Raw genomic sequence first — 144,179 nt, 5'->3', positions numbered from 1 at the left:
CAGTCTCTCCAGACTATAGCCAAAGTGCTCGATAACGGTACACCAGGCCGCACGGACGTCGCCCGCCAATGGCTGTGGGCCTATGGACACTACCGAGCGCATGATGAACAGCATGGCGAGCATGGTGTCGGTGTCACAGACATTGCTTGTGGGCAATATCTCGGTTAGCAAATGGCACAGACTCCTGAGATTCCTGTGATGAGGTCTGCTGTCCTTGGTGGTGGGGATACTGTTTATTAACGGTTGATAGTCGACCACTCCGCTGCGGGATTGCATCTGGCGCAACACGTAATCCAGGCCCATGAGAAATACCGCCACGTCGTAGCGCCGGTCAGGGCGGTGGGTAGTGGACGATATGCCGATCTCCGTGAAGTAGTCTGCGCCCAGGTACCGCCGGTCGTGGGAGGGCATACGCGACAACCCAAAGTCTATGATCACAGGTTCCAGGCCATGGGTGGGGGTGGACGCCAGCACATCAGGGCCGCTCACGTACACCACAAAGTCATGGGACGTGCGCCTGATAAGGATGTTAGCCACATGTAGATCATTGTGCCCTATGCCGTGCGCATCCATCGCACACATGCATCCTAGCGTCTGGAGTATCATGGCGCTTATGTGATCATTGGGTACATCTTCGCATGCGACGTACTTGAACATACTGTGGTACTGCGTGTTTGGTGGGTAAATGTTAGAGATTTGCTCACTCCAACTTATTTTGCAAGAACCACACGGGAGACAAGTAAGTCCTTTTGGACACCTGCAGGTGGAGAGTCCATTCGTCGCTGTGCGTGCAGCGATGATCGAAATGGAGGTCTGAAAAGTCTCCTTCCTGCAAGGGCATATTTATTAGGAGGAACAGAGTGGGGGTGAGAGTGGACAGGTTTGGTGAACTCCCGGCCTCTGGTAAGATCAGAGCAGGGGGTGTTTTACGATGTTGTGGGAAACAGAACAACTTTGATTGCTTCCTCTGCAGCTGGTCACTCAAGCAGAGGAAGCAACCACTTTACTACGTTGTGAGAGCAAGACAAGATTGGTTAATCATTATAGTCTACATTCCAACATAATCCTACGATAAAGATAACCTGGAAAACCCTAACATCTCCCTCCTGTTTTATCATATGATTATGTCACCCCAAACAACAAAGACAAGCAAGAAAAAAACATATATATATATGTATAATGAAGAAAGAAGAATAGTAAAAATAAAAACAACAAACAATGATAGCAACACTTTCCAGTGAAGATGAGGCATTACCTCAACACCCCAGATCAAACTTATTGTGTAGGCGAAAAACCTGCTGGCCAGATGTTATTAGCAGGAAAATTCTTACATGGCCCCGTTGCCACAGGCGACCAGAATGCTATCAATAAAAAATAAAAAGAAAAACACAGAAACAGTACATCATTGTATCCATCACTTGTGAAGCATTTTTGATGGTCAAATCAACAAGTTTCCGTAATACATGCTCAACAGAACAGCATCTACGCAATCCACGTCTCATTATCATTATCACATCTGTCACGTCTAAGAAGTTGTATATCCATCCATCCATCCATCTTCTTCCGCTTATCCGGGGTCGGGTCGCGGGGGCAGCAGCTTTAGGAGGGACTCCCAGACTTCCCTCTCCCCAGCCACTTCATCCAGCTCATCCCGGGGGATCCCAAGGCGTTCCCAGGCCAGCTGAGAGACATAGTCTCTCCAGCGCGTCCTGGGTCGTCCCCGGGGTCTCCTACCGGTGGGACATGCCCGGAACACCTCCCCAGGGAGGCGTCCAGGAGGCATCCTGATAAGATGCCCGAGCCACCTCATCTGGCTCCTCTCAACGTGGAGGAGTAGCGACTCTACTCCGAGTCTCTCCCGGATGACCGAGCTTCTCACCCTATCTCTAAGGGAGAGCCCGGACATCCTGCGGAGAAAACTCATTTCGGCCGCTTGTATCCGAGATCTCGTTCTTTCGGTCACGACCCATAGCTCGTGACCATAGGTGAGGGTAGGAGCGTAAATCGACCGGTAAATTGAGAGCTTTGCCTTTTGGCTCAGCTCTCTCTTCACCACAACGGACCGGTACAGGGTCCGCTTTACTGCCGACGCTGCACCGATCCGCCTGTCGATCTCACGCTCCATCCTCCCCTCACTCGTGAACAAGACTCCAAGATACTTGAACTCCTCCACTTGGGGCAGGATCTCATCCCCGATCCGGAGAGGGCATTCCACCCTTTTCCGATCGAGGACCATGGACTCGGATTTGGAGGTGCTGACCCTCATCCCGACCGCTTCGCACTCGGCTGCGAACCGTTCCAGCGAGAGCTGGAGATCACGGCCTGAAGAAGCCAACAGCACCACGTCATCTGCAAAAAGCAGAGACGCGATGCTGAGGTCCCCAAACCGGACCCCCTCAACGCCTCGGCTGCGCCTAGAAATTCTGTCCATAAAAATTATGAACAGAATCGGTGACAAAGGGCAGCCTTGGCGGAGTCCAACCCTCACTGGGAACGAATCCGACTTACTGCCGGAAATGCGGACCAGACTCTGGCATCGGTGATACAGGGACCGAACCGCCCTTATCAGTTGGCTCGGCACCCCGTACCCCCGAAGCACCCTCCACAGAACCTCCCGAGGGACACGGTCGAACGCCTTCTCCAAGTCCACAAAACACATGTGGACTGGTTGGGCAAACTCCCATGCACCCTCGAGGATCCTGCCGAGGGTGTAGAGCTGGTCCACTGTTCCACGGCCAGGACGAAAGCCACACTGCTCCTCCTGAATCCGAGGTTCGACCTCCCGACGGACCCTCCTCTCCAGCACCCCTGAATAGACCTTACCAGGGAGGCTGAGGAGTGTGATTCCCCTGTAATTGGAACACACCCTCCGGTCCCCCTTCTTAAAGAGGGGAACCACCACCCCAGTCTGCCAATCCAGAGGCACTGTCCCCGATGTCCACGCAACGTTGTAGAGGCGTGTCAGCCATGACAGCCCCACAACATCCAGAGCCTTTAAGAACTCTGGGCGGATCTCATCCACCCCCGGGGCCTTGCCACCGAGGAGTTTTTTAACTACCTCAGTGACTTCGACCCCAGAGATTGGAGAATCCGCCTCAGAGTCTCTAGGCCCTGCTTCCTCAATGGAAGGCGTGTAGGTGGAATTGAGGAGGTCTTCGAAGTATTCTCCCCACCGACTCACGACGTCCCCAGTCGAGGTCAGCAGCACGCCATCCCCACTGTAAACAGTGTTGACGTTGCACTGCTTCCCCCTCCTGAGACGCCGGATGGTGGACCAGAATTTCCTCGAAGCCGTCCGAAAGTCATTCTCTATGGCCTCACCGAACTCCTCCCACGCCCGGGTTTTTGCCTCAGCAACCGCCGAAGCCGCGTTCCGCTTGGCCATCCGGTACCTGTCAGCTGCCTCCGGAGTCCCGCAGGCCAAAACGGCCCGATAGGACTCCTTCTTCAGCTTGACGGCATCCCTTACCGCCGGTGTCCACCAGCGGGTTCGGGGGTTGCCGCCACGACAGGCACCGACGACCTTACGGCCACAGCTCCGGTCGGCTGTGGCCGTCGAAGTTGTATATGTGCTCGCGTTTTCGTCAGCTGATGATGTTCTAGTCTGTAGGTGAGGTCTGTCACGCACACTGGCGCACACACTCGTGTCCAGTTGGCAGGCAGCATCGGACAACTCTCGTGACCACAAAACCATGATCCGTACTGAACAGGCACGTGCACTCATAGGATGCAGGTGAGGCAGTGCCTCTGAACTTCTGGATGAAGTAGGTCCCGTCCGATGGTGCAGCCATGTTGGCAGTAGAGCCCTTACACCTTGAAAACGGCTCTCTCATCCTGGCACACAGCGGTGATGTCCAAAGCTCCCATCCAGTTTCCTCCTGGAGAGCAGTCGTCGTTAATGCATTTGTGGGTCCTGCAACCTTGGGTGCAACATGTGTAGTCAGCAAGACTTGGAATGGTCCCTCCCGTCGTGGCTGGCCTAGTTCCTTCCGTTGATGACCTCAATGTAGACCCAGTCTCCTGGATTGATGGGGTTGTCGACCTGTGAGGAGGAAAGATCAAGCGGCAGTAAATTTGTCTTTGACACAGTTTGAGCGTCCTGATCATATAATCTGCCAAGGACTGCTCTTCATCTGTTGTTTGCAACTCTCGTAGTCAATTGTAGTGCCCATTTAACTGGCAAATAGGAATGTTTGCGGGAAGAGTTTGAACACTTCCTAATGATTCCCTTTAATCAAAAACTATTTATGACAGGGGCGTTCCCATTTATTGCCTCCTGGTTTAAAAGAGATTGTCTTACCCATGCCTTCTTTCTCCTCACACGCTCGCACCCACACAGGGTGTGAACACACACACACACACACACACACACACACACACACACACACACACACACACACACACACACACACACACACACACACACACACACGCACCCACGCAGACAAAGAGATTCTAATCCATCTCTCATGTAGCTTCTCTTGATAGAATCTCCTATTGGTAACTGTATAGCAGACGTTTTAGCATATAATCCCATACTCTGCTCTCTCACTTCTACTTTTCCATGTCGGTGCAGTCGTAGGTGGCCCCTATTGCAGTCATTGTCTTGTTAACTGTTGCCTTGTGACTCCTATGCATGATTGTGTGAATGTCAAAAATTGAACGTACCTAACTTTCTGACCATCCAACCTCCACTGTGGTATAAAAACCCTTACTATTGTATTGAGTAGGTACATTGAGCAACCTAGCTTCCTCCTGACTGCCAAATGTCCTGTTCTAAAATTTATATAACTCGACCTCTACGTCTTAAGCTTGATGAGCCAAAATATAAGATCTTGCTCTTGTTTCCTACCGTTTTAGCCTATTTGTTTTATCCAAATCCGTTCAATCTCTGATTATAATGCTTTTCTCTGTAGCCCTACGTATTTTTCAAATTTGTATTTATTTATTTATCAAATCTCCTCAGTTCTGTCAAACTCAGTGCACAATGAACCTCCCTTCCACTTTGAACCAAGCTTCACCAAATTTGGGAACGCCGTAGCAAGGAGTGCGATTTGGTCGTCGGACACTCCAAGTCCATTTCTTTTTGCCGCACTTCACCCTCTCACGTTGGTGTTCTTTCGTTGTTGCTTCAGAGCGACCCCATCCATCACTCTTGAATGAGTCCATTGTTCAAATGAGTCAATTTTCATCATTGTGAGTTCCTCCGCTTTTCACTGTCTTTTCCGTCCCCGAGGATGTTGTATTTCCTCCGGAGTGTACTTGTCCTCCTCCAAGCACAACAGCAGTCTTTTCTTGTCCTTCGCCAAAGGTCAAAGGTGCTTCAGAGCCAGACACCATTTTGTAGTTGTTCACGGCTGCAGGCGAAGACTCGGATTGGGTTTCAGGGGCCCTGACACTGAGAATGACAGGCTGGGACGTCAAACTTGTAAGACTATCTCCAAATGTAGCTGCTTCCATCAATTTGCTGGTAACATTTATTTACCAAACTTCAAATTCTCCTAATAACAGCGGTCTCGTTTTTATATCGTAAATCCTGCAACTCATCCTATTTTTGAGCTACATTTTATCTATAGTTCCAATTTAATCGGACAGTATGTTGTCTTCAGTATCATTATTGAAAATCAACTCATCGAGGTCTGCTTTCCACATCAAGCCCTGATCTGTATGTCTTGACCTCTCACGTGTTATTGTCATGCTTGCTCAAAAATGTGACTTAGAGTATGGTGCTGTGAATTCTCAATCTCCCCAATGAAATTGTATCCCACCTCGTAGTTCTTATCGTTCTCATGTTCCTGTTAGCCTGCAATTGTCCAAATCAAAAATGTTTTCTTTTAACTGTCTTTCTTTTGAACCTCTAAATCTCTCGTGTTGCTAACCTATCTACACCAGAACAAAAAATTTACCACAATATAACACCAAATGTATTCGAAAATTCATTGTCATAAAGTGTTGTATTATTACTATCTTCCACTATCTGTCCTACTCACTCCCCCCCTTATGAGGCTTGGCAACGCCCATGCCTCACACCTTGACAAACTTTTTGGGAGAATGCGTTCTTTACTACATACGATTCCATCATCATTTAATTTGACTTTCTTTCCAAAACGCTTCTCAATTTCTCAGTTCACACATCTTCTACATGTGTTACTGGTTCTCCAGTTTTTTTCTCCAGTTAATTATCAATCCAAAAGCTACGTGTTTCTTTCTAACATTCAACCTGCTCAAAATCATTCTTTCATCAAAGTCGCTCTACTAATTTTCCATAGTAGTCGCCAACGACTTCAACCATTCAACCTGTAATTTCTTTTCATTCAGGCTATCATTCATCAATGTTCATTTTCATCTCACACGCAGTCTCCAAAAAGGAGTCTTTCTATCACATTGGTCCCAATTCATCCAAGCTCACCACACAACATTCATATATCATTTTCAACTCAGGTTTCCTGGTAGAATAATCCACCAATTCAAAAAAACTTAACTAAAACAAACAATTGGCAAATTAATCTGAATTTTTTCTTTGTTTTTACATTTGAAGAACTCAATCTCTCAGATTTAGCTTGCATTTAGAATTTTGTATAATCTTATAACACAACCAATCAATTATTCCTATTAAATGTAGCATTGCAAAATCTTAAATTCACAATTTAGCTTCTCCCAATTCCTGAAAGCATGTTCTGTTGTTTTGTTAACTCCGAATTTCTCATGAGGGCTTGACACTAACATGCACTAGTGTGGATTAGTTTCTGCTTGCAAACAGATTTCTCTCTTTTTCCTCTCATTTTTATCTTTCAAAATCATTTCTGTTCTGCGGTGCAAATTGGATAGACCACAGTCTAGCAAATTTTTTTTTTACTAAAACTTTAGCCAATGTTCATCATTTTAACATATACGCACACACATGCACAGCTCTCGCGTGCGGAAGGTAGGTCTCAGCAACAATGATTCGTCACAGGCTGGCCATTTCCAGTGGTCGATCATGAGCTGGTCCCTCCCATGCACACGAGGACAGCACATTCTAATTTTATTTATTCATCTTCTAGAAGCAAGTTGCATTTCTTTACCACTTGATTTGCATATTTTAACTTCAGTGTAACACAATTTGATCCCTATTCATTTGTAATTGGGCCTATAAACAGCATTGTCATACTTCTTGTGTGGACAGGGGCTCTAACAATCTAAAACGATTTGCGATAACCTGACAATGACATGTTTTGCTGTCATATGGGAGAGGTTTCAGATCTTTTAAATTTCGATACATGATTTGCATAGGACCGGAAACTCCTCTTGCCCCTTGCTTGAGCCGCGGCTTGAGCTGCGGCCTTGCACCTGCTCACAGGGGCCTTATTGTCTCCTGGTCTGACAAACACTTGTGACCGCATCAGTTTTCATCTTTCTAGCTTTTGTCTCTTGAATTCGTTCTCATCTCTTTGTGAAGATTTCAACCACACTCTAGCACTTCTACCACTTCAGCATGTATTACATACAATTAAGAAATCTACTTGCCATGAACTTCTCGTTTTAAAGAAGAGCAGAGCAAGAGATTTACCGTTCTTATTTCCCATCTTAATTTTAGTAGCTTAAGGTTTTACAATTTTTTTTTCAATTTTTTTTCTTTGAGGATCCTCAATGCAGGTTTAAATTGACCTTTCGACAGATTACTAGCCTGTTTTATTGCCGTGGATCAACGCTAGAACTGCTTCTTAGTCAATTTATCCTACCAGTCACACACTCAATCACACAAGTTATCCCTGCCTACGCGAAGTCCTCCTTTTAAAAAAAAGGAGCTGCTTCATCCAGTGAGGGTACTCTACAACACCCCCCACCTTCCCTGGGAACTAAAGACAAAAGTCCTTGTCCCCAGCCCTGCCAACGGTGAAGTCCTCCTTTTTTTAAAAAAAGGACCTGCTTCATCCAGTGAGGGGACTCTACAACACCCCTCACCTTCCCTGGGAACTAAAGACAAAAGTCCTTGTCCCCAGCCCTGCCAACGCGAGGTTGTACTCCCTAGAACAGTGGTCGTCAAATAATGATTCACGGAGGTACTGAGATTTTAAAACAGTTTGAGACCCACTGCTCCAAAAGAGACACCTCATCCAGAGGGGGACTCTACAACACCCCCTCCTTCCACAAAACTTATTCCTGTGCACTTCTTCCTTTTTACGCGTTTCACAAGCAACAACACAATCACACAACTTCAGGCCTTTAACTTACTTGTCCCCTGGTTCGTTGCACTGCCGTGTCCCGTCAATCCACCTCTGTCAGACGAAGGCAGACCTAAGATGCTGGCCCAGCGAAGAATTCTCTTCCCAGGACTTTCTCCTCCAGGTCCTCTTAATGGACGCTGGCTTGTCGACAATGCAGCACGTCCTCCTTCGCCGGTCAGATGGTGGGTATGAGGATCCCGGGTTTCGGCACCAAAATGTTAGAGATTTGCTCACTCCAACTTATTTTGCAAGAACCACACGGGAGACAAGTAAGTCCTTTTGGACACCTGCAGGTGGAGAGTCCATTCGTCGCTGTGCGTGCAGCGATGATCGAAATGGAGGTCTGAAAAGTCTCCTTCCTGCAAGGGCATATTTATTAGGAGGAACAGAGTGGGGGTGAGAGTGGACAGGTTTGGTGAACCCCCGGCCTCTGGTAAGATCAGAGCAGGGGGTGTTTTACGATGTTGTGGGAAACAGAACAACTTTGATTGCTTCCTCTGCAGCTGGTCACTCAAGCAGAGGAAGCAATCACTTTACTTTACTACGTTGTGAGAGCAAGACAAGATTGGTTAATCATTATAGTCTACATTCCAACATAATCCTACGATAAAGATAACCTGGAAAACCCTAACAGTCAATGTAGTCAAACAAGATGCCCTCCTTACCTATCCCCACGCCGAGTTCGGTCACGTCAGGCACGTATGTGCTGCCCGGGCAGCACCAGGGCATCTTGCTGTGAGCCAGTTCGCCCACCCGATGTTCATGCCGGCCCTCGTTGCCCAGGGCACTGCGTACGTACTGCTGGTTCTCGGAATCCCAGTTGACAAGTACCTTGAGTACTTTCTTTACGCCCGCAACATGCACTACGCCCACCACCGAGCTGGTGCCCTGGGATGCTAGTTGGGAGAACATTTTCCTTACGCCGGGTGTCGGTACAGGCAGTAGGGATTATGACAGGTATTCCAGAAGTAGCAGGACCTGTCTCGACACCATGCAAAGTAGTTTTGTATAATGCGTCTGCGATGGTCTGGGTCCCTGGGCCACTGAGAGCTGGGCACCACGTGTGCAAACGGTACTCGGCACACGGGACAGTGCCGCTCACTGCCCACCTTCTTCGAGGACCTGGCCCACCTGCACAGGCACGTGTAGCAGAAGGAATGCGCGCACGTAGCCACCACTGAAAAACGATTGTCTGGCTTGCTTGTAATACACTCAAAACAAATGGCGCACTCCATTTTATTAAAACATCATGGACCCCATCAGCCAGCTGCCTGACACCTCAGCTAAGCCGAGTAATATCGAGAAGCGCGTGTTCAAATTTCTGGATAGCATGGCCAAGGTGGGTCCGCACGGAGACTGTGCGGTGGTCGTGCAGCTCATCGTCGTGCCGTGCCTGGCCTACATGGCCTCAGAGCTCGTACCCTCGGAACAACAGTCGCTGCGCATCGGCGTATTTGTTGTGGCGTTGCTGGCCGAGGCTGCCCTTTCGAAAGTATTATAAAAGACGCAATGTTTTATCTTGTGATGTGCTCGCTGGTGTGGGCCATCGTATGTTACAACTACCGTGCCATCACGCGCAATCTTCGCATGTGCATGACCATTGCATTTTTCATGATACCCACCAAGGCCCAAATGATGTGGCTCAACTACAACAAGCAAATGGTCGTCTACGCCCTGCACTCTGGTAACCAGATCTACGTCGACGCTGTGGGTCGTTACACCCGCTGCAAGGTGGTACTTAAGCGGGACCCCCGACCCCTGTGCATTGTGCACATTGCCACTGACAGAGACGTCACCCCCGAATATGAGCCAGTCTTTAGGTGGCAACAGGTTATGCCCCCAGGTTACCGGGTCGACTTTGTTAGTAGCACGCCGCAAACGGACAGCGGCTAATGGACTTGTTGAGCGACCTGGGCCTGTAATACTTGTTTTCATTGCGCGCTACCTCCACCACGGGGTGACAACCACCGTTGCGCACAATATTGTATGCATACTGATTTAACAGGTTCCTGTTGCTGGGAATGTAACACACTGGGCTGCGGTCGCGCGGGTCAAACACAGGAGCGCCCTAGAGGGCGGCCAACATACCCAGAGACGGAGCAGACATTTTTTTAACAACTTTAATTCTTTAAAAACATGGATCAGATCATTGCTAGCAAACAAAAGTCTATGCTTGTTGGTGGTGTGGCCCTGGGCGTTACTGCCCTGGCTGTCGTCAGGGTGTACCGCTCGGGGGCGCCTCCCTGCGCCATGGAGCCCATGCTGTGGTTATCTCTGTCTGGCGCTTCCTTGGTGATCTTGGCCCAACTGGTTTACGGTTACTATGGGCAAAAGAAACCGGGCACAATGTAGATGCGGCTTGCTCCGGTGGGTCCTTCATCTGGCAGTACTCTCCTATTACGTGGGTCACGTAATCGCCGGTACACTCACACGTTCCTACACAACACTTTGTGAGGGGCTGTATGTCGTAGGAGCACGTACAATGCTGGGTCTTTCCTAGAAACGGCAACTGACACTGTACACAGTCTGCCATACACCACACAAGCATAGTCATGAACTGCTTCAGTAGCATACGCAGCAGGCTCTCGTGTGGACAGGACAGCGCCGCGGGCTCATCCGTCGTGACGACGGAAGTCGGGTCCTCGGTGCCGTCTATAACCAGGTGCGTACTAAAGGGACCGTAGGTACAGTTAACGTATACCTCACCAACGGGGTGGTCAATGTACGCGCTGGTAGAGTGTTGATCGTCTCTCTCGTACGTGACATTGGCTGTCCCTGTTACTTTCAGCATGGCCGTGTAATCTCCAGGGCAATTAGAGCCGTCGGCCGAGCATGTGTACTTACATGTGTACTTACATGTTCCCTGGCACCCGGGCGACCTGGCCAACGACAACATCTGATTGTACGTGCACATGGTACGTCTGTGTGTGGTGATGTACATGCTGCCGTTAGTATTGCGGTGACCGCACGCCAGATAGTTGCCTTCCTTGTAAGGGCCCACACCCTCCAGGCCCTCGGACCAATGTCCATCGACTCTTACCATAGGAACCTTGGCGTGCGTGGACTCTTTACACAGTATGTGGCAGTCCTCCATCGTGTGGCCACATGTTACAGACCCCACGGGCAATTGGTGCTCTGAGCCATGCATCCATTGGAAGCACATGTATCGGAGAGCGGTGCCCGCGTACCCACGCATGATAAACACATGGTCTAACAGGCAACTGGTCTGCAGTAAAACGTACTCCCTGTGATAGGTGTAGCACTCTGTGTCTTCGGGTGGTGTCTCGGTGCTGGGATCGTCATACTGGTTCAAGTTGTTCTGCAGAACGCCGTGGCTCCAGCGCGTTTCCGACACGGTCCAGTTGTACGTGTAGCCCTCGCGACGTCGACATGACACATATATGGACGTGTTGCCCAACATGTACATGCCCGCGTGTACGACGTATTCCACCGGCCCTGTCTCCGCGGTTGACACCCCAGCAGCACAGGACCCATTGAGCGCCAGGCAGCAGCCCGTACCGTTGACAGCCTCAGATTCTGTGAGCTCCTTGGGTCCCGTGACGTTGTGGGTAGGCTCCAATGTGTTGGTATCGACCCACATGAGGGACAGCCCTTCCGTTGATAACCTGTAATCCATAGTACACGCCATCATCAGGGTATTATTGATCAGAGACAAGGTTACATTAGGGGTGTAGCTGTCGGTAGCCACCGCTACCGACAGCACAACAGCAAGCACTAGCGACCGCATGCTTGTTCTGTAGCTGTAGTATTGTGATGTGTTTACATTCAAAACAACACAACCATAAAATGGGAGCGGTGCAGTCTTTTAATGGGGTTGACACCATCCTGAAGGCCGTGGCCACTGCGGCGTCCGACATAGCAAACACTAGCAACGTGTCCGTGGACGCTTCTCAGATGATCAACATTTCGCACGTTAGGGGGGATGTACTCATCAAGGGCCTAACCATGCAACAGACGGTGACTGTGAATCTAAACACAGTCATGACCGCCCTAACCGACCAACAGACGCAGCAGAGGATTCTGAACGATGTGGCGCAGCAGGCGGCCGCCGTTGTCAGTGGCCTCAACTTCGGGCAGTACGCATCTGCTACCAACGCGGTTAAGCAGTTTGTAGATGTGTCGTCACGCATCCTCAACACCATGACCCAGACATGCAAGGGAGAAGTGAACAGTACACAGACCATATCTGTAAACAACGTGACTGGGAATGTGGTTATTGAAGACTCTGTGCTGAGTATTTTTGTCAATGCCCTGGTCACGTGCCTACAGGACGCCACAGCCACAAGCAGCAGTGTTCAGGACGTGGTCAACAAACTAGAGCAGCTGGCCACCGCCAAAGCCGAGGGATTCGACCTGTGGCAGCTGGCGGCCGCCTTGGCCGCCCTCCTAGTGGGTGTGCCCGTGGCCACGGGAGCCGTGCTGGGACGCTGCGGAGTGATCCTGCTAACCTGGGCCAAGCGCAAAAGGTCACAGGTATCACCCTACCCGCCGCCGTGGCTATGCTCAACGAGGGCCAGATGGTGTACCACCAACGCTACACGGCCGACGTAAACGGTGAGCCCGTGCTCATGCCCAAGGCCGAAGCGTACATGATGCCCGCGGGCGGGCCTGCTGCTGTCAGGCCCATGATCCGTTACAAACTGAACTTGGCCACCGACGACAAGGAGGACCCTAAGGCGTCCCACACCACGAGCAGCATGAGGCCCGGTGACGCCTAGCTGCACAGCACTAGCGGCACGTACTACGTGCTGGACGAGCAGGACTGGAACAGGCGGGGTAAAGTGCAGGACGTTGACCCCAACAAGCTCCGCGAGGCCACCAAGTTCGGATGGGGCCACGGTGCGGCTATGGCCGGCTACGACGTCTGGATCATGTTCTACCTTAATAGGTCCCGTCTTAACCACACTATCCGTGTCAAAGATGCAGACGGCAACTGGCAGAGTTTACCTGGCAGGCTCAATGTGGACACTGTGTACATACCCAGCAACCCCAACACTATCGTGGTCATGGGCAAGCCATGTGACGTGATGCCCACCCAAGCGACCATGGGTACGGGCGCGGCGGTGGCCGGGGTGGGACTGTTGTTGTTGCTCAGCGCCAGCTTCCAGAAAGACAAGGCAGGAAAAACGGAACCACCGTAATATAAAAATATAATGTCAGCAATCTCGGGCGCAAATGTGACCAGCGGTTTCATCGACATCGCCGCCTACGATGCCATGGAGACTCTGCTCTATGGCGGCGACAACGCCGTCACCTATTTTGCCCGGGAGACTGTGGTACAGCAAACTACCTGTTACACTTTCCAAGCAAACCGGTATGGCCAACGTTGGCCAGGAGTTCAGCGTGACAGTGGCCCGCGGTGGGGTCTACCTGCTCAACGTGTGGCTGCGCGTTAAGCTACCAGCCCTGACAGTTAGCAAGCAGAACAGCAGGATCCGCTGGACGGACAACCTGATGCACAACTTAGTGGAGGAGGTATCAGTCTCCTTCAATGACCTGGTTGCCCAGACACTGACCAGTGAATTTCTGGACTTTTGGAGCTCGTGCATGATGCCCGGGTCCAAGTCGTCTGGGTACTATAAGATGATTGGCATGAGGAGCGACCTGGTCGGAGGCATCCAAAATAATGCCATACTACCTGGTCATTATCTGAACCTACCCATCCCTCTGTTCTTCACCAGGAACACTGGGCTTGTGCTACCAACCGTGGCACTACCCTACAATGAGGTGCGCATCCACTTCAAGCTGGGGAAGTGGGAGGACCTGCTCATCGCCCAGGATAATAACACCATGGCCATCGGGCCCGTAGTAGCCGCCGACCTGAGCAACGTCACCCCATCCCTGTCCGAAGTGTCCGTAATGGGCACCTACGCCATTCTGACTAGCGAGGAGCGTGAGAGCGTGGCCCGGTCCAGCCGCACCATGCTCATCGAGCAGTGCCAGGTGGCCCCCCGAGTGCTGGTGAACCCCCAGGACAACTCCTTGGTCCACCTGGACCTGAGATTCAGCCACCCGGTCAAGACACTTTTATCACTATAATCGCAGACAACAGGGTAGTGCTACCAGCCCTGGCCACGAACCCCTTGTCCGAGGTGTCTCTCATCTACGAGAACGCCGCTAGGCTGTACCAAATGGGAGTGGACTACTTTACCTCGGTGAACCCCTACTACTTTGCACCCAGTATGCCCGAGATCGACGGCGTCATGGTCTACTGCTACACCCTTGATATGGGCAGCGTCCATCCCATGGGCTCCACTAACTACGGACGCCTGTCCAACGTCACTCTGGCCTGTAAAGTGTCGGATAACGCCCGCACCACAGCTGTGGGTAACGGACCCAACACCTCCGGCTACAGCGTTGCACAGAAGTTTGAGCTTGTAGTTATCGCAGTCAACCACAACATTATGAAAATTGCCGACGGCGCAGCAGGCTTCCCCATCCTGTAAATGGCCACAACACCGTAGCACGTACGTAAATAGGCACGGGGTCGTGTCCACATCATGGAACGTACACACATTCCATGGTGTGGACACGGCCCCGTGCCACCGGAAGATTTGAAATGCACCGCCCGGTGCGTGTATGTGCATCCCAGTCATCGCCATGGACTGTCCTGTGTGTCTCACCACTATGACTGTTGGGTTTACAACATTTATCTGAAATCAATCTCAGAGGCGGTAGGTCTTTTTGGCTTAGCGTTTTCTTCTGCGCAGAAGGGCGCACCCCAAACACACGCAGCAAGTGTGGCTGAGAATACGCGCTCTGCTCGAATTTAGCCGTGCCTTTTATTGAGAGAGAAACAAAGGGGGAAGTGTACATGGTCGAGTAGGTTTCCAGACAGGAAGAACATTCCATAGTTATATCCCATTACCACAGAACACAGGGGGTACTCTTATGGAGTGGGCAGTATGGACGTCTCATGACCATTAGCTCAACAAAGACGTAGTCTTTAGTGCCTCTGGGAATACATTGCTGTGCCGTACTCATGACCTTTGTCCGCTTCAGCCGTCCCATGACAATCTCATGATCTGCACATGTCTAGCTAACTGTGGGGCTTATTGTATAGCGCGGCTAATGACTGCCATATGCCCCCAAGTCATTTTCACGAGGCCAGATTGGTCACATACTGCGGAGAATCTTGCACACAAAAGTAGTTACATAGAATCCAATGATAAAAAGTATATTATTTCCAACAATGACCCAGCCGTATGTGCTCAACTGCGGGCATAGCGTGTGCAAAGCCTGTGTGGCCATGCTGGACGACAAATGCTGCGTGTGCCGTTGTGCCATTACCAGCAAGTCAGTCAACTACTCATTGCGGTCTCTGCTGGAGACGGGTTCCCCCGATGTTATGTGCTCCGTGCACACCATCCCCAATTACTATGTGTGTGCCACGTGCGATGGCCTGTCCATATGCATTATGTGCACTCTCACGCACCACTGGGATCATAACGTGACTCACTAAGAAACGATTGCAAGTGCAATGGCCTGTTAAAAAGAATGTCAATTGTTATCCTAGATCTGGACCACACTCTGATAGAGAGTGTGGCCATCCCAGATCTCGGTGTCAAGAGAGTGTCCAGAGATGTTGATAATGTGCCCAGTCACGCAGCCTCAGCCGCACGTCTGGCACACGATATAGCGCGATATGAGTGGCATAAGATCCCAGGCTTTGTGGTGTGCGTTCGTCCACACACCCATACATTCATAGCATGGCTTTTTGCCAGCGGCTACCGCGCGGGTGTGTGGACCGTGGCATGTGGAGCCTACGCTCGAGACGTAGTCAAGGTGCTGGGACTCGACAGAATGCCCCTTTCCTATCTCATGTTTGACATCCACGACGAGACTGGGGGTAAGCCCCTGGTAGACCACTTGGAGGGATGTCTCGTGTGGTCATAGTTGACGATAACGCCAATGTGAAGGAAACGCAACCTGACATGTGCGTCCACATCGCACCCTTTTACATTTCAGCCCGCAAGCAGGACACTGCACTTTTAAAAGCTGTTACCGAGATCCAGGGCTCTGTCCAGAGTGGCCATGGTGTCATCGGGGTGGTTGTGTACCAGCTCCTCAAGATCATAGGGTGCATGCTTGCAACCCAGCTCTTCGGCGCATGCATCCAGGAGCAGAGAAAGCTGTCCTGTACACATAGACATCTTACCCATGGACAACTTGTCCTTGTCATCTGGTGCAGTCACATAACCGTAGGTATAGCCCAACAGTCTGTTAACCGTTTCTCTCAACAGATAGCAATAATAGGGATTATTGGCTGCAATCATGTAGACATATTCTTCAGTAAAGGGATTAAACGGGTTTGGCGTCAGACTCTTATAATGTAACCCCAGGCCGTCATCATATGCGTTTTTCATGCACATCAGAGCATCTGTTACATCTTTGTGGACAGTTTCACACCCGGTGATGCCAGACACTAGCACCCCATTGCAGACCACCAATATGGACAGTATTAACAACAACGGGGTCTTCATCGCTTTTAATATACTCCCGGTTAATACGCCATGAGCACCAAAGTACTACCACACCTTCATGGCTTTTGCTTTGGCGACACACCTGCGGTTGGCCAAGGTGGGATTGTGCCCACGGTAGCGTCGGATGGGCGCATCGCTATAGGTGGTGTGTACCACTTGCTGTGCATATCCGCCGAACGTGGATCAATTACCCTAGTTGTGCAACACATATTCCAGCTGGTTATTGTTGTCGGTTGTAATATTGTCACAATATTCATTGGTTATTGTATTGACTCAGTGTGTACTAGTATATATATATATTTCACTCCTGTATGGCGTCTATTTGGCATAGTGTAGGCACTGATAATAATGACACACACAACATCCTTTTTATTTAGAGGTACATTGTTTTCCACAGTCGACACATTCAGAACACTATCCAGAGTGTCATCGGGGTGGCTGTGGAATACCGATGTGTAGCTGAAAGGAATACTGGCGGTTTGTCTTGGCCAATGGGTGGCAACAATCATGTACGCAGTGTCATCCTTACCGGACGTACACTATTACACGCAGAGTTGTCACAACGGCCAGAAGGTCCACGACATGTGCTTGCACAGAGCATGGCATGCTGCGTCCTGCTTCTGCTTCTTGGACAGCGTCTTGGCCGGCACAAACGTGTGGCTGTTGTACTCGTGGCCGTTGTGCCGCAACAGCTGGAAAAATACATATGTGGCACCGGCCTGGGAGCATAGCTGCCATACGTCCGCGCGGCACGAGAGCTCAGCGGACCAGGCTGCCGATGTCCGCCTGCACGCCCTCGACCACGGACTGGGGCAGCGTCTCTGAGCGACCCGTCAACATCCGGTAGATAACTGCGGCGCAGTTGTAATACTTGACGTGATTCTGCATCTTGAGGACGGACAGTACCTGCTGTAACGTAACTGCATCATGCGCTATGCGGTATCGTTCGAGGTGGCCCTTTATGCCCGATAACACTGTGTTGGGGATGTGCACCGGGAACCTGCTGTCACCTATGCCCTGATACAGGTACACATAGCTGTGCAGCTGATCCACAAACCGGACTATGCGTCTTGCATCACCCGGTTGCTTTTGCTGCAGCTGCGGCTGAACATCCTGCCTACTGTACCACACCTCGTCATTAAAGAGAGCCACACGGAATTCCTCTTCATATGTCCATTTATTAGTTTCATAAACACAATGTACAATGCTTTTATACTTTTCGAGATGAGTAGTGTGCCCAGCGGTCGTGAACTCAATTATCACAGCGGCTGTCTCTAGGATAAACATGTACACCTGGGCATCAGATACACGTTTGAGTTTTGATATGACGTAATTGTGACATGACAACAGCGAGGGACGCATTTTTTCTAATCCCACTGCGTTAGGGTCGGGGCCCGGTAGTCAGCCAGAAAGTCTGCCTCGTTGAGCGCGTGCTGCGCAGGGGTAAACAGGTCACTCAGGTTCACGCTGAGGTCAACAGACACCGCCTGGGCGGTGTCGCCATTTTCATAACAGTCCAGGGAGGCCATTCGCGGCTGGAAGATGCGCTCCTCCAGGTCGCGTTCCAACATGTCCATAACGGCACTGAACTCTGGGCAGGCACGCATCCTGATGTTACGGCGGGGGTTGAGGCGCACGTACGCCTGAAACTGCTCCGTGGTCCGCACAGTGCCCGTCTCAGTATCCATATAATCCAGCATGGTCTCCAACATAAAGAAGTAACTGTCGTACACTTTGAGATCCAACGGCCGCTGGAACACGCGGCCGTTGGAGTCCAGTTTGAGAAACAACTCGTTAAAGTCTCTGATGGTGAACCGGCGCAAGTAATCCTTGACCGAGATACCCGCTGGCACATCATAGCCCAGCGCCGTTAGCAGGGCATGAGCCGTGTGTGCCTTTTGCCCGTCGGCCAGCCACTCGGTGTGGACATCGTAGTCCCGTTCAGTCCAGTTAAAGAAGTCCGCAACGGTGACGTCGATGTCCGGCTCCCGCAGGGGCGACAGCAAGGGCGGTAGCGGCGTCAGATCGTCGATCGATGGCGAGTGGGCGACGTCTATGAGCCCGTCGATCGGCAGCGAGTAGTTGGGAGAATGGCCCGGGGTCATGGGCACCGTGGATATAGGAGGGGACATTGGCACAGGGGATAATGGCGAGGACTCGAGAGACATTGGTCTGGGAGAGCCGCGTGGCGTCAGGGGTGGGGGCACGGGGGATGCGGGCACACAGTCCTGATTTTGCCCCACACTGCCGTGGGCCAGTAGCACTCGCCAGTCTGCACCACAACGCTTATCGTAAGTGTACAGCACATCGTTTATGTATTTCTTGTAGTGTTCGACATGCATGATGCAGGGCACCTGCACACCGTTCTGCGTGTATGGGGCGTAGTACCTATCAGAGAGCTTGAGCTTGGGTGTCACGCTTCTGTAATAGTCCAGCTGCTCGGGGCTCATGGGCTCGTACACAGACAAGAGCTGTTCCTCTTGAGTCGTGGGGGGCCTGATCACATCGTGGACTGCGTCCAAGGCATACTGCTTAACACAGGCACACACGGGCACATAGGGTGTGTATGTCTTCTGAACGTTATCCTCGTTAACACACTGCAGGGGCATATCCTCGATGCTGGTGTAAGCGATGACATTGTCAAAGCCGCCCGGCAAGATGTCCACTGGTAGATTCAGTGGTCTCACCAGGGCCCCGTACAACGGGCGCGCTGTCGTATTCTCGGGCTGCGGGCGGATCTCCTGGCACAGCTCTGGGTACGGGATGGCGCAACTCACTACCGTGTTGTAAGGTCCCACTACGGGTGTGTTGTCACGTAGTGTAGAAAAGATGGGAGATGTGTTGATCATGGGCTGGGGCACTGGTCGTTCCCAAGGGGGAGTCGCGCAGGGCTCCCCCCCGGCGCACAGAGTGTTCGTTGAAGCTATCGATGTTGCACCGGCTCCGCTGCTCGTCGCAAGAGTCGTATAGGGCGCGCCGCTCGGCGCTCGTACAGCACATCACGGGCAATCTCCTGGAGGGGCCGGGATCCACCATCATAGTTGTAGACGAGCGGCAGCTTGTAAACACGCGCCCGCATCTTAATGGTCACGGGGCTCTCGGAGGACATCAACCGTTCTATCTCATCCATGCTGGGCCAAAGCCACACATCACCCAGGTGTTTAACGTACAAGTCGTTGAGCTTGTCGGCAGAACGATACTCCATGTTACAGTCCCGCAAGGAAATATGTGCGGCTGCGCGCATTCTCTTCAGGTCCTCCAGAGTCTCGGTGCCGTACAGGGGTTCCTCAAATGACCTCTGTGAGACGCGTAGCTCCTCGGCTACCTGTTCGAGCAGCTCGTCACGCAGTTGTGCGACGCTATGGCGCTGCCCCGTCCTGGGATCATTGACCGGCACACCGCCTTCCAAACAACGGTTCAGCAACTCGCGCTCCGACATGATGGCGACCATATCGGTCCACTCCCGGAGGCTGCGTAGAGGAACAGGCGTGTGTGTGGGTTCGAACCGCACACGCTTCGCCAGAGGTGAAGCTTCGTTATCAAGGGGTCGCTTGGTAGACACCGGACTAGTAACGATGGAACATGACGGACCGGTGCCTATGGAGTAGGGACTGCTAGACGGGCTGTTATCGTAGTCCACCAATGGCCTAACGGGCCTCGTTGGACTTTCAGTCAGGGGCCGCTGCACCGGAGAGCCCGCAACGGGGCTGTTAGACCGGGGCCGTGTACTGTAGCTGTAGTCCGCCAGCGGACTGTCAGATGTCATCAGAGTCTCGGTCAGGGGCCTCGTCGGGCTTTGCCTGGCTCCCACCAGAGGGCTGTCTGGGCCGTCGGGTATCATCAGAGTCCTGGTCGGGGATCTCGACGGGCTTTGCCTGGCTCGCACCATAGGACTGTCTGGGCTGACGGGCGTCATTGGACCTTTGGTCAGTGGCCGTCGCACCGGGGAGCTGCCGTCCGTGTTGGGGCTTGCCATTAGAGGGCTGTCTTCATCCAGTGGCCCTCTCGAGCTGCTGTCCATGCTGGGGCTCGCCACCGGAGGGCTGTCGTCATTTAGTGGTCTTCTCGGACTTTCACACAGGGGCTGTTGCACCGGGGCGCTGTTGTCCGTGTTGGATCGTCTTTGGATCTCCATCTCAGCGCTCTGCTCAATCGCCAAGAGACTTTCCTCCAAGGGCCGCTGAGGCGACGGGCTACGCTGTGTGGGACTATGTACAGCCCTCACCAACAGCTGACACAATCTGTTCTTGTTACGCTTCATGCCCGTGGTAGGCGACATGGGGGATATTTCCAATTCATCACACTTGTTGCGAATGTCCTCTATGGGGATCTTCATGCACTTTGTAACGGTTTCGGGTGCCGTGATGGTGGGAGAACTGCCCGTTAGCTTCTTGCACAGCTCTGCGTGGGTGTACGGGCGCCCGGTATCTTCATTTCTCACATCGATGTTACGTTCTTTGCACATGGCGACCACTTGTCTCATAGACACTCACGCATACTTGGAATACTTTGGACGCTGCTGCTGCTGCTGCTGCTGCTGCTGCTGCTGCTGCTGCTGCTGCTTGCTGCTGCTGCTGCTGCTGCTGCTGCTGCTGCTGCTGCTGCTGGCCACCGCGGGCCGATGCGAGGCTGATGTAACGGTACTGGTCTGCGGTGAGCCCGACCCAACCGGTTTGACACCGGACTGTACAAATGCACAATCACACTGATGAACAACCAGACGTACTCAGCCCAGCTGGCTATCCGTATCATAGACAGGGACATTAAGTACATGCTCACTAACGAGTAACGTCTATGTGCACCTCAACAGTACCCAGCTTGTACGTTGCCACGAACTTGATTAGGTCACCTACGTACATTCGCACACCCTCTTGGCCAATTTTAGGATGCGGTCGGAGGATACCTCAGCGTGGTACTCGGGGCGCTTGTGGCCGTACCAAAGCGGTACGTCTTTGTCTTGAAGCCCTCAATACACATGGACATGCTAACCTGCTTCTCCAGCACAGCGTCAATAGTCATAGTGCCCGGCTTGAAACCCCGGCACATGGCGGAAAAGTCGGCAGTGGGTAGAATGAAGCAGCCGTGGTACCGAACGTCACGAGGGCGCTCAAACTCCGGGGCATACGTCTCCACGGCCGTGATAAAGGTGACACTGCTACCACCCTGCGCGCCCACCTGCACCTCAAATTGCATGGGCTCCGCTCCATGAAGCTTGAAACAAACGCGTGAACCCTTACGCACTGTCTTAAAGTCACGTGCTGTGTGCTGCCCCAGGCCCACGTAGAGCGCGTCAGTGGGCGCGTCGTACTTGTACGTATCGAAGCCCTCGGCGTGTAGATTGGCCGAGATGTCAAAGTCAAAGTCAAAGTCAGCTTTATTGTCAATTTCTCCACATGCCAAAGACACACAAAGAAACCGAAATTTCGTTCCCCCCTATCCCACGGTGACAAGACATGGCTCACAACAGACAAACAAGTAAACAAGTATAACAAAAGTGTGCTGAATAAATAATGAATAAATAACACAACAATAAATAAATAAATAAATAAATAAGAGGAGCAGAAAAAAAGGAGCAAGTGCGCGTACAGCAGACATTCCCGAAAATAGCGCAACAGTGCCGCACGCTACGCAGAAGGGGGTAGCGAGTGGGGGGGGAGTGGACTTCAGCGGGCAAGTGCTGTTCTGGGCGTCGAAGCGAGCAAAGAAGCGGTTCAGATCGTTCAGCAGACGGACGTCGCCCTCACAGCTCCTCGGCGCGGGCTTGTAGTCCGTGATGGTCTGAATGCCCCGCCAAAGGCTACGTGTGTCCTTGCTGTCCTTGAAGTGGGTGGAGACCTTGCACGAGAACGCCTTCTTCGCTTCTTTGATGCCTCGGGACAGGTCGGCCCTCGCTGTCCTCAAGCCAGCCTCATCCCCCGCGCTGAAAGCCTTGTCCCTGGCCCTCAACAGTCTGAGGACAGCCCCCGTCAGCCACGGCTTCCAGTTCGCACGAGTGACGACGGATTTCGAGCAAGTCACATCATCGATGCACTTCGTGATGTAAGAGGTAACAGAGTCAGTATACTCCTCTATGTCCGTCCAATCGTTGTAGGTGGCTGCCTGCTTAAACAAGTCCCAGTCAGTGGTGTCGAAGCAGTCACGAAGTGCATCGGAGGCACCCTCTGGCCACACTCGAACCTGCCTCCGAATCGGCCTGGATGCCTTTACCAATTGTCTGTATGCGGGCAAAAGCAAAACGGTGAGATATTCAGAAAGCCCCAGATGGGGAAGGGGGGTGGCTTTGAAAGCTCCCTTTTGCGCCGAGTAGACTAGGTCCAGGAAGCTGTCTCCACGTGTCGGAAAGGGAACATGCTGGTGAAGCCTCGGGAAAACAGACTTCAGGTTGGCATGATTGAAGTCTCCAGCGAAGATGGTGAAACCGTCAGGGTGCGCTGTTTGCTGTTCACTGACAGCCTGGTACAGTTCACCAAGCGCCGCGATCCTGTCTCCTTCGATGTTGGAAGGCGGGATGTATACCGCGACTAGCAGAATCGCGGTAAATTCCCTCGGCAGATAAAAAGGACGGCACTTAATGATCACAAACTCCACAAGCGGCGAGCAGTGCTTACATACCACCACAGAGTCCCGGCACCATTCTTCTCGGATGTAGACGCATATTCCACCTCCACGCAACTTTCCCCCTCGTACAATGGCACGGTCCGCCCGATAGCACGCTAGCCGCTCCAGATGGACTGCAGAGTCCGGAATGTTGTCACTCAACCAGGTCTCGGTGAACACGAGCACACAGCAGTTCCGCACCGTCCGGTTCGTAGACCTCAGCAGGCGAACGTAATCCATTTTGTTGTCCAGCGATCGAACATTCGCCAGAAGAATGGAGGGCACCGCCGGTCGCGCTGGGTTGGCCGCCAGCCTGGCCCGGACGTCGTTCATGACGTGCACAAACCGCATACCCGTTTCCGAGATACGAAAGTACACTGTGTCGGCGTTGGCGTACAACAGTTCGATCAGGGATTTGATTCTGTTGGGGTGAGTGCTCTCTGCATAAAACAGCATTTTTTAAAGGCATGGAGTTGTGCGTTATACCCAAGGCAAGGCACATGTGTGCCAAGTGCCGCAACGTACTCCAGCGGCCCATACAACTGGGATGCGGACATCGCGTGTGTGAAGAGTGCATGGACGAGGCCATGTGTCCTACGTGCGGTTGTGCAGTGGAGGAGCAGTTTCCCAACATAGCTATGGGCATGGAGGTCACAGCCATGCCGGCTAAATGCAAGCACAGCGGGTGTGACTGGGTCGGCACAGTGGACGACTACCACCGGGACCATGAGAACCGGTGCAATCACGAACTCATATCGTGCTCGCACTGCAACGCCGCCGCGGTCAAGAGAGCGCACTGGTGCGTTAACCGGGAGTCTATGGTGGAGGCTCAGAGGCTGACAGGCCTGTTGTTGCCCTTCCTGTCCGAAGAAGTGCAGAAGCTAAAGGGCCTGCTCGAAGACCAGATGGCCGTTAACAGATCCCTGGCCACACACCTGTGCGAACTTCAGGCCACTGTGTACTCAGGCACCATGGTGTGGATCGTGGAAGACCTTGACACGCGCAGGAGGCTGGGGCCTGAGCACATAACGTTGCACCCGTTCTACTCCAGTCGCATGGGCTACAAGATGTGCCTGCGCTTGTACCCGAACGGCGAAGGGCCTGGCAACGGCACGCACATATCCCTCTTTCTCGTCATGCTCCAGGGGCCCTATGACACGCTGCTGATATGGCCATGCCGATTGAGGGTCTGGTTTGAAGTACTGGGCAACGGAGGGGTGCTTCTCGGAGCGACCTCATTTACACCCAGCCCCAATGACCAGGCGGTCCAGAGGCCCACGGGCCACTCCAACACACCCATCGGATGCGCACGTATGTGCCCCCTTAATTCCCGGTACCTCGTCGGAGGCCGCCTGTACATCAGGGTGACCACCGAATAACGTTTGATTCCTAATAAAAGGCACCTGTTTGGTTGGTTATGTGTCATCAAACAATGTCTTTGAGTGTGTTTCTGGCTCCCGATAGACAGCAGTTTGGTGACTCCGGGGGCAGTACCCATGTACTCCTCACCGGTGGGGCATACATAATAGATGACCACAAGGTGTCGGAGCTGTGGCACTTTCTAGAGCGCACTAGCGAACCCATACACTGGGCAGAATGCAGGCCCCACGATACAATGCTCACTATAAATGTGGACCTCAGAGCGTCCGAAACAGAAGAACACCTATACACGCTAGACTCCCATGTTATGCCTGTGCATAGAGAGGTTGTGCACTTGCTCGGGCAATGCGTGATGGGGGGCATCAGGTCCGAGGACTGCTCGTTTGTGCTGCTGGAGAAACTGGACCACGCCGGGGAGGTGGCCCGACCGATCCGGTGTGACTCACAGGGCAACGTGAAGCAGGGGTTCCACATGCAGTACACAAAGATATTTGCCGACACACACGCTCTAACCGAATACATAATAAAGCCCCTGGCTACAAAGTTTCCTGACGTAGACACCCTCAGCTGTAGCAATGCTTGGTTGCTGTACGGTGCGTGCAAGCCCAACGGCACGGCGTACACCGTTACAGGCCAGTATGAGGCCAACGGGCGACCCGTCGAGGGAGCGCCATGGGATGGCTACCGCTTCCCGAGCTCGGGCAACCTGGCCGTCGGCCCTGACGAGGCGCCCGTTACGCTGTTGGGCAAGATGCTGTCGGTCGTGCCGTACGGTCGCTTCAGGTACAAGCGTAGGCTCGTGTGCACCGTGTCCCAAGCCCCGCAGCAGCAACAGCGGCTCTTGCAGCAGCCCATGGAAATAGAGACGCCCGCCCCTCAGGACAGAACGAGGTTTACGGACATCGAGCGTTTGGTGAATATGCTGCCCGAGCGCGCGGCTGAAGACCGTAACGTGTGGCTCAAGGTAGGCTTCTGCCTCCACCAGCTCACTGAGGGCAGCCAGGACGGCCTGCGGCTGTGGATGTCCTTCAGCGCTAGATGTGCTCGAAAGTTTGATGCGGGTACGTGCCATGACATGTGGGAGCGTCAGATGAGGCCCAATATGTACACAATAGGCACACTGCGGTACCTGGCCAAGCAGTACAGTTCCCAGGAGTACGACGAGTGGACGCACCAGAGATGGATGGCCACCGACAGGCTCAAGCTGACACACGTGGGGCTGGCAAATATCATGTACAGTGCTCTGGCCACACACTATGTGTGTGCCAACATCAAAACCGAAGTGTGGTACAAGTTCCAGGGCTCTGTGTGGAACGAAAAGGGTATGAACGTGGTGCGTAGCCTAATATCGTCTGAGACAGGCCCCATACACACGGTGCTTAACAAGTACCTGTCCATGGTGGCGGCTGAGTTGGTGCCGCAGCCCGACGAGGGGTACCTCAAAGCGCTTCACCGCACCACTGCACAGCTGGGTTCGTCACCGTTCAAGTCGAGCGTGATGCGCGAGTGCGCTGAACTGTTTTACGTCGAAGCGCCTCAACACAAATCCCAACATCATAGCCTTCTGTAACGGCGTGTTTGACTTCAAGAACAGGGTGTTCAGGCAGGGTGAACCCGAGGACATGCTGTCGCACACCCTGCCCGTGCCTTACACTCAAGTGGGATACGGTCGGTACGTGGACGAGATCCTGGCCGCGGCCACCCTGGACCCCACCACCAACACGTACAACGTGTGCGAGCTACTGGATGCTATAGTCGATGTGGCCAATACCATGACAGTTAATGTTAGGTTCAAAATCAGCAAAAGGATCAGCAGACAAAACCAGTGAGGCAGAATATTGAGTCTTTTCTCACGGGGAGTGCATTCAGACTTACAGCAATCCGACTACACTAAAAATCTGTTTTACACTCCTCGCTCTTTTTATTTGGAATGCCCTACCCACAGTGTGAGACGATTAGCCCTTAAGGGGGGGCTTCGTCTCGTAAGAAAAGAAACAAAAAGTAACGCACAAATTGTTGCGTGCAGATATGGCTATATCAGCAAAACAGTTTAAGCGATATTCCGAGAGATAAAAAGAGAAAGTGACATTCTTTAAGGAAGATCAGAAGGTTCATGACGCATTGTTTGACGCGTTGTTTTCACGATCTGTTCTGGTGGACGCTGAGCTGTCAGCAGCATCTTGTTTGACACAACCGTCATCTCGCCCCTGACCCAGCCGTAATCCTTCTGTTCTGTTGTACAAGATAAGAATAAGAAAGGCAAAGCAGCAAGCATACTGAACAGTAATATTGTGAATAAGTACTCATTAGAGAACGCATGATAACATATATATATATACAATTTTTCTAACAATTCCCCCCTGTTTATCATAAGTTCTCGGGGACTAACTTATCACCCATATGGCCACTTCAAAAGATTTTCAGCCAAGAGATCACATTTCGCAAGAACTAACTTACACTTGGGAGGAAATTGAGTCTTAATCATCAAAGCCAGAGTCACGAAACAAATCGGACAGGTTTACCACAATGGATTCGCTGACAGAGTCGTCACTAGAGAAAGAACTCCCGTCGATCGAAAGGTCATCCCTTTGGAGTAACGGAAAAGTCTCAGCTGGTGGAGAGATAGCAGTTGTAATTAGCTTAATAATTAAGGATCGGAGACAAGGAATGCAGCAACATCCACACAGGGTCAAAATGGCAGAGAAAACGGCAATGGAGACCAGGACCGAGGAAACCAGGGTGCGGTACTTTCCGAACACATTCAACCAGTCGGTCCAAACCTCTGTGTTCACCCCACTGTGTTCCTTCATCCTCCCATTCAAGGTCCTCAGACCCTCAAAGGCCCGGGACAGGCTTCCGTCGGCTGCAGTATTATTTGGAATAAATGTGCAACATTGCTCACCAAACATGGCGCAGACACCGCCCTCTTTTGAGAGTAGCATGTCAAGGGCCATTCGATTCTGGAAAGCCATGAGGGAAGTAGCGGCCAGTTGGGAGTGGACCGCCTTGAAACTCGCCTCGGTCCAGTTTCCAAGCCTCTGCACGTTGTAGTGGATGTAGTTAATCCTGTCAACATTTTTGTTAAGAGTACACCACCAACACAGGGCGGATTCAAAACCAGCTGCTATCTGATTCACCAGCTTATACTCATCCGGTACTCCTCTAGGAACACCAATGGCGTCTATGTAAATTGGATTAACTGCGCCCTGCCATTCGGCGTTTCGCTTCGTTCTCGGCCAGTATTCGGGCACTACAGACTTAGCAAAAGATGTTAGATCATAAGACATTGGTATCAAATGAACAGGAAACAATAGGCCTACCAAAGCGCAAATTCCAGAGCTGTTTAAAGGCAACCTATCATAAAGTTTTTTACTATTACACCAAAACCAAATATCACTACGAGCAATGGGCAAAAAGGGGCAGTGACATTGGTCATGGACCCACACCATGGAGTAGGTAGGGCGCCGAGCTTCTCACCGGTACCAGGTAATCTAATGCATGTAAAATTACCCTTATCTACATCGGACGAAAAAAGGGGTTTATATTTTGTCATAGAGGCAACAGGGTAAACCTTATCCCATTTAAAACAATCATGAGTGGGTGAAATGGATGAGTTTAACATTAAAACAACAGCACACTTAGGAACTATATTTGCAAGTATTTTCAAAAGAGGTCTTGGACCCATACATGCAATGCAACTGGTGTTAGCCATTTTTGCGGCTTGCTCAGCCATAAGAAGCCAGTTGTTGATTTGACCGCTTATTCCTGTGGAAGCTACAAAATAGCCTTTTCATAGGTAAAATAATAGAAGAAGATGTATTAGGAGCCACAGTAAACATTAATGAGTTATTGTAAGTCCAAGACAAAAGCCATGGTGCGCAAGTTGGAACGCGGACGGTTTCTGGTGTACAAACAACATGATCAAAAGGGGATTTTGTGTTGCCCTTATGTCTAGCAATTTTTCCCCATGAGCCATATTGATTAGAATCAGCGTTGGTAGTTGCCCGAGAGAAGAATGTTCGAGGCTCATGGTACTCCATCCCTCCAAATAAAATAACCCCCGAAAAAAAATACAATGGTAACACAAACCAGCAAAAGCAACCAAAAACACATGGCAGACTTTGCACAGGCCACAGCCGGATTAAAGTACTCACCAAATGGCTCTCTAATGCTCATGTTTTTGGATCTCCTCAGAGTCAACACCCTGAGCTTCGGGTTGGTGTCTTGGAAATTGGCTTCTGCTAGCTTTCGTGTCAACCCTGGATCTTGGCACCAGGATCAGGCACTATTACCAGACTTTGCTCACCTTCCGTACTTAGGTTGGGTCTGCGGAGATCACCTTTTTACAATAAGATAAATGCAGAAAACAAATAAATGCAGAAAAAAAACAATATTTTTCCCTTCACATTTATGTAATTGGATATAAACAATATGTATTGTCTGAAGCGGATACAATGCAGTCGGGAACTTTCCTCTCTGAGGTCTTAAATTGCCTCGTGAAAAAGCTGCAAAACCGTATGTCGTATAAATAGCTTCAACTTGTTTCACCATACCCCCCGTCGAGACATGGGTGACCCCATGACTCGAAATAGCAGCCCATTTGATACGAGGCAAGACAGGTTTGCCCAAAGGTCACACAAAAAGACCATCAGTGTTTTTAGTTGCACCCCGTTTTTTTCAAGAGAGTCGTTCCTGGGAGGGGCTCTGAGACTGCATGTCAAGCAACACATCAGGGGAGATGTGTGACATCGAATCATGATCAGTGAGAGACGAGAGGACATGGAGCAGGCCTTCTGCAGCGGCCTTAGCGGATTTGTCAGCAAAAGCATTACCAAGAGAAACAGGATCAGATCTTGCAGTGTGAGCAGCACATTTGCAAACCGCCACCTTTAAAGGTAGCTGGACAGCGTCCAAAAGTTGAGTTAGTAATGTGGAATGGGTGACGGGCTTCCCTGTAGAAGTTATCATGCCACGGTTGCTCCACTGCTGAGCAAAAACGTGCACTGTAGCAAAACCATACTGACTATCAGTCCAGATAGTGACGGACTTGTTTGCAAACAATTTGCAGGCCCCAGTCAAAGCAATGAGCTCAGCGGCCTGTGCTGACATATAGGATGGCAGTTTAGCAGCCTCCAAGACTTCGTCGGCAGTAACAATGGCATACCCAGTAAGGGTCACACCAGATTCATTTGCTTAGAAGACCCATCAACAAAACCCACATGACCATCTGGCAGAGGCGTATCTTCCAAATCAGGCCGAGCCTTTGCAATCTGTTGGGCAGCATCGACACAATCATGGAATCCGCCGTCGTCAGGAAGGGGAATGAGAGTGGCAGGATTGAGAGCAGCTGAGACAGCAACGTAGCCATGCAAGAAAGATGACATGCAGGCGACAGAAAAGTCACTCACTCACTCACTCACTCACTCACTCACTCACTCACTCACTCACTCACTCACTCACTCACTCACTCACTCACTCACTCACTCACTCACTCACTCACTCACTCACTCACTCACTCACTCACTCACTCAATCTGACAATCAATTAATCAATCAATCAATCACACAGGTGTTAACTAATTTGTAATTATATTGCAAGCAATTCCTAATCCTACTTTACCTTTGTATAAGGCACAGGTGTCAAATTGTGCTTCATATTCATGTCATTACTCAAATTGCAAATTATCTTCCCTCTTAATAATGTTGTAAGTTTAAATATTAGACCAGTTTGTATTTGTCTGATTTGAAAGCGAGTTACTCGTCAGCTTGTTTTGCAACTCCCACAATATGAGGCGCTCACACATCTACTCGGGTATGACAGTCATACCGGCCCTCCAAAAGAAGCCATGACTACACCGCGGCCCTTGAACAAATGAGTTTGACACCCCTGGCACAAGGGATAGCCTTCTCATTGATCAATCGCGTATCTTAAATCATGCTTTTCCTCCTTTGAAGCGACTATGTACTTCAAACCCAAACGGCACCATTTTATAGGGAAAAATTTGTCGAATTTATTCGTTGTCGACATAATACTGGTCGCAAATTTTCATGTACTTCAAACCCAAACGGCACCATTTTATAGGGAAAAATTTGTCGAATTTATTCGTTGTCGACATAATACTGGTCGCAAATTTGCATGTAGAGCATTTTTCAGTTGTTGATCATAGACATCAGTTGAACACTCTTTCTGGTCTGTGTCTAAAGTCTTCAAACAACTTATCTTGTTTTTGTTTAGTTCGGCCAATGTCTGTGTAATTTGCTCTACGTTGGAATTTTATTTTTATCCTGCCCAATAGTTGGTCAATTTGTATTTGTAATGGCACCCTGTTATATTCCAATGGACGGCCCTGGAGATCAAAAGGACTCCAGGCGCCTTTAACGCTTGCCCAATGTTTGGTTAAGGATACCATGAAAACCTGTTGTACTTCATCACCTCTCAAATTATAGGAAGCAATGAGTTGTTTAATTTGGAGTACAAAGACGGAAAGGATGGTTCGCTTTGCCGTGCCACAACATCTGTCTTTGTAATTTGATAATTTTTCTCATCTTCATTCATCACATTCTTAGCTGCGATTCTTAAGCGAGCTCACGCTGACACTGTGTCATCATCTTCCTGTCTGTGCAACAGCAAGTTCTTTTTTATCTTTTCTTCGTCTTCCTTATCTTTCAATTTTCCTCTCATCTGGGAAAATGAGAATGTAATTTTGCTTTTTAATTTTTAATTTTAAGTCTTGCAAAATTGCTATATCCTTACTGCACCGAGATAAACTATTAAACATATCTTTAAACAAAAACAATCTACGCTCCTGCAGAGACTCTTCAAAATGGGACCCAAATGTCAGATTACAAATCAAACCTCCTCCTTCACTCTCACATTTTTTGATAGAACAGTCTAATTAGCTAGACACTGTCATATCGTACTAAATAATGGCCTGCAAATTAAATATAATGTTGTTGCTGTGGTCCCTCAAAACATGTGACTAGAATTTGGACAATTACTAACCCCCATCAATTGATAAATTATCTCCTCACTAAAGTCCTAGCCTGTTAACCTATCTGCATCAAGAAGACATTTGCAATGTAGGGGATTAGAGAATAATAATAACACCATTGATTTCTAATCATTAATCTAATTTTATCCAGTTCTACAATGTATGTTTTCTCTTACTCTCACATTTTTATAAGGGTTGGGCACTCTCCTCGTCGGATGAGTTTCTGCCCACAACCGTCATATTATTCTATAATTTCAAATTTTTACATTTAACAATGCAAATCTGATAAACCATTGTCTAGCACACCGTTTTCGTGCACCAATTTAGCGCAATTCCAACCTTTATAACGAACTGATACACAAAGACAAACATACACAGAAACAAACACACGGGCCCACAACATAGACATGACAATCTTCCCAGCTGATAACAAGGGTGGGGGGAGCAACTGAAGTGCGGAGAGCCTCGCCACCGCCACGTCGCATAATGCAACCACCTCTGTCCAAAATATGCATTTGTCAAGATATTTTATATTTTCGGTGTCGACCCCTTGCATTTTAATTCATGTCGGGGTAGCGGCTTTTGTTTGCTCGTTGATTTTCCCATGGTTTATTTCTCTAAATTTCGGAGTTGGCAATTCGAATGGCACCTACAGTGTCCGAAAGCCAATTTAATTCACAGGACAGTGGTAAAATATTCAGTGGTAAGTCTCCTTTCCTCTGCTTCCACACAAAGCCACTGTCTACAATCCTGTTTTATATAAAGGAGAGCTCAAATGAGATCACTCTCAGTCAAACCATACACACACACACACAATGCACACTCTTATCGTCTCACAGGCAAGCAGGGGAGTCCGCCCTCCCGTGGATTTTAACAAACTCTTTAACCTTCCTATTGTGTAATAAAAAAACTTATTTTTGCCTTATTCTTAAAGTAGATATAAAACCTATCTGTCATGGATAAAGAAGCCAAACCAGCTAAACAAGAGTTAAGAAAAACACCACAGATGGCAGCAGAAAGCTAACACATTAGGAAGGTTAAGTTAGGAGGCCCCACGACACCTCAGCGGAATTTAACTGCTCCAAATTACCTGTACTTCTTCAGAAAACAGATGGGTCCGCTCTCCCATGGAATTTAACTGATTTATCAGTCAGGGGACTCCGTCATCCCAGCGGAATTTACTGTTTCTAATTGCATTTGATAGGGTCTAGAATTGTCAAGGTTTTAAGTGACCTCTTGTCACTGCACTTTCATTACTTTCAACAGAATCAAGATTCGTACTCACAGTCTGCTGGGCCTTCTCCTCGGATGATCTCGTCAACCACTCCGGCATCCAGCTGACTGATCGAGTCAGCCCCGTGAAAAGGGTTTCCTCTATATGCCTTGGCCAAGGACTTGTCCTGGGTCGAAAAGTCAGCTGGAATCCCGAAAGAGGTCTATTGAGACCCCGGAACGAGCCCCCAAAAATCTGTTAGGTTCAAAATCAGCAAAAGGATCAGCAGACAAAACCAGTGAGGCAGAATATTGAGTCTTTTCTCGCGAGGAGTGCATTCAGACTTACAGCAATCCGACTACACAAAAAATCAGTTTTACACTCCTCGCTCTTTTTATTTGGAATGCCCTACCCACAGTGTGAGACGATTAGCCCTTAAGGGGGGGGAAAGAGATTGTGGCTTCGTCTCGTAAGAAAAGAAACAAAAAGTAACGCACAAATTGTTGCGTGCAGATATGGCTATAACAGCAAAACAGTTTAAGCGATATTCCGAGAGATAAAAAGAGAAAGTGACATTCTTTAAGGAAGATCAGAAGGTTCATGACGCATTGTTTGACGTGTTGTTTTCACGATCTGTTCTGGTGGACGCTGAGCTGTCAGCAGCATCTTGTTTGACACAACCGTCATCTCGCCCCTGACCCAGCCGTAATCCTTCTGTTCTGTTGTACAAGATAAGAATAAGCAAGGCAAAGCAGCAAGCATACTGAACAGTAATATTGTGAATAAGTACTCATTAGAGAACGCATGATAACATATATATACAATTTTTCTAACAGTTAAGCAGCCACTGTATGAAGTCATAAGGTTCTACAACACCACGTTCCCTGATATGAAGGTGCGTGAATATTTCCTCAGACAGGTGTGCCAAGTGTTTGTTGGTGGCAACCATGACAAAGTGTGCCTATTCTGGACGGGCAGCGGAAACAACGGCAAAACAGTCACGCAGACGCTATTCGAGAAAATGCTAGGAAGTTTTGCAGTCAAGTTGAGCACCACAGTGCTCACGGGCCGCAAGCCATGCGTCACGAGCACAAGCCCTGAACTGGCGCGACTAAGGAGCGGTGTGCGTTGGGCCGTCATGGAGGAGCCCAACAACGACGAGACCATACACCCGGGCCCCCTCAAGAGCATGACAGGCAATGACACGTTCTTCGCCCGCGACCTGTGGTGCTCAGGCAAAGAGACGACCGAAATCGTGCCCATGTTCAAGCTGCACTGCATCTGCAACACACTGCCTGACATTAAGATGGCCAATATGGCCACATGGAACAGAGTGCGCGTGGTTCCATTTGAGGCCGTGTTTGTGAGTGGCGAACGGCTGGAAGAGGTGCGCCGCGAGGTGCCCATAGAGCAGCGTGACTATGTCCAGGTTATGGACAAGCATTTTGTGGACAAGATCCCCCTGCTGACTGCGCCCATGGCGTGGCTGCTGGTACAGATCTGGGGTGTGCTACAGGGCGAGCCTGTCGATGCGTATAAAACGCCCTGCAAGGTGTTGCAGGTGACCAAGGACTACGAGGAATCCAATAACTACGTACGCACGTTTGCCGACACCATGATAATCAGGGAGCCCGGGGCGTCCGTGACTGACTTAGACCTGTACCGAGAGTTTAAGACCTACATGACCACATACGGCATGGCCATGACTGCGGGCTACTCCATAGTTAAAGTCATCAAAGACATTACCTTGTACCTGAAGTGCCGGTACGATAAAAGGAGTGGTCGGCTCCTGGACGTGACCATACGAGACATGGCCAGAGGCTAAAGATTCGAATTACAATGTTTAACAACATGCCTTGTACAATCATGCGCATTATGGACAAGATCACCTTGCTGACTACACTGATGCTGCTTGTGCCCAGCTCGGTGTGTTACAACCACACAGAGGGGATGCCAATTGTCCACGGCCATGTCGTGTGCATGTGCGTCTACATTGAAATGTGTGGAGCGACTGTGTGGTGGCCTCTGGGCCACCACACATGCATGCAGTCCGGTATCGTTCACTCATATCAGGTGTACGCCATGTGGCCTGTGATGGTGAGCTGTGTTCTAGGAGTGACTGCCTGTGCGGCCGGGATCCTGGCGTACGTCTACTGCTGCCGTCCACCGTTACCGGGTGCGTTGCGTGATTACGAGTTTGATTATGAGTCTGACGAGTCTCTTGGTTAACATCCTTAATGAGAAAAATATGTTGTGTTATCCTGTATGAATAAATATGTAAACCACATGTTTGACACTGTGACATCTTTTCCCACATGCTAGAACAAGGACACAACATAGTCACTGTAATATATTTATTGAACATCCATCCATCCATCCATCTTCTTCCGCTTATCCGGGGTCGGGTCGCGGGGGCAACAGCTTCAGGAGGGACTCCCAGACTTCCCTCTCCTCAGCCACTTCATCCAGCTCATCCCGGGGGATCCCAAGGCGTTCCCAGGCCAGCTGAGAGACATAGTCTCTCCAGCGCGTCCTGGGTCGTCCCCGGGGTCTCCTACCGGTGGGACATGTATTTATTGAACATTGCAACAATATTTGTTACGGTTTTTGGGTGTGAGAACAATCTGGGGCATGCCACACAGGGACTCATCTATGGTGATGTCATGTTTATTCAGCCAGTCAAGCCAAGTGTACATGGCTGGGGTATCCATAAGTCTCACAGTAGAGTCGATGAGCTGTTGACGTTGATCAGGGTAATGCGTGTGATACCACACGATCAGTCCGAGGACCCGTCCAAGTGCGCCAATGTTTGGTTCTTCCTGTAGATGGTCCAGGAGGTGATCAGTTAGGTCCACCAGTATAAAGTTTGGATCACCCGGCACACCCGGGGCAGTCGCATTTACCACAGTCGTCACAAGTTGTCGCCACATGCTGTACGAAAATGGAAACGTCACAATGTCATGTGCAGGGGTTGGGTTCTTGTTGCAATACACCCCATGTTAACAGAGGCACGTAAGATGACATTCTGTCTACCCCTGAGGTATCCTCATAGCCATGGTAGACACGAGATAAAATACAACACCCTCTTGGCAAGGCTACAGCCGCGGGGCTCGGTGCAATCGGGCAATGTTGTTGAGTACTATGAACATGGTAGCGCAGTACCAGCAGATCCGATTCCTCTCTAAGGGAATCATGTGCTGCAGCAGGTCGTTGGCGTGGCCCAGTGACACAAACAACCCAGGCATCTAATTAAAACAACAAGGCTATAGATAAAAAGTCATGTACCGCAACGAGTTGTTCTCATGTACGTACACACCTGTCACAATTAATACTGCGCAGATGCCCGACCACTCACCCACCAGCTACACCGCAGTCAACGCTAACAGGTTCGCAACGCCACACAGTGAGGACCAACGCCTCACAAGTGTTGGCCAGGAGATAATACTGGATGGTATGGATGATTTCCGCATTTATAATCCACTGGAAAAAGGTGACAACGTTCTGAACATGATCAAAGCTGTGATCAAGACCAATTCGGACGATATGAAAATCAAAATTCTGCTCAGGGACAACGACAGGGCCACTGAGGTAATTATAACAGAGTTTGGCACCCCACGCATCAGCAACGACTATGTATTTGTCGATGGAACCAACCTGTGGAGGGTTGAGAGCGCCACTACCGACGGCGCCGTGTTCGATGTGATGCTGGTTGGTGGGAATGACACTACCCACACCTACCAGGTCCACTCCCTGGAGCATTCGTACATTGTATCCCGTAACATGATTGTATGATATGGGTAATATTTGAATGTGCACTATGTCGCCTACTCGACTCAATATTAAAAGGATGTCTGTCACAAAGTCTTTCTACACCCTCGGTCTGATGTCAGCTGATGGACACTTGGTGCCTTACCGAGATGGGGCTTTCGGACTACAGCATAGGGAGAGTTACAGTGTCGTTGTAACCAATGGACACCTAACACTCCAAGCAAATGCAGACATATATATAGACGACAAGCACATAGGTTGCTTTCGGATCAAGGCAGCAAACATGATTACGGTTACACGTCCTGTGTATAAGCAACGCATGTTGACCTTCTACCAGACCGGCAGCGCCGAGGCGATGGCGGCTGGGCTCAGCACGACTCACGTGGGAAGGGTGAAGGTGGTGGTGCACCAGGAGCGCAAATACGGCACGTGCCTTGAGAGGGACGACTCTGAGAGCGACGCCCTTGTGAGCGATGGCTGTGGTGGTACGGGCCTGGGCGCCCACTCTAGCCAGAACTTTAGCCAGGTGGGGTCCATCACATGGGATGTGCAACCGCACGTTTTGGAGGCGCGCATGTGCCTCCGTGACGCCCCGGTTCACCGGGCAGTGGTGCCCTTGTAGATACAGGCCCAGCAACTGCCATGTTGGATTGCTGTATCTGCCCGGTTACAGTATTTGCTATTATGTAGTGCTGTGACCATACGGTCTGTATAGTGAGGTCCATCACATGTCGATGGCATATCGTAATAAAAGCATATTCCCTATACTCTTGTCTGTCATTTATTATACCTGGTGCCCCCATGACGTATATGTGAAAAAAAATGCCATTGGTTCGACGAACGATTAACGTGCCCTTGAGCGTATTGTCCCGGCGGTATGGTGACGACCACATGTCCAGGTCTCTGATTACCAAGCACATAATGGTCACGCAGTACAACAAATACTGCGAGGGTGTGCCTCATAGCATAGTGTCAACCATCCGGGACATTAACATAGTCAGTGTCACGGGCTGCGCTATAAATGGCCAGGGTGTCCAGGTGCCGGTCGAGTACACCGTGGACGTCCAGGTGCCCATGGAGGATGGCACGGCTGTCATGCGGTCGCGTCTATTTTTCCGGTTTTCTGTCTCGTCGGTGTCGTAACTTTACTTCCTGTTTTATTTTGTCATCCCTTCCGTTTCAGTTCGTGTTTCCTTCCTCGGTGTTTGGTTGTCTTGTCTTCCCCGATCCCGATTGTGGCACCGGCGTGATTGGCGCTAATTGTCAGCACCTGCCTCCCAGCCCTTTTGTGTGTATTTAGTCCGCGTCTTCCCCTTGTCTTGTGCCAGTGTGTCTTGCCTCGTCCCGACCACCAGCGATTCTTTGACGTCCGAGCTCTCAGTAAGATTCCTCCTTTTTGTCTCGCCACAGAGCGACGTTTTTTGTTAGTGCCTTGATCCCCATAGCCTTTTTGTCTCGCCACAGAGCGACGCCTTTTGTTAGTGCCTTGATCCCCATAGCCTTTTTGTCTCGCCCCAGTGCGACGCTTTTGTTTGAACTTTTTGCCACGTGTTTCCCTCGCAAGAGGCGTTTTGAGTTGTACTTTTGATCAGTGTGTGTGCTGGAATAAATCAGAGAAAGAAACGACTCTGCATCCGAGTCCTCCGCCTTGTTCCCTGCATGACAACGGCCACGGTGGCCTACATCTTTGACACGGGCGTGTACGCCGTGTCCCAGCTCAAGCATATCCTGGTGGTGCACGAGGCGACCGAGGACGGCAAGCTCGGGTGCTGCGGAATCCCGTGCCGTGTCGGCCAGCCCATAGACTACAGTCCGATAGACTGGAAACTGGGCCGCGACAACCAGGATTTCGTTTTCCTCATAGTGTCCAAACACAGGTGTATTTAAAAGATGTTACCTCAGGTTGGTTCCTCCTACGCTAACCCAGCTATCGCCGGCCAACCGGCCTATGCCCTGGTCTCTTTCTTGGCCGCGGGTTTTAACGAGAGCATGTCTCTCGAGCTGGACGCCCTGTCTGCTGAGGTCCCGGCCGCGGCGGACAGGCTGGCGGCCATGGCTGCGCGCCTCAGGTCGCAGAGCGTTTTTGCGGTGTGCAAAGTACGGGGTGTGGCTGAGTCAGCAGACGCGGCCGCGGCCATCGCCAGGGATATTGTACGTAACACAGACAACAGTCTGCCCGTGTACACCGTAAGGATGGGACACCCGTTCCCCATCACCACAAAGGCCGGAATGCCCACCGAAGTGGCGAAGGTGTCCATGGACTGGGAGTGTTCCGAGACGTTAGAGGCGGCCCGGCGCCGCGTGGAGGAGACGCAGAGGAGGGAGAAGCGTGAGATCGCTGAGCGCGAGGAAGAGCTCAGGGCCAGCGCAGCGTCTACAGATCCGCCTCCCGAGAAGGTGCCTGGTACCAAAGAACATTACGTGAGCCTCAGGTACTCATATGCTTATTACAGGCAGCAGGAGGACACGTACCAGCGCAAGGCCGATGAAATGAAGGTCATACACACAAACATCCTGGCTGGCATTAAGGCCCTGGGCGATTCGCCTCACAAGTCTGGGTTCATGGCCGAGTTTAATGAGAAACTGGCAGCCCACGTGGACGTGGACCCCATGTTCAGGTATCTGGGCATGGATTTGTAAAAAGATGGACGTGTCCGTAGCCACGCTCAGGGCAAGGAACGACCCCACGCTAAACAGGTTGATCGAAGAGTACCCGGCGTCCTTTACGCTCAAGGTCTTGCAACGCTCCGACGCCACGGACCAGCCTCTGGCCGTGGTGTTCAGGGAGCTGGAAACGGCCAACGCGGAGAAGCTGGCAGCCGCTAAACTAAAGTGGCAGGCACGCGTAACACGCACTGCGGCGGCCGCTCTGGTCACGGCCGTTCCCTGGTACCCGGAGGCTGGCGACATGGGTGTGCTGTCCACGCGCGACCACGAGACATGCGGCGAGCGTAGCGGGCACGCAGGTGGAACGTACTACTTGCTGCAGCCCACAACGCAACGACGCTATGACCCGGAAAATCCCGTGTACTACATCCTGAGAGACAAAAGAGTGGTTTTGGAGACCGAGGCCATGTACAAGGCAGCTGCCAGGTACCTGGGCTACCCAGTGCATCGTCCGCGCGTCTCGGCCCTAGCGGCAGCCAAGCTCATGTTCAACGCCTTGTTTGTTGACGTAGACCTGAGCGCGTACGTATCGCGCCTAGTGGACCAGGGCTGCGGGGTGCGCAACCTGCCCGCGGCCTGGGCCAATCTATATCCTCTACTGGAAGCCGACCACACTCATAGGGCTGGGTTCATACGTCAGGAATACGCTGGACCGCAGGACGCATTTATAACATCGGGGGCTCATGGAGAGTACGCTGCGCTGACCGACGCCTCAGCGCAGGCCCAGTTAGAGCAGAAGTTGGCTAGCCTTCGGGAAATGGCTCGGCAGCTCTACCCGGCCATAGAGGATGATGTAGCCAATGGCCGCATACCCAAGCGAATACCACTCACCATGGCAAGTAGTGTGCCATGGCCGGGTCCGCTGCCAAGCGTACCAGGTACAACCAGCCCCATGCCGTACCGCGCCGAGGAGCCCACTGAGCGGCAGATGGACGGTCCCGAGGAGGTTATAGAGTCTCTAAGGAGGATCATATTTACCAGGCTGTACCTCGGTAATGGCGTAGTCTGCGTTGGGTGTCGCGCTGCCATCACAGAGGGGCGGCCCGTGATTTCGGCCGGACGTAGCTACTGTTCGGTGGACTGCTGCGTGAGGCGCACACCGCCCACCTAATTCGAAATGGACAATGACCGACGTAAACAAGACACGCAGTATTGTGTTGTGCTCAGGTTTAGCTAGGCCGTGGCCCTTGTCAACGGCGACCCGGCTATTCCGCCAGGGTCATGGACCGCCGACATCAACGTGGCCGCGTGTGTTTACTCGGGGCCCATGTGCCGCTGCATCACCGTGTGGGAGCGGCCCGCTGTGTGGTGGAACTGAGGAGGCTGTGCTTTAGATGTATAATCTTTGAACGGGGCTCGCATATGTACGCATATGTGAGAGCCGTCACATGAAAACAAGATGATGATATCTGGCGCCCTGCTCGCCACCAAAACGAGCTTCAGGCACGAAACACCCAGGATCCCCAAGGTGACAAGGGGCCCCCGGCCCAGGCCCACCTCAACTCTAAAGACGCAGCGGGTTTTTGTGGATGTGGCCAAAGAAGCCTGGCGCGTAGCCAACAATGATTACGTCTCTCTCAAACACCCCAACTATGCCGCATCGTCGGTGCACACTGTGGCTATGCCCGATGTGACCTTGGCGCTCGTGGCAAGGAGTCCCATAGACCCAGGCGGTGCCCACGCTGTAGTGCTGGGCCGTTCCCCGGTACGCGGCTCCATTAATGTCACGTCCCACGGCAACAAGCCCTTTATCGACGGTGTCAAGTTCACAGACATCTCTCACCAGCAGACGGAAGGACACGAGGCAAGCGACAAGCAGCTGTACTCACGTCAGGCTATCACCGGGGGCATGCCTCTAGTGCCAGAGTCGGTGGGGCCCGGCAGTCGTATTGTACCGTTGGCCGACACTCACGTGTACGGGGTGCCTGACATGGCGAGTCGCAGATTCCACAGGCCCACACTGGGCGTAGGACACTACATACAGGAGCGTGTGTCGGTTGATGGCGCCTATGCGCCCCCGGGCATCGTAGCCAAGAGGCAGTTGTATAGGCCTACCACCGTGCAGAAGGCCATTAGCCAGTTGGAGAGCGTTAGTGTGAGTCGCACTGCCACACCCACCGACGTGGTGGCGCAGAGGGCGTATTCACATGTCATGGCGCACACCTTCACTGTGGAGGCACAGGTCCACGCTTCGGCCAATGCCAACCCCGCTACAGCCGCTGTGCACATTTACAAGGAGCCTCCCATGCTGGCGGCATGCAGAGTCAATAAACAAACGATGACCCATGGCCAGTCGTTCCTTGACAGGGGTGTGATGTCCTAGGCGGTGCAGTCATCGCACCCCTCTATGTCGTCCTCTCTAGCTTTGTTTTTGCTGTTCTCTACGTACCTTATGAGCGTACGCTGGTTGGACCACATGATGTAACACCATACAATCAGCATAATAAAACCCAGTGTAACTAAAACTGTTTTCATGACTGCTATTTTAAAGCGTGTCGGGTCTTTAAAAGATGGCGTCAACTGTAACCCTGTTTCGCACTCAGATAGACCGCGATGGTGCAGCCGTGCCCACCGACGCGCCGTGCGCATGCGGCTGGTGCAGCGCATTTACAGGACGTAGGGAGTGTCCCATGCACAACCGGGTGCGCGACTGGGAATTGGGGCAAGCCTCGTGCTGCAGCGGCTTCTGCACTTCCCAGCCCACGTGCATGGCAGCCAGCACCAGGGACGGCCAGATTGGCCTGAGCTCAAAGGGCATCAACCCTGTGATAGGTGCACAGTTCCATGGAAGGGCCCCCCAGCTTGCACTCACGTACAAGATGGAGTATGTAGACACAGAGAATCAATTGAGTCGCTCCACTGACCTGTTTGGCTCTCGTAGTGACAATGCCACTTCAATGCTCACACTCAACACAAACTACTGTAGCGTGGCCACACGCACCGCTGATGGTACCATCACATCTAAGATAACTGGTCCCGGTTCAAACTGGTGCAGCAAATGGTACAACAACCTACACCCGCCCAACAATGATGCCTTCATCCAGGGCTACTGCGTGCGCAACCCAACCTCGGCGGACTGCAAGTGCGCCATGCGGACACGCGATCCCGCCTACGCAAAAGTCAAAGCCATGAAGGTGTTTAACGACGGTTGTTGGTATGCCCCATGCGCAGACTCCGTCAACCAGCTGCTGCCTAGTGCGGTGCGCAAGCCCACGTGCCCGGCAAATGTATGTGAAGTTGCCCATCAGATGGTGGATACTGGTGCTGTAACCATCGAAGACGTAAAGAACATTATCAACTGCAACTTTGACGGCCACGGGCCCAAGCCGCTGCCCCCACCTCCACCAACACCCCCGTCCCCACCCCCACCCCCACCTCCACCTCCGGCGCCAGCGCCAGCACCAGTGCCGGCGCCTGTGCCTGCGCCTGCGCCTCCAATTCAGCCCATGTCCATGCTGATACCCTTGATAATTGGGACCGTGACTATTGTGCTGGTACTGGTAGCCTTCTCGTGAGATAGCGATCACATAGGTACTGAGCAAAAGAGAGCAAGGTGTCTGACGCGGGACCCATGTGTATCCACACGGCCATAATGGCGCCAAAGATATCACAGCGGCAGCCCTCGCTCGCGAGAACATACTCCTCGTAGACTGTGAGCGGCCTGGGGCCCACCACCCTGACTAATCACGCGTTGTGTGAGATGTTGTTTCACCCGGCCGAACGCACGCTCCAAGAGACAGTTCAGCCTAATGAAAACGGCTGCACCATGAGTCACCCACTCCACGATGAGGCTGTGGATCGCGTCCTGGTAAAATACAACACTACTCAACTCCAGTTTATGTGCAGCGATCCGGATATTGTGATCATGGACAGGGGCAGAGCCGTTGACAAAGCGGCCATAGTGGCCAGACTCTCGGGCTCACCGCAGACCACTACCGTTACATCAGCCTCGCATCGGCCCGCGGTGGCCAGCACCAGCAGCAGCAGCAGCAGCAGCAGCAGCAGCAGCAGCAGCAGCAGCAGCAGCAGCAGCAGCAGCAGCAGCAGCAGCAGCAGCAGCAGCAGCAGCAGCAGCAGCAGCAGCAGCAGCAGCAGCAGCAGCAGCAGCAGCAGCAGCAGCAGCAGCAGCAGCAGCAGCAGCAGCAGCAGCAGCAGCAGCAGCAGCAGCAGCAGCGTCCAACGTATTCCAAGTATGCGTGAGTGCATGAGAACGATGTCTATGAGACAAGTGGTCGCCATGTGCAAAGAACGTAACATCGATGTGAGAAATGAAGATACCGGGCGCCCGTACACCCACGCAGAGCTGTGCAAAAAGCTAACGGGCAGTTCTCCCGGTACCCGAAACGGGACTGGTGGTGGACCCGGCGCCCGCAAACAGTCTAGTGTACATTAAGATGCCTATGCTGCATAACACAGTTCGCGCAGCCCACGGTGTCACGTACAGCTTTGTGGCCGTGCAAGACTCTGTTCCGGGCACTTACAAGCCTGTGGATCCGGAGCACTATGTCGTCTGTCACACCCCTCCGAAGGACATTGCAGTGCAGCTGTCGCCCATCGACGGTTGGGGCCCGGACATCAAGTGGACACTGTTTGTGTCGCTGTCCGCGTACAGCACCACAAACACACCGGTGTTTTGCTCATGACGAGAGACTGTATTCGAATCTCCCCGATCGACAGTGCGCATACGAGATGTACAAAGGCCTCGGGGCATCGCCTGTACAAGTTGAGTCTCCCCAATCGACAGTGCGCATATGCGATGTACAAAGGCCTTGGGGCATCGCCTGTACAAGTTGAATCTCCCCAATCGACAGTGCGCATGTGTGATGTACAAAGGCCTCGCTACATCGTATAGGCACTACCATGGCAACAAGAGGAGCCGATCCAACCTCTATAAGACATACACCACGTGCATGCGGAATACGCGGCACGACATAGCGGAGTATGCCCGAAGAAAAGGATTGGAGACCACTATTAACGGTCGGGATATGACAAAGTCCGAGATGTGCGCCATGCTGTTTACGGATCGGGTACCGCAACAACGGGTGAGCATAGACAATGCCGTTAGGACTCGATTGGGGAGACTCAACTTGTACAGGCGATGCCCCGAGGCCTTTGTACATCTCGTATGCGCACTGTCGATCGGGGAGATTCGAATACAGTCTCTCGTCATGAGCAAAACACCGGTGTGTTTGTGGTGCTGTACGCGGACAGCGACACAAACAGTGTCCACTTGATGTCCGGGCCCCAACCGTCGATGGGCGACAGCTGCACTGCAATGTCCTTCGGAGGGGTGTGACAGACGACATAACGCTCCGGATCCACAGGCTTGTAAGTGCCCGGAACAGAGTCTTGCACGGCCACAAAGCTGTACGTGACACCGTGGGCTGCGCAAACTGTGTTATGCAGCATAGTGTGGGGCATCTTAATGTACACTAGACTGTTTGCGGGCGCCGGGTCCACCACCAGTCCCGTTTCGGGTACCGTGATGGTGGGAGAACTGCCCGTTAGCTTCTTGCACAGCTCTGCGTGGGTGTACGGGCGCACTTGTCTCATAGACATCGTTCTCATGTGAGAAAAAATGTGTGTTTTGTGTTAAATGTACCGTCCAAATCGTCTCCGAGAATCGCATACGACAGAAGTACACTATTGGGACTTAGAAGCAACAACTGCACAAAGGATATATCCGGAGTTAACTTTGCAATGGATCGCGAAACTCTTCGCGTTCTTGGAATAACGTCCCGAGACAAAGGAACCTCCGAGGCAGCGGGCTCCCCCTCCCCCACCAGCCGACACTGGAAGCAGCTGAAGCGGCGGTGGAGTCTGAGCACACGCCGGAGGAGAAGGCGAGGTTCCCGAGCCGGCATCACACACCGACTGAAGAGAAACCCTCACAAAACAGCACTTCCATCTATTCTCCTTTCAAACGTCCGGTCGTTGGAAAATAAAATGGACTATCTCAAGCTGGACTTAACTACAGAACGAAAGGTGAGAGAATGCAACGCGATCATCCTCACAGAGACGTGGCTTCACAACAACGTTCCGGACAGCGCCATTAAATTGGATGGGTTTACAACTTTCCGCGCGGACAGAAACCACGCCAGCACGGGTAAATCTCGAGGAGGTGGTGTGTGCATTTACATTAACAACAACTGGTGTACAAACGCTGTAGTTACTACAAGTCACTGCTCAGAGAACATTGAGTTTTGTCATGTAACATGGGGATAGAGATGGTCCAAATGGTAGAATATGGATTGTTCACAGGGATAAATTGACAGAGCTGATATTTCCAAATTTGTCCAAAAGATGGCGCCAGACCAAAACATGAGACCAAAAGAGAGGCCAGGATAAGCTAGACCAGTTAAAATAGAAAAGAGGAACACGGTGTCAGAGTGTAAGTCACGCATGGAGGCACAAATGAAATTTTTATTATGTGTTTTTTATTTTTTGATTTTTTTGCTTGGCTGAAAATGTACTCTGTAACCGCTTAAAGCAATATTATTTGTCAATTCGATCAAGGGACCCGTCACTGAAAATAGTGGCGTGACATAAATTGTTTGGAGAAGCACAAATGAAATGTTTATTATGTGTTTTTTATTTTTTGATTTTTTTGCTTGGCTAAAAATGTACTCTGTAACCGCTTTAAGCAATATTATTTGTCAATTCGATCAAGGGACCCGTCACTGAAAATAGTGGCGTGACATAAATTGTTTGGAGAAGCACAAATGAAATGTTTATTATGTGATTTTAATTTTTTGATTTTTTTGCTTGGCTAAAAATGTACTCTGTAACCGCTTTAAAGCAATATTATTTGTCAATTCGATCAATTCATGTAACAGAAAGTAGGTCAAAGGTGAAAAGGGGAAGTGAAAGGTTTTGCCACTAGCTGTGCATTTGGTGGAAAGTACTGCGTGGTCAGGGCGGAAACAGCTGCTAAAGGCCAGTCCCTCCATAGGCGTGGGAATGCTGGACAGTCCCTTCTATACGCGTGAGAAAACTGGGCAGTCTTACCCTATAGGGAAAGTACAGGAGAAAAGAAAGGGGAGGGGGGGAGACGGAGAGGTCTATAAAAGGTCCTGCTGGAGTAGCTTCAGGGCTTTTTTCCCCAAAAGAGCGCTTATACGTGAAGAGGCCCGGAGGAGTTTCAAGATTTTTTCCAAAGTCCCGAAGATCTTTGTGTGAGACGCAGGATCGCTGGACTGAAATTAACTTGGATTTACTCCCAAAAATTGGACTGGACAACTTTATAGGAGAAATAGGTGAGAGGGATTTATATTTTTTATGTATTTTAGCGTGAGGGGGGAATAGTCATCGGGCCGCCGGATTCCTCGTGGCCAGCCTGTTTCTTTAATTTGGATTTAGAAGCAAGATCGAACTGATCACTCGACTTTGCTTTCACCAAAAATAGCACGCAGCTGGTAATCACCGCTTCCCTTTTTTATGAACTGTGTTTTGCAATCGAATTGTTCTGGGATTGAATGATTTTATTAACACGGGTATCAGTGAGTGAAATTGTTCAGTTTCTGGGGTAATTGAGATTTGTAATTCTATTCCATGTTTCTTCAATAAATGTGTTTTGTATATTACTTACTTCGTTGTACGCGGATTTGTACTGAATATGCAACCGATGGTTTGGGGCCGATTTAAATAAAATAAATCAACGGAAGTGTTTAAATCGGATTATTATTTTGTGTAGAACGAAAAGTTGTTTGACTATTTGAAAGGCTCAGGCCCGCTTCCCCTTTTCGACGGGCCGTGTAAAAAGTAACTCTGAGCCAGTTAGAGAATTAAATAACTTTCGTAAATATTTAAAGGAGGAGTGGATTTCGTTAGAAGTGAATTGTTGGAAATTTACTTCTTCTAAATAAATTAACGACGACGGTTGAAATAAATCAGTGGAGTTGGAGGAGAATAAAAATATTTCAATTGTCCGTCGGGCGCGGCTCAGTTCCCCTTTTCGACGGGCCGTGTAAAAAGTAACTCTGAGCCAGTTAGAGAATTAAATAACTTTCGTAAATATTTAAAGGAGGAGTGGATTTCGTTAGAAGTGAATTGTTGGAAATTTACTTCTTCTAAATAAATTAACGACGACGGTTGAAATAAATCAGTGGAGTTGGAGGAGAATAAAAATATTTCAATTGTCCGTCGGGCGCGGCTCAGTTCCCCTTTTCGACGGGCCGTGTAAAAAGTAACTCTGAGCCAGTTAGAGAATTAAATAACTTTCGTAAATATTTAAAGGAGGAGTGGATTTCGTTAGAAGTGAATTGTTGGAAATTTACTTCTTCTAAATAAATTAACGACGACGGCTGAAATAAATCAGTGGAGTTGGTGGAGGATAAAAATATTTCAATTGTCCGTCGGGCGCGGCTCAGTTCCCCTTTTTTGACGGGCCGCGTAAAAAGTAACTCTGAGCAAGTTAGAGAATTAAATAACTTTCGTAAATATTTAACGGAAGAGTTGAGTTCGTTGAAAGTGAATTCGGTTGAGAATTTACTTCCTTTAAATAACATACCGACGATGATTAAAATAAATCAGTGAAGTTGGTGGAGGATAAAAATATTTCGATTGTCCGTCGGGCGCGGCCCAGTTCCCCTTTTGTCGGGCCGCGTCAAAAGTTAAATAGGACACGATCAAAAAATAGACTTGCCTTCCAAATTAATTATTGGGCAAATCTAAAGACAGCACGACATTTTTATTCGGTAAGAAAGTCGCTATTCTCTTCGAAGCAATTAAGTGGGGTGAAGAACTCCGACGGTCAAGTGCTAGATCTACGTATACGAAGTTAGAATTAATAATATAAAGGGCATTAATTTTCTTCTCAAATGCTATTATTGTCACACTTTTATTAATTCGATTCTCTTTCGAATAAAAAAGTTGGTCGGCTCGCTGCATGAGCGACCAAGTGGAACGGACCCGTATGAACATTTACTTCGGCAAAACTAGTGCTTGGGTGCGCTATACAAACGAATCCCTGAGGTCTTAACAAAGACATCTAAAAAATATCCGTAACGAATAAGAACTTCAAACATTAGCGGGGAGCCATCAATACGATGCGGTCACTTCGAAGTCCTGCCTCGAATTGAGTTACTCGGCACGCGCTTCGGGTGACTTGAGAGGGATTGGCGTCGTACAGAAATTAGATTGATTCCGGAGGAGTTAATTTAACTCGGGTGGTTAGATTACGGACGAATCTCCGAACCCGGCTAAAACGAACCCGTTACTGGGAAGCCGGGGGCACCTGATTGCAAGAGGTGCGTTTGACATTTTGGCGCCCAACGAGTAGGAGGGGGGTTGTGAGTAAAAGTTTAGAAAAAAAATAAAAATGAGACAATAGAAGAACATTTGTTTTTTTGTTTTGCTCACAGCTCCAAAACGAACCTGTGTGGAGTTTTTCAGTTTTTTCTTCCCAGAAACTGTCTTAATTCCGCTCACTGATACAAACAAATGTCAGAACGGCCTTGAGTGACATAAGTACAGTCTCTTTAAGGAATAGAGTTTCCTAGAAAAGAACCTTATTAGCACGGGAGGATTAGAACTGTATTGTGTCATAGTAAACGGTGACCGATGCCCCTCAGCACATTACTTTAAGCATGAGTAAGGAGGAGTTCCTTCACAGCTTGTACTTGTATGGGGTGCTGAAAGTAATGTTTGTAGTATACGCAGAGTATGCAGCAGAACTTGCAAAAGCCAGAGGGGCCGGTACATGGGCACGGATATTGGGTATAAATACAGAAAATGAACCAGTCGACGAGGAGCCTGCAAATGTTTTAGATTTCATGCCAAAACCAAAGCCGAGGAGGAGGCAGATAGTTAGGAGACCGACAGAAGAGAGGGCTTTTTATTTTGAAAGATAAAAAAGAAAGAAAAGTAGGCTTTTCTCCTCTCTTCTTTTTCCCTTTTTCCTTCTTAATTTCATTTTATAATATATACTAATTTCCCCCTTACAAGATTTTTGTTGCTGAATTCCTGTGTGGATAAAATTTTTTTTTTTTTGTTCCCGGACACCTGTGTGGATTACAAGATTTTCTTGTTTCCGGACACTTGTGTGGATTACAAGGATTTTTGTTCCCGGACACCTGTGTGGATTACAAGATTTTCTTGTTTCCGGACACTTGTGTGGATTACAAAGATTGTTGTTCCCGGACACCTGTGTGGATTACAGGATTTTCTTGTTTCCGGACACTTGTGTGGATTACAAGGATTGTTGTTCCCGGACACCTGTGTGGATTACAAGATTTTCTTGTTTCCGGACACTTATGTGGATTACAAGGATTTTTGTTCCCGGACACCTGTGTGGATTACAAGATTTTCTTGTTTCCGGACACTTGTGTGGATTACAAAGATTGTTGTTCCCGGACACCTGTGTGGATTACAAGGATTGTTGTTCCCGGACACCTGTGTGGATTACAGGATTTTCTTGTTTCCGGACACTTGTGTGGATTACAAGGATTTTTGTTCCCGGACACCTGTGTGGATTACAAATTTTCTTGTTTCCGGACACTTGTGTGGATTACAAAATTTTTTTTTTTTTTTTTTGTTCCCGGACACCTGTGTGGATTACAAGATTTTTGTTCCCGGACGCATCAGAGGATTACAGATTTTTGTCCGCTGAACTCACAAAAGGATTTTTTTTTTTTTTTTTTTTTTTCCCTTCTTTCCGCCCTTTCCCTTTTTCCGCTTGTTGAGGACGACAATTGAAGCTCATCAGGAGTAGTAAACGTACATACTCTCCAGACAGTCAAAAATCGGCCACAACGATTCTTTTGAGGCTTGTATGGTTCATGACCCTTAACTGTTGGCGACCCGCTGTGACTTACAGGTTCCCAAGAATTGAAGGGCTGAGGGGCTTCGGGCTGATGATTAGTCGTCATTTCCTGTTCGCTACAATAACATTTGAATTAGAATTTGCTGTTGAATGTACCCTTGTTAGGATTTCCTGTCAGTAGAAAAACCTGGTGGGAAAAAAGAAAAAAAAAAAAACGTGCATCCCGCCGTTGAGAGCATCAATAAGTGAGGCAAGAGTTCTCATATTGGTGTTCTGAGTAGAGGCAACGCAAAAGGCGCCGCTGAGTAACTAAGAGCTGTATCGTCCCTGTCCCGAGTGCACACGGAAAGGCTTCGAAAGAAGACAGCTCGACCCTACAACTGAAAAAACTGCTATTCATTAAAGAGATGGCTAGCGGTGGAAGAGGACTGGACCTCGAACCTGGTAATCCTATGGAAGGAACCAGAAAGGAGGGGTCTAATCCAGACCCTCTGAGACGACATGAGGAACCAGCATGTGTAATATTGTATGGAGGAGGCTTGGAGAAGTGGCCTCAGAAATGGACTGAGTACATAGTGGGATCTAACCCGTCGATAGAGCCGGAATGCCTCTCAACGCGAATGGAAGAAGCCATCGAGAAAGATGGAAGATTTTTTGCCGAGCAGCCAGGAGAAGATGGACTAACAATAATAGTGTCAGCCCACCCTGAAAGGGGCTACACTCGAAGAGAAGCGCCTGACTGGTGTGAATGGGGGGCAAAAATGGTGGAGGAATGTAATATGAGAAAAATAATAAGTACAAGTACAGATTTGGACTCAATAGTGAAAATGCTGACCAACGAATCTGGCATCCAGAGCGAGCTTGCAACTCCATTACCTGGAGAAGTGCAGGCAGTGCCTCGCTATTACGAGTGCATGCAGCACCTGGCGAGGATGAGAAGTATTTTGGAGAAAAGAACTGATCAGCCGGTATTCTCCAGTGAAGACGAAGAGGAAGTACCTAAAGAGGAAGAAGGGTTGGGCACGAGCAAGGACACAGAGGAGCTATGGGAGACCAAGGACACCAGGCGCGAAGGCGCCTTTGCACCAAAGCTCAATCCCCTTATTAGAAAAGACCCCCTACCGTCTTTACCGGAAGAATCAACCAAGAAAGTGATTGTGGGTAACGGAGTGCTGATGTGCCAGTTTGTCGGAGATATTTGGTCACTGACAGGAGACGCCCTCATTGTTTTCACCAACGACAAATTCCGTGCCTGGAACCAGACCTTTGATTCACGGATGAGGTTGATGGCCGGTGAAAAATATATTGAGGACCTACAAGATGCAAGACGGCAGATGGAACATGTCCCGGAGGATCTTACCTTCATCTTCACAAGTGGGGGAAGATCAAAATATCACATGATAATACATGCCGTCGTGCAGAAGTGGAGTGCGGACCTGGACCAGCAGGATTACCTGAAGATGATGACAAAAATTCTGGAGAGAGCGGTGGATGCTGCCATCGAGAGGGGGGCCAGAAGAATAGTTACGGAAGTAAATGGCGTCAGATCTGGACGGATGTCATGGAAAATTGCGGAAACAGCAATTGCAGGAGCTTATAAGCTGCAGATATCCACCCCGATCACAGCAGTGGAAGGGCTGGAGTTGGTGTTGGCAATATCAGCCTCTCAAAGAAGAGAAAGGGAATTGGTAGCCCTGGAAGCCACATATGACCAAGCGCTACAGGTGGCTCGTAAAGAGCAGAAGATGGAACAGCAAACAAAACGTAAGGTGACAGTCTTGCCTCATCCATCAGCCAAAACAATTCGAACAGAAGAAGAAAAAGGGGCAGCCTCAAGCGCTACCCCAGAATTGCAAAAGAGGACCGTACGGTCCAGGACACCATCCCCAACTACAGGGGATGAGGACGAAACCGTGACCCACAAAATCAACCCAGAGATAACTAAACCGGGGGGGCCGGATCCGGCACCAACCGAGGTCCCGGCTCCCGAGAAACCACCTCAGGAAAGAGGGAGAAGAATTGAAAGAGAGAGGAGAGTGGTTTTAAGATCAAACCGAGAAGTGGCTGGTACCTCTTACCGAGCACGCCTGACGTCTACTCCCAAAAATAGACCCTCCACGGTTCAGGGCCCACGTCAACAAAGAGAATCAAGGAACACCGGAGTTGGGGCCACTGAACATGCTCATACATCCCACGAGGAAGAAGGTAATAATGATGGAGAGGGAGAAGACAGGGAGGCGGCCACCTCGAGTGATGACGTGGTCTCCGAAGAGGAAAATCAGGCTTCGGTGATGTCGGCAGTAGGCCCTCCTGATCCTAATGACCCCCCACCGAGAGTTGTGCTAGGAGCAACCCGGAAAGGATTCAAGAAGCAACAGCCGGTGTTAAGCATCTTCCAGGCTTCGGAAAGGCTGGCAAGGGAGGTTCAATTAGGATGGGTGGAAACCAAGGATGGAAGGAAAACCTATATCCCAGAAGTTAGGCAGAAAGAATACCCCTTCCCACCAGCCTGGTGGGAAAAAATAGAAGGAAATATAGACGTCCCGGTGAAGCTAACTTACAGGGAGGCGATGAATGTGTTAAACACACCAGCCTACCACACCCTAGTAAGTTACACAGATTTGACAAAAAATTTTAGGGAAGGCTTTGTGACCGTAATGTATGACGTATTGTTGCGGAGGATGAAGCAGGGTGTGTATGATGCCGCTCAAGCAGAACTAAGAGCGTGTGAAGAGTTGGACACACACGCTGTTAATCCCGCAATGTCCACACAAACCAACATAATTGGAAACTTCACCCAACAAGCTCAGCCGAGCACCACACAACTGGGAGCGACTTATCTGGAAAATACAGGGATGCCCGGAAATGACCTGGAAAGAGAGACACGAGCCTTTAAAACTTTAAAAGGAATGGTACGCGTAAAGTACCAAAAAGAAAGCGTCAAAGAATATTTATTGGCAACTTGGCCAGTAATCAAAGACGGTCCGGGCGGAGAGTTGTCAAAGAAGTTGTGGCTGCAATATATTACAGCCGAGCCCATTGGAAGGGATGAGACAGCCCAGGAAGCCTACCAGAGGTGGGTGGATGATGAAGAAGATGACGAAGATGCACATATAACCAGAGCTAAAGAAGCATTAAAACAGGGTCTCACCTTGCTGAATGTGTGGCATAAGTTGAAACAAGTGATAAGCCCAAACAGATACGTGCGAGTATTGAGAGCAGTTACCGAGGACAAAGACACCACTTTTGTGAAGCTGGGTGCGGAGGCAACTCTGGCACGAATCGAAGAATCCATAAAGAAATGGGACAGAGTAACAAAACACTACATGGGGAGACAAAAGCCGAATCCATCGGGCAGCACTCGCACTCGCACAGAAGATACACAAGCAAGTCGGAAACCACCACCACAGCCAACTTATGGGAAGGGGCAAAAATTTAATGATAATCAGAGACAAAACACCCGAGAGAATCCCAAACCCCCTTATGGTAAAGTGAATTCAACTGGTTATGTGGCAAAAGATGTGTATGACAAAATGTCACCAGAAGAAAGAAAGGCCCTGGCAGAGGCTCGCAAGGCTGCGGCCCCTGCTGGGCCCAGAAAATAAGTGAAAAAGAGGCGCGGGTCACCCTGTCAGGCGTGTACAGAGAGGGAGACAATCTCTACACAGATATTGATGGAGCTCCATATTTAGTAGATACCGGAGCTGAGGTGTCGATGACCCGCAAAGCCTTGAAAGTGATAGGACACCTAACTGTTATGATGGCAGATGGATCAGTGACCAGCATGCCAATTGGAGTCTGGAAAAGAATCGTTTGGGTGAAAGGGCCCCACAATTTACTGACATTAAGAGACGCCGAAGATCTGAAAAAACCAGCACATCAGCGTCAGCCAGTAAAAGCAAGGTTGGAAAATATTAAAGCAAAAACAGTCCGAGTGGGTCCAACTAAAACCATGCCACTGAATGAGTGGTACAAACCTGTGGATGTGGACTCCGTCCGGATCCAATTGGTCCAAAACAGCGACCTGTCTCCAGATGGGAAGCAGAAACTGACCGCGATATTGGAAAGGGCAGCTGTGGCGTATTTCAAGAACGACTGTGGTGACCTTGGATCAAAATACATCCACACAATTGAAGGAGGAGTGCATCCACCGGTGAGACAATATCCCTTGAATCCCGAAGCAGTGGCTGAAATGGAAACAATCGTGAAGGAACTTCTACAGCTTGGCATCATTCGGGAGGAATCAAATCCAGTGACCAACAGCCCGATTCAGGCAGTGAAAAAACCAGAGGCGTCCGGGGGAGGATGGAGGCCAGTTATCAACTTTAAAGCTCTTAACCGCCGGACGGTGGCTAATCGAGCTAGCCTCATAAATCCCCAGGCATCCCTAAAGACGCTAAGAGTGAAGAAATATAAATCATGCATTGATTTAGCAAACGGGTTCTTTTCACTACGACTGGCCAAAACATCACAAGGAAAAACAGCATTCACGCATAAAGGGAAATCATACGTGTGGCAAAGATTGCCACAAGGATACAAAAACTCCCCAAATGTGTTTCAATCAGCGGTTTTACAAGTTTTGAGTGGTTTGGATGTTACGGTGTACATCGATGATGTGTTTGTTTCAAATGACGAAGAGGAAGAACATTTGGACTTGCTGCAGAAAGTGGTGGAACGAGTCTCCGCTGCCGGCCTCAAGCTGAATCTCAAGAAATGCCAACTAGCTCGATTCCAAGTGGATTACTTGGGATTCCAAGTGACTGAGAACCTAGGAATCTCAGAAGGATTTCGACAGAAAATTGAACAGATTTCGCCCCCGAGATCAGAAACAGAGTTGCAGCGAATACTTGGACTGTGCAATTATGTACGAGATCATATTCCTCACTATCAGAAACATGCAAGGCCGCTGTACGGCCGCTTGAAGAAAACACCGGAGGGCCAAAAACCAACAAAGTGGCAGTGGTCAGACAAAGACAATGAGAACTTGAATAATTTGAAACAGGCCGTCCGAGAAGCCGTGCGGCTTGAGCCACGAAGTTTGACAGTAAGACTGGTCGCAAAGGTGCAGTGCGAAGAAAATGATGCAATGGTGTCGGTCAGCAACGAAGGTGCCGGGTTGGTGGCCCTGTGGACCTACACCCTGTCCAGCGTCGAGAAAAAATTCCCCCAGGAGGAGAAAGAACTTGCAGTGTTGGCAAGGTACTGGAGTAATTTAAAAGACCTGGCCCAGGGACAAGGTATCAAAGTCCAGACCGGAAGTAACGTGCATCGTTTTCTAAGAAAGACTACAATCGAGAGCACTAAAGCGACCAACATCCGATGGGGCAGATGGGAAGACATCCTACTAGACCCCGACTTGGAAATTGGACCAAATACAACCTCCACAAAGAAGCCGATACCCAAAAAGAGTATGGATGAAGAGAAGCCCTATGAATGGACTCTTTACACCGATGGGTCAAAAAAGGAAGGAGAGCAGAATGCCCACTGGGGGTTTATTCTGAAGCAGAATGGAGTGGAGCGTTGCCGCCGCAAAGGAAAGACACCCGGCAGCGCGCAAGCAGGAGAGGCCACGGCAGTGCTGGAAGGACTGTTAGAAGCAGAAAAAAATCACGCTGGACGCGTAAGACTTATAACTGACAGTCATTATTGCGCGCAAGCTCTCAAGTTCGATCTAGCCATTTGGGAAGAGAATGGCTTTGAGGGCGCGAAAGGAAAACTAGTGGCCCACTATGAAGTGTGGAAAAAAATAGCTGAGTTACGGCTAAATTTGAGTCTGGATGTGGTTCACCAGAAATCTCATGTAAAAGAAGGAGCTCATTGGAGAGGGAATAACGAAGTTGATCGATACGTCCAGGAAAGAAGGATAATAGTTGTAGGAGCAGAAAAATGGGACAAGATCCCTCGCGGAAAAGTGGTCCCAGACAAGAGCGTGAGGCAAGTCGTGTCGGCAGTGCATGAAGCACTAGGCCACGCGGGTCCACTGCCTACGCGGAAAGAGTTAGAGAAGCTGGAACTCTGGGTCCCTGACCGAATGATTCGTGCGGTTCTGCGGGATTGTAATCCGTGCAACAAATACAACGCAGGGCGAAGAGGACGACGCACGGACGGATTGACGATCAGGAGTACTGTGCCGTGGGGCTCGGTTTGTATGGACGTAGCTGGCCCCATGGGAATAAGTGGCGCAAAGGGTGAAAAATACCTGGTTGTGCTGGTAGACTCGATGTCAGGACACGTCGGGCTGAAAGCAGTGAGAAAAGCCAATGCAAACAGTGTGATCAAGACACTAGAAGATGGGTGCATGTGGCTAGGAATCCCAAAAGAGTTGAGAACAGACAATGGAACTCATTTCAAAAACGCCCAGGTAGACGAATGGTGTCGTAGGTGGGGAATAGTCAGAGTCTATTCGCCTCCCTACACACCACAGGCAAACGGAGTGGCCGAAAGAAGTATTGGCCTAGTCAAAACCTGGTTGGGAAAAAATGCAAACGGGAAAGAGTGGAGTACTAAACTACTTGATTTGGTTGCAGACCTGAACGGGAGGAGTAGGAGCAGCCGGCCCTCCCCGTCCGAAGAACTCAATCAACGACTCTTTGTGTCCCAGGAAGTGGGCAGAACCCAAGACAGCCCGTCCCAGGATAAAGAGAAGTGTCGGTTCAGCGTTGGACAGAAGGTGTGGATCAAGTCAAGGGACCTGAACAGCAACACGGCAGTGAAGGCCAAGTACGACTGCTCGGACATCGTTAGTGAAGTCTAGGACAGGAACACAGTACGACTAAAGAAGAAAGGTATCCAAGGAGTTGAACAGCTGAAGCCGTTATCGGCTGACCCGATTCAAGCCAAGAAGTAATTTAAATAACATATGGCAACGGACTACAGAATAATCCCGGCCTTCGTGCGCATGGCCGCACACAAAGGTGCGGTCATCGTAAGAAGAACGCCAAATGGGATTCAAACCGGAAGGGCCCTAAATCTGGTGAGATTGGCCAAGCGGGGTAGCACACCCGGTGGACCAGAACATTTTCACTGGACATGGGTCGACGAAGCGTGTGTCATTTGCTTGACACCCAACCTGTTGCCTACTATGTGGTCGGGAGTAGGCTTCATGATGCCACCGGTACTGACCACCGATGTAAGAGAACTGGAATTTGCCCAGAGGAATGAGGACAAGCTTCCAGTCAAAGTGTTAGATGCCATGGTATGCCACCAGTGTCGAATTACCATTTTGACACGAATGGTGTTCTTTTCACAGTGGGAGATCGGACCAACTACGGATGTACGGGCTCGACAAATTAGCTCGTGCACGTGTATTTGGGACGGCGATGAGCTGGAATATTGCCCCATGTGTTTAGAACACATGGCAAGAGGAAAATTATTGAAAGTCGGAGAAGCAGAGGGATGGCAAATCACCAGGGCAATGACCCCCCTGGCGACCCTCTATCCAGTGTTGGGAGGAGCATCTTGGCCGGCTTATGATAATAATCAGGCCATGAAGAACCTTTATCTGGCCTTGGGCCATTGTTGGCCTTGGCCAAGGCCAGTCGGCCGGCCTGCCCCCGACAGTTATACAGAAGAGGCCGACGAAATGGCCTTGTTTGCTCGTGAGTCGGTTCTTTCCGCAGGAGGAACCGCAGTCCTTGGGGACCTGCTTGAGGGACCTTGGAGGCCCATGACTTGGACTCGGGCTGTAGCCCAGTTGTTGGCGTGCAAGGACGCACCATTGGTCAAAGTGGAGGCAGCCCCTGCGGAAACAAGCCCGACTGTGAGCAACATGTACTGCTATCGAAGTATTTTGGACATGTGTAACAAGGACTTCCAGTATGTGACAAAAAAAGGAATATACTGTTTTGCCCCTGGGAATAAAGTTGGATCAGTCCTTATAGTGAATGAGGGTGAAGCAGCACTGGTAAGGATTACAGTGAAAATGGCCATCATTCCTTACGAAGGAATATATTCACTGGGAATCAAATTGGAGGCCAAAAGGCTTAGCCAAGTTGTAGCCATAAGAAACGCCGGGTCCCAGATGCGGAATGTTCTTAGTGAACAAATACAAACAAGAAAGGAGCACGGCACGGTAGCGGCGATAGAACCTCAAAGAAAGGCCAAGGAGACAGATGACCTTGACCGGTCGGAAGCAAGAGAATGGGATAAAGGTCCCAGCCAGGAGTGGACACAGGGATGTCCAGCTGGAGGAAGCATGTTCCAATCGTTGGTGACGGAGGAACATCCAACCACTTCTCTCCCGCCAGAAGTAGGAGTCCAAGTGGAAAATCCAACCACTTCTCTCCCGCTAGAAGTAGGAATCCAAGTGGAAAAGCCAACAACTTCTCTCCCGCCAGAGACAGGAGTCCAGAAGGAAAACCTGTTTCCAAAGGCGGAAGGTGGTGGCGTAAGTGACCGACCCGGGAAGATTCTACCGGACTGGACCCCTTTTGATTGGACGAAATTGTATCCGGCAAATTGCTCTACTCCTGGCTGCGACGGAAGCGGTAGCACACGACCAGGGGCAACTTACCACCGCTCATTTAGAGCTTGTCCGATATATGTGGGGAGCCTCGAGGTGTGTCCCACGCCGGGATGTGATGGAAAAGGAAACACCAGATGGGGTCCGGAGCGTCACCGCACCCTTAAGACATGTCCAGTGCTGGCAGAAATGAAGCGCAAAGCCTCCGAAACCAGAAAACAAGCCGGTGGCCAAGAGAGCAACATGGCAGAAGATGCGGTAGACACCAGGCCGGGGGAACCAGGGCCGTCCACCTCTGATAGGCCGCTAGGAACGTTGGCTCAGGCGGCCTCCTACTATACACTGCGGTCTAAAGAGACAGACCCTCAAAAGAAAAAAAGGGGTCGAGCCGCAGTGGAGGGGTTGGTTAAGCTGTGGAGGCGGCCAGATTCCCAGGGGGGAGAAAACTGAAAAAAAAAAAAAGAGAAGAATGTGTACATACGTGTATATGTAAATGAATAGACATGTAATTGTGTATGTATACATGTGTATATAAAAGTATGATAACAATGTATCATTAATGGACTGTACATAACCAATAATAGAAAGAAAACCAGACGGGGACAGCGGAAGGAGTGACCACCTTGGCCAAGGAGGTGGACGTTTTCCTTGGCACAAGGGAGGAGCCAGGGAAGGAGGAGGGGCTGGAAGATCCCCTATAAAGCCGGGAGAGAAGAACCAGATCTTCATTCAGCCCTGAGAAGTGACCAACCATGAACTTCCCGCGCGGAGTCAAGAGAAAGAGAACAATGAGCCTGGAGAGTGGGGAGTCACCAATGACCCCCCCAGGCTACACAGATGATCCCGCTGGCTGCGACCCGGTGGAACCAGCGGGTAGGCTGAGCCCCGGGACCGGGGCTTCCACAGACAACGATGGGAAAAACGGGAGGAATCCGTTTTTTGCGCAAGAGGAACAAGAGATTTATGCAAACCGGGAATGGATAGCTCTGGAGCCACTCTACGCGAATGCAGTTCCCGTGAGCAGGAATCCAGAGCCAAATTTTGAAAGGCGAAGAATAACTTTATGTGCAGACGGCGGGTATGAGATTCCCAGCACTTCGCCTTTTTGCGACGAACCACCGGATTTACCCGACAACCCTCCAATGGATTGGAACACAATTGAATGGAGACCATCTATTTTTCCTCAGCCAGCGATATCATGGAAGAAGACCCTGATGACGGATTGGCTGACAGCTATAATACTGTCAGTCATTTTGACAGGCATCCTACTCAGCTTCACACTTTGGAAGAGCGCGGCCCGCTATGATCCGATGGAGATGATCAATATCGAGTACGATGGAACGAGGCTCTTCAATCAAACCTGTTGGGCAGTGGACTTTGGAAGCGTCACCGTGAAATGGAATACATCCATAGCACCAGACATCGCTACCAGACAATATTGGACATCGGTGCTGCGACGACGAGAGAAGATGATAGCCTTGCCACTGGAACCAGGAGCAATTCCGCGCGCAGGAGACGAGGAGGAAAGACGATATAAGACAAAAAGGGAAATAGTGAGTGAAGTAACTCACTTTCCCGATCATTTGGGTCTCGTGAATTGGACAGGGCAAAAAATAAGTAACATCAGTGCTTGTGATATGAGGTACTTCAAAGCGCCAGAAAACTTTGCTAATCTAACGATAAGCTTGATTTGCAAGAACAAACGTGAAGAGAAAATTGTTAAAAGAAATTGGATTTTAAAAGTGGGCGAGGAGCATGCGGAATGGTATAGCAATGCCTCGTGTGTCCCGTTGCCCGAATCAAAAGGAGGGTATTGGGAAAAGAGTGGGAAAAGGCCGGATGAATTTTCATTCCCGGCCCCAATGAAAAACTCCACGTGCCGTGGCACTTATCCCGGATGGGAGCCGTGCTGGAGTTGTTTAGATTTGGTTTGTGAAAAAACTCAGGATTATTCAAGTAAGCGTCGCCTTAACCGGGTGCCGAGAAGCCTGTCCGACAGCCAGAAGCCAGTATTTTGGGACTGTCAGAGAGTTTTTAGTAGGTTAAATGCGTGTTACTTTAATGTGGGACAATTTTGTGAGAATAATTATCATGTGATAATGTGGGCCTATAAATTCCAAAAGATGAAGTCCCCTGTCGCAGTGTCAACAAGGGGAGGGAGGAAGTTCAACCCAAATAAGGAACCAGTGGATTTTGAATTTTGGCTAAATAGTTCATTTCCCTGGTTATGGCAGGTACAGAGACAGATCGCTGTGCCCAGCAGTGACCAGGGCAGACACCGGTTGTACCCATCGGCAAGGCACTTATGGGTTCAACGGTTACCCACTCCTGCCGATTTGTTGACGGTAACTCCGGGAGAATTTGATAAAATTGACCAATGTGTAGTGGGCAAAATTTATGCTGGATTGCATGGGAGGGATTGGACAGTTGGGAGGTCACCAAGATGTGACCTGGATGAGATCAAGCGATCCGTCTTGGGCACCAGGTGGGTTCACAACTGTGCCAGTCTCTTAGTAAACAAAACAGTGAAAGGAATTTTACAGGCATGGTCTGAGATAAACGTTCGGGACCCCGCCAAAACATGGTGGGGATTTAACGGGTATGAGATGAAGCAATGGGTTATACCCTGTTTAAACGTAACAACAAATTACTGGGTTCAATACCAATATATGTCAACAGTATATTCAAAAGAGACTGATATCAAGCCCACGGGAATATATTCCCCATATATCTATGTGAATCCTCGGCCCTGGGCGATGACTTGTAACACTGAGAAAACAAAATGTTTGATTGCCTTAGCTCGTGAACAATGTGTTACACTGCCTAATTGGAAAGAATATTGTTTAGATAAATATCAAGATGAGAGATACAGAAGTGTGGAAGGGGCTTTGTGGGAGTACGTCTCGCCACAAAACAGGTGGAAGCGTCAGCCCGCTAGAGACCGGGTGCCTTGTAGTACCTGGGTACAAAATGAAGGATTGCTAAATTTGGGCAAGCCAGTGTCTATCCCCTATCGGCTGCCTGCGCTGATGCAGATTGCTGAGGGGCGTGCGTTCCGAAAGAGTCTGTGTGAGGGGCGGCAGTTTATAGGTTTTGATTGGGTTGGCCCCAATAGAATTTTCAATAATGGAACATGTTTCTCCCCGTCAGAGCATTGGATAAAATGTGGTCATGGAGACAATATTCATGATTGCACTTGGTATGAGAAGATAGGGGCGGCGCTGCAGTCAGCAACAAGTGCCGCGGTTGAGGCCTTTGGGGACGTGATCACTGGTGCGTTGGAAATGGTACTGGGGCCAATCTGGGCGTGGGTGCTAGTAGGGTTTGCATTGATAGGTATAGCAACGACTCTGTGCATTGCCATAAAAGGAAGCATTAAGAAGATTTTATTCGACCCCCCCGAAAGAGGGGTGTCTCTAGTTAGGCAAATGACGGCCCGCAAGAGGGGTGGTCGGAACGTCGTATTAAAAGGAGAAGTCGGGCAGCCGTCGGGCATTCGAGCCTGACAGCTCAGAGACAGGGACTACAAGAGAGAGAAAAAAAAAAAAAAAAAAGGGAACTAAAACTAATAATGGCAACAAACAGCTCAAGTGGGTTTTTAGATCCGAGGGGAAGGCCAGGAGCGATGAGAGTGAGTAACGAAGTTCAATATTGGGTTTTATTCAGTATCTGGACAGCCTACTGCTGTTCTGGGTCTTGGGATTTACAACAACTCACTCGCCCTGTAATTTTGGTCATATCAATATTCAAGGTTTTGATTTTGAGATTTTTATACACAAGACACACGATGGGTTTGGGTCTTTTTGTAGTCTACATGCATGGCCGAATGTATGTTGACCCTGATACACCCAGAGGTATCGCCGAAATTGTATTGCTTATTTTGTGGAGTGTTTTGGAAGTGGTGTCAATTTTTGTTTACTATGTTGTGTTTGGGGTTGTCATATTGGAAGCGATATTGGTAATAGGAATGGCCATGTATGTTATAAAGATGGTAGCCGGACTTGACCAGCATGCACGCACCTCTGTCGCGTGGAGATGGCGTACGGCCAAACTCGTACTCTGGTGCGTGATATGGGGGTCATTGTCTGTGTTACTTTGGGTCGAAGTGGTGGACCAATTGGCAATGATAACCTGGTTTTTTACATACTCTGTTTTTTTCCCCCTCCCGCCCCGAGAGGCGGGAGGACGGCCGCAGAGAAGCCCCCCTATTGTATACCAAGGGGCTGGCAGAGGGGTGATTGTTTGATGAAAAATGTTAAAATTTGTGCTTCCATGTTTTACAGACTGTACACTGGTTTGGGGATGCACCTAAATGCATCCTGTGCGGAATGAGCCATATGAAATTGGCCTGGGTGATCGGGAGATCTTATGTGGGAAGCTGTTGTTATCAGGCCGGCTTTAGTTTGACTTGGCTGGTCCCTGACGGTCTGTATGTAAAAGAGGGAGAGCAGTCCAGCTTGGACCATCTCGGATGGGAAGGATGTGCGGAGTTGATGATCACCGCGACTCTGCTAGAGACAACTCGAGGGCCCCTAACAGCATGTACGGTTCTCACGCAAGGAGCAGGAAGAACCCACGGCACCATCTGGCCTTTGATTCACCTGACCTGGCGTCAACGGAACGGCACTCGATGCGTCACTTCGCATTGGCAATGTGGGCGCTGCCTGGCGGTGAGCGCTCCTCATCGCTTTCTCCCGGCTGACTTTTACACCCACCCGAACGCGGAATATGGAGCACACCGACCTATGGTGATACCCAGCGAGGCCCCTGTGGGGCTTGTCCGGCCTGCGCGTCGGGGAGGAGGACGGTACAGAGAGCCAGGCGAGGGTTCCATGAGGCGTCGGGATTCAGACGACAGCCGTATGTATGGAGGGCCTGGCTACGGTGATGGTCCTCCCCTCGACTCGCCCACCAGCCCCGTACGGCTGATAAGCCCGCTGGATGTGGATGCAGCTCCTTCTGGGTCTGAGGACGACGAGGAGGCTCAAGACAGAGAACGCGAGAGCGACCTCGGGGCTGAGGATGAGGAAGCAGATGTCGAGAGTGTGGCCACGGGGAATTCAACGCCACCGGTGCTGAGAGCCCTCGCGGTGGAGGACCACGCTGACGACAACAACGCTGCTGGTCGGTTGTCGCGCCTGATCAACGCCCTCGCAGAGATCGCCAGACAAGGTGATATGGCGGCGGCCTGCCCTACTTCAACAACCGCTGAGGTCGTGAGTATCTCAGACGGAGACGACGACATGACTGCCTAGCTCGTAACAGGGGAGGGAGTGAGCAGAGAAAATTTATACCTGTTTTTCAATCCAAGGAGGTGGTGTCATGTAACATGGGGATAGAGATGGTCCAAATGGTAGAATATGGATTGTTCACAGGGATAAATTGACAGAGCTGATATTTCCAAATTTGTCCAAAAGATGGCGCCAGACCAAAACATGAGACCAAAAGAGAGGCCAGGATAAGCTAGACCAGTTAAAATAGAAAAGAGGAACACGGTGTCAGAGTGTAAGTCACGCATGGAGGCACAAATGAAATTTTTATTATGTGTTTTTTATTTTTTTGCTTGGCTGAAAATGTACTCTGTAACCGCTTAAAGCAATATTATTTGTCAATTCGATCAAGGGACCCGTCACTGAAAATAGTGGCGTGACATAAATTGTTTGGAGAAGCACAAATGAAATGTTTATTATGTGTTTTTTATTTTTTGATTTTTTTGCTTGGCTAAAAATGTACTCTGTAACCGCTTTAAGCAATATTATTTGTCAATTCGATCAAGGGACCCGTCACTGAAAATAGTGGCGTGACATAAATTGTTTGGAGAAGCACAAATGAAATGTTTATTATGTGATTTTAATTTTTTGATTTTTTTGCTTGGCTAAAAATGTACTCTGTAACCGCTTTAAAGCAATATTATTTGTCAATTCGATCAATTCATGTAACAGAAAGTAGGTCAAAGGTGAAAAGGGGAAGTGAAAGGTTTTGCCACTAGCTGTGCATTTGGTGGAAAGTACTGCGTGGTCAGGGCGGAAACAGCTGCTAAAGGCCAGTCCCTCCATAGGCGTGGGAATGCTGGACAGTCCCTTCTATACGCGTGAGAAAACTGGGCAGTCTTACCCTATAGGGAAAGTACAGGAGAAAAGAAAGGGGAGGGGGGGAGACGGAGAGGTCTATAAAAGGTCCTGCTGGAGTAGCTTCAGGGCTTTTTTCCCCAAAAGAGCGCTTATACGTGAAGAGGCCCGGAGGAGTTTCAAGATTTTTTCCAAAGTCCCGAAGATCTTTGTGTGAGACGCAGGATCGCTGGACTGAAATTAACTTGGATTTACTCCCAAAAATTGGACTGGACAACTTTATAGGAGAAATAGGTGAGAGGGATTTATATTTTTTATGTATTTTAGCGTGAGGGGGGAATAGTCATCGGGCCGCCGGATTCCTCGTGGCCAGCCTGTTTCTTTAATTTGGATTTAGAAGCAAGATCGAACTGATCACTCGACTTTGCTTTCACCAAAAATAGCACGCAGCTGGTAATCACCGCTTCCCTTTTTTATGAACTGTGTTTTGCAATCGAATTGTTCTGGGATTGAATGATTTTATTAACACGGGTATCAGTGAGTGAAATTGTTCAGTTTCTGGGGTAATTGAGATTTGTAATTCTATTCCATGTTTCTTCAATAAATGTGTTTTGTATATTACTTACTTCGTTGTACGCGGATTTGTACTGAATATGCAACCGATGGTTTGGGGCCGATTTAAATAAAATAAATCAACGGAAGTGTTTAAATCGGATTATTATTTTGTGTAGAACGAAAAGTTGTTTGACTATTTGAAAGGCTCAGGCCCGCTTCCCCTTTTCGACGGGCCGTGTAAAAAGTAACTCTGAGCCAGTTAGAGAATTAAATAACTTTCGTAAATATTTAAAGGAGGAGTGGATTTCGTTAGAAGTGAATTGTTGGAAATTTACTTCTTCTAAATAAATTAACGACGACGGTTGAAATAAATCAGTGGAGTTGGAGGAGAATAAAAATATTTCAATTGTCCGTCGGGCGCGGCTCAGTTCCCCTTTTCGACGGGCCGTGTAAAAAGTAACTCTGAGCCAGTTAGAGAATTAAATAACTTTCGTAAATATTTAAAGGAGGAGTGGATTTCGTTAGAAGTGAATTGTTGGAAATTTACTTCTTCTAAATAAATTAACGACGACGGTTGAAATAAATCAGTGGAGTTGGAGGAGAATAAAAATATTTCAATTGTCCGTCGGGCGCGGCTCAGTTCCCCTTTTCGACGGGCCGTGTAAAAAGTAACTCTGAGCCAGTTAGAGAATTAAATAACTTTCGTAAATATTTAAAGGAGGAGTGGATTTCGTTAGAAGTGAATTGTTGGAAATTTACTTCTTCTAAATAAATTAACGACGACGGCTGAAATAAATCAGTGGAGTTGGTGGAGGATAAAAATATTTCAATTGTCCGTCGGGCGCGGCTCAGTTCCCCTTTTTTGACGGGCCGCGTAAAAAGTAACTCTGAGCAAGTTAGAGAATTAAATAACTTTCGTAAATATTTAACGGAAGAGTTGAGTTCGTTGAAAGTGAATTCGGTTGAGAATTTACTTCCTTTAAATAACATACCGACGATGATTAAAATAAATCAGTGAAGTTGGTGGAGGATAAAAATATTTCGATTGTCCGTCGGGCGCGGCCCAGTTCCCCTTTTGTCGGGCCGCGTCAAAAGTTAAATAGGACACGATCAAAAAATAGACTTGCCTTCCAAATTAATTATTGGGCAAATCTAAAGACAGCACGACATTTTTATTCGGTAAGAAAGTCGCTATTCTCTTCGAAGCAATTAAGTGGGGTGAAGAACTCCGACGGTCAAGTGCTAGATCTACGTATACGAAGTTAGAATTAATAATATAAAGGGCATTAATTTTCTTCTCAAATGCTATTATTGTCACACTTTTATTAATTCGATTCTCTTTCGAATAAAAAAGTTGGTCGGCTCGCTGCATGAGCGACCAAGTGGAACGGACCCGTATGAACATTTACTTCGGCAAAACTAGTGCTTGGGTGCGCTATACAAACGAATCCCTGAGGTCTTAACAAAGACATCTAAAAAATATCCGTAACGAATAAGAACTTCAAACATTAGCGGGGAGCCATCAATACGATGCGGTCACTTCGAAGTCCTGCCTCGAATTGAGTTACTCGGCACGCGCTTCGGGTGACTTGAGAGGGATTGGCGTCGTACAGAAATTAGATTGATTCCGGAGGAGTTAATTTAACTCGGGTGGTTAGATTACGGACGAATCTCCGAACCCGGCTAAAACGAACCCGTTACTGGGAAGCCGGGGGCACCTGATTGCAAGAGGTGCGTTTGACAGTTTTTAACCCTCAACTGCCGTCCATTCTACCTACCGCGTGAATTCAATACCGTCAACATCACAGCTGTTTACGTCCCCCCCAGCGCTAACACAAAGGACGCACTCTCCATACTGTACAAGTCTGTGAGTACACTACAGAACACACACCCGGATTTGGTCTGCATAATCGCTGGCGATTTCAACCAGGCCAAATTGAAAACAGTAATGCCACACTTCCACAAGTGTGTGAACTTTGCAACAAGGGGAGAAAACACACTTGACCAAGTCTACACAAACATCAGACAGGCCTTCAGAGCGGTTCCCCACCCCCACCTGGGTTCATCAGACCATCTCTCTGTTATGCTAATTCCAGCCTACAGACCTCTGTTGACGAGAAGCAAACCAACTGTGAAGCAGATCAGGGCCTGGCCAGAGGGCTCCACAGCAGCTCTACAGGACTGTTTTGAACGCACAGACTGGTCTGTCTTCAGGGAGGCGGCCACCACCAACCAGGACGTCAACCTCACCGAATAGACTCTGTAACTGGATACATAACGAAGTGCATGGAAGATGTAACCGTCACCAAAGACATTACAGTGAGAGCAAATGAAAAACCCTGGTTCACCAGGGAGGTACGTGAGCTCCTGAGGGCACGCAATGCTGCTTTCAAGTCTGGGGACAAGGAGGCCCTCAAGACTGCTAGGGCCAACTTGCACCGGGGTGTGAGAGTAGCCAAGCGTGCATATGGTCAAAAAATCAACTCACACTTCACAGACACAAAAAACCCAAGACGCCTGTGGCAAGGCATCCAGTCAGTCACAGACTACAAACCATCCCCCCCACCGTGTGAGGACAACATAGACTTCCTCAACTCTCTCAACACCTTCTTCAGCCGGTTTGAAGAAAACAACACCACAACACCCACAAAAACCCCAGTACACCCAGACAGCACAACACTTCAACTGGACCCAGCGGACGTGAAGAGGACCCTACTCAAGGTGAACCCCAGGAAAGCTGCAGATCCAGACAACATACCCGGGCGCGTGCTCAGAGACTGTGCAGACTCACTCACTGACGTCCTCACAGACATCTACAACACCTCTCTGAACCAAGCCATCATACCAGCAATTTTCAAAGCTACCACCATCGTACCACTACCCAAGAAGTCACCAGCATCATCACTGAATGACTACAGACCCATAGCACTCACTTCCATCATGATGAAGTGCTTTGAGAGACTGGTGAAGGCCCACTTAACATCCACCCTCCCCACTACTCTGGACCCATACCAATTTGCCTACCGCCCCAAGCGCTCCACTGATGACGCCATAGCAACAGCACTCCACCTCTGCCTGGCTCATCTGGAGAACAAAAACAGTCACGCGCGGATGCTGTTCATTGACTTCAGCTCTGCGTTCAACACAGTCATCCCCCAACATCTGGTGAATAAGCTGAGTACAATAGGCGTCAGCACTTCACTGTGCAACTGGCTGCTGGACTTTCTAACGAACAGACCGCAGACAGTCAGAGTCGGAAACAACTCCTCAGCGACCACCGTCATAAACACTGGGGTGCCGCAAGGATGTGTGCTATCCCCCCTGCTGTTCACGCTGATGACCCACGACTGCTCTGCCAGATTTGAAACGAATCACATCATCAAATTTGCAGATGACACAACAGTGGTGGGCCTCATCAAAGACAACGATGACTCAGCATACAGAGAGGAGGTACAGCAACTCATCACCTGGTGTGATAGGAACAATCTGCTTCTCAACGTAAACAAAACGAAAGAAATCACTGTGGACTTCAGAAAGAAACAACCAACACACATCCCACTCATCATCAACGGCAGTGCAGTAGAGTCTGTGAAAAGCACAAAGTTCCTGGGAGTGCACATCACTGATGACCTCTCATGGACTACCAACATCACTGCGCTGGTCAAGAAGGCACAGACACGACTCCGCTTCCTGAGAAGGATGAGAAGAGCCGACCTCCCCACCTCTGCTCTCACCACCTTCTACAGAGGTGCTATTGAGAGCATCCTGACCAGCAGCGTCTCTCTTTGGCATGGCAGCTGCCTAGCTGCAGACAAAAAGGCGGTGCAGAGGGTGGTGAGGACAGCAGAAAAGATCATCAGGTCACCCCTTCCAGCCATTCAGGAACTGTACACTTCACACTGTACCAAGAGGGCAATGAACATCATCAAAGACACTACTCATCCTGCACACAGACTGTTCTCCCTTCTACCATCAGGGAAGCGGTACCGCAACCTGCGGTCCCGCACAAGCAGACTGAGTAACAGCTTCTTTCCTCAAGCCATCAGACTCATGAACACACTGAGGAAAACCACTTGAACATTCCAAAGTCACCATGCCACTTGGCACTTTACTCTTGCACCTTATATACAGTTATACACTTTTTCACTTTACTTCTATGACCACTGATTGTACTTCTGCTGCTGTGTATGTATGTGTGTGTGTGTGTGGGTCTGTATTGTCAATACTCTTATTACACACCGTGTGTGTGTGTGTGCGTGTGTGTGAATGTGTGAGAGAGTATTTTATTGTATAGTACTGCACATGTTTATCAGCATGTTAGTGTTTGAATGACTGCAATGTGTAAGTGTGCATTGTCTATGTTTATGTTGTGAATGAATATGTCAGAGAAAGAAATTGTAAATTCAGTATGAGTAAGTTAGCTGTGTGTGTGTGTGTGTGTGTTGTGTGTATGTGTGTGTGAGAAAGAAAGAGATTTATGTCAATGTCTTATTTAAATGTTTTTAGTTAAACTGCACATTGGAGACTGGTCAAACGCAATTTCAAACTTCTGTGGTAACCCTGTTACATAGGATTTTTGACAATAAAGTAAACTTGAACTTGAACTTGAACTCATGCACTCACGCATACTTGGAATACGTTGGACGCTGCTGCTGCTGCTGCTGCTGCTGCTGCTGCTGCTGCTGCTGCTGCTGCTGCTGCTGCTGCTGCTGCTGCTGCTGCTGCTGCTGCTGCTGCTGCTGCTGCTGCTGGTGCTGGCCACCGCGGGCCGATGCGAGGCTGATGTAACGATACTGGTCTGCGGTGAGCCCAAGAGTCTGGCCACTATGGCCGCTTTGTCAACGGCTCTGCCCCTGTCCATGATCACAATATCCGGATCGCTGCACATAAACTGGAGTTGAGTAGTGTTGTATTTTACCAGGACGCGATCCACAGCCTCATCGTGGAGTGGGTGACTCATGGTGCAGTCGTTTTCATTAGGCTGAACTGTCTCTTGGAGCGTGCGTTCGGCCGGGTGAAACAACATCTCACACGACGCGTGCTTAGTCAGGGGCATGCCTCGCTCATTCAGGTAAGGGATGCCCTTTTCCGTGCACATGTTCTGCAATTGCCCCAGACTGTGAGTCCTTACGGCATTGTCTATGCTCACCCGTTGTCGCGGTACCCGATCCGTAAACAGCATGGCGCACATCTCGGACTTTGTCATATCCCGACCGTTAATAGTGGTCTCCAATCCTTTTCTTCGGGCATACTCTGCTATGTTGTGCCGCGTATTCCGCATGCACGTGGTGTATGTCGTATAGAGGTTGGATCGGTTCCTCTTGGGTGTTGCCATGGTAGTGCCTATACGATGTACCGAGGCCTTTGTACATCACACATGCGCACTGTCGATTGGGGAGATTCAACTTGCACAGGCGATGCCCCGAGGCCTTTGTACATCGCATATGCGCACTGTCGATTGGGGAGACTAAACTTGTACAGGCGATGCCCCGAGGCCTTTGTACATCTCGTATGCGCACTGTCGATCGGGGAGATTCGAATACAGTCTCTCGTCATGAGCAAAACACCGGTGTGTTTGTGGTGCTGTACGCGGACAGCGACACAAACAGTGTCCACTTGATGTCCGGGCCCCAACCGTCGATGGGCGACAGCTGCACTGCAATGTCCTTCGGAGGGGTGTGACAGACGACATAGTGCTCCGGATCCACAGGCTTGTAAGTGCCCGGAGCAGAGTCTTGCACGGCCACAAAGCTGTACGTGACACCGTGGGCTGCGCGAACTGTGTTATGCAGCATAGTGTGGGGCATCTTAATGTACACTAGACTGTTTGCGGGCGCCGGGTCCACCACCAGTCCCGTTTCGGGTACCGTGATGGTGGGAGAACTGCCCGTTAGCTTCTTGCACAGCTCTGCGTGGGTGTACGGGCGCCCGGTATCTTCATTTCTCACATCGATGTCACGTTCTTTGCACATGGCGACCACTTGTCTCATAGACATCGTTCTCATGCACTCACGCATACTTGGAATACGTTGGACGCTGCTGCTGCTGCTGCTGCTGCTGCTGCTGGCCACCGCGGGCCGATGCGAGGCTGATGTAACGGTACTGGTCTGCGGTGAGCCCGAGAGTCTGGCCACTATGGCCGCTTTGTCAACGGCTCTGCCCCTGTCCATGATCACAATATCCGGATCGCTGCACATAAACTGGAGTTGAGTAGTGTTGTATTTTACCAGGACGCGATCCACAGCCTCATCGTGGAGTGGGTGACTCATGGTGCAGTCGTTTTCATTAGGCTGAACTGTCTCTTGGAGCGTGCGTTCGGCCGGGTGAAACAACATCTCACACAATGCGTGCTTAGTCAGGGGCATGCCTCGCTCATTCAGGTAAGGGATGCCCTTTTCCGTGCACATGTTCTGCAATTGCCCCAGACTGTGAGTCCTAACGGCATTGTCTATGCTCACCCGTTGTTGCGGTACCCGATCCGTAAACAGCATGGCGCACATCTCGGACTTTGTCATATCCCGACCGTTAATAGTGGTCTCCAATCCTTTTCTTCGGGCATACTCCGCTATGTCGTGCCGCGTATTCCGCATGCACGTGGTGTATGTCGTATAGAGGTTGGATCGGTTCCTCTTGGGTGTTGCCATGGTAGTGCCTATACGATGTACCGAGGCCTTTGTACATCACACATGCGCACTGTCGATTGGGGAGATTCAACTTGTACAGGCGATGCCCCGAGGCCTTTGTACATCGCATATGCGCACTGTCGATTGGGGAGATTCAACTTGTACAGGCGATGCCCCGAGGCCTTTGTACATCTCGTATGCGCACTGTCGATCGGGGAGATTCGAATACAGTCTCTCGTCATGAGCTAAACACCGGTGTGTTTGTGGTGCTGTACGCGGACAGCGACACAAACAGTGTCCACTTGATGTCCGGGCCCCAACCGTCGATGGGCGACAGCTGCACTGCAATGTCCTTCGGAGGGGTGTAACAGACGACATAGTGCTCCGGATCCACAGGCTTGTAAGTGCCCGGAACAGAGTCTTGCACGGCCACAAAGCTGTACGTGACACCGTGGGCTGCGTGAACTGTGTTATGCAGCATAGTGTGGGGCATCTTAATGTACACTAGACTGTTTGCGGGCGCCGGGTCCACCACCAGTCCCTTGAACACAATTGCGATGCAGCTGTGCCCCTGCATCATTTGTGGTAGGTGCATGGTTGCTCTGTCTGATGTGCCGACCAAAGCTAACAGCATGTTGTTTTCTTACTCACACCCTCTGCTTGAAAGAGTGTCCACAGTCAAAATTGGCCTCCATGAGGTTGTTAGCTATCATCCACCGTTTGATGACCGCACACAGTTGCTCTCTGGACATGTCTAGGAAGTGCAGGAACCGTATGGCGTCTTCGCGGGTGGTTGTGACAAAGTTAGCCATGAGGTTCAAAGGGCGCATGCTGCTGACCCACTTGGCGCACTGCCTCATCAGGCTCTCCGTAGTACGTGTGGAATCCGGCACGTGTGGCTTGAGCCGAGTCACCAGCAACTTGATGAGCACCCACTCTTCCATATCCACGCAACGCTGGCCCACCTTGAGCCTCCTCAAGTCCCCGGCCGGGCCCAAACTCACATCCCTGAGACAGAAGTCACCGCGCGCCGGGTTATACATGCCGTAGTAGCCCACCGGCGACGCCATAAACCGCCGCTTACGCTCGGCCCCGCGGTCGGCCGGATCACTGCCCCACTGCAGCATGTGTGTGGCGTTGCTGCGCTGTAGAATCAGGTTGGCGTCGTACAGCCACACCTGGTACGTGTCGCGGTCCCAGAAGCCCTCATAAAGGTCCAGCACCCCAGCCTGGTGATCGCTCAAGGTAGCACCCTCGGCATACATCTGGATAAGACGCTTCAATACCTTCAGCTGCACAGGACGCGGCATGCGCACCATCTCCGTGGCTTCCCGGTGACCCGACAGGATGTCATTCAGTAGCGCTGGCGCGGCCCTAGTATCTCGCCGGGTGCATATGGCGGCCACGCTCAGGTAATGTTCTTTGGCACACACCAAGTTGTTAGAGTAATACTCGTCGTCCACCAGCTTGCCCGTGGCGTGGGGATCCGTGGTTACCAGCATGCTGTTCCCGATATCCGAGGGGACCACGTAGGCAACGTGGTCCGAAAAATTGCGCACGGGCACTCGGTGCGCCCACATGTACCAGAGCTCGGGTACCACGTCGACGCCCCACCCCACCAGGTTGGAGCCCATAAGCGCTTTGGCCTTCACCTTGGCCGACGGTGCTACGTACTGGCGGCGCTGTACCACCGGCCACTCGCCCCTGCACGTGTACTCACAGTCGGTATACTGGCACTTGCGGGAGCCGTCCACCTGGCGGCGATTGCGGGCCTTCATAAATACACAGCGGCCACCTTGAACAGGTACTCCACATGTTTGATCTCCACGTCTTTGTCCATGGCCGTGCGCAGCATGTCCAGGTCCAGAGACTCATCGTCTGTGCGGCCCACGGCCACCACCATGTGCACGTGGACCACAAGCCGTGCCTCACCCAGTATCAGGCGTGTGTAATCATGGGACCGGGCGCGCACGGCCCGGTAGATGGCCTGGAAGGTTTCGGTAAAGTTCCAGTGGGGTGTGAGTATGAACAGGTCCGTGACATCGCGCATGGTGAAGCCCTCGGCCACGGCCCGGCTGCCCAGCACCAGCGCTACGTCAGAGCCGTCCACGTTACGCTCGTGGTTGAACCGATCTAGCATCTTCTGGGCGCGCGCCGAGTCGGCGCCCGTTAGCACCATGAAGCGCGTGGGCCGTTTGACGCCACCGTACGTGGCGCCTGTCACCATAGTCCAACCGCCGTTCCGCAGCAACTGAGAAAACAGCGCCACGCCCGTGCCGCGCACCACGTCACAGTACACAAAGCTCTTCCTAGCAACCCCCAGTTGCGACATCACATAGTCGAACTTGACGCTGTAGTTGGCCAGGTTGCCCTGGGTGGGCAGGGCCGCCAGTGACGCTTTGCGCGTGCTGGTGAAGATGGTGTTGGTGCGCTGGTCTTCGGCCACCGCGCTCAGGTATACGCCCCGCTGGTACGCCGACATCTTCAGCTTGACCACCTTGAAGGGCAGACCGTCTATACGTCGGCCGCGGTAGCGCACCCTGACGCCGCTGCTCTTGCCTAGCACATATGACACACGCCCCTTGGCCGTCCTCATAAAGTCCTTCTCTGCACCCCGGACAAAGTTGCCCGCGCCCGTAAAGAATCGCGACTTGTCCACGGGCTCTGGCAAAATCAGGTTCATGACATCCACGATCTCGTCGGCGCGGTCCGCCATGGGCGTGCCCGACAGAGGCACCTTCTTGGCCCCACGCACCAACCTCATGAACATCAGCAGCGAGCGGTACGCCGCATTGTCCTCCCTCAGGTTGTGCACCTCGTCCACGATGATGAGGTACCGCTCGTACGTGGTGGCCAGTAGGCCCCGCGACACGCGGTTACACCACGCGGCGAAGCGGTCGTATGTGGTGAAGCGGAAGAACTGCTCCACAGACCGCCGCTCCCGACGCCACGAGCTGTTGCACTTATCGAGCAGCTCGGACCGGAAGTTGCGCATTAGGCCCTCGCCGCGCGTGATCACCAGCACCCCTCTGAGGTACTTGGCGGCGCACTGGGCTATGGCCACGGCTGTGCACGTCTTACCGGTGCCCATTTCGTGAAAGAGCAGCAGCTCGTTATAGGGCGTCTCGGGACTCAGGAAGCGCGCCAGGTACTCCTGCTGCACAAAGTCATCCTCGGGGTCCAGGCCGCCCTCTAGCCTAATGTCCCCATGGACCCCAAAGCGCCGCTCCTCGATATCCGGGTACAGCGACAGGAAAACCTCCATTTTGTTTTGATCATTCGCAGATGAGATCCCTGAACCGGCCAAAGTCCACCGGCTCCCGAATGCTGTCGTAGATGCGCAGTGCCGTGAAGTACGTGTTAGTTTGGGTCTTGTCGGAACGCACACGCAGCACACGCCACGCGCCGTCCGCAAAGGCGCACTCGACCACGCAGCCGGCCATGCCCGGGTCCCACGCCAACACCTGAGCAAAAGGCTCCGTGGCTGTGTGCAGGTACAGCCCCGCGCACTGGGCGTCGATGGGCACCAGCTTGAAGTCCACCGTGTTCTTTTCGGGAGGCTTGTACTTTACCACGGACACGTCACGCCCACCGTAGTAGGGCTCCTCGTTGGACTGGAACAGAAAGCCGTCGCAGTCGGACCGGTCGGCATACGCCTCGTAGAGTGCTTCAAACTCCGACAATGGCACAAACACTTTAACCGTGACACGCAGGGGCCCGTGGTGACAACGCGCCACCACACGTGCAGCCTCAAGCCCGCTGTCCAAAGTGTAGTCAGCCACGTGGGTACCGCACACATACACCGCATCAAAGATGTACAGGTCCTGGCCGCAGTGCTCACAATCTACCAGGGTGTCCGTCAGGTGCAGGCCGCAGGGCCTCTCAAACCGCTCCTCGGTCAGTTGCCATATGGTCGCGCAACGGTCCATGACGTACACGTGGTCACGCCCATCTATGTACAGCATATACCGGGTGCCGTCAGCCTTCCATGTGGCGCGCCCGTCAGCGCCCAGCCTCACCACCTCGGAATAATTATGTCTGCTCATCGATACGGGCATGAAACTGGTAACGGTAGCGATAGCCCACGGCTCCTGTGATGACGCGTGTTATCTCAGCGTCACGTCGTGCACGGCCCCTAGGCCCAGCTTGTGTGTGGACGTCTCACAGTGGGCCGGTACGCATGTCACAGGCAGCTCAGGCAGCCATGCCGGCAAGTCGGCCGCCACTAACAGTGTGCGGGCGTTGTACTTGATGCACAGGGTCTTAACATACTCCTCCCTGTAGATGACCGGAGGTCTGGCCTCTGCAAAGAGGCGGATGGCGTCATGCACCGACATCTTGCGGCACTCCACCAGGTAGCAGCACACCAGGTAACCAGTGCGATTGAAGCCGTATGTGCCTTGAGCGGCCTGACACAGGCCCAAGAAAGTGCGCTCCGCTCTGGGGCTGGGGCACTGGTTGTGTCCCTTGCAGCGTATCTTGTGATAGCACGAGCCCAGGGCTTTGCCATTGTAATAGCGTGTGGTGTTGGTTAGGTCTATCACGGCCCCATATGTGTAAGGCCTTGTAGTGGTTCGCGAGGGGAATGTGCTTGTCGTAGCGACTGTCAAGAAATGTTTTACCTGGGGTTATGAACCCGCAGATTGTGAAACCTTGGGCTGGACACTTGGCCCAGCCATGTGGAGGCAACATACCAGACATTGTTCATACCCTAGTAGTTACCACTTTTGTCTTGCACCTCTAAACACAACCCTTCAGACATCCAGTGTTGCATTTCGCTTAATCAAAATATGTGCCCAGACTCAAAGAGGGTGCACATCAGAAGTATCTTTATTTATTGTTCAAATCAGTAGCAAATGTTTCAGCAGTCATTCAAAGTATCGCGAAACAAGGACACATTCCTTTTCATGCGGCAGTCTTTCTCCATTATGTCGGTCATCCGGGCCCGCACATCGGACAAGTCAGCGAAAAAGTGGGTATCGGTCAGATTGTCGCAGAAAGCCGCGGCAGACGTTTTCAGGAGATTGTGTTTTGCCTGTAGCTCGGCAAGCTGGGCCTGGACCCGGCGAAGTTTGGTGGAGCTGTTGTCCGCCGTCCGATGCCGCTTCAGCTTGATACGAAGGCTCTCTTTGGTCAAATGCTCGTATGCCAACTCAACCTGAAGCTCGTCCCGCTGCTTGATGGCTGTTTCGGCCTCAGCGCAAGCCAGGGCATGTCGCCGCTCAAGAACCAGTTTCTCCGCACATACCTTGGCCATCTGGTTACCGGTGCCGTGCAACTGCAACATTAGCTGCTGTTTCCCCTTGTAGTGTTCGGCCTGCAGCCGTTGCTCCAGGTTACACAGGTCCCGACTGTGACGCAGCGCGCATCGCTCCTCGGTTTCACAGATGGCATCGGCTACCCGTCGCTCAGACTCGGCGAGGCACTCCTTCACCATGCGATCCGGATCATACACCTTCTGTACGTCCCCGAGGTACATTGTGGTCCGGCACACCGGACAACGGTAGTCGGTGTTGCAGATAGCAACGTCGGTTTCAATGCACTGCTGGCAAAATAGATGGCTGCACGGAGTAACAACAATAGATGTCATGGTCTCCAAACAAATGCTGCAGGGAAAAGGCGTAGACTCCATGGTGAAAGGAATGTTTCCCCTACCCATGTATTCACTCCACAACCAGCCGATTGGCAATATTCAAATATTGTTACCCCACAATTGGATGTTGATCAACATTCAATTGTTGTTGTGTTATTGTTTACCCTAACGCTCCAGACATTATTTACACCCCGAGTTAATATGTAGTGTTAATCGACATTTGTACTCGCACTCAAAGCAGACGTACATCAGAATCATTTTCCATGTTTATTGTTTAAAGCAGCAGCAGCAGCAAATGTTTCAGTAGTTATTCAAAGTATTGTGAAACAAGGCATGTGCCTGTGCCGGCAGTAGGCTAACACCGCCATGATTAAGAGGAACACCTCGGCCGCTAACATGTAAGGGATCAGGTACTGTAGGGACCTACTTTCCGGGGGGTCCTTACATGTGATGACAGAACGATCCACCTCTTCCTCTTGGTTACGCTGCCCCACGGGTGTAGTGCGACTGACTGGAGGGTCCTTACATGGGATGACAAAAAGGTCCACCTCTTCATCTTGGCCACGATGCCCCACAGGTGCAGTGCGACTGCATGTGTAAGTCCCGTTGTCAGAGCATGTTATGGGATCCCGGAAAAGCAGGCTGTCATCCTCACGTAGTGCAGTAGTGTTGGCCCATCTACCGTAGCAATTCACTCTGCCGGAGCCGCAACGCTTCAGAATAACGGCGGCCCCGTTATGCAGCCCTCTGTACCAGGTTAAGAACAAGTACTTGACATTAGCCACCTTGTCCGCCATGCATGGTATCATCACATTACGTGTGCCCTGCAGGACATGGACCGCGGGGAGAGCACTTGTTCCTGAGAGGATAGTCAGAAATAACACAACCACCTTCATTGTAGCTAGGGTGTTTTATTCCCAAAACAGTCAGTACATTCATGTTATTCAAATAATCAGAGAGAGTATATAGCTGCCCACGCCACACACCAATCCCACGACAAACATACGGGATATTGCAGTCACAGATATAACCGGTCTGCAACTAACGAGAGAGAGTATACAGACACCGCCCACACCAGACACCAATCCCGCGACAAAGACTCGGGCTACCGTGGTCATAGACATGGGTGGTCTACGACCACGCTCCAACTGTGTCCAGTCCAGGTCCGCTGGTAGCTTGTCCACGAGCATGGTTATTATATCAGGGCAACATTCAGGTTGCGCAGACAGACACTGCACATATATCTCCACACTGGCGTAAACCAAAGCCACCACACGTCCTATGTTGGGATCATCGGCCAGCACAAAGTCGATGATGCTGGCTACGACACTGACGTTGCCTGTGTTGAACACTCACTACCCCAGAGAACATGTGTGTCCCGTTGAGCATTTTGGCCACCTCTTCGCAGCTGTGTATCAGAGCGGCCTTAAGTGTAGGGCTGACTAGCGACGGTCTGTAGTCCTCCCGAGTCACCCCGTGGATAAGAGGCGCCAGGCCACGGGTCCTGAGCACATGATCCGCATAGCCATACACTACATCCTTTGTGACAGACATTTTACCTGTAGTCCTACGGTACACCGGTAGTATATATTCATATTTTATTTCAAGCAACATTATGTGGGATAGCTTTCTTGTATCGGTGTATGGCCACCCCACTGTATATCGCCAATACAATAACGGTAGACGTTTCAATAGATACAATATATGGCAGTGGCCCAGGACATGGTCTTGATGTGTGCACACCATATGGTGTGCACACAGACTATGCATAGTGTTCATCACGCCCATACCATATAATAACAGTGTTATGGCCACACCATGGGCAGAATGTCGTCTCTGTGACCGCATATCGGGCATGGGTATCATGTTGTGACTAAGCCTGACAATATAGGTGTAATGACTGTCCTGCTAGTCACACCATGGGCATATTGTATACATCGGTCGCATTATGGATGGGCATACTAGTCGTTCAATAGCTGGGTGTACTCAGGATGTTTGACCACGTGCTCCTGCAGCTCTCTTAGATACTGCCTCATGACAATTTGCTTCAAACTGTTTTCAAAGATCTCGGCTAGCAGTGACTCGGACCGCACCACAGAAAATTACTCAGGACCCGGTCTGACGCCCAGCCCGGCCATAACGTGCAGACACTTCTTGATCTCGTGCTGTGTCTCTGACACGTATGAGAGATAGAGCGAATAGTCCCACGGTAAGGTCCTGACCTCGTGCACGACGTTGGGCAGGTGGGGAGCCCGGGCGTAAAGGGTGGCCAAGATGTCAGACAATCCCTCAAAGTCGTTAGCCCTAAAGTGCGCCTCTAGGTCCTGATCCCGGGCAGGCATGGGCACCCTGAGCGTGTTCACCCTGTACGACAAGTACGTGAGCAGGTACGCCAGATCCACAGCCAGCGATCCTGGTGGCTTATAGTCCGCTGCCATGATTACGTACCACAGGCAGCTTACGCAATTATAGGTGGTGTACAAGCCATCCGTTACGTTGAACCGGGCCACTAGGTTAGCCATGGCCGTAACCATGGATTCCGTGTTCCAGTAGGTCTGCGGGATGTACACCTGGAGCACCTCTAAGGGTACCCAACCAGTGTTTACAAAGTCAGCCATGGACATACTGTCGTAGCTCAAGACAGTGTTCAGTGTCTCCAGACTGTAGTTACCGAGCACGGCGTGGTAGTCCGGTGACCACGACATGATAATGTAATGTAGCAGGTACTGGTTGTCCACTTGGGTGGTTGTCACGTCGTAGTGTCTCGCAAACGCCACTACGGCCAGGCTCATGCCAGCGTGAATCAGAAACATCATGTCCTCTGCGCTGATAAGAGGCATTTCGTGGGATGCCACGTGCACCAGGGCGTGTTCAGGCCACGTGTTAACCATGTGCCGCGACAGGGTGCTGGCGCCCACTTGTGCACCCGTGTCCATGTGCATTAGGAAAAAGTTTACCACCTCAGGATCGTAGCCCCTGGGCGCCAGGGCGAGGTTGGCCAGGGTCATGCCGTTTCCCGTTACCATGTACCAGTCGAACGGCGCCATGTGCGTGAGGGCCTCTAACATGTTGGCTTGTGCTGCGGCCTGCACCACGTTGAATCCGTGAGGGTCAAACGTGGTACTGAGCGATGACGTATCGAGTATGCCGTGCTGCACGCAGTATTGGAACGTGTCGGGTTTAGTCCTCAACAGGGTAAATACGTCCCCGGGCACAGCGCCCATTTCGATGGCCCTAACGGCTGCCATGTCGTCTGGCAGAAGAGGCAGCAGTAGTTGCAGACACTCAACGGTGCTCATACCGTGCTGTGCGCACAGCTGCGGCACCAGGTCCTCGGCCAGGCCGGACATCAGGCTGTCGTAGACCTCCTCTATGTCTATCATCACTTTTAAGAACCACAAAGGTATTTGAATTCCCCCACAGCGAACCTAGATGTGTGAACACACTGAACATGGGGGTGGAAAAGAGCTAGACGTGGTTGTAGAATTATCCGGGTACATGGGTACCAATAGGAAAAGTGTAACAATGAATAGCGGAACTATACTGCAGTGTGTTGTTTTGTGGTCAGTGGCCTGTGGAGTGCAGCCATCGGAGGGAGCCAATATGGGACAAACAAAGGTGGATTATGGCATGGACGCTTTCTGCAAGTGCGAGCTGGACGAGAATGCGGCGATGTCGAATGTGGTGCAGGTGTCATGGCAAAAGCGTATGTGGAAGGAATCATATGTTAATATAGGGTCATACAGCCGGGACCATGGACAGCACATCAACGAGCCTTACCAAGGCAAGGCGATCCTCAGCGACACGTCCCTCAACTCAACATCTCTAACCCTACAAAACGTCACATGGACAGATGCAGGTTGTTATACCTGCATCTTTAACATGTTTCCGATGGCCTCCAAACGCAAAGAGACCTGCTGCATCAATGTGGAAGGTAAGACTAACGCTCTAATGACCTGTGCAGTTTGTTAATGGCTGTTGCATCCCGTAGGAATCTCTGACGTGGACGCAATGACATATCAACCAGCCAGCGGGCCCAATGAAACCACAACGGTTGTGTTCAGCTGCTCCGCCACCGGGAAACCGGCACCCGCCATCACCATGTTATTATACAAGGCCACTTTGCTAAACAGGAGTATGTCCACCACAGTATATAACAAGGACAGCACTGTCAGCATAGCTAAGAATGTCACCATACTGGTGGAGAGGGGAAAACACAACTATGTAGGGTGTGCGGCGCGAAGCAGCAATCAAAGGAGGACAGTGAGGGTCCCCATCCCCTGGGATGTCAGCAACCAAGAGGAGGAAGACACAGGTATGTACACATTACAGTCACGACGTTTCATTGAAATGGTAATTAAACATTCCACTTTCTTAGTACAGGCATGTCTGCCCATTACACTAAAGTCAAGATATAAGTATGGGTTAAACCAACCCTCTAAATACAGGTTGCCCGGAACAAGAGCCATTTCTATTATAATCATAGCGTGACTGAGCCTTGACGGTATGGTTGTGGTTACTGTCAGCCTAGTCACACTATGGGCATATTATGAACATCAACACAATGGGCATAATGTTATGGCTCACACTGACTTATGAATGCCTGAGTCTGGGTTGTTATGTTTAATTGTAAACATATTACATCTCATGTGTCGATTTGAAGTAGCCTGTGCTGTGTTTGGTAGATGCTTTTCTTTTTTTCCAGGGTAAGGACCGCCCAATACAGGAGTCATTCCTATTGTGATCATTGTGTGACTAGACCATAATAGTATGGTTGTAGTAGCTACTCTGCCTAGTCACACCATGGGCATAGTACGGGCATCCGACTTAGTATAGGCTTCATATCACATCTCATGTTTGAATTTATAGTACACAATGCAGTGTTTGGTAGATGAGTAAACGTTATTGTTCTTCTTCTTCAAAGCAGGAGGAACACCACCCAGAACAGGAAACATTCCTATTGCGATCGTCGTGCTTGGTGTAATGGTCTTTATAGTCTAGGGGTCTGCATACCTATGTCTGAATGTGTTTCTGGCATCGGTGTGAGGCAACAGGTGGTTCAAGAGAGGGGCCCACATCGTGCCCACTATCAACAGCCAGTTATTACTAAGGGCACAGCTGATGAATGGTGATTTAATGTACATGTGTGACAATAACAATAAAGATCTGTATTGTCTTGGGACATAGCCATTGCATCTATCGAAACACCATACTACGGGTATTGCATACATTGGGACATGACAGCCGTCTGTTATATCCATATCCGTGGTGTATGTGGAGACCCGTTTTAGGCCACCAGTTGCATCACGCCAGTGGGCTTAGTTCTGTCATGTATCATTGACACGTATAGGGTTATGTTCCCGCCGAGCATGGTCACGGTGCCATCCCTGTTGGACGTGAGGACAAATTGTATGTTGTAGCTGGCAGGTAGGTCCTGGTTCACTCTGAGGATGTGGAAGCCGTTAAATATGCACACGGGCCCCAAGGTGACGACCGGGGAGAGCAACGTGTTTCTCGACAGGCCATTCTCCAGAGCCATGATAACCAGCTTGTGTTCATTAGCCACATCAGACGTCTTCACAACGAGCATGTACGACACCAAGACCTGGTCCGTGGTGTACATGGGGCCCATCGCAACTGTGCTATGCTCGCCCTCAAGCAGCACCGTGGTAAACATGTTATTGTCTATGGATAGTGTGTCATTGGTGAACGCGGGCGCAAACGTGTGCATGCGCCACTGACTGATCATGATGTTTTATATACCCCAAAGTCAATATGCCGTTTGCCCACCGATGTGGCCACTTCAGGCCTAAGGGCTCCCACAGCTAGGTTGCGTAGTGTGAGCATGTGCTGATACGCCTGCCCCATGCGCCCCTTGTACATGATGGACGGGGTTACATCCGACATCTGTGACACGCCCTGCCGCGGAGTGAAGTGGTAGATAAAGTTTACGACAAAGTCCTCGTTCACGTCTGACAAGGTCGACACCAGCCAGTCCAGGGGAAAGCGCCCGTTCACGGGGCTCACCATGTTCAAGTTGTACTTGCGGACCACTGCCTTGAGGAGCTCCATGTTAGAGATTTGCTCACTCCAACTTATTTTGCAAGAACGAAACAGAAGACAAGCAAGTTCTTTTAGACACCTGCAGGTGGAGAGTCCATTCGTCGCTGTCTGAACAGCGATTATCGAATGAAGTCTAAAAGTCTCCTCCCTGCAAGGGCATATTTATTAGGAGGAACAGAGTGGGGGTGGGAGTGGACAGGTTTGGTGAACCCCCGGCCTCTGATAAGATCAGAGCAGGGGGTGTTTTACACTATTGTGGGAAACAGACTCTGCATTGTGAGGGCCAGACGTGATTGATTTAATTATTACATTGTGAGGGCCAGACGTGATTGATTTAATCATTACATTGTGAGGGCAAGACAGGGTTGATTTAATCATTACAGTCTACATTCCAACATAATCATAGGATCAAACTAACCTGAAAACCCTAACATCTGCCACCCCAAACAACAACGATAAGCAAGAAGAAAAAAAAAAAACATATATACGTATAATGAAGAAAGTAGAATGGTAAAAATAAAAACAACAAACAATGATAGCAACACTTTCCAGTGAAGATGAGGCATTACCTCAACACCCCAGATCAAACTTATTGTGTAAGCGAAAAACCTGCTGGCCAGATGTTATTAGCAGGAAAATTCTTACACGGCCCCGTTGCCACAGGCGGCCAGAATGCTATGAATAACAAAAAATAAAAAGAAAAACACAGAAACAGTACATCTGAGGGAAGAGCGCAAGGACAACTTTGTCTCCGACGGACCATACTTTATGGTCATCTGGAACGTTCGCACCCCAGACAGGGTCATGAGGGTCAAAGGTTGCAACTGCTCTGCGTCGAGTCCAGAAGAGTTGTGTGCTCCTGTCAGCTGATGATGTCATATCCTGTAGGTGTGGTCTGTCACCCACACTGGTGCACACACTCCTGTCCAGTTGGCGGGCAGCATCGGATAAACCACCTTGGATGTAACGTGTAATTCACTCCAGCTGGTCTCTCTGTGTAGGCCACTTGTGGTATTGTTCGTCCTTTAACAGTCACATTGAGATTTGCCCAGAAGTGTTCATCATAGGCACCGTGTTTCGCTTCAGTGACATTCATTGCTCTGGCCTCCAAGCGAACTTGCGTGGAGGAAGGCGGGAGTTTCGAACACACATAGCACGCCTCCTGTGTGTGAGCTCTCACAGTGAACCTGAGGGTTGTCCACCTGTGAGGGGGAGAGATCAGGCGGCAGTAAATTTGCATTGGACACATCTTTCAGTTTGAGCGTCCTGATTAGATAATCTGCCCAGGACTGCTCTTCATCTGTTGCTTGCAACTCTCGTAGTCAATTGTAGTGCCCATTTAACTGGCAAATAGGAGTTTTTTTTTTTTTTTTTTTTTGAAACAAGCGCTACAAAAAAAAAATGTTTGTTTTGTTTTGAAAATGTTTTGAATATGAATCAAATCCATATGTTGTATAAAGCTGACTGACCTGCCCCACTATCCCTCCTCTTGAGCCATGTGACGCGCACCATGGCTCAATATTGCAGCCCATTTGCATAGGTTCTTTGGTAGGGTAGGTCATTTATAGATGCCATTCTCTAATCTTGCCCCTGTTTTGACAACTAGCTTAGCAAGTAAATGGATGGCCTCCCCGAATGGGGAGCGACTCAGCTAGCAAATGATTAGACATTTTCACTTTGTTGTAGTTTCTTTAGTTACTTTTCAATCGTTTTCTCATTGTTTATCACAAGAATCTTAGAAATTTGAATACAAATCAAAACGTATGTTTTATTTTACTCAATTGTATGATTTAGAGAATCCATATGTAGTAAAGTTTTGTAGTACTACATATGATTTCATCATCATTTAGTTTGACTTTCTTTCCAAAACGCTTCTTAATTTCTCAGTTCACACATCTTCTACATGTGTTACTGGTTCTCCATTTTTTTTCTAGTTAATTATCAATCCAAAAGCTATGTGTTTCTTTCTAACATTCAACCTGCTCAAAATCACTCTTTCATCAAAGTCGCTCTACTAATTTTCTATAGTAGTCACCAACAACTTCAACCATTCAACCTGTAATTTCTTTTCATTCAGGCTATCATTCATCAATGTTCATTTGCATCTCACACGCAGTCTCCAAAAAGGAGTCTTTCTATCACATTGGTCCCAATTCATCCAAGCTCACCACACAACATTCATATATCATTTTCAACTCAGGTTTCCTGGTAGAACAATCCACCAATTCAAAAAAAACTTAACTAAAACAAACAATTGGCAAATTAATCTGAATTTTTTCTTTGTTTTTAAATTTGAAGAACTCAATCTCTCAGATTTAGCTTGCAATTAGAATTTTGCATAATCTTATAACACAACCAATCAATTATTCCTATTAAATGTAGCATTGCAAAATCTTAAATTCACAATTTAGCTTCTTCCAATTCCTGAAAGCATGTTCTGTCTTTTTTTTTTTTTTTTTTTTTTTTTTTTTTTTTTTTCGAATTTCTCATGTGGGCTCGACACTTTACATGCACTAGTGTGGATTAGTTTCTGCTTGCAAACAGATTTCTTTTTCCTCTCATTTTTATCTTTCAAAATCATTTCTGTTCTGCGGTGCAAATTGGATAGACCACAGTCTAGCAATTTTTTTTTTTATACTAAAACTTTAGCCAATGTTCATCATTTTAACATATACGCACACACATGCACAGCTCTCGCATGCAAAAGGTAGTTCCCAGCAACAATGATTCGTCACAGGCTGGCCATTTCCTGTGGTCGATCATGAGCTGGTCCCTCCCATGCACACGAGGACAGCACATTCTAATTTTATTTATTTATCTCCTAGAAGCAAGTTGCATTTCTTTACCACTTGATTTGCATATTTTAACTTCAGTGTAACACAATTTGAGCTCTAGTCATTTGTAATTTGGGCATACAAACAGCATTGTCATACTTCTTGGATGGACAGGACTTCTAATAATCTAAAAAAAATTCTAATAATCTGACAATGACATGTTTTGCTGTCATATGGGCATCTATTCTTTCTTTCTCTGTATGAGCATAAGCGGTCAAAGAGGAGGAAGCTTGTCATGCTAAAAATTTGGCTTTTTCTCTGCTCCTTCCTCCACCCTTTGATTGATATTGTTTTGCAAAACGACACTCTCGTGCGAAGTGTCCTCGTCTCCCACAGTTCCAACAGTTGTCAGAATCTCGTGGGGGTTTTGAATTATATGGCGGCCTGCGACCTTGTTGGCCTCTACCTCTCCCTCTGCCTAGCTGGGACCCTTGGAAGAAGACTGTTGTATCTTCATCTAGTTCATCATCATCATTATCTAGATGAAATACATCAGAACTTTTGCCTTTTTTGATCACTTTTCCAGCATGTCTGGCCCATTGCATAGTTGTTGTCACACTTGCAACATCCACTTCCACCAAATGTTTCCTCACCAAGTTGCCTATTTCAGGGCGGAAATTAGTGAGGAGCGCATTTTTGAGCTGTTGTTGATAAGCACCCTCAGCTGTATCATTGAATGGGATGCCACTATGCACCCTGAATTCTTTTTCAAATCTCAATTGAATGGCGGCCTCATCACTTTTCAACTTTCTATCTTTTGTCTTTTGGATTTGTTCTCTTCTTTCTTGTGAAGCTTTCAACCACATTTTAGCACAATCCAATTCACTCTTTTCTTTTCTTTTTCAGTCCTATCTTCCTAGCCACACTGTCCTCCAAAACTTCAACCACTATCTTCCACACTTCAACTTTCAACTTCCCTTCTACACCATACTTTTTCTTCCACTTTGGCATGTATTGCATACAATTAAGAAATCTACTTGCCATGAACTTCTCGTTTTAAAGAAGAGCAGAGCAAGAGATTTACCGTTCTTATTTCCCATCTTAATTTTAGTAGCTTAAGGTTTTACAATTTTTTTCAATTTTTTTTTTTTTTTTTCTTTGAGGATCCTCAATGCAGGTTTAAATTGACCTTTCAACAAATTACTAGCCTGTTTTATTGCCGTGGATCAACGCTAGAACTGCTTTTTAGTCAATTTATCCTACCAGTCACACACTCAATCACACTAACTCCAGCGCTTTTTTAGGCCTCATGGCTCGGACAAACCAAAGCCGTATCTCATAGCTCGGATAAACCAAAGCCGAATCTCATAGCTCGGACAAACCAAAGCCGAATCTCATAGCTCGGACAAACCAAAGCCGAATCTCATAGCTCGGACAAACCAAAGCCGAATCTCATAGCTCGGACAAACCAAAGCCGTATCTTTAGCGCTTTAACTTACTTGTCCCCTGGTTCGTTGCACCGCCGGATCCCGTCAATCCACCTCTGTCAGACGAAGGCAGACCTAAGATGCTGGCCCAGCGAAGAATTCTCTTCCCAGGACTTTCTTTTCCAGGTCCTCCAAATGGACGCTGGCTTGTCGACAATGCAGCACGTCCTCCTTCGCCGGTCAGATGGTGGGTATGAGGATCCCGGGTTTCGGCACCAAAATGTTAGAGATTTGCTCACTCCAACTTATTTTGCAAGAACGAAACAGAAGACAAGCAAGTTCTTTTAGACACCTGCAGGTGGAGAGTCCATTCGTCGCTGTCTGAACAGCGATTATCGAATGAAGTCTAAAAGTCTCCTCCCTGCAAGGGCATATTTATTAGGAGGAACAGAGTGGGGGTGGGAGTGGACAGGTTTGGTGAACCCCCGGCCTCTGATAAGATCAGAGCAGGGGGTGTTTTACACTATTGTGGGAAACAGACTCTGCATTGTGAGGGCCAGACGTGATTGATTTAATTATTACATTGTGAGGGCCAGACGTGATTGATTTAATCATTACATTGTGAGGGCAAGACAGGGTTGATTTAATCATTACAGTCTACATTCCAACATAATCATAGGATCAAACTAACCTGAAAACCCTAACACTCCATGTCCTGCAGACTCATGAGGGCCATAACCACGGCGCCACGCACACCCCCGGTCAATTCGACATCGCGTACCATAGTCAGGTAGCGTACCGCCGCTCTGTTACCCACGTCGGCCGCTAGCCAGATCAGGTCGACATCAATATCCATGCCATGCTCCTCCACCAAGGCCGTCAGCATGACCGCGTCGTCGGTTGCGACGGCTACACGGGCCAGCCTGTTGACATCATAGTCCATCAGCCTGATGAGATGTGAGGCCAGGGGCAACAGGTTCAGCGCCACCGCCAAGGCCACCGCGTCCAGACCTGTGGTCGGAGAAAAGCCCAGGTCGACTATGTCCAGGGTCGACACCACATGCACCGCGACAGGGTGCCCCACATGCTCCTTAGCCATGAGGGCCTGGAAGGCCTGGCTGGTCATGGACAGAGTGTGCTCGGTGGCCGCCTGAAAGATGGGCATGGCCACAAATTCCTTGTCCTCGGCCGTTAGCACATTGTCAAACACATCTACCATAAATGTGTGGTCCGCGCGGTCGACGTGATTGACGTCCGAGCCGGCCCGCAGCAAGACCCGTGCCATCTCCACATCACGCACGGCCGAGAACAGTGGCGTTCTGCCGGTGCGGTCTTCAGCCGTCACGTCAGCGCCGGCGGCCAATAGGGCGTGCACGGCCTGAACATCACGCGCGCAGTGCAGAGCCGTTTCACCGCTGGTGTTGATGGCATTCACTCTGATGTCTGCGGTCCTGAGAAGATGTTCCAACACGTCCCAGGACTCTTCGGCAGCCGAGAGCAGGGGCAGGTGATGCCCGTGCACATGTCCAGTGTTGGGATCAGCACCCATGTCTAACAGAGCTGCCACTGCTGCGGTATTGCCCGTGTCCACAGCCACCTGCAGGGGCGTTACACCATCGGGCCCAAACTCGTTCACCAGGTCAGTGTACGAACTGTCAGGCACACCACCCTCTTCAATGAGGTCAAGCAGTGAGTCCATCCTTTTTCTAACATTTATCAGGCTTTCTATGTACTGTTTCTCATCGCGGTCTCAGTACAACAGGGCGCTATAATCCATTATACAGCCAACATAAAATGCTGGCCATAGATTTGGTGTGGAACGGCACACCACAGCAGGCCCACTTGCACGCTATGCAGACGTACGATGAGTTTGTCCTAGAGACGGCGCGGCGGAACAACACCCACCCCCGTTTTATGGTTATGGAGGGGGTCCGCAACATGCAGGAGCTGCTGGTCAACAGGGGGTCGATAACAGTATATGACGCCCTGCCGTATGCGTGGCGGGTTAACGGCTTCGAACCGCTGCCGGACTTTACGCGCATACAGGCCGAGGATACGCGTCTCCTGCTGAAGGAACTACTCGTTGTAACTAACCAGATGTGGTTAGGCATGCCCAACAGGTTCTATGCCATCACGGTGCCCCAGGGCCTGGTGACTAACGTTGATGACGTGTTAAGGAGGACGGCAGAGATCACGGGCAGGCTCCAGCGGTTGCTGGACATAGCGCCGTGGGTGCCCGTGCCCGAGGCCGTTACCACGGTGCGCTACGGGGACACGGAAGAGCTGCACGTGCAGATGGGTGTGGAGCTAGTAACCCAGCTCCAGGACAAGCGCGTAACCAGACTGTTGGACCTGGCCACAGCGAGCCAACACACCCCTCACCTGCAGTGTAAAGACTTTTTCAAATCTATGCCGGGCTTTAGGCCCAGTGAACAATGGATCACCACGGCGGCCGACAAGTATCCCCCCGACATGCTGGTCAACAAGTACAACCCGGAGCGCGAGGGCCTACGCGGGCTGGCCAACCCGTACAACAGCTATTACGAGGCGGCCATACAGTACGATGGCACCAGGCTTGTGTCTAGCATAGACATACCTAAAGAGAGTCAGAGGCACGTGGACAAGGATGAGTGCATATGGAGGGCGTACGGCTGTCTGAGGGCTTACATGTCGGTTGACATGGCCAGCCCTACTGACCTGATTGCGCGCATCCCGGTGGAGCTCGGACAGCCAGCAGAGGTTAGCACGTTTGTGGACTTTGTGCTCAACGACCGTGTAACCAGGGCTACTTTTGCCGTGGACGAGTCCAACGTGCCTCACAGGGCTAGGCCTATCATCTATATGCACCTAGTGGGCTCGAGTCGGGTCATGAGCCTGTCTCTTATCTCGGGCGACCGGGCCGTGCTCAAGTTCAGGGTGCGGGACAATGCGATCATGATGTTCCTCAGGGACTGTTTTGACATCATGTGGCAGCGCTATGAGAGTTACCGGCACGAGTGCCTGGCCTTCTACACGCTGTATGGGGACGGTACAGTGCAGTGGGGAGCCTTGTCCCAGGCCGCGACGACCGCGGCGCCTAGGCGCGCTACCGGCCGCATCGGATCACTGAGGAGTGCCGAGCCCGAAGTCTTTGTCAACACGTACAGCAGACACTGCGTGAACCTACCGCGTATCGTGGACGACCAGGAAGCCCAGAATATAGTCCAGGACAACACGCCCGCGCATGTTATGGAATGGCCCTGTACGGCGAGACGACAAAGCGTAAGTACGCGTGCACGCACAATGCCAGGAACCCATTCCCGGGCGTTCACGAGAATAAGATCGAAGCCAACAAGGCCAGGTTCCCGTTCGTACCATGTTGCTACGCTGTAGACCAGATGAATAAGACGGGTGGTGGCTGGAAGCGGTACGCCCAGTCCCGCCCTCAGCCCGCAGCGGTGGCCGGGCCGCCCTTCGCCACGGATGTGCCCGACAACGTCAAGAGGCTGCTGGGTGACGACGTCAAACTGGGTGAACACAGGGCCCCGCTGTTCCAGCTACTGAGCCTACCCCTGTCTGATGTGCGGCGGGTGCTGCTGGATGACAGACTGCGCGCTATGTGCTACCAGGAGTTCAGCGCCATATGCCCGGACGATTCGTACATGGAGGAGCCGGCACAATTCCTGCAGAGAACCATCGGCTACGAGGGTGTGTTTAAGGCCGAGGTGTTTTACAGGGTCGTCGAGTACCTCAAGAACACGTTGGTGTACGTGTTAGACAAAGGTGGGTTTGTCGTGCCGCCCAACAAACGTGGGCATCTCAAGTACATGCCCGAAAACGACCGCATCACGCTATTGTTTGCCCACGACAATGACACATACAGTTTGCTAGAGCGCACTTCAGAGATGGCAGCGTCCATCCATGCCATGTTCATGGACACGTGTAACGTGTTTGCAAACGGCAAGCGCGCCGCGCCTATGAAACGGCTTACGGGGCTGATAGGCCAAATTGTGGACCGGTACGGCAAGTGCAGGCACGTGAGGCTGGCGCAGGGGCGCGACCAGTATGTTAAGCCGTGTCCGCCATACGCCGTGTACATCGACGCCACTATGGCCACGGAGCACCGGGTGCGTACCTTTGATAACGAGCACCGTGAGGCCCGCAAGCACCTCAACATCCTTAGGCACATGTACGCTAAAGCAGGTGCGCCGGCCGACCTGAACACATTCATGTCACAGTATACGCGGCGTGGCCCAGAAACCATGATTAGGAACGGTAGGTTCTACAGCCCGCACCTGGACACCTTTATAGCAAAACTCAGGGTGGAGGTGACAAACGGCACGTTTCGGGATCCCGGGCCCGAGCCGCACGTGTACGAACAGCCCAATGATTTTGTCGAGTCCACTGTGTTCTCCACAAACACCTTCAAAGGGTCAGATTACGACCACAGCAAACTAGAAATACATAACAGCCTGGACAACACCACCCGGGACACCCCCCCCTTCATGTTCATGTTGAGCGACGACACCATGTGCCTGGTGCAGAACTGTGGCACCAACATGGCCACGTGCGCCCGTGTGTGTGCAGAGTGGCGGGCAACACACCGCAACGTGGCCGCAACCGACAACCCCGCGGACACCGTGGCCATGCAGGCCCAGCCGGATTACATGTGGAGTAACAGACAGCTGCTGCAGATGGACACGCGCGGCGTGTTCCAGGGTACCTTCTCTACCGGGGTGGCTGTAGTCTCAGATATAGCGGGAAACCAATATCTGGCTCTCCTGGAGGTGTGATATGCCCCCTCCCCCAGTGAGATGTCGCGGAAGCCGCACTCGAGGGCACGGTACCGCACCAACACGATCGTATAGGCTATCACGGTCATTGGAACCTTTATCTCGCCGGGCGACCGGGGCCTTGTAGCTACCGTTAGTCAGCGCCGAGGCCGTGTATTTACAACATTGCTAGGAAAAAAATGGAGAAGGCCTTAGCAGACATAATGGCGGGCCGCTTCGTACCGCAGCCCTGGATGGAGTCGCACGCCAATGAGCTCCTCAACGCTATAGTGGTGTCACCCTACGGCGAGGAGCAGCTACAGGACTGGTGCGTACGTTTCAACACCACACCGGACCTGGCGCTTGCCGAGATTGATGTGCCCCTGGATGTACCTGATCACTTAGTGGTGCAGGCCGTGCGCCTGGGCTGTCGTGCATCTAACCTGTTTGACATGATTAGGGAGCGTCCGGGCGCTTTCGACACGTGTATTTGCGAGAATAGCATAGACAGCGTTCAATGGTACTGTAGACGAGCAGGGATATAACATCCTGTGGCACCTGGCCACCAGGCAGATGCTGGCTACTCTTGAGACGGTGCATGGGATAGACTGGTACGCTCTGGACCCAGACGACCTCACCCTTATGGATGCCACTCTGCTGGCCGACGGACGCCCTTCCACTGTTGTGCCTTTTTTCCTCAGGTATGTAGACATGTATGCGGTGGTGCCCGGCCTGGGCACATGTATGCGGTCGACCTGCATACGCTCAACACGGTCAATAGCGGCCGGGGTACATACATGGTTAATGTGGTAGCCTCGGGCCAGGTGCCCGTCTTTGTGTTTAAGCGCTATGTGCCAAAGACGTACTGGGAGGTTGTGGATGCGCATGGCCAAAGTCTACTAGTGACACTCATGTACAACCTGATTCAGGCCAGCAGCCTCTATGAAATAGACACCATGACCAACCTGGTCAACGTACTGAATGTCATTTGCCGAGAAGCCTTCGACCTGGTGGAGCAAGAGGCCAGTGGGGTGTACGTGGTGGATGCCGTCACAGGCCTGTTGACGTTTTTGTCCTTCAGAGTCAACACACACGCCGTACCCATGCCTCCTGTGCACCCGGATCCCAACGAAGACGCTGTCGCGTTGGCCGCCCACTTTCAAGAGGTAGACATGCCCGGGGTGTCCACAATCCTGAGCAACTTGGAACAACAGCTTATTGGCAGAGTGGACCAGATCCCTCTTACCTTGCGCAGCCAGCACAGGCTAACCTACCATGCCTTCCTGTCTTCAGTAGCACGATTGCAAAATGCAATGGTAGAATGCCTCAACACACTGGGTGCAGCTGGTGTCGCTATGGACTTTAAGTACCTACATAATGTGAGCCCCATACTGGCAGATACCTTCAGGGACACACTGGCAAAAGAGGTCACTCGGCAGCACAGGGCCCGGGTGTCTCGGTTTGCCATCAGATACCCCGAGTATAGGAGTAGACTGATGTTACGCAGTTGTCAGGCAGGGAACAAGGCGGAGGACTCGGATGCAGAGTCGTTTCTTTCTCTGATTTATTCCAGCACACACTGATCAAAAGTACAACTCAAAACGCCTCTTGCGAGGGGAACACGTGGCAAAAAGTTCAAACAAAAGCGTCGCACTGGGGCGAGACAAAAAGGCTATGGGGATCAAGGCACTAACAAAAAGCGTCGCTCTGTGGCGAGACAAAAAGGCTATGGGGATCAAGGCACTAACAAAAAGCGTCGCTCTGTGGCGAGACAAAAAGGAGGAATCTTACTGAGAGCTCGGACGTCAAAGAATCGCTGGTGGTCGGGACGAGGCAAGGCACACTGGCACAAGACAAGGGGAAGACGCGGACTAAATACACACAAAAGGGCTGGGAGGCAGGTGCTGACAATTAGCGCCAATCACGCCGGTGCCACAATCGGGATCGGGGAAGACAAGACAACCAAACACCGAGGAAGGAAACACGAACTGAAACGGAAGGGATGACAAAATAAAACAGGAAGTAAAGTCACGACACCGACGAGACAGAAAACCGGAAAAATAAACGCAACCGCATGACAGCAGTGTCCTTAAAAAGGTTTAGACATAATGTGTTACAGCAACGTCATGTCACAATATATACCCAAATGCATGCAATGCCCAACTGATATCAACATATGGATGGATGCCGATGGGTGTTGAATAAATCTTTATTGTCATAGCCACATGTACATTACATTGCCATTAATCGGTTTATATGCAACAGGTGGCTGTCCTCCGGGACACGGTCCTGAGTTGCAAACGCCGTACAGTGTGCTCATCGTGAGACAGCTAAGAGTCTGAGAACAGGTCCTCTGTGTCCGTCTCGTACACCACTCCGCGTGGCATTGGCCCCCGTCTCCGGCGTCTCGAGGGCCGTCGGGCTTCCAGCCAGTCATCGCAGCACTGTGAACACGTGCACTCTTTTAAGGGCTTCCCGGTGTAATGGCACATGAGCGGGATGATAGCCACTGGCCTGGTGGGTCTCCTGACCCAGGAATCACTTGCTGTAGCCATGGCTACATATGCTGTCTCGCAGCCATACGCTTAGATTCAGATTTTTTTGCACACTTCAAAAACATGTACTCTCAGTTCAACATCACCGTTCTAACACCCCGGGTTGCAACCAAGGATGTGATAGAGGTTGGTGAAGACATCCATCTGAAGTATAGAGGATACAAAGACTGTAGCAAGATCGAGCTGGGCCGGTGTACAGCTGTCGACGCATATATGTTGGACTTTTCAATCTTTCTGCCCGAGGTAAAGCTGGCCGACAAGAGCAAGATCGGGCTGGTAGTCACGGCTACCCACCCAACGCCCCCGGCCGATGTAACGGTGCACAGGCCCGTTTACATCAATGGCAACAAGGTGTGGTTCAAGGGCACCCAGCCTATACGGCCAGGCAACTGCGACAGCACAAACATGCAGCTCGCCTACAGGATCGACGAGGCCGTCAACGCCGGGCTCACCCTGGCTCCCTCCGCCTCCAGCTACGTAACCGTGATACACAGCAAACGGTACGACATGGACCACTATCTGCAGACCCACAGGCCTGTGGTAGTAGCGCCCTAAGCGTCGCCAGTCTACTTTGCCTCTATGATGGTGCGCAGCTGGTCCGCCGACACATGCGGTGTGCCGGCCACTAGATTCACATCAGAAACTGAGTCCGGATACAGTTTGAGGGGTGTGGCCCGCACAAACCTCCACCCCTCGGTGCACAGGGCGCACAGCGCCACGCCGCGCAGACCGGGCGTTACGCCCAGCAGGGGCCCTATTGTCCTAGTGCTGCCTGTGGCATACAGAGTGCCATTGGCACACAGCAGGTGCAGCAGGGGCTTGGGCTCCCACAGCATGACCGGTGCGGTGGTTCGTGAGGGTATGAACACCACGCCACTGCATGTGTTCTGCTCGTTCGACCACATGCCGTGAAAGCTGGCCATCGTGTATATGGGTACGGCAGCGACCGATAGTTGGCATGCGCCGTTAAAGCACAGGGTCTGCAGCTTGAGCTGCAGCACCTTAGTGCGATCAAAATGAGACGTACGTCCATTGAGCCACATGTAGCTGTCAACTATGACACAGTCCGACACTTCGAATCTGTTGTCGTCTAGTAGTTCTCCAAACAGCACCGTGGTGCCCTCAGCGCCGTTGGTAAGGCCAGTCACCACAAACGCACAGCCCACGTTGGTGTTGTGAATGTGCGCCACCTCTTTGCTGATAACCAGCGTGCAGGTGGCACCCCAACGCTTCATGGCTACATTGTAGGTGCTGAAGAGTGTGCCGACATTGTGGAGGCTCAAGCGCATGAGGGGTGCCTGAGCCATGAGTACCGGTGCGTTCCACGCGCATGTGTCCGACGGTAGCCAACCTGCGCCCAGCACCTTGGGTTGGACCGTAGGCCTGTGGCCAAAAGCAGCAAACACAGTCTCAACAGACTTTGCGTCAGTTATTCCAGGCGGATGCTGCAGACGAGCCATGGTTAGGGCACGCCACGGACACAGGTTGACGTTGCCCTTGAGGGCGTACCAGCACATGACAAAGCACAGTAGGTTCACATCACTGCAATACAATTTGACTTTGGTTTTGGGTATCATAGAGACGATAGCGCTTACAAACTCGGGTGTCACCTTGGTCTCTAGGACCAGGTCGGCCGTATTGCGGTCAGTCACTACGGTAAACTTTCCGAACATGGTGTCTGACGGGGCTTCGGTTCTTCGGACGCGGGCCGTTCAAATCTTTCTTTTGCAGAGTGCGAAAAAATGACCGACCAGGATTACCGTTCCGAGTTCGACATCTATGCACGTACCGCCGTTTTCCACGAGCAGCCCAGGACGGGCGCCGAGTCAGTAGCACACATGGCAGCCTTCCACGCAGCCTTTGATGAAATGGTGCTGGCGCTGCCCGATGAGAGTCTTATCAACAAAAACGAGGCCATCCGGGCCATAGACGCAGCCTTCACGCATGTCAGGTACAAGAATATGCTGTGCGCATTATGGGGCTATTACGTCACCAAGGGAGGGCGGTTCGACGCGGCCGCCCTCGGTGACATAGAGCTCCCGCCTGGCTACACGAAGCTGGATGTGCTTCGTTACGCTAGGGCCTTCATCGATTTAGACTGATGTCCAACCAGCCCATGATCTTCTCCAGGCTACGGCTGCGCATCACCACCTTAAGGGAAGCGGCCGTCACCAGCTTAAAGTGGCACTCACTTGTAAAGACAATCTTGTGCTGCGTGCCTGCGGCGCTCATCGTGGTCATCAGATATCCTCGGGTGTTGTAGTCGGACCGGTCCCAAAACACCACGCGTCCGGACGAGGGCCGCGTGGAGCTCCAGTAAACACCCAGGTGCGCTATCGTGTCTTGCACGGCCTCGAGCATGTCGCTGACGCGGTTCCTGGCGTACCTGCCATGACGCGCGCCACGGCGCAAGCGACGCTGTACGAGCCGGCGTCCGGCCGTGAGCTCGGTTACGGCCTGCACGGGATCCTGAAAGACTGTGCCGCCTCTGAAGCAATAGCGGTTTCCCACCACATGAATGTGCATACTGTACAGGGCGTCCCCATCGAGGGTGTGCACGCTAAATACACCCCCATCCATGTGGCCGCAATACTCTCCCACGAGCGCACTCTTTATGGGTCGCGACCTCAAGATGCCTAGGATCCTTTCCCGGTCGGCCAGTCCCCACCAGCGACGGCCCATCCTGTTCACAAGCATGTGCCACGTATCCATTAGAATGCAGTGATCGCCCACTGTGAGGACAGCCACCGTGGGATAGATCAGTGATTTGCCAGTCATGGCGACCAGGTACATAATGAGGGTGTGCAGGTTGGTGTGTTGAAAGTTGCCATCGGCCGTAGTAAAGGCCTGGGATGTGTACAGCACCCTGTACAGCACACCGCTATCCGATGCCACGTCTAGTATGTAGCCGTGATCCTGGCACATGAGGTCGTGCACCATGATACAGCCCTGGCCAACCCCACCAAAGACGGCCAGGGGATCCTTAGTGGGCACAGTAACATCAAGAAGCCCCTTATGTGTGACAACTAGGGACATGGGGGAAAAGGCGTAGCCTGGCCCCGGTGGGCACGGTAGACACACGGACGACATGTCACACACCCCCAGGATGTCCTGCACGCAGTCCAGGGGTGTCCTGTGCATGTCTTTGTCGTTGCAGTAGTGGCCACCGGTGTATAGCACGGGGTGCTCCATCCAGTTACCGGAACTGTCGCCCACTGATACAGAGAACACAATGCCCCGGCCGGTGCAATGGGTGGATGGGGGGGACACCACCGCTCGGCCCACTTGGGAGTGCAGGCCGTATGGCCACTGGCCCCACCAATATCGCTCCATGCATTCTACAAACTGGCACCATGTGGCATTCAAACCCATCCAAGACATAACTGCTATGATGGTCATGAAACTAGGGCAGAGTGGGCCATTCAAAAAGACAAATTTGTTTTTCCTGACTTTACAGCATCCAAACACACAGCAACCATGGATAGCTGCGATTGCAAACAATGTAAGAAATACTCCGGGGTGTTGAACTGTGTGTGTACCACCTCAGAAGAGCACACCCGTTGTGCCACCCACAAGATCATGTGGAGCGAGGATTATGTAACCAAGCGCCTCATGGACCCATCTTCTAAACAACAGCCGACGGCTTGCGAAGAGCCTGTAGCGGAGCCACACAGGATGCGTCCCAGAAACCCACGAGAGCGGGTTAAACACAATTACAATGAGAGAGCGCGTCGCGACCGCATCAAGAGGTCTGTGACCGAGCTGGCCATGCTTGTGAAAAGATACGGCTATCACGTGCACAGGACGGACACAGAGACTGTCTTGAGTATGGCTATACAATGTATCGGTGAGATATTGAATGGGCGCAGTCAATAAAATATGTACACCGTTGTCTCTTACTGAAATACATTGTTTATCACGTGAGCCTATGGGGCCTGCACAGGATGGACACTGTTATGATATGGGTGAGGCTGGATGTGGTTACGATGTTTACACTGTGTGACATGGTGTATTGCTATTAAAATGGATGTCTTTAGCTGGCTAGAGTTGGCCAAATGCATGTACAATACACTATTGCACAAGGAGGTTGTCGGCCGTAGTTCCCGCGGGGAGGAGGAGTGCCATCGGGCTATAGAAGCCATCACAGGCAAAAGATTTGCAAAAAGCAGATGCATTAAAAACCCGGTAACGGGTCACTACTTGGAACTCGACTGCTACAACGGGGCGCTCAAACTGGCCGTAGAGTACAACGGCCGACAGCACTACAGCCACGTGCGGACCCGACAAGCACAAGTTTGTAGAGCAGAGGTACAGAGACGAGCTCAAGACGCGACTGTGTAAGGAGCAGGGCATAAAACTAAGTGTAGTGTAATTGAGCGGCTGGTCATGGAGCACATCAAGTCCGTTCTCCCCCCCACCATTGACCCTTTCCAGTTTGCGTACCGTGCCAAGCGGTCCTCTGAGGATGCCATCTGCTCTGCCCTCCACTCGGCCCTCACCCATCTGGAGAGAAAGGACTCATATGTGAGGTTGCTGTTTGTGGACTTCAGCTCTGCCTTCAACACCATTGTGCCGCAGCGACTCATCTGCAAACTCGACGAGCTGGGCCTCAGTACCTCCCTCTGCAACTGGATACTGGACTTCCTCTGTCAGAGGCCTCAGGTGGTGCGTGTTGGCGACAAAATCTCCGCCAGCATCACGCTGAGCACGGGGGCCCCCCAGGGCTGCGTGCTCAGTCCATTACTCTTCACCCTGCTGACGCAGGACTGCACTGCGACCTACAGCGACAACCGCATAGTGAAGTTTGCTGACGACACGACTCTGGTGGGTCTCATCACAAAGGGCGACGAGACTCGGTACAGGTCGGAGGTTGACCTTCTGACCACGTGGTGCAGGGACAACAACCTACTGCTGAACGTTAATAAGACCAAGGAAATCATTGTTGACTTCCGGAAGGGTCACACAACACACCTGCCGCTGATCATCGACGGTGCTGTGGTGGAGAGGGTGAGCTGCACCAAGTTCCTGGGGGTGCACATCAGTGCGGACCTCTCCTGGTCCGAAAACACCTCGTCACTGGCAAAGAAAGCTCAGCGCCGCCTGTACTTTCTGCGGAAGCTCAGGCGTGCATGTGCTCCTCAGGCAGTCCTGTCTACATTTTACCGTGGCACTATTGAGAGCGTCATCACCAGTTGCATCGCTGTCTGGGGTGGTAACTGCACTGAACAGAACTTGAAGGCCCTGCAGCGCATAGTGAATACGGCTGGTAAGATTATTGGTGCTTCGCTCGCCTCCCTGAAGGACATTTACACCTCCCATCTCGCCCGCAAGGCAACCTCGATTGCCAGAGATGTGAGTCACCCGGCTCACTCTTTGTTTGACCTTCTGCCCTCTGGGAAGAGGTACAGGAGCCTGCGCTCCCGCACCACCAGACTTGCCAACAGCTTCTTTCCCCAAGCTGTTAGGGCCCTGAACTCGCTACCCCCTTCTGCGTAGCGTGTGGCACTGTTGCGCTATTTTCGGGAATGTCTGCTGTACGCGCACTTGCTCCTTTTTTTTCTGCTCCTCTTATTTATTTATTTATTGTTGTGTTATTTATTCATTATTTATTCAGCACGCTTTTGTTATACTTGTTACTTGTTTGTCTCTTGTGAGCCATGTCTTGTCACCGTGGGATAGGGGGGAACGAAATTTCGGTTTCTTTGTGTGTCTTTGGCATGTGGAGAAATTGACAATAAAGCTGACTTTGACTTTGACTTTGACTTTGACTACACGGTAGCAGTGGGTGACATAGAGAGCTACCTCAGGAGACATGTTTAAGGATTTCGTTGTAGACTTTATACTGGTGCACTGTTGCCAGATGGACAAGAGCTTTGCCCTGTCCATGTACAAATCCAATGCCCGGACATTCAAAAGCGCCTTCACCCACTCCAAGGTGGACCCGGTCTACAACTACGAGTGGTACGAGAAACTGGGCGACACCATCATCGCCAGCGTCATGACCCAGTACTACCTTGAGAGGTTCCCCAAGCTGGCACGTGAGCCACCTGTAACTATCGCGCGCATCGTGTCCCACCTAGCCATCACGTATCAATCCGGTACCACCATGAGCACTGTGGCGCACAAGATGGGCTTCCTCAAGTGGATCGTAACTCACACGGGCACGGGCCCGCTCACATATCAGGAGCAGCGTCGTTTGCTTGAAGACACGTTTGAGGCTGTGGTGGGTGCCATTTCGGTGGCCATGGACAGTGTTACGGGCATCAAGTGTTCAGGCCATATAGCCTGCTACCGATTTCTCAAGTATGCGTATGGCTTGGTGCCCATGAGACTGGACGGTCTCATTGACAACAAGAGCATGCTCAAGGAGCTGGTGGACATGCACCGTGACAAGCTGGGCCCCTTTGCCTTTACGTACAGCAACAACACCATGACCCTCACGGTGGGTACCAAGTACAGCCACTCAGAGGTTAACACAAAGGCCGTGTCCAAGAGGGACCTGGAGAAGATTGTGGCTGGCAAGGTGCTGACCCAGTTGGCCGAGGATGGCTTTGTGCACCGGTCTGTCAGGTCCTAGACGACCATGGTCCAGTCGTAAGGCATGCCCAGCTCCTTGCACATCTCCACTGCCCCACGGTCTAGGGGCAGCACCTCCCCATTAGAATACACACCGATCACTATAAGCCTATGAGCAAGCAGCGTCTTGTCTGGGTGCGGGTTTACCATGGTGCACAGACCCGTGGCTGGATCGTAAGTGACTCCGGGCATGCCAGGCACATTGGGTGCGATATCCTGGGCCTGCATCCTCACTGCGGGCCTCACGACCCGAGGCATCAGAGTGTTATTGAGAATGTGCAGTTTGGTCTGATTATGGTTGCCCTTAAGACGCTGCACCAGCGTGTCCTTATTGCCCGATCCGGTGAGGTTGCGGGCCCTGCACATCTCCTTAAGTCTCACCACAGGTAGTTTGCCTAAGTCCTCCTCCATGTTACACACCCATGCAATCCCACATTCAACGCCCTCAATCAAAACCTGTGGTGTTACTATGGATGTTCATAATAACATCGTAAACCGGTTCGAAAAAATGGAGGTGGATATATGCGGCCACTTGTTCCCGTGGAACATTCTCAGCATAGCATACGAGACTGCCCGAGTGAGGCCCAGGGCCACAGTGCGCACCGCTCTGGATATCGCCCTGCGCAGCTCTTTTTACACGGCCAAGACCCAGGGTGAGTACATGCAGTACAGTGGCCGGGGGTCTTGCGAAAAGGTGGCGTACTGTCGGACAGTGCGCGCCCGCAAAGATCAGCTGGCCCTGGAACAACGCATTTACATCGTGGCCAAAACGTATCTGGCACAGCACAACCGCACCGGCGTGAGGGTGACATGTGCCCAGTACGGTGAGCTGCTGCGCAAAGCGGCGGCCAGGGTCGGTCAGTGTTCCAGATATGTCACAGACGCCCAGGCGCTTTCGTATTACGCCAGAGCCGCAACAGTCTTTGAACGCGATGAGCTGGCCCTGCCTGTTAGAAAAAATTGTATATATATGTTATCATGCGTTCTCTAATGAGTACTTATTCACAATATTAGTGTTCAGTATGCTTGCTGCTTTGCCTTGCTTATTCTTATCTTGTACAACAGAACAGAAGGATTACGGCTGGGTCAGGGGCGAGATGACGGTTGTGTCAAACAAGATGCTGCTGACAGCTCAGCGTCCACCAGAACAGATCGTGAAAACAACACGTCAAACAATGCGTCATGAACCTTCTGATCTTCCTTAAAGAACGTCACTTTCTCTTTTTATCTCTCGGAATATCGCTTAAACTGTTTTGCTGATATAGCCATATCTGCACGCAACACTTTGTGCGTTACTTTTTGTTTCTTTTCTTACGAGACGAAGCCACAATCTCTTCCCCCCCCCCCCCTTAAGGGCTAATCGTCTCACACTGTGGGTAGGGCATTCCAAATAAAAAGAGCGAGGAGTGTAAAACATATTTTAGTGTAGTCGGATTGCTGTAAGTCTGAATGCACTCCTCGTGAGAAAAGACTCAATATTCAGTGTTAGATAAATTGTATATATATGTTATCATACGTTCCCTAATGAGTTCTTATTAATAAAGTTATTGCGCAGAATGCTTGCTGTTTCTTCTTGCAGACATCACCCAGTCCACAACAAGTCAAACGATGCTGTCTGGAGCTTCCTGACCTTCTACACATCTGGGAATCCAAGAAAGTTGTTGATGTCTGCACATGTCATTTTGTCTATGCACTCTTTTCACATGACTACTTTGTTTCCCATAACATTTTATCCTTGCACACTTTTCGTTTCTCATGGGATCCTGTCTGCGACTTCTAGTTTCACATAGAATCTCGTTTCTTCTCTCATGAGACAAAGCCCACGCTTTCCCTCCACCTATCAGGGGCTAGTCTCACATTGTAGGTAGGGCATTCCTGAATAAAAAGAGAGGAGTGTAAACAAGACCTTTAGTGTAGTTGGATTGATGTAAGTCTGAATGCACTCCTCGCGAGAAAAGACTCAACATTCTGCCTCACTGGTTTTGTCTGCTGATCCTTTTGCTGATTCTGAACCTAACAGATTTTTGGGGGCTCGTCCGGGATCTCAAAAGACCTATTTCGGGGTTCCGGCCGACTTTTCGACGCAGGACAAGTCCTTGGCCAAGGCATATAGATAGAGAAACCCTTTTCACGGGGCTGTCTCGATCAGTCGGTTGGACGCCGGAGTGGTTGACGAGATCATCCGAGGAGAAGGCCCAGCAGACTGTGAGTACGAATCTTGATTCTGTTGAAAGTAATGAAAGTGCAGTGACAAGAGGTCACTTAAAACCTTGACAATTCTAGACCCTATCAAGTGCAATTAGAAACAGTTAAATTCCGCTGGGATGATGGAGTCCCCTGACTGATGAGTCAGTTAAATTCCATGGGAGAGCGGACCCATCTGTTTTCTAAAGAAGTACAGGTAATTTGGAGCAGTTAAATTCCGCTGAGGTGTCGTGGGGCCTCCTAGTTAACCTTCCTAATGTGTTAGCTTTCTGCTGCCATCTAGGGTGTTTTTTTTTTTTTTTTTTAACTCTTGTTTAGCTGGTTTGGCTTCTTTATCCATGAAAAGATAGGTTTTATATCTACTTTGAGAAAAAGGCAAAAATAAGTTTTTTCTTACACAATAGGAAGGTTAAAGAGTTTAGATTTTGTAAAGATCCACGGGAGGGCGGACTCCCCTGCTTGCCTGTGAGACGATAAGGATGCGCATTGTGTGTGTGTGTGTGTGTGTATGGTTTGACTGAGAGTGATCTCATTTGAGCTCTCCTTTATGTAAACAGTGGTTTTGTGTAAAAGCAGAGGAAAGGAGACTTACCACTCATTGAATATTTTACCACTGTCCGGTGAATAAAGTTGGCTTTAGGACACTGTAGGTGCCATTCGAATTGCCAACTCCAAAATTTAGAGAAATAAACCATGGGAAAATCAAATAGCAAACAAAAGCCGCTACCCCGACATGAATTGAAATGCAAGGGGTCGGCACCGACAATATAAAATATCTTGACAAATGCATATTTTGGACAGAGGGGATTGCATTATGTGACGTGGCGGTGGCGAGGCTCTCCGCACTTCAGTTGCTCCCCCCACCCTTGTTATCAGCTGGGAAGATTGTCATGTCTATGTTGTGGGCCCGTGTGTTCGTTTCTGTGTATGTTTGTCTTTGTGTAGCAGTTCGTTATAAAGGATGGAATTGCGTTAAATTGGTGCACGAAAGCGGTGTGCTAGACAATGGTTTATCAGATTTGCATTGTTAAATGTAAAAATTAGAAATGATAGAATAATCTGAGGGTTGTGGTCAGAAACTCGTCCAACGAGGAGAGTGCCCAGCCCTCATAAAAATGTGAGAGTAGGAGAGAACATACATTGTAGTATTGGATAAAATTAAATTATTGATTCGTTATGACATAAGACTATACAAGGACACATGTAAGGACAAGTCAAAGATTTGGATCACTTAGAGTGAAAAACAACATTGCAAGGGGGGCACTTTTTATCAAAAGAACACCAAGTATTAAGTAGTGGGCATTCGTGATTGGGATTGAATTAAGGATAAAATTAGGTCAATGATTAGAAATCAATGGTGCTCTACACAAAAAGGCTTAAATTTTAATGGGGAAATATTTGGAGTACTGACCCCCTCTCTGCACGTTGTTGGTCTACATAGGTCATGGGCCTAGTTTATTTGGTTTTGATTGTGGTTTGGGTTTATTTTGTTTATTGTTAAGGTGTTCCTTGTTATTCTCTTATCCCCTGCATTGCAAATGTCTTCTTGATGCAGATAGGTTAACAGGCTGGGACTTTAGTGAGGAGATAATTTGTCGATTGATGGGGGTTAGTAATTGTCCAAATTCTAGTCACATGTTTTGAGGGACCACAGCAACAACATTATATTTAATTTCCAGGCCATTATTTAGTATGATATGACGGTGTCTAGCTAAGTAGACTGTTCTATCAAAAAATGTGAGAGTGAAGGAGGAGGTTTGATTTGTAATCTGACATTTGGGTCCCATTTTGAAGAGCATAGATTGTTTTTGTTTGTTTATTTTTTAAGATATGTTTAACAGTTTATCTCGGTGCAGTAAGGATATAGAAATTTTGCAAGACTTAAAATTAAAAATTAAAAAGCAAAATTACATTCTCATTTTCCCAGATGTGAGGGAAATTGAAAGATAAGGAAGACGAAGAAAAGATAAAAAAGAACTTGCTGTTGCACAGACAGGAAGATGATGACACAGTGTCAGCGCGAGCTCGCTTAAGAACCGCAGCTGAGAATGTGATGAGTGAAGATGAGAAAAATGATCAAATTACAAAGGCAGATGTTGTGGCACGGCAAAGCGAACCATCCTTTCCGTCTTTGTACCCCAAATTAAACAACTCATTGCTTCCTATAATTTGAGAGGTGATGAAGTACAACAGGTTTTCATGGCATCCTTAACCAAACATTGGGCAAGCGTTAAAGGCACCTGGAGTCCTTTTGATCTCCAGGGCCGTCCATTGGAATATAACGGGGTGCCATTACAAATACAAATTGACCAACTATTGCAGGATAAAAATAAAATTTCAACGTAGAGCAAGTTACACAGACATTGGCCGGACTAAACAAAAACAAGATAAGTTGTTTGAAGACTTTAGACACAGACCAGAAAGAGTGTTCAACTGATGTCTATGATCAACAACTCAAAAATGCTCTACATGCAAATTTGCGACCAGTATTATGACGACAACGAATAAATTCGACAATTTTTTTCCCTATAAAATGGTGCCGTTTGGGTTTGAAGTACATAGTCGCTTCAAAGGAGGAAAAGCATGATTTAAGATACGCGATTGATCAATGAGAAGGCTATCCCTTGTGCCAGGGGTGTCAAACTCATTTGTTCGCGGGCCGCGGTTTAGTCATGGCTTCTTTTGGAGGCCCGGTATGACTGTCATACCCGAGTAGATGTGTGAGCGCCTCATATTGTGCGAGCTGCAGAACAAGCTGACGAGTACCTCGCTTTCAAATCAGACAAGTAAAAACGGGTCTAATATTTGAAATGTAACATATTACTAAAAGTGAAGATAATTTGCAATTCGAGTAATGGCACATGAATATGAAGCACAATTTGACACCTGTGCTTTATACGAAAGTAAAGTTGGATTGGAATTTGATGAAACGGATATTGACATCCACATATTCCATTAGAGTTTAAATTGCTTGCAATGCAATTGCGAATTAGTTAACACCTGTGTGGTTGATTGAGTGAGTGAGTGAGTGAGTGAGTGAGTGAGTGAGTGAGTGAGTGAGTGAGTGAGTGAGTGAGTGAGTGAGTGAGTGAGTGAGTGAGTGAGTGAGTGAGTGAGTGAGTGAGTGAGTGAGTGACTTTTCTGTCGCCTGCACGTCATCTTTCCTGCATGGCTACGTTGCTGTCTCAGCCGCACCTGACCGTTGAAAGATGCGAGACACTCAATCCTCCCACTCTCATTCCCCTTCCTGACGACGGCGAATTCCATGATTGTGTCGATGCTGCCCAACAAATTGCAAAGGCTCGGCCTGATTTGGAAGATACGCCTCTGCCAGATGGTCATGTGGTTTTTGTTGATGGGTCTTCTAAGAAAAATGAATCTGGTGTGACCAGATGTCGTGTAACATGGGGGTAGAGATGGTCCAAATGGTAGAATATGGATTGTTCACAGGAATAAATTGGCAGAGCTGAAATTCCAAATTTGTCCAAAAGATGGCGCCAGACCAAAACGGGAGACCAATAGAGGGGCCGGAATAAGCTAAACCGGTTAAAATGGATATAAAAAAGGAACACGGTGTCAGAGTGTGAGTCACGCATGGAAGCACAAATGTGATTTTTATTTTTATTTCTTTGCTTGGCTAAAAATGTATTCTGTAACCGCTTTAAGCAATATTATTTGTCAATTCGATCAAGAGACCCGTCACTGAGAATAGTGGCGTGACATAAATTGTTTGGAGAAGCACAAATGTGATTTTTATTTTTATTTCTTTGCTTGGCTAAAAATGTATTCTGTAACCGCTTTAAGCAATATTATTTGTCAATTCGATCAAGAGACCCGTCACTGAGAATAGTGGCGTGACATAAATTGTTTGGAGAAGCACAAATGTGATTTTTATTTTTATTTCTTTGCTTGGCTAAAAATGTATTCTGTAACCGCTTTAAGCAATATTATTTGTCAATTCGATCAAGAAACCCATCACTATGAGAATAGTGGCGTGACATAAATTGTTTAAGAAAGTAGGTCAAGGGTGAAAAGGGGAAGTGAAAGGTTTTACCCCTAGCTGTGCATTTGGTGGAAAGTACTGCGTGGTCAGGGCGGAAACAGCGGCTGAAGGCCACAGATAACAAAGCGTGGGGAGGCTGGCCAGTTCCCTCTATGGGCGTGGGAAAACTGGCCAGTTCCCTCTATAGGCGTGAGAAAGCTGGCCAGTCCCTTCTATAGGCGTGGGAAAACTGGGCAGTCTTACCCTATAGGGAAAGTACCGGAGAAAAGAAAGGGGAGGGGGGGGGGACGGAGAGGTCTATAAAAGGTCCTGCAGGAGCAGCTTCAGGGCTTTTCCCCCCAAAAGAGCTCTCATACGTGAAGAGGCCCGGAGGAGTTTCAAGATTTTTTCCAAAGTCCCAAAGATCTTTGTGTGAGACGCAGGATCACTGGACTGAAATTAACTTGGATTTACTCCTAAAAATTGGACTGGACAACTTTAAACGAGAAATTGGTGAGGATGACCGTTTTTATGTATTTTAGCGAGAGGGGGGAATAGTCATCGGGCCGCCGGCTTCCTCGTGGCCAGCCTGTTTCTCTAATTTGGATTTTAGAAGCAAGATCGAACTGATCACTCGACTTTGCTTCCACCAAAAATAGCACGCAACTGGTATTTACCTCTTCCCTTTTTTATGAACTGTGTTTTGCAATCGAATTGTTCTGGGATTGAATGATTTTATTAACACGGGTATCAGTGAGTGAAGTTGTTCAGTTTCTGGAGTAATTGAGATTTGTAATTCTATTCCATGTTTCTTCAATAGATGTGTTTTGTATATTACTTACTTCGTTGTGCGCGGATTTGTACTGAATATGCAACCGAAGGCTCAGGCCCGCTTCCCCTTTTAGACGGGCCGCGTAAAAAGGAACTCCGAACAAGTTAGAGACTTAAATAACTTCCGTAGTTATTTGAGCCACGAGTGAATTTCGATCCGTTCGAAAGTTGTTTCATTTGAATAAATTAAAGGAAGTGTTTAAATCAGATTATTGGTTTGTGTAGAACGGAAAGTTATTTAACTATTTGAAAGGCTCAGGCCCGCTTCCCCTTTTTGACGGGTCGCGGAAAAAGTAACTCCGAGGAAGTTGGAGAATTAAATAACTTTCGTAAATATTTAAAGGAGGAGTGGATTTCGTTAAAAGTGAATTGTTGGAAATTTACTTCTTCTAAATAAAATAACGACGACGGTTAAAATAAATCATTGGAGTTGGAGGAGAATAAAAGTATTTCGATTGTCCGTCGGGCGCGGCCCAGTTCCTAAAATTGTCGGGCCGCGTCAAAAGTTGAACGGGACACGATCAAAAAATAGACTTGCCTTCCAAATTAATTATTGGGCAAATCTAAACAGAACACGACATTTTTATCCGGTTTAGAATAAGTTATTTTTTTTTTAAAGCAATTAAGAGGGGTGAAGAACTCCGACGGTTAAGAGCTAGATCCGCGTATACGAAGTTAGAATTAATCATATAGGGTGCATTAATTTTCTTCTTAAATGCTATTATTGTCACACTTTTATTAATTCGATTCTCTTTCGAATAAAAAAGTTGGTCGGCTCGCTGCATGAGCGACCAAGTGGAACGGACCCATATTAACATTTACTTCGGCAAAACTAGTGCTTGGGTGCGCTATACAAACGAATCCCTGAGGTCTTAACAAAGACATCTAAAAAATATCCGTAACGAATAAGAACTTCAAACATTAGCGGGGAGCCATCAATACGATGCGGTCACTTCGAAGTCCTGCCTCGAATTGAGTTACTCGGCACGCGCTTCGGGTGACTTGAGAGGGATTGGCGTCGTACAGAAATTAGATTGATTCCGGAGGAGTTAATTTAACTCGGGTGGTTAGATTACGGACGAATCTCCGAACCCGGCTAAAACAATCCCGTTACTGGGAAGCCGGGGGCACCTTAATCCGAGAGGTGCGTTTGACATTTTGGCGCCCAACGAGTAGGAGGGGGGTTGTGAGTAAAAGTCCATCCATCCATTTTCTGAACCGCTTAGTCCCCACGGGGGTCGCGGGCGTGCTGGAGCCTATCCCAGCCGTCATCGGGCAGTAGGTGGGGGACACCCTGAACTGGTTGCCAGCCAATCGCAGGGCACACAGAGACAGACAACCAATCGCACTCACACTCACACGTAGGGACAATTTGGAGTCTTCAATCGGCCTACCAAGCATGTTTTTGGAATGTGGGAGGAAACCGGAGTGCCCGGAGAAAACCCACGCGGGCCCGGGGAGAACATGCAAACTCCACACAGGGAGGGCTGGAGGTGGAATCGAACCCGCACCCTCCTAGCTGTGAGGCGGACGTGCTACCCAGTGCGCCACCGAGCCGCCTGTGAGTAAAAGTTTAGAAAAAATAAAAATGAGACAATAGAAGAACATTTGTTTTTTTTGTTTTGCTCACAGCTCCAAAACGAACCTGTGTGGAGTTTTTCAGTTTTTTCTTCCCAGAAACTGTCTTAATTCCGCTCACTGATACAAATAAATGTCAGAACGGCCTTGAGTGACATAAGTACAGTCTCTTTAAGGAATAGAGTTTCCTAGAAAAGAACCTTGATAGCACGGGAGGATTAGAACTGTATTGTGTCATGGTAAACGGTGACCGTGACCCCTCAGCACATTACTTTAAGCATGAGTAAGGAGGAGATCCTTCACAGCTTGTACTTGTATGGGGTGCTGAAAGTAATGTTTGTAGTGTACGCAGAGTATGCGGCAGAACTTGCAAGAGAAAGAGGGGCCGGTACATGGGCACGGATATTGGGTATAAATACAGAAGATGAACCAGTCGATGAGGAGCCTGCAAATGTTTTAGATTTCATGCCAAAACCAAGGCCAAAGAGAAGGCAACCAATTAGGAGACCGACTGAAGAGAGGCCTTTTTATTTTGAAAGATAAAAAGAGAAGACTTGTCTCCCCTCTTCCTTTTCCTTTTTCTTGCTCAATTTAACTTTATAATAAACCTTCATTTCTCCCTTACAAATTTTTGTTCCCGGACACCTGTGTGGATTACAAATTTTCTTGTTTCCGGACACTTGTGTGGATTACAAATTTTTTTGTTCCCGGACACCTGTGTGGATTACAAGATTTTTGTTCCCGGACACCTGTGTGGATTACAATTTTTTTTGTTCCCGGACACCTGTGTGGATTACAATTTTTTTGTTCCCGGACACCTGTGTGGATTACAATTTTTTTGTTCCCGGACACCTGTGTGGATTACAATTTTTTTTTTTTTTTTTGTTCCCGGACACCTGTGTGGATTACAAATTTTCTTGTTTCCGGACACTCGTGTGGATTACAATTTTTTTTTGTTCCCGGACACCTGTGTGGATTACAAAATTTTTGTTCCCGGACACCTGTGTGGATTACAAGGATTTTTGTTCCCGGACGCATCAGAGGATTACAGATTTTTGTCCGCTGAACTCACAAAAGGATTTTTCTTCTTTCCGCCCTTTTCTCTTTTTTTTCCTGCTGTTGAAGACTACACTTCTAAGGCTTGTATGGTTCATGATTCTTAACTGTTGGCTACCCTCTGTGACTTACAGGTTCCCAAGAATTGAAAGGCTGAGTGGCTTCGGGCTGATGATTAGTCGTCATTTCCTGTTCGCTACAATAACGTTTGAATTAGAATTTGCAATTGAATGTACCCTTGTTAGAATTTCCTGTCAGTAGAAAACCTGGTGGGGAAAAAAGAAAAAGAGAAAGAAGTGCATCCCGCCGTTGAGAGCATCAATAAGCGAGGCAAAAGTTCTCATATTGGTGTTCTGAGTAGAGGCGACGCAAAGGGCGCCGCTGAGTAACTAAGAGCTGAATCGACCCTGTTCCGAATGCGCACGGAAAGGCTTCGAAAGGAGACAGCTCGACCCTACAACTAGAGAAACTGCTATTCATTGAAAAGATGGCTAGCGGTGGAAGGAGATCGGATCCCGAACCTGGAAATCCTATGAAAGGAACCGGAAAGGAGGGGTCTAATCCAGACTCTCCAAGACGACATGACCAGCATGTGTAATATTGTATGGAGGAGGCATAGAGAAGTGGCCTCAGAAATGGACTGAGTACATAGTGGGATCAAACCCGTCGATAGAGGCGGGATGCCTCTCGACGCGGATGAAAGAAGCCATCGAAAGGGATGGAAGATTTTTTGCCGAGCAACCAGGAGAAGATTGACTATGGATGAAGAGAAGCCCTATGAATGGACTCTTTACACCGATGGGTCAAAAAAGGAAGGAGAGCAGAATGCCCACTGGGGTTTTATTCTGAAGCAAAATGGAGTGGAGCGTTGCCGCCGTACAGGAAAGACACCCGGCAGCGCGCAAGCAGGAGAGGCCACGGCAGTGCTGGAAGGACTGTTAGAAGCGGAAAAAAATCACGCTGGACGCGTAAGACTTATAACTGACAGTCATTATTGCGCGCAAGCTCTCAAATTCGATCTAGCCATTTGGGAAGAGAATGGCTTTGAGGGTGCAAAAGGAAAACTAGTGGCCCACTATGAAGTGTGGAAAAAGATAGCCGAGTTACGGCTAAATTTGAGTCCGGATGTGGTTCACCAGAAATCTCATGTGAAAGAAGGAGCTTATTGGAGAGGTAATAACGAAGTTGATCGATACGTCCAGAAAAGAAGAATAAAAGTTGTAGGAGCAGAAAAATGGGACAAGACCCCTCGCGGAAAAGTGGTCCCAGATGAGAGCGTGAGGCAAGTCGTGTCGGCAGTGCATGAAGCACTACGCCACGCGGGTCCACTGCCTACGCGAAAAAAGTTAGAGATGCTGGAACTCTGGGTCCCTGACCGGACGATTCGTGCGGTCCTGCGGGATTGTAATCCGTGCAACAAATACAACGCAGGGCGAAGAGGACGACGCACGGATGGATTGAAGATTAGGAGTACTGTGCCGTGGGGCTCGGTTTGTATGGACGTAGCTGGCCCCATGGGAATAAGTGGCGCAAAGGGTGAGAAATACCTTGTTGTGCTGGTTGACTCGATGTCAGGACACGTCGGGCTGAAAGCAGTGAGAAAAGCCAATGCAAACAGTGTGATCAAGACACTAGAAGATGGGTGCATGTGGCTAGGAATCCCAAAAGAGTTGAGAACAGACAATGGAACACATTTCAAAAACGCCCAGGTGGACGAATGGTGTCGTAGGTGGGGAATAGTCAGAGTCTATTCGCCTCCTTATACACCACAAGCAAATGGGGTGGCAGAAAGTACTATTGGTCTGGTCAAAACCTGGTTGGGAAAAAATGCAAACGGAAAAGAGTGGAGTACTAAATTGCTTGATTTGGTTGCAGACCTGAACGGGAGGAGCAGAAGCAGCCGGCCCTCCCCGTCCGAAGAACTGAACCAACGACTCTTTGTGTCACAAGAAGTGGGCAGAACCCAAGACGGCTGTCCCAGAATAAAGAGAAGTGTCGGATCAGCGTTGGACAGAAGGTGTGGATCAAGTCGAGGGACCTGAACAGCAACACGGCAGTGAAGGCCAAGTACGACTGCTCGGACATAGTTAGTGGAGTTTTGGATAGAAACACAGTACGACTAAAGAAGAAAGGTATCCAAGGAGTTGAACAGCTGAAGCCGTTATCGGCTGACCCGAGTCAAGCCAAGAAGTAATTTAAATAACATATGGCAACGGACCACGGAACAATCCCAGCCTTCGTGCGCATGGCCGCACACAAAGGTGCGGTCATCGTAAGAAGAACACCAAATGGGATCCAGACCGGAAGGGCCCTAAATCTGGTGAGATTGGCCAAGCGGGGTTGCACACCCGGTGGACCAGAACATTTTCACTGGACATGGGTCAACGAAGCTTGTGTCATTTGTTTGACACCCAACCTGTTGCCTACTATGTGGTCGGGAGTAGGCTTCATGATGCCACCTGTACTGACCACCGAAGTAAGAGAGCTGGAATTTGCCCAGAGAAATGAGGACAAGCTTCCAGTCAAAGTATTAGATGCCATGGTATGCCACCAGTGTCGAATTACCATCTTGGCACGAATGGTGTTTTTTTCACAGTGGGAGATCGGACCAACTACGGATGTACGGGCTCGACAAATTAACTCGTGCACGTATGTGTGGGACGGCGATGAGCTGAAATATTGCCTCATGTGTTTAGATCGCATGGCAAGAGGAAAATTATTGAAAGTCGGAGAAGCAGAGGGATGGCAAATCACCAGGGCAATGACCCCCCTGGCGACCCTCTATCCAGTGTTGGGAGGAGCATCTTGGCCGGCATATGATAATAATCAGGCCATGAAGAACCTTTATCTGGCCTTGGGCCATTGTTGGCCTTGGCCAAGGCCAGTCGGCCGGCCTGCCCCCGACAGTTATACAGAAAAGGCCGACGAAATGGCCTTGTTTGCTCGTGAGTCGGTTCTTTCCGCAGGAGGAACCGCAGTCCTTGGGGACCTGCTTGAGGGACCTTGGAGGCCCATGACTTGGGCTCGGGCTGTAGCCCAGTTGTTGGCGTGCAAGGACGCACCATTGGTCAAAGTGGAGGCAGCCCCTGCGGAAACAAGCCCGACCGTGAGCAACATGTACTGCTATCGAAGTGTTTTGGACACGAGTAACAAAGACTTCCAGTATGTGACCAAAAAGGGAATATACTGTTTTGCCCCTGGGAATAAAGTCGGATCAGTCCTTATAGTGAATGAGGGTGAAGCAGCACTGGTAGGGATTACAGTGAAAATGGCCATCATTCCTTACGAAGGAATATATTCACTGGGAATCAAATTGGAGGCCAAAAGGCTTAGCCAATTTGTAGCCATAAGAAACACCGGGTCCCAGATACGGGATATTCTTAGGGAACAAATACAAACGAGAAAGGAGCACGGCACAGTAGCGGAGATAGAACCTCAAGAAAAGGCCAAGGAGACAGATGACCTTGACCGGTCGGAAGCAAGAGAATGGGATAAAGGTCCCAGCCAGGAGTTGGCACAGGGATGTCCAGCTGGAGGAAGCATGTTCCAATCGGTGGTGACGTAGGAAAATTCAACCACTTCTCTCCCGCCAGAAGCAGGAGTCCAAGTGGAAAGTCAAACCACTTCTCTCCTGGCAGAAGTAGGAGTCCAAGTGGAAATTCAAACAACTTCTCTCCCGCCAGAACCAGAAGTCCAAGTGGAAAGTCAACCCACTTCACTTCTGCCAGAAGCAAAAGTCCAGGAGGGAAACTTATCATGTCCAAAAGCGGAGGGCGGTGGCGTAAGTGACCAACCCAGGAGGATTCTACAAGACTGGACCCCTTTTGATTGGACGAAGTTGTATCCGGCAAATTGCCCTACTCCTGGCTGCGACGGAAGCGGTAGCGCCCGACCAGGGGCAACACACCACCGCTCATTTAGAGCTTGCCCGGTGTATGTGGGGAGCCTCGAGGTGTGTCCCACGCCTGGATGTGATGGAAAAGGGAACACCAGATGGGGTCTGGAGCGTCACCGCACCCTTAAGACATGTCCAGTGCTGGCAGAAATGAAGCGCAAAGCCTCCGAAACCAGGAAACAAGCCGGTAGCCAAGAGAACAACATGTCGAATGATGCGGTAGACCCCAGGCCCGAGGAACCAGGTCCGTCTGCATCCGATAGGCCGCTGGGAACGTTGGCTCGAACGGCCTCCTATTATGCAGTGTGGTCCACAAAAACAGAACCTCAAAAGAAAAAGAGGGGTCGGGCCGCAGTAGAGGAATTGACTAGGCTGTGGAGCCAGCCAGATTCCCAGGGGGAGAACGACTGAAAAAAAAAAGAGAAGAATGTGTACATACATGTATATAAAAATGAGTGTGCATATAACGGTGTGTGTATACATGTGTATATAGAAGTCCTATAACAATGTATTGTTAATGGACTGTACATAACTAATAACAGAAAGAAAACCAGACGGAGACCGCCGGAGGAAGGGCCCAGCCGAAGAGGGGAACGGTTTCTTTGGCGCAAGGGAGGAGCTTGGGAAGGAGGAGGGGCTGGAAGACCTCCTATAAAGCCAGGAGAGAAGAGCCAGATCTTCATTCAGGCCTGAGGAGTGACCCACCATGAACTACCCGCGCGGAGCCAAGAGAAGGAGAACAATGACTCTGGAGAGTGGGGGGTCACCAATGACCCTCCCAGGCTACACGGATGATCCCGCTGGTGGCGACCTAGCGGGACCGGCGGTTGGGCGAAGCCCCGGGACCGGGGCTTCCACAGACAACGAGGGGAAGAACTGGAGGAATCCGTTTTTCATGGAAGAAGAGCAAGATATTTATGTAAATCAGGAATGGATAGCTCTGGAGCCAATCTACGCGAACGCAGTTCCCGTGAAAAAGGATCCAGAGCCGAACTTTGAAAGTCGAGGAGCAACTTTATTTGCAGACAGCGGGTATGAGATTCCCAGCACTTCGCCTTTCTGCAACGAACCACCGAATCTACCCGACAACCCTCCAATGGATTGGAGTACAATTGAATGGAGACCATCTATTTTCCCTCAGCCGGCGATATCATGGAAGAAGAATCTGGTGACGGATTGGCTGACAGCTATAATACTTTCAGTCATTTTGACAGGCATCCTACTCAGCTTCACACTTTGGAAGAGCGCGGCCCGCTATGACCCGATGGAGATGATCAATATCGAGTACGATGGAACGAAGCTCTTCAATCAAACCTGTTGGGCAGTGGACTTTGGAAGCGTCACCGTGAAATGGAATACATCCATAGCACCAGACATCGCTACCAGACAATATTGGACATCGGTGCTGCGACGACGAGAGAAGATGATCGCCTTGCCACTGGAACCAGGAGCAATTCCGCGCGCAGGAGACGAGGAGGAAAGACGGTATAAGACAAAAAGGGAAATAGTGAGTGAAGTAACTCACTTTCCCGATAATTTGGGTATCGTGAATTGGACAGGGCAAATAATGAGTAACATCAGTGCTTGTGATATGAGGTATTTCAAAGCGCCAGAAAACTTTGCTAACCTAACGATAAGTTTGATTTGCAAGAACAAACGTGAAGAGAAAATTGTTAAAAGAAATTGGATTTTGAAAGTGGGCGAGGAGCATGCGGAATGGTATAGCAATGCCTCGTGTGTCCCGTTGCCCGAATCAAAAGGAGGGTATTGGGAGAAAAGTGGAAAAAGGCCGGATGAATTTTCATTCCCGGCCCCAATGAAGAACTCCACGTGCCGTGGCACTTATCCCGGATGGGAGCCGTGCTGGAGTTGTTTAGAGTTGGTTTGCGAAAAAACTCAGGATTATTCAAGTAAGCGTCGCCTTAACCGGATGCCGAGAAGCCTGCCCGACAGCCAGAAGTCAGTATTTTGGGACTGTCAGGGAGTTTTTAGTAGGTTAAATGCGTGTTACTTTAACGTGGGACAATTTTGTGAAAATAATTATCATGTGATAATGTGGGCATATAAATTTCAAAAGATTAAGTCCCCTGTTGCGGTGTCAACAAGGGGAGGGAGGAAGTTCAACCCAAATAAGGAACCAGTAGATTTTGAATTTTGGCTAAATAGTTCATTTCCATGGTTATGGCAGGTAGAAAAATGGGTTGCTGTGCCCAGCAGTTACCAAGGCAGACACCGGTTATACCCGTCAGCAAGGCACTTATGGGTTCAACGGTTACCCACTCCTGCCGATTTGTTGACGGTAACTCCGGGAGAATTTGACAAAATTGACCAATGCGTAGTGGGGAAAATTTATGCTGGATTGCATGGGAGGGATTGGACAGTTGGGAAGTCACCAAGATGTGACCTGGATGAGATCAAGCGATCCGTCTTGGGCACCAGGTGGGTTCACAACTGTGCCAGTCTCTTAGTAAACAAAACAGTGAAAGGAATTTTACAGGCATGGTCTGAAATAGACGTTCGGGACCCCGCCAAGACATGGTGGGGATTTAACGGGTATGAGATGAAGCAATGGGTTATACCCTGTTTAAACGTAACAACAAATTACTGGGTTCAATACCAATTTATGTCAACGGTATATTCAAAAGAGACTGATATCAAGCCCACAGGAATTTACTCCCCATATATTTATGTGAATCCCCGGCCCTGGTCGATGACTTGTAACACTGAGAAAACAAAATGTTTAATTACCTTAGCTCGTGAACAATGTGTTACACTGCCTAATTGGAAAGAATATTGTTTAGATAAATATCAAGATGAAGGATACAGGAGTGTAGAAGGGGCTTTATGGGAGTACGTCTCGCCACAAAACAGGTGGAGGCGTCAGCCCGCTAGAGACCGGGCGCCTTGTACTACCTGGGTACAAAATGAAGGATTGCTAAATCTAGGCGAGCCAGTGTCTATCCCCTATCGGCTGCCTGCGCTGATGCAGATTGCTGAGGGATGTGCGTTCCGAAAGAGTCTGTGTGAAGGGCGGCAGTTCATAGGTTTTGATTGGATTGGCCCCAATAGAATTTTCAATAATGGAACATGTTTCTCCCCTTCAGAGCATTGGATAAAATGTGGCCATGGAGAAAACATTCATGATTGCACTTGGTATGAGAAGATAGGGGCGGCGCTTCAGTCAGCAACAAGTGCCGCGGTTGAGGCTTTTGGTGATGTGATCAGCGGTGCATTGGAGGTGGTACTGGGGCCAATCTGGGCGTGGGTGCTAGTAGGGTTTGCGTTGATAGGAATAGCAACAACTTTGTGCATTGCCATAAAAGGTAGTATTAAGAGGCTTTTGTTTTACCCCCGCGAGAGAGAGGCGTCTCTAGTTAGGCAAATGACGGCCCACAAGAGGGGTGGTCGGAACGTCTTATTAAAAGGAGAAGTCGGGCGGCCGTCGGGCATTTGAGCCTGACAGCTCAGAGACTGGAACTGCAAGAGACAAAAGAGAGAGAAAAAAAAAAGAACTAATCATGGCAACAAACAGCTCAAGCGGGTTTTTAAATCCAAGAGGGAGGCCAGGAGCGATGAGAGTGAGTAACGAAGTTCAATATTGGGTTTTATTCAGTATCTGGACAGCCTACTGCTGTTCTGGGTCTTGGGATTTGCAACAACTCACTCGCCCCGTGATTTTGGTCATATCAATATTCAAGGTTTTGATTTTGAGATTTTTATACACAAGACACACGATGGGTTTGGGTCTTTTTGTAGTCTACATGCATGGCCGAATGTATGTTGACCCTGATACCCCCAGAGGTATCGCCGAAATTGTATTGCTTATTTTGTGGAGTGTTTTGGAAGTGGTGTCAATTTTTGTTTATTATGTTGTTTTCGGGGTTGTCATATTAGAAGCAATATTAGTGATAGGAATGGCCATGTATGTTATAAAGATGGTAGTCAGACTTGACCAGCATGCCCGCACCTCTGTCGCGTGGAGATGGCGTACGGCCAAACTCGTACTCTGGTGCATGGTATGGGGGTCATTGTCTGTGTTACTTTGGACCGAAGTGGTGGACCAATTGGCAATGATAACCTGTTTTTTTACATACTCTGTTTTTTTTCCCCTCCCGCCCCGAGAGGCGGGAGGGCAGCCACCGAGAAGCCCCTCTATTGTATACCGAGGGGCTGGCAGAGGGGTGATTGTTTGATGTGTAACATGAAAAATGTTAAAATTTGTGCTTCCATGTTTTACAGACTGTACACCGTATTACGGATGCACCTAAATGCATCCTATGCGGGATGAGCCACATGAAATTGGCCTGGGTGATCGGGAGATCTTATGTGGGAAACTGTTGTTATCAGGCCGGCTTTAGTTTGGCTTGGCTGGTCCCTGACGGTCTGTATGTAAAAGAGGGAGAGCAGTCCAGCTTGGACCATCTCGGATGGGAAGGATGTGCGGATTTGATGACCACTGCGACTCTGCTCGAGACAACTACAGGGCCCCTGATGGCACGTACGGTTCTCATGCATGGAGCAGGAGTAACCCACGGCACTATCTGGCCTTTGATTCACATGACCTGGCGTCAACAGAACGGCACCCGATGCGTCATTTCACATTGGCAATGTGGGCGCTGTCTGACAGTGAGCGCTCCTCATCGCTTTCTCCCGGCTGACTTTTACACGCACCCAAACGCAGGATATGGATTACACCGACCTATGGGGATGCCCAGCGAGGCCCCTGTGGGGCTTGTCCGGCCTGCGCGTCGGGGAGGAGGACGGTGTGTGGGACATTGGACCCTGGATGGGTCTTACGTCCGGTGCAGAGAGCCATGCGAGGGTTGCATGGGGCGTCGGGATCCAGACGGCAGCCGTACGTATGGAGGGCCTGGCTACAATGATGATCCTCCCCTCGACTCGCCCACCAGCCCCGTACGGCTGATAAGCCCGCTGGATGTGGATGCAGCTCCTTCTGAGTCTGAGGACGACGATGAGGCTCGAGACGGAGGACGCGGGAGTGAGGCTGAAAATGAGGAGGCAGATGTCGAGAGTGTGGCCACGGGGCGTTCAACACCGGAGCTGAGAGCCCTCGCCGTGGAGAACCACGCTGAGGACGACAACGCTGCTAGTCGGTTGTCGCGCCTGATCAACGCCTTCGCAGAGATCGCCCGACAGGGAGACATGGCAGCGGCCTGCCCTACTTCAACGACCGCTGAGGTTGTGAATATCTCAGACGAAGACGACGACATGGCTGTGTAGCTCTTGGGGATCAGGGATAATTTATACCTGTTTTCAATCCAAGGGGAGGGTGTCGTGTAACATGGGGGTAGAGATGGTCCAAATGGTAGAATATGGATTGTTCACAGGAATAAATTGGCAGAGCTGAAATTCCAAATTTGTCCAAAAGATGGCGCCAGACCAAAACGGGAGACCAATAGAGGGGCCGGAATAAGCTAAACCGGTTAAAATGGATATAAAAAAGGAACACGGTGTCAGAGTGTGAGTCACGCATGGAAGCACAAATGTGATTTTTATTTTTATTTCTTTGCTTGGCTAAAAATGTATTCTGTAACCGCTTTAAGCAATATTATTTGTCAATTCGATCAAGAGACCCGTCACTGAGAATAGTGGCGTGACATAAATTGTTTGGAGAAGCACAAATGTGATTTTTATTTTTATTTCTTTGCTTGGCTAAAAATGTATTCTGTAACCGCTTTAAGCAATATTATTTGTCAATTCGATCAAGAGACCCGTCACTGAGAATAGTGGCGTGACATAAATTGTTTGGAGAAGCACAAATGTGATTTTTATTTTTATTTCTTTGCTTGGCTAAAAATGTATTCTGTAACCGCTTTAAGCAATATTATTTGTCAATTCGATCAAGAAACCCGTCACTATGAGAATAGTGGCGTGACATAAATTGTTTAAGAAAGTAGGTCAAGGGTGAAAAGGGGAAGTGAAAGGTTTTACCACTAGCTGTGCATTTGGTGGAAAGTACTGCGTGGTCAGGGCGGAAACAGCGGCTGAAGGCCACAGATAACAAAGCGTGGGGAGGCTGGCCAGTTCCCTCTATGGGCGTGGGAAAACTGGCCAGTTCCCTCTATAGGCGTGAGAAAGCTGGCCAGTCCCTTCTATAGGCGTGGGAAAACTGGGCAGTCTTACCCTATAGGGAAAGTACCGGAGAAAAGAAAGGGGAGGGGGGGGACGGAGAGGTCTATAAAAGGTCCTGCAGGAGCAGCTTCAGGGCTTTTCCCCCCAAAAGAGCTCTCATACGTGAAGAGGCCCGGAGGAGTTTCAAGATTTTTTCCAAAGTCCCAAAGATCTTTGTGTGAGACGCAGGATCACTGGACTGAAATTAACTTGGATTTACTCCTAAAAATTGGACTGGACAACTTTAAACGAGAAATTGGTGAAGATGACCGTTTTTATGTATTTTAGCGAGAGGGGGGAATAGTCATCGGGCCGCCGGCTTCCTCGTGGCCAGCCTGTTTCTCTAATTTGGATTTTAGAAGCAAGATCGAACTGATCACTCGACTTTGCTTCCACCAAAAATAGCACGCAACTGGTATTTACCTCTTCCCTTTTTTATGAACTGTGTTTTGCAATCGAATTGTTCTGGGATTGAATGATTTTATTAACACGGGTATCAGTGAGTGAAGTTGTTCAGTTTCTGGAGTAATTGAGATTTGTAATTCTATTCCATGTTTCTTCAATAAATGTGTTTTGTATATTACTTACTTCGTTGTGCGCGGATTTGTACTGAATATGCAACCGAAGGCTCAGGCCCGCTTCCCCTTTTAGACGGGCCGCGTAAAAAGGAACTCCGAACAAGTTAGAGACTTAAATAACTTCCGTAGTTATTTGAGCCACGAGTGAATTTCGATCCGTTCGAAAGTTGTTTCGTTTGAATAAATTAAAGGAAGTGTTTAAATCAGATTATTGGTTTGTGTAGAACGGAAAGTTATTTAACTATTTGAAAGGCTCAGGCCCGCTTCCCCTTTTTGACGGGTCGCGGAAAAAGTAACTCCGAGGAAGTTGGAGAATTAAATAACTTTCGTAAATATTTAAAGGAGGAGTGGATTTCGTTAAAAGTGAATTGTTGGAAATTTACTTCTTCTAAATAAAATAACGACGACGGTTAAAATAAATCATTGGAGTTGGAGGAGAATAAAAGTATTTCGATTGTCCGTCGGGCGCGGCCCAGTTCCTAAAATTGTCGGGCCGCGTCAAAAGTTGAACGGGACACGATCAAAAAATAGACTTGCCTTCCAAATTAATTATTGGGCAAATCTAAACAGAGCACGACATTTTTATCCGGTTTAGAATAAGTTTTTTTTTTTTTTTTTAAAGCAATTAAGAGGGGTGAAGAACTCCGACGGTTAAGAGCTAGATCCGCGTATACGAAGTTAGAATTAATCATAATTTTCTTCCTAAATGCTATTATTGTCACACTTTTATTAATTCGATTCTCTTTCGAATAAAAAAGTTGGTCGGCTCGCTGCATGAGCGACCAAGTGGAACGGACCCATATTAACATTTACTTCGGCAAAACTAGTGCTTGGGTGCGCTATACAAACGAATCCCTGAGGTCTTAACAAAGACATCTAAAAAATATCCGTAACGAATAAGAACTTCAAACATTAGCGGGGAGCCATCAATACGATGCGGTCACTTCGAAGTCCTGCCTCGAATTGAGTTACTCGGCACGAGCTTCGGGTGACTTGAGAGGGATTGGCGTCGTACAGAAATTAGATTGATTCCGGAGGAGTTAATTTAACTCGGGTGGTTAGATTACGGACGAATCTCCGAACCCGGCTAAAACAAACCCGTTACTGGGAAGCCGGGGGCACCTTAATCCAAGAGGTGCGTTTGACACTGGGTATGCCATTGTTACTGCCGACATGGTTTTGGAGGCTGCTAAACTGCCATCCAATATGTCTGCACAGGCCGCTGAGCTCATTGCTTTGACTGGGGCCAGCAAATTGTTTGTAAACAAATCCGTCACTATCTGGGCTGATAGTCATGTATGCTTTTGCTACAGTGCACGTGTTTGCTCAGCAGTGGAGCAACCGTGGCATGATAACTTCTGCAGGGAAGCCCGTCACCCATTCCACATTACTGACTCAACTTTTGGACGCTGTCCAGCTACCTTTAAAGGTGGCGGTTTGCAAGTGTGCTGCTCACACTGCGAGCTCTGATCCTGTTTCTCTCGGTAATGCTTTTGCTGACAAATCCGCGAAGGCCGCTGCAGAAGGCCTGCTCCATGTCCTCTCGTCTCTCACGGCTCATGATTCGATGTCACACATCCCCCCTGATGTGTTGCTTGACATGCAGTCTCAGAGCCCCTCCCAGGAACGGCTCTCTTGGGAAAAACGGGGTGCAACTAAAAACACTGTTGGTCTTTTTGTGTGACCTTTGGGCAAACCTGTCTTGCCTCATAACTTGTTCAAATGGGCTGCTATTTCGAGTCATGGGGTCACCCATGTCTCGACGGGGGGTAAGGTGAAACAAGTTGAGGCTATTTATACAACATACGGCTTTGCAGCTTTTTCACAACAATTTTGCAGAGCGTGTTTGATCTGTGCTAAACATAACCCACAAGGCAATTTAAGACCTCAGAGAGGGAAATTCCCGACTCCGTTGTATCCGTTTCAGACAATACATATGGATTATATCCAATTACATAAATGTGAAGGGAAAGAATATTGTTTGGTCATAATAGACGCATTTTCTAAATGGGTAGAAACATTTCCTACCGAACATGCTGATGCACTCACGGTGGCAAAGGCCTTATGCAAAGACATCATTCCAAGATACGGTATTCCAGAAAAAAAAAATTACAGCGACAATGGTCCACATTTTGTAAATCAGATAGTGCATAACATTGGGAGAATGTTCCACATAAATCTAAAGAACCATTGTTCCTATCGTTCACAATCAGTTGTTGAGAGATCTAACGCGACTATAAAAAACAGATTAAAGAAATGTATGGGAGAAACCAAACGACCATGGACTCAGTGCTTAGACCTGGTCAAAATGTACATAAATATTACAAGTACAACAGGGCTAACTCCCTATGAAACTATGTTTGGAAGACCTTACAGGCTTCCTCAGTTCAAGAACACATGGGAGATCCCCGAGAAGGCCGCGTTAGCTGATTACATGAGAAAAATTTTGGAACGTCAAAAGAATCTAACCAATAACACTGATGGTGAACCCATTTCTCCGCAGGAAGACCCCAAAGTGGTACCGGGAGACTGGGTCTTGATCAAGAGTATCAAGAGGAAGAATTGGCATTCACCCAAGTGGGAAGGTCCTTTTTTGGTACTACTCACGACACCTAATACTTTGAAATTAGCCGAACTCAACACGTGGATTCATTTATCTCATTGTAAAAAGGTGATCTCTGCAGACCCAACCTAAGTACGGAAGGTGAGCAAAGTCTGGTAATAGTGCCTGATCCTGGTGCCAAGATCCAGGGTTGACACGAAAGCTAGCAGAAGCCAATTTCCAAGACACCAATCCGAAGCTCAGGGTGTTGACTCTGAGGAGATCCAAAATATGAGCATTAGAGAGTCATTTGGTGAGTGCTTTAATCGGGCTGTAGCCTGCGCAAAGTCTACCATGTGCTTTTGGTTGCTTTTGCTGGTTTGTGTTACCATTATATTTTTTTCGGGGGTTATTTTATTTGTATGGATAGAGTACCATGAGCCTCGAACATTCTTCTCTCAGGCAGCTACCAAAGCTAATTCTAATTGATATGGCTCATGGGGGAAAAATTGCTAGACATAAGCGCGACACTAAATCCCCTTTTGATCAGGTTGTTTGTATTCCAGGAACCGTCTGCGTTCCAACTTGCGTACCATGGCTTTTGTCTTGGACTTACAATAAGTCATTAATGTTTACTGTGGCTCCTAATACATCTTCTTCTATTATTTTACCTATGAAGAGTTTGAAAGGTTTCGAAATGGTCACCCCACTCTCTGGTTCCAGTGAAAAGGCTGTGTTCTTTGCTAAACGAGTGACTTTGAAAAATGAGGGCAAAAGCCTCCTTTTGTCTCTTACACTCACTGATGGTCAAATTCTTCCTCCAAATGCCACCTTGTTTAACACTTCTTGTTGGGGTTTTCAACTGTGGGCTTGGTCCTCTGGAATTGATCCTCACTTTCCTATTGCTATTTGCATTAATAAAACAATGTCGGTCGCAGACCGTCCCGTTACAAATAATTACACCCTGTCAGCAGGAGCAAAAATCACAAGTATGCTCCTCACTGATGTAGACAGCTATTTTGTAGCCTCCACAGGGATAAGCGGTCAAACCAACAACTGGCTTCTTATGGCTGAGCAGGCCGCGAAGATGGCTAACACCAGTTGCATTGCATGCATGGGTCCAAGACCTCTTTTCAAAATCATACCTGCAAATATAGTTCCTAAGTGTGCTGTTGCTTTAATGTTAAGCCTATCCATTTCACCCACTCATGATTGTTTTGAATGTGATAAGGTTTACCCTGTTGCCTCTATGACAAAGTATAAACCCCTTTTTTTCGTTCTATGTAGCTAAGGGTAATTTTACTTGCATTAGATTACCTGGTACCGGTGAGAAGCTCGGCGCTCTACCTACTTCATGGTGTGGGTCCATGACCAATGTCGCTGCCCCTTTTTTGCCCATTGCTCGTAGTGATATTTGGTTTTGGTGTAATAGTAAAAAACTTTATGATAGGTTGCCTTTCAACAGCTCCGGAATTTGCGCTTTGGTAACCCTATTGCTACCTGTTCATTTGATACCGATGTCCTCTTATGATCTAACATCTTTTGCTAAGTCCGTGGTTCCCGTATTCTGGCCGAGAACGAAACGAAACGCCGAATGGCGGGGCGCGGCTAATCCAATTTACATTGACGCCATTGGTGTTCCTAGAGGAGTACCGGATGAGTATAAGCTGGTGAATCAGATAGCAGCTGGTTTTGAATCCGCCCTGTGTTGGTGGTGTACTATTAACAAAAATGTTGACAGGATTAACTACGTCCATTACAACGTGCAGAGGCTTGGAAACTGGTCCGAGGCGGGTTTCAAGGCGGTCCACTCCCAACTGGCCGCTACTTCCCTCATGGCTTTCCAGAATCGAATGGCCCTTGACATGCTACTCTCAAAGGAGGACGGTGTCTGCGCCATGTTCGGTGAGCAATGTTGCACGTTTATTCCGAATAATACTGCAGCCGGCGGAAGCCTGTCCCAGGCCCTTGAGGGCCTGCGGACCTTGAACGGAAAGATGAAGGGGCACAGTGGGGTGAACACAGAGGTTTGGACCGACGGGTTGGACGTGTTCGGAAAGTACCGCACCCTGGTTTCCTCTGCCCTGGTCTCCATTGCCGTTTTCTCTGCCATTTTGACCTTGTGGGGATGTTGTTGCATCCCTTGTCTCCGATCCCTAATTAACAGACTAATTACAACTGCTATCTCTCCACCAGCTGAGACTTTCCCGTTGCTCCAAAGGGATGACCTTTCGATCGACGCGGGTTCCTTCTCTAGTGACGACCCGGTCGGCGACTCTATTGTGGTAAACCTGTCCGGTTTGTTTCTTGACCCTAGCTTTGCCGATTATGACTCAGTTTCCTCCTGAGTGTAAGTTAGTTCTTGCGAAATGTGATCCCTTGGCTGAAAATCTTTTTGAAGTGGCCATATGGGTGATGAGTTGTTCTCCGGGAACTTATGATAAAACAGGGGGGAATTGTTAGATAAATTGTATATATATGTTATCATACGTTCCCTAATGAGTACTTATTAATAAAGTTATTGTGCAGAATGCTTGCTGTTTCTTCTTGCAGACATCACCCAGTCCACAACAAGTCAAACGATGCTGTCTGGAGCTTCCTGACCTTCTACACATCTGGGAATCCAAGAAAGTTGTTGATGTCTGCACATGTCATTTTGTCTATGCACTCTTTTCACATGACTACTTTGTTTCCCATAACATTTTATCCTTGCACACTTTTCGTTTCTCATGGGATCTGTTAGATAAATTGTATATATATGTTATCATGCGTTCCCTAATGAGTACTTATTAATAAAGTTATTGCGCAGAATGCTTGCTGTTTCTTCTTGCAGACATCCCCCAGTCCACAGCAAGTCAAACGATGCTGTCTGGAGCTTCCTGACTTTCTACACATCTGGGAATCCAAGAAAGTTGTTGATGTCTGCACATGTCATTTTGTCTATGCACTCTTTTCTCATGACTACTTTGTTTCCCATAACATTCACTTTTCGGTTCTCATGGGATCCTGTCCGCGACTTCTAGTTTCACATAGAATCTCGTTTCTTCACTCTTGAGACTAGCCCACGCTTTCCCCCCCACCTATCAGGGGCTAGTCTCACATTGTAGGTAGGGCATTCCTTAATAAAAAGAGAGGAGTGTAACCAAGACCTTTAGTGTATTTTGGATTGCTGTAAGTCTGGATGCACTCCTCGCGAGAAAAGATCAACATTCTGTCTCACTGGTTTTGTCTGCTGATCCTTTTGCTGAATCTGAACCTAACAGATTTTTGGGGGCTCGTCCGGGATCTCAATAGGACTATTTCTGGTTCCGGCCGACTTTTCGACGCAGGACAAGTCCTTGGCCAAGGCATATAGATAGAGAAACCCTTTTCACGGGGCTGTCTCGATCAGTCGGTTGGACACCGGAGTGGTTGACGAGATCATCCGAGGAGAAGGCCCAGCAGACTGTGAGTACGAATCTTGATTCTGTTGAAGTAATGAAAGTGCAGTGACAAGAGGTCACTTAAAACCTTGACAATTCTAGACCCTATCAAGTGCAATTAGAAACAGTAAATTCTGCTGGGATGTTGGAGTCCCCTGACTGATGAGTCAGTTAAATTCCATGGGAAAGCGGACCCATCTGTTTTCTAGAGAAGTACAGGTAATTTGGAGCAGTTAAATTCCGCTGAGGTGTCGTGGGCCTCCTAGTTAACCTTCCTAGCTTTCTGCTGCCATCTGGGGTGTTTTTTTTACTCTTGTTTAGCTGGTTTGGCTTCTTTATCCATGAAAAGATAGGTTTTATATCTACTTTGAGAAAAAGGCAAAAATACGTTTTTCTTACACAGTAGGAAGGTTAAAGAGTTTAGATTTTGTTAAGTTCCACGGGAGGGCGGACTCCCCTGCTTGCCTGTGGGAAGATAAGAGTGCGCATTGTGTGTGTGTGATTTGACTGAGAGTGATCTCCTTTGAACTCTCCTTTGTGTAAAATACACGGGACTGTAAACCGTGGCTTTGTGTGGACGAAAGCAGGGATTCTCCGTTTCCTCCACACATCGAACATTTAAACACTGTCCTGTGCATAAAGTCAAAACTGAAATTTAGAAAATAAACCATGGGGACAGCGAATAGCAAACAAAAACCGCTACCCCGACATGAATTAAAATGCAAAGATTGGAAGTTGATGGAAGAAGTTGACCCCGAAAACGTAAAATATCTTGACAAATGCATATTTTGGACAGGGGGGGGGGTTTGCATTATGCGACGTGGCGGTGGCGAAGCTCTCCGCACTTCAGTTGCTCCCCCCACCCTTGTTATCAGCTGGGAAGATTGTCATGTCTATGTTGTGGGCCCGTGTGTGTGTGTTTCTGTGTATGTTTGTCTTTGTGTATCAGTTTGTTATAAAGGTTGGAATTGCGTTAAATTGGTGCACAAAAGCGGTGTGCTAGACAATGGTTTATCAGATTTGCATTGTTAAATGTAAAAATTAGAAATGATAGAATAATCTGAGGGTTGTGGTCAGAAACTCGTCCAACGAGGAGAGTGCCCAGCCCTCATAAAAATGTGAGAGTAGGAGAGAACATACATTGTAGTATTGGATAAAATTAAATTATTGATTCGTTATGACATAAAACTATACAAGGACACATGTAAGGACAAGTCAAAGATTTGAATCACTTAGAGTTAAAAACAACATTGCAAGGGGGGCGCTTTTTATCAAAAGAACACCAAGTAAAGTATTAAGTAGTGGGCATTCGTGATTGGGATTGAATTAAGGATAAAATTAGGTCAATGATTAGAAATCAATGGTGCTCTACACAATAAGGCTTAAATTTTAATGGGGAAATATTTGGAGTACTGTGTTGGTCTACATAGGTCATGGGCCTAGTTTATTTGGTTTTGTTTGTGGTTTGGGTTTATTTTGTTTATTGTTAAGGTGTCCCTTGTTATTCTCTTATCCCCTGCATTGCAAATGTCTTCTTGATGCAGATAGGTTAACAGGCTGGGACTTTTGTGAGGAGATAATTTGTCGATTGATGGGGGTTAGTAATTGTCCAAATTCTAGTCACATGTTTTGAGGGACCACAGCAACAACATTATATTTAATTTCCAGGCCATTATTTAGTATGATATGACGGTGTCTAGCTAAGTAGACTGTTCTATCGAAAAAGATGAGAGTGAAGGAGGAGGTTTGATTTGTAATCTGACATTTGGGTCCCATTTTTGAAGAGCATAGATTGTTTTTGTTTGTTTATTTTTTAAGATATGTTTAACAGTTTATCTCGGTGCAGTAAGGATATAGAAATTTTGCAAGACTTAAAATTAAAAAATTAAAAAGCAAAATTGCATTCTCATTTTCCCAGATGTGAGGGAAATTGAAAGATAAGGACGACGAAGAAAAGATAAAAAAGAACTTGCTGTTGCACAGACAGGAAGATGATGACACAGTGTCAGCGCGAGCTCGCTTAAGACCCGCAGCTGAGAATGTGATGAATGAAAATGAGAAAAATGATCAAATTACAAAGACAGATGTTGTGGCACGGCAAAGAGAACCATCCTTTCCGTCTTTGTACCCCAAATTAAACAACTCATTGCTTCCTATAATTTGAGAGGTGACGGAATACAACAGGTTTTCATGGCATCCTTAACCAAACATTGGGCAAGCGTTAAATACACCTGGAGTCCTTTTGATCTCCAGGGCCGTCCATTGGACTATAACAAGGTGCCATTACAAATACAAATTGACCAACTATTGCAGGATAGAAGTAATATTTCAACGTAGAGCAAATTACACAGACATTGGCCGGACTAAACAAAAACAAGATAAGTTGTTTGAAGACTTTAGACACAGACCAGAAAGAGTGTTCAACTGATGTCTATGATCAACAACTCAAAAATGCTCTACATGCAAATTTGCGACCAGTATTATGTCGACAACGAATAAATTCGACAATTTTTTTCCCTATAAAATGGTGCCGTTTGGGTTTGAAGTACATAGTCGCTTCAAAGGAGGAAAAGCATGATTTAAGATACGCGATTGATCAATGGGAAGACCCTTGTGCCAGGGGTGCCAAACTCATTTGTTCGCGGGCCGAGGTTTAGTCATGGCTTCTTTTGGAGGGCCGGTATGACTGTCATACCCGAGTAGATGTGTGAGCGCCTCATATTGTGGGAGCTGCGGAATGAGCTGACGAGTACCTCGCTTTCAAATCAGACAAGTAAAAACTGGTCTAATATTTGAAATTTAACATATTACTAAAAGTGAAGATAATTTGCAATTCAAGTGATGGCACATGTATATGAAGCACAATTTGACACCTGTGCCTTATACAAAGGTAAAGTTGGATTGGAATTTGATGAAACGGATATGGACATCCACATATTCCATTAGAGTTTAAATTGCTTGCAATTTAATTGCGATTTACTTAACACCTGTGTGATTGATTGATTGATTGATTGATTGATTGATTGATTGATTGATTGATTGATTGATTGATTGATTGATTGATTGATTGGTTGATTGGTTGATTGGTTGATTGAGCGAGCGAGCGAGTGAGTGAGTGAGCGAGTGAGTGAGTGAGTGAGTGAGTGAGTGAGTGAGTGAGTGACTTTTCTGTCGCCTGCGCGTCATCTTTCTTGCATGGCTACGTTGCTGTCTCAGCCACATCTGACCGTTGAAAGATGCACGACACTCAATCCTGCCACTCTCATTCCCCTTCCTGGCGATGGCGAATTCCATGATTGTGTCGATGCTGCCCAACGACTTGCAAAGGCTCGGCCTGATTTTGAAGATACGCCTCTGCCAGATGGTCATGTGTTTTTTGTTGATGGGTCTTCTAAGAAAAATGAATCTGGTGTGACCCTTACTGGGTATGCCATTGTTACTGCCGACATGGTTTTGGAGGCTGCTAAACTGCCATCCAATATGTCTGCACGGGCCGCTGAGCTCATTGCTTTGACTGGGGCCTGCAAATTGTTTGTAAACAAGACCGTCACTATCTGGACTGATAGTCAGTATGCTTTTGCTGCAGTACACGTGTTTGCTCAGCAGTGGAGCAACCGTGGCATGATAACTTCTGCAGGGAAGCCCGTCGCCCATTCCACATTACTGACTCAATTTTTGGACGCTGTCCAGCTACCTTTAAAGGTAGCGGTTTGCAAGTGTGCTGCTCACACTGCGTGCTCTGATCCTGTTTCTCTCGGTAATGCTTTTGCTGACGAATCCGCGAAGGCCGCTGCGAAGGCCTGCTCCGTGTCCTCTCGTCTCTCACAGCTCATGATTCGATGTCACACATCTCCCCTGATGTGTTGCTTGACATGCAGTCTCAGGGCCCCTCCCAGGAACGGCTCTCTTGGGGTAACGGGGTGCAACTAAAAACACTGTTGGTCATTTTGTGTGACCTTTGGGCAAACCTGTCTTGCCTCGTAACTTGTTCAAATGGGCTGCTATTTCGAGTCATGGGGTCACCCATGTCTCGACGGGGGGTATGGTGAAACAAGTTGAAGCTATTTATACAACGTACGGCTTTGCAGCTTTTTCAAAACAATTTTGCAGAGCGTGTTTGATCTGTGCTAAACATAACCCACAAGGCAATTTAAGACCTCAGAGAGGGAAATTCCCGTCTCCATTGTATCCATTTCAGACAATACATATGGATTATATCCAATTACATAAATGTGAAGGGAAAGAATATTGTTTAGTCATAATAGACGCATTTTCTAAATGGGTAGAAACATTTCCTACCAAACATGCTGATGCACTCACAGTGGCAAAAGCCTTATGCAAAGACATCATTCCAAGATACGGTATTCCAGAAAAAAAAAATTACAGCGACAATGGTCCACATTTTGTAAATCAGATAGTGCATAACATTGGGAGAATGTTCCACATAAATCTAAAGAACCATTGTTCCTATCGTTCACAATCAGTTGTTGAGAGATCTAACACGACTATAAAAAACAGATTAAAGAAATGTATGGAAGAAACCAAACGACCATGGACTCAGTGCTTAGACCTGGTCAAAATGTACATAAATATTACAAGTACAACAGGGCTAACTCCCTATGAAACAATGTTTGGAAGGCCTTACAGGCTTCCTCAGTTCAAGACCACATGGGAGATCCCCGTGGAAGCCACGTTAGCTGATTACATGAGAAAAATGTTGGAAGGTCAAAAGAATCTAACCAATAACACTGATGATGAACCCATTTCTCCGCAGGAAGACCCCAAAGTGGTACCGGGAGACTGGGTTTTGATCAAGAGTATCAAGAGGAAGAATTGGCATTCACCCAAGTGGGAAGGTCCTTTTTTGGTACTACTCACGACACCTAATGCTTTGAAAATAGCCGAACGCAACACGTGGATTCATTTATCTCATTGTAAAAAGGTGATCTCTGCAGACCCAACCTAAAGTACGGAAGGTGAGCAAAGTCTGGTAATAGTGCCTGATCCTGGTGCCAAGATCCAGGGTTGACACGAAAGCTAGCAGAAGCCAATTTCCAAGACACCAACCCGAAGCTCAGGGTGTTGACTCTGAGGAGATCCAAAAAACATGAGCATTAGAGAGTCATTTGGTGTGTGCTTTAATCAGGCTGTGGCCTGCGCTAAGTCTGCCATGTGTTTTTGGTTGCTTTTGCTGGTTTGTGTTACCATTGTGTTTTTTTCGGGGGTTATTTTATTTGGAGGGATAGAGTACCATGAGCCTCGAACATTCTTTTCTCAGGCAGCTACCAACGCTAATTCTAATTGATATGGCTCATGGGGGAAAAATTGCTAGACATAAGCGCGACACTAAATCCCCTTTTGATCAGGTTGTTTGTATTCCAGGAACCGTCTGCGTTCCAACTTGCGTACCATGGCTTTTGTCTTGGACTTACAATAAGTCATTAATGTTTACTGTGGCTCCTAATACATCTTCTTCTATTATTTTACCTATGAAGAGTTTGAAAGGTTTCGAAATGGTCACCCCGCTCTCTGGTTCCAGTGAAGAGGCTGTGTTCTTTGCTAAACGAGTGACTTTGAAAAATCAGGGCAAAAGCCTCCTTTTGTCTCTTACACTCGCTGATGGTCAAATTCTTCCTCCAAATGCCACCTTGTTTAACGCTTCTTGTTGGGGTTTTCAACTGTGGGCTTGGTCCTCTGGAATCGATCCTCGCTTTCCTATTGCTATTTGTCTTAATAGAACAATGTCGGTCGCAGACCGTCCCGTTACAAATAAATACACCCTGTCAGCAGGAGCAAAAATCACAAGTACGCTCCTCACTGATGTAGATAGCTATTTTGTGGCCTCCACAGGGATAAGCGGTCATACTAACAACTGGCTTCTTATGGCTGAGCAGGCCGCAAAGATGGCTGGCGCCAGTTGCGTTGCATGCATGGGTCCAAGACCTCTTTTGAAAATCATACCTGCGAATATAGGTCCTAAGTGTGCTGTTATTTTAATGTTAAGCCTGTCCATTTCACCCGCTCATGATTGTTTTAAATGGGATAAGGTTTACCCTGTTGCCGCTATGACAAAATATAAACCCCTTTTTTCGTCCGATGTAGCTAAGGGTAATTTTACATGTCTTAGATTACCTGGTACCGGTGAGAAGCTCGGCGCCCTGCCTCCTCTATGGTGTGGGTCCGTGACCAATGTCACTGCCCCTTTTTTGCCCATTGCTCGTAGTGATGTTTGGTTTTGGTGTAATAGTAAAAAAACTTTATGATAGGTTGCCTTTCGACAGCTCCGGAATTTGCGCTTTGGTAACCCTATTGCTACCCGTTCATTTGATACCGATGTCCTCTTATGATCTGACATCTTTTGCTAAGTCCGTGGTTCCCGTATTCTGGCCGAGAACAAAACGAAGCGCCGAATGGCGGGGCGCGGCTAATCCAACTTACATTGACGCCATTGGTGTTCCTAGAGGAGTACCGGATGAGTATAAGCTGGTGAATCAGATAGCAGCTGGTTTTGAATCCGCCCTGTGTTGGTGGTGTACTATTAACAAAAATGTTGGCAGGATTAACTACGTCCATTACAACGTGCAGAGGCTTGGAAACTGGTCCGAGGCGGGTTTCAAGGCGGTCCACTCCCAACTGGCCGCTACTTCCCTCATGGCTTTCCAGAATCGAATGGCCCTTGACATGCTACTCTCAAAGGAGGGCGGTGTCTGCGCCATGTTCGGTGAGCAATGTTGCACGTTTATTCCGAATAATACTGCAGCCGGCGGAAGCCTGTCCCAGGCCCTTGAGGGCCTGCGGGCCTTGAACGGGAAGATGAAGGAGCACAGTGGGGTGAACACAGAGGTTTGGACCGACTGGCTGAACGTGTTCGGAAAGTACCGCATCCTGGTTTCCTCTGCCCTGGTCTCCATAGCCGTTTTCTCTGCCATTTTGACTTTGTGTGGATGTTGTTGCATCCCTTGTCTCCGATCCCTAATTAACAGACTAATTACAACTGCTATCTCTCCACCAGCTGAGACTTTCCCGTTGCTCCAAAGGGATGACCTTTCGATCGACGCGGGTTCCTTCTCTAGTGACGACCCGGTCGACGACTCTTTTGTGGTAAACCTGTCCGGTTTGTTTCTTGACCCTAGCTTTGCCGATTATGACTCAGTTTCCTCCCGTGTGTAAGTTAGTTCTTGCGAAATGTGATCCCTCGGCTGAAAATCTTTTTGAAGTGGCCATATGGGTGATGAGTTGTTCTCCGGGAACTTATGATAATACAGGGGGGAATTGTTAGATAAATTGTATATATATGTTATCATGCGTTCCCTAATGAGTACTTATTAATAAAGTTATTGCGCAGAATGCTTGCTGTTTCTTCTTGCAGACATCCCCCAGTCCACAGCAAGTCAAACGATGCTGTCTGGAGCTTCCTGACTTTCTACACATCTGGGAATCCAAGAAAGTTGTTGATGTCTGCACATGTCATTTTGTCTATGCACTCTTTTCTCATGACTACTTTGTTTCCCATAACATTCACTTTTCGGTTCTCATGGGATCCTGTCCGCGACTTCTAGTTTCACATAGAATCTCGTTTCTTCACTCTTGAGACTAGCCCACGCTTTCCCCCCCACCTATCAGGGGCTAGTCTCACATTGTAGGTAGGGCATTCCTTAATAAAAAGAGAGGAGTGTAACCAAGACCTTTAGTGTATTTTGGATTGCTGTAAGTCTGGATGCACTCCTCGCGAGAAAAGATCAACATTCTGTCTCACTGGTTTTGTCTGCTGATCCTTTTGCTGAATCTGAACCTAACAGGATCCTGTCTGCGACTTCGAGTTTCACATAGAATCTCGTTTCTTCTCTCATGAGACAAAGCCCACGCTTTCCCCCCACCTATGAGGGGCTAGTCTCACATTGTAGGTAGGGCATTCCTGAATAAAAAGAGAGGAGTGTAAACAAGACCTTTAGTGTAGTTGGATTGATGTAAGTCTGAATGCACTCCTCGCGAGAAAAGACTCAACATTCTGCCTCACTGGTTTTGTCTGCTGATCCTTTTGCTGATTCTGAACCTAACATTCTGCCTCACTGGTTTTGTCTGCTGATCCTTTTGCTGATTTTGAACCTAACACTGCCCCTGGACACCGTACCCCATGTCACCCGGCACAGGGTCGAGGCCATGCTGTCAGGCATCCCACCGGCTGCACATGTAACTAGGGTCCCGGCCGAAGTGGCCCGATGCCCCGAGGAGGTGGGCCGCTATCTGTTCAAGAGTCGCGTTAGAGACTTGTCTGCTGCAAGGGCCGTACACAATGCGGATATGCTACTGAATCAGATGCTGGCCTACGCCGCTAGGCTGTGCGGCCAGACTCCCGCCGCCGCCGCTGAGGCACATTCCAGGCTGAGATCTGTGGAAAGACATGGAGAGGCTGCAGCCATATCCCAGGACCTCAGAGTCATGGCTCTGCAACAGAAATTACCCGAAGGCATCGAACCTCCTGTTATGCCCTTTCATCTGAGCGACCCTGACACTTACCTAGCAACTGTAGATTCTCTGAACGTGGACAAAGTGCAACGTAGGAGCGGGGACACACTAAGCTGCACGGACACAGTAGAGCCATTCATGTACGCAGGCCACTTATGGACCAACATATTGGACGCGGCAACGCACTGGGTGTGCAACCGCATGGACCCCCAGGTAACACCGGCTGTGTACACCACGCTCCGGGCGTCCATGTCCACGGCCCAGGTGTACAGCAGTGTGTTCAACCGGAGCTTCGAGGCGCGACTGGAGACACGCTTGCATTCGGCTGTGCTCGTCAAATACCAAAGGCCTTCGGAGGATGCACTCCTTAGGGCGCTGTCCCGCTAGGGTTAGGGTTAGGGTTAGGGTTAGGATTGCGCTAGGAGCCCCCCCTTCCTGTTGGAAGCAGGGGCAAAAGCACGGTTCATCCATCCGGCACACCTCCCAGCTCCCAGCCCAGGGTTCTGATGAGCAAAGCGGCGGCGTCGGCCATAGTGGACCGTGGTCCAACCTTGCTCCATGGCTGGAATTCGCCTTTGTTATATATATAATAAATTTGTTTTTATCAAAAAAAATTGTTTTTAATATGGTTGTTTTTATTGAAATAGTTTTTAATAAAATTTCTTTTGTTAGATTTTGTTTGGCCAATATATAATGTAAGTGTGCCTTGACAACGTTTCGGCCGCTAGGGCCTTCCTCAGGTCTGGCACACAAACAAACAAAAAAAATGAAATTGATGCTGATATCCACTGTTTGTAATTGCTGCTGAGTTGTTTTCTCTTTGCTCTCTCTCCACGAACTGAGCGTCTGTTGCGCCGCGCGTCCTATTATAGTCTCTGTTTAGTTAGAGTTTCTATTTTCAAATTTTAGTTTTTGTTTCTGACTTTTTCTTTTTTGGAAATAAAATTGGTTTTAGCCTCATTGAATGTTTTCCAATTACGATTTGATATTATGAATTATGATTTTGAATATTTTATTGTTTTGTTTTTTGTTTTGTTTTTTTTAATTTTTGTTTTTTAATTTTTTGTTTCTCATTTTTCTTACTGCAGGTAAGTAGATTATTCAGGTAGGTATTTACGTATATATTTTGTGATTTATAATTTTGAATTTTTTATTGTTTTGTTTTTGTTTTGTTTTTTAATTTTTGTTTCTCATTTTTCGTACTGCAGGTAAGTGGTTAGTTGAGGTAGGTATTTACGTATATATTTTTTTTGATTTTTGTCTTTTCTAATTTTTTAGGTGGGCATGGTCCGGGGACCAGAGGCGTGGTACCAATTTGAGGTAAGTATCCAAGGTAGGTATCTAAGGTAAGTGAGTCCGAATTGATTTTAATAAATTTGTCCTAATTATGTTAATTGAGCCTGCTGTTCGGAATTTCTGTTCCTAGTAGGACATAAAAAGGGAATTGGATTGAGGTAAGGATTAGGGTTAGGGTTAGGGTTAGGGTTGGGGTTAGGGTTAGGGTTGGGGTTAGGGTTAGGGTTAGGGTTAGGATTGGGGGTAGGGTTGGGTGTTAGGACATGGAGTACGCCTAGGTCCCCCTTGGGTGGGGCTTAGAACGAAGATTAGGGTTAGGGTTAGGGTTGGATTAGGGTTAGGGTTTGGGTTAGGGTTAGGGTTAGGGTTTGGGTTAGGGTTTGGGTTTGGGTTAGTGTTTAGGGTTAGGGTTAGGGTTAGGATTGCGGTAGGAGCCCCCCTTCCTGTTGGAAGCAGGGGCAAAAGCACGGTCCATCCATCCGGCACACCTCCCAGCTCCCAGCCCAGGGTTCTGATGAGCAAAGCGGCGGCGTCGGCCATAGTGGACCGTGGTCCAACCTTGCTCCATGGCTGGAATTCGCCTTTGTTATATATATAATAAATTTGTTTTTATCAAAAAAAAATTGTTTTTAATATGGTTGTTTTTAATATGGTTGTTTTTATTGAAATAGTTTTTAATAAAATTTATTTTGTTAGATTTTGTTTGGCCAATATATAATGTAAGTGTGCCTTGACAACGTTTCGGCCGCTAGGGCCTTCCTCAGGTCTGGCACACAAACAAACAAAAATGAAATTGATGCTGATATCCATTGTTTGCAATTGCTGCTGAGTTGTTTTCTCTTTGCTCTCTCTCCACGCACTGAGCGTCTGTTGCGCCGCGCGTCCTTTTATAGTCTCTGTTTGGTTAGAGTTTCTATTTTCAAATTTTAGTTTTTGTTTCTGACTTTTTCTTTTTTGGAAATAAAATTGGTTTTAGCCTCATTGAATGTTTTCCAATTACGATTTGATATTATGAATTATGATTTTGAATATTTTATTGTTTTGTTTTTTGTTTTGTTTTGTTTTTTTTAATTTTCGTTTTTTTAATTTTTTGTTTCTCATTTTTCTTACTGCAGGTAAGTAGATTATTCAGGTAGGTATTTACGTATATATTTTGTGAGTTATAATTTTGAATTTTTTATTTTTTTGTTTTTGTTTTGTTTTTTAATTTTTGTTTCTCATTTTTCTTACTGCAGGTAAGTGGTTAGTTGAGGTAGGTATTTACGTATATATTTTTTTGATTTTTGTCTTTTCTAATTTTTTAGGTGGGCATGGTCCGGGGACCAGAGGCGTGGTACCAATTTGAGGTAAGTATCCAAGGTAGGTATCTAAGGTAAGTGAGTCCGAATTGATTTTAATAAATTTGTCCTAATTATGTTAATTGAGCCTGCTGTTTGGAATTTCTGTTCCTAGTAGGACATAAAAAGGGAATTGGATTGAGGTAAGGATTAGGGTTAGGGTTAGGGTTGGGGTTAGGGTTAGGGTTGGGGTTAGGGTTAGGGTTAGGGTTAGGGTTAGGGTTAGGATTGGGGGTAGGGTTGGGTGTTAGGACATGGAGTACGCCTAGGTCCCCCTTGGGTAGGGCTTAGAACGAAGATTATATCGAGGCCGAATGTCAGGGAGTTCTTCGACCTCCCATTCAGTTGAATCATCGGATTCAGTTGACTCATCGGAGAAGGACCCGAGTTCAGGTTCCCCCAATGGGTCAATGATGGGGTCCAGATTGGGGTTCGGGTTCAGCACTCCGACCTCATATGAAGTCGGACCTCGACCGTCAACCCAACGTGCAGTAGGGCTACGCGAATGCGATGGCATACAGAAGACCGATTTTCGGTTCTTCCCACCCTCTCGAGCCACCGTCCTCTGGGCCTGGACTGGCATGGAAGATGCCAAGGGCACCGAAACTGAACTCGGTGTCGGTGAATTCTGGGCCAGGACTGGCGTCAACAGAGCCACGGGCACCGGAACTCGACTTGATGCCGGCGACGACTGGGTCCGAATTGGCGTCAATAGAGTCACGGGCTCCGTCATTGGAGTCACGGGCTCCAGATCCGGACGTGGTGTTGGAGGGGAAGTGGGGCTAGGTGAATCAGGAGGTAGATCCACCATGCTTGCCCTGATCTGCCCCGCTACATAGTCCAAAGTGTCCTGCGAGAGCCGCGGAAAATTCCGTCTGGCCCACCTCGTCGCCACCGCAAAGGCAGCGTCCCATTCCGGCGTAATGAGTACCAGCAGGTCATCCAATAATTGGGTAAGGCAGGTCAGGTAATGGTCGGTGAGGATTTGGCATGTTGTGTGACCCCAATTCAGAGCATTGCCCATGATCAGGTCCAACGCATCCCCGGTAGGGAACGCTGACCTGACCATGGTCGACAACACCTCCACCATCCTTGCAATCATTCGCAGTTGCGGGGCTCCTCCCTCAGGGTTCACATTCCGCAGATGGTGGGTCACCTTAATGATGCTGTGCAACTTCCGGACTAGGAGGCCAAAATGAGCATCAGCTTGTCGCCACCCATTGGCCGGAGCCTTACTTTGGGTGGAATGCACATCAGAGGGCCGTCTACCACCTTGGCGTACCACCGTAGCATATGAGCGAACCCTGAAGCCGGAGTGGCTGGGGGGCACCGGAGGAGGCACTGGCTGGTTAGGATTGCGGTAGGAGCCCCCCTTCCTGTTGGAAGCAGGGGCAAAAGCACGGTCCATCCATCCGGCACACCTCCCAGCTCCCAGCCCAGGGTTCTGATGAGCAAAGCGGCGGCGTCGGCCATAGTGGACAGTGGTCCAACCTTGCTCCATGGCTGGAATTCACCTTTGTTATATATATAATAAATTTGTTTTTATCAAAAAAAATGTTTTTAATATGGTTGTTTTTATTGAAATAGTTTTTAATTAAATTTCTTTTGTTAGATTTTGTTTGGCCAATATATAATGTAAGTGTGCCTTGACAACGTTTCGGCCGCTAGGGTTAGGGTTAGGGTTAAAGAGTTCCTCCCCCAAAGGAGAGGAACAAAGGCACGGTCCTACCATCCTGGCCCGCACCCCACAACCAGCTCCAGAGCATCCTGCCCGTTGCGGCCGCGCCCGCCATGCTGGCCAGGACTAATTAGGGCTTAATAAAGATCGTTTTTGACCTTTAACACGTGTTTGTGCTTATTGTATGTTTGTTTTTGATTGCTCTTTACCTATCCTGTCGCCTTTGTTATATAATTAATAAGTGAGTCTCGATTTGGCATGTAAGATTGACAGCTGCGCTTGCGTTCAACTAAATATTCGTACCTCGCACCTAATTCATCGACTCCCCTATCTGGGTGGAGCGAGAGCATCTTGCTCTGTGCGGCATCCATGCGCTCTCCTATCTGGGTAGAGCGTGGGTAAATTACTATTTGTTTCCAATTAGTTTTGTACCGGCGTCATTTTGCGCTGAATTTTGTTCATCTGTGTGGCCATCGACAACGTTTCGGCACTTTTGTGCCTTCTTCAGGTCTGGCACACAGGAATTGCATCTAAATTTAGTTTAGTTTCATCACATGGGGAGCTGCTTCCTCCTCCACGGCCGCATCGAGACTTGACCAGCATGACCAGCATGGCTGGCGCAGCCACGACGGACAGGGTGCTCTGGGGCTGGATGTGGGACGTGGGCGTGGATGGTAGGACCGTGCCTTTGCTCCTCTCCTTCGGGGGAGGAACTCCCTTCTTAACCCTAACCCTAACCAGGATAGGTAAAGAGCAATCAAAAAACAAACATACAATAAGCACAAACACGTGTTCAAGGTCAAAAACGATCTTTATTAAGCCCTAATTAGTCCTGGCCAGCATGGCGGGCGCGGCCGCAACGGGCAGGATGCTCTGGAGCTGGTTGTGGGGTGCGGGCCAGGATGGTAGGACCGTGCCTTTGTTCCTCTCCTTCGGGGGAGGAACTCTTTACCGAATCCTAACTCGCCTGTGCCACCTCCAGTGCGCCCCCCCCCCCACGTTTCCGGTTTCCATCGAGCTCCTGTTACGTCTGTGTGCTGTCCCCTAAACTGGTCATATCCCAGCCCTAATCCTAACCTATCCCCCATCCTAACCTAACCCCTAACCCTAACCCTAATCCTAACCCTAACCCTAACCTGATAAGACCAAAACGTCAACCTGCAAGTTAAAATTTGAAAATAAACAAGTCAAAATTTGAACGTAAACACAAATTTGAACAATAATTGCAAATAAGCGCTATTTGAGACCAAAAGGCAGTTAAAAGTAAATACTTACCTCAAATAAAACCACAATACTCACCCAAAACAAAAAAATGTGCATACCTATCAAATTTGAATGTAAACAATTGCAAATAAGCATTATTTGGGACAAAAAAAAGCAAAAAAAGCTGTTAAAAGTAAATACTTACCCAAAACAAAAATATACTTACCTAATCCGGAGATCACAAATCCACGCCCAATCGGTGCCTGCAAGAAAACAAGTTACTATGCTAAAGAAACAAGCGCAAATCGCTGGCTCCGCCCACTTGGAGGAGTGTATATAAGCACCGTCCGGAGCAGGAGCTCTCAGTCTCGATGTGGCCGTGGAGGAGGAAGCAGCTCCCCATGTGATGAAACTAAACTAAATTTAGATGCAATTCCTGTGTGCCAGACCTGAAAAAAGCACAAAAGATGCCGAAACCTTGTCGATGGCCACACAGATGAACAAAATTCAGCGCAAAATGACGCCGGTACAAAACCAATTGGAAACAAATAGTAATTTACCCACGCTCTACCCAGATAGGAGAGCGCATGGATGCCGCACAGAGCAAGATGCTCTCGCTCCACCCAGATAGGGGAGTCGATGAATTAGGTGCGAGGTACGAATATTTAGTTGAACGCAAGCGCAGCTGTCAATCTTACATGCCAAATCGAGACTCACTTATTAATTATATAACAAAGGCGACCGGATAGGTAAAGAGCAATCAAAAACAAACATACAATAAGCACAAACACGTGTTCAAGGTCAAAAACGATCTTTATTAAGCCCTAATTAGTACTGGCCAGCATGGCGGGCGCGGCCGGAATGGGCACGATGCTCTGGAGCTGGTTGTGGGGTGCGGGCCAGGATGGTAGGACCGTGCCTTTGTTCCTCTCCTTCGGGGGAGGAACTCTTTACCTAATCCTAACTCGCCTGTGCCACGTCCAGTGCGCCCCCCCCCCACATTTCCGGTTTCCATCGAGCCTCTGTTACGTCCGTGTGCTGTCCCCTAAACTGGTCATATCCCAGCCCTAATACTAACCTATCCCCCATCCTAACCTAGCCCCTAACCCTAACCCTAACCCTAACCCTAATCCTAACCCTAACCCTAACCCTAACCCTAACCCGATAAGAGAAAAACGTCAACCTGCAAGTTAAAATTTGAAAATAAACAACTCAAAATTTGAACGTAAACACAAATTTGAACAATAATTGCAAATAAGCACTATTTGAGACCAAAAGGCAGTTAAAAGTAAATACTTACCTCAAATAAAACCACAATACTCACCCAAAACAAAAAAAATGTGCATACCTATCAAATTTGAATGTAAACAATTGCAAATAAGCATTATTTGGGACAAAAAAAGCAAAAAAAGCAGTTAAAAGTAAATACTTACCCAAAACAAAAATGTACTTACCTAATCCGGAGATCACAAATCCACGCCCAATCGGTGCCTGCAAGAAAACAAGTTACTATGCTAAAGAAACAAGCGCAAATCGCTGGCTCCGCCCACTTGGAGGAGTGTATATAAGCACCGTTCGGAGCAGGAGCTCTCAGTCTCGATGCGGCCGTGGAGGAGGAAGCAGCTCCCCATGTGATGAAACTAAACTAAATTTAGATGCAATTCCTGTGTGCCAGACCTGAAGAAGGCACAAAAGATGCCGAAACGTTGTCGATGGCCACACAGATGAACAAAATTTAGCGCAAAATGACGCCGGTACAAAACCAATTGGAAACAAATGGTAATTTACCCACGCTCTACCCAGATAGGAGAGCGCATGGATAACGCACAGAGCAAGATGCTCTCGCTCCACCCAGATAGGGGAGTCGATGAATTAGGTGCGAGGTACGAATATTTAGTTGAACGCAAGCGCAGCTGTCAATCTTACATGCCAAATCGAGACTCACTTATTAATTATATAACAAAGGCGACCGGATAGGTAAAGAGCAATCAAAAACAAACATACAATAAGCACAAACACGTGTTCAAGGTCAAAAACGATCTTTATTAAGCCCTAATTAGTCCTGGCCAGCATGGCGGGCGCGGCCGCAACGGGCAGGATGCTCTGGAGCTGGTTGTGGGGTGCGGGCCAGGATGGTAGGACCGTGCCTTTGTTCCTCTCCTTCGGGGGAGGAACTCTTTACCTAATCCTAACCCTAACCCTAACCCTAACCCTAACCCTAACCCTAACCCTAACCCCAACCCCAACCCTAACCCTAACCCTAATCCAAATCCCTCCCTGACTCCCATTATGAAAAAAAGTTCAACCTGCAAGTCAAAAAATGGAACTTAAGAAGTCAAAAATTTGAACACAAACACAAAACTGAATATAAACTAAAAAGTGGTTGAAAGTAAAAATTTACACTATCAAAAAAACAATACTTACCTGGATAACCTGAAACAGA

Source organism: Syngnathus scovelli, chromosome 15 (assembly GCF_024217435.2).
Source record: "Syngnathus scovelli strain Florida chromosome 15, RoL_Ssco_1.2, whole genome shotgun sequence".
NCBI classification, from domain to species: domain Eukaryota; kingdom Metazoa; phylum Chordata; class Actinopteri; order Syngnathiformes; family Syngnathidae; genus Syngnathus; species Syngnathus scovelli.
The sequence above is the reverse complement of the archived record's forward strand: the minus strand, read 5'-3'. Positions refer to the sequence as shown.